General features: G+C 40.7%; 4 protein-coding genes across 4 annotated transcripts in view; 1 reads left to right on the top strand and 3 right to left on the bottom strand.

Annotated features, from left to right (window-relative positions):
- Nucleotides 1-5,330, bottom strand: part of slc26a3.1 (solute carrier family 26 member 3) — a 17,279-nt gene extending 11,949 nt beyond the window's left edge. The window contains exons 1-11 of the mRNA XM_060903233.1: nt 4,938-5,330; nt 4,540-4,679; nt 3,323-3,433; nt 3,060-3,223; nt 2,601-2,765; nt 2,001-2,147; nt 1,818-1,900; nt 1,475-1,622; nt 1,264-1,377; nt 886-963; nt 331-426 (exon numbers count right to left, since the gene is read on the bottom strand). Of these exons, the coding sequence (XP_060759216.1) occupies nt 331-426; nt 886-963; nt 1,264-1,377; nt 1,475-1,622; nt 1,818-1,900; nt 2,001-2,147; nt 2,601-2,765; nt 3,060-3,223; nt 3,323-3,433; nt 4,540-4,679; nt 4,938-5,077 (1,386 nt within the window). The 5' untranslated portion in view covers nt 5,078-5,330. The remainder of the gene's footprint in view (nt 1-330; nt 427-885; nt 964-1,263; nt 1,378-1,474; nt 1,623-1,817; nt 1,901-2,000; nt 2,148-2,600; nt 2,766-3,059; nt 3,224-3,322; nt 3,434-4,539; nt 4,680-4,937) is intronic.
- Nucleotides 5,331-36,634: 31,304 nt separating this feature from the next.
- slc26a3.2 (solute carrier family 26 member 3, tandem duplicate 2) lies at nt 36,635-59,448 on the bottom strand. The gene is made up of 20 exons (XM_060903535.1): nt 59,333-59,448; nt 58,970-59,109; nt 58,442-58,552; nt 54,597-54,757; nt 54,207-54,371; nt 53,856-54,008; nt 52,040-52,122; nt 51,792-51,939; nt 51,563-51,676; nt 50,547-50,624; nt 50,298-50,393; nt 49,552-49,658; nt 49,301-49,370; nt 43,444-43,536; nt 41,655-41,750; nt 37,442-37,669; nt 37,197-37,251; nt 36,952-37,085; nt 36,787-36,849; nt 36,635-36,661 (listed from the first exon to the last, which is right to left on the bottom strand). The coding sequence occupies exons 1-20, from the start codon at nt 59,446-59,448 to the stop codon at nt 36,635-36,637; spliced, it is 2,238 nt and encodes a 745-aa protein (XP_060759518.1).
- Nucleotides 59,449-64,409: 4,961 nt separating this feature from the next.
- Nucleotides 64,410-84,597, bottom strand: slc26a4 (solute carrier family 26 member 4). Its single transcript, XM_060903658.1, has 21 exons — nt 84,511-84,597; nt 82,380-82,529; nt 79,699-79,838; nt 79,498-79,608; nt 79,123-79,319; nt 77,967-78,131; nt 77,578-77,730; nt 76,513-76,595; nt 76,125-76,272; nt 75,690-75,803; nt 75,529-75,606; nt 75,282-75,377; nt 74,083-74,189; nt 73,176-73,245; nt 72,993-73,085; nt 72,748-72,843; nt 69,346-69,606; nt 66,083-66,137; nt 65,685-65,830; nt 64,515-64,598; nt 64,410-64,440 (listed from the first exon to the last, which is right to left on the bottom strand). Exons 2-21 carry the CDS (start codon nt 82,517-82,519, stop codon nt 64,417-64,419), a joined length of 2,361 nt encoding a protein of 786 aa, XP_060759641.1. The 5' UTR covers nt 82,520-82,529; nt 84,511-84,597; the 3' UTR covers nt 64,410-64,416.
- A 26,732-nt stretch (nt 84,598-111,329) lies between these two features.
- On the top strand, nt 111,330-140,920 carry def6c (DEF6 guanine nucleotide exchange factor c). Its single transcript, XM_060903227.1, has 12 exons — nt 111,330-111,510; nt 119,486-119,626; nt 119,887-120,069; nt 125,457-125,684; nt 129,447-129,593; nt 131,149-131,257; nt 131,427-131,710; nt 131,786-131,893; nt 134,951-135,117; nt 137,251-137,485; nt 137,624-137,711; nt 139,657-140,920. The coding sequence occupies exons 1-12, from the start codon at nt 111,415-111,417 to the stop codon at nt 139,890-139,892; spliced, it is 2,022 nt and encodes a 673-aa protein (XP_060759210.1). The 5' UTR covers nt 111,330-111,414; the 3' UTR covers nt 139,893-140,920.
- Nucleotides 140,921-144,179: the final 3,259 nt, after the last annotated feature.

Raw genomic sequence — 144,179 nt, 5'->3', positions numbered from 1 at the left:
TCCGAAAACCTTGTGAACACAATATCTCCAAGGCTAATACAAGTAATTTCACCAGGTGAAGATTACTGTGAGGTCAAATGTCCATCCCCAAATCACAACTTAATAAAGGTGTGTAGTCTACTGGGTGGAGGCATCCCCATCGACGCCGTTGGCGTCGAGTTCTATCTAGTTGGTCATGCAAGCACCAATAAAAATACTCACATCCACTCTTACTCTTGGTCTATTGTTCTCTTTAGAGATTGAGATTATTAACGTGGGAAATTGTGTTTTTTATATTGATATAAAATAGGTGGATGTTCAGCCTTAAAAAGAAACAAAGAGAATACTCACAAAATCAGCTTTGTCCTTTTTCCAAAGGTATGGGATCTCCCTGAACTGCATCAGCATGCCTTTGAGGTTCACAATCACAAGAGCTCCCAAAACAGACTAAAAAAAACAAGTAAGACAGTGTTGAAGAAAAATGCAAGAATGTTTAATTGTTTCTACATTTATGTAGTGTGGAGGTAATGCATCTGTTGAATCCTCTATGATGATTCTATTAAAACATGCATTTAAAAATCTTATTTCTATTTTATGACTACTGAAACATTGATAACTGTGAAATGTATTTGATAACTTGATGACCATAAAAATTATAGATATAAATATTATAGGTATAAATTTTGGTAAATTTATACATTTTGATATCTTTATACATTTAGATGACTATAAAATGTGCTTGATAACTAGAAACTTTGATAACTATAAAAATACTTGATAATAGAAATTAATTAGTCACTGTCCTCTAACAAGTTAGTCAATGGAAAAAAAGATGACAGTATGAAAATGTGAACAATATCTTTTGAGAATTTCCTTGGTCCTTTTCAAATTTTCCTTTTCACTCACCCTGGGTAGTGGCTCAAGCAGGAATCCTATTCCAACTGTGACGATCAATACTATAACTGCTGAGATTAGACCTGCTATCTGTTTAAAAAAAAAGTGAATATTTCATACCTAGTTTTCATTTGAGCAATAAAGCTTACAAATGGTAACCTGAAACCTTTAGAAATTTTCACGACAGTTTCCCTCATAAACTATAAAAAAACACAAAGAAGATAAGATGTAATATTGTACAGTACAACAAAGATAAGATGTAATATTGAATAATACAATAGTGCATACATAAACCTTTGGTATGTACTGAGTCTTTCACATCTTAACTACAAAGTTCAAAGGTAGTGCTTTGTGTAGTAAAGGGATCTGGAGAAGTATTCTTATAATTACCTGTGTTTTTCCCCCTGTGCTTTCTTGTACCGCTGTCCTGGAAAGTGCAGTGCTGGCTGCAAAGGATCGAAAAGCTGCTCCGAATATATTACTTGCTCCAAAAGCAATGAGCTCCTGTTAACATAAAAAAAAAAAAAAAATTGGTACAGTTGCCACAAATATGATTACATTTCAAATGGAAGGCACATTCACAGTCATTTTTTATTCTCACCTGATTTCCATTAATAATGTAGTCGTGTTTGACAGAGTAGACTTTAGCCACGGAGAAAGCCACAGCAAAGCCTACTATCGCTATAGGGAAAGCATCTAATGCACTTTGTTCCATCACGTCCACATTTGGAGCAAATGGAGCTTTAAATCTAAAGATATGAATGGCAAAACTCAATACCTCATACAGTATATGCTGAGTGCTCCATTCTATATAATACATTATTGCTATGTAAATACTGTCTATATTAAATCTTTACATATTCTGCTATCACTTTTTTTTGGTCAAGTTTGATTATTATTAACATATTACAGATTTTCTTAAAGTAAATATTTTACATCCTTACCCATCCACCATCTCTCCAATCACCGTCACATTATATTTTACTTCAAAATTACATCCATAAGAGATTCCACAAGTAATGATGGTCTAATGAAGACAGTATAGTAAACATTAGGGCTTACAGAATCTCTTTCGATATGTGAGAAATACAGCAATGTTGAAATGTTGTCTATCAGGAGATACCCACCATGATGATTTCGATTGGAATGGGCACAGGCAGCTTAAATTTGTCATTGAGGAGCTTTCCTATATACACCACTACCATGATTATAATGGAGGTCAGCAAATCAGCCACATTGGTCTTATGGATCTGTACAAAAACCTTCTCCAAAGTCTGGAAACAAAAATTAATATGACTTATAAAAACAAGTATTTTAAGAATAAAACCATTCTTTCAGTTTTTACTAATCCACTTTTCCCATATAATGACCCTATAGCACTCGATAAAAGAAAGGCCAGAATGTGTGTTTCCTGCCACTATATCTTTACCCACTGCTGAGCAACAGTACAGATTATATTTATGCACTATAAGGAGAAAACTAAATATCCACCTCTGCTAAACAGGCATCCAAATTGTATGCTGTTTTATGGCAGGGAAAAATAGCCCATTATCTCTCCTTTACCAACAGAAATGAAATTAATAGAAACTCTGGAATATGAAATCTTCAAATATGTATACTTCAATTTTAAAAAGCAGTTTGAATAACATATTAATATGTTGTTCCACATCAGTTTTAACAAAACATGCTAGATTTACAACTATCTTCTTAATTCATTTTATACTCACAAAGAAAATGTTGAATGCTCCACTTTTGCCTGGTACATCCAACCCAAGCACAAACTTGAGCTGTGATACAAGGATGTGAACTGCTGCAGCAGTTGTGAACCCAGATACCAAAGTATCAGACAGGTAAATGACTATGAAGCCCACTTGCAGCAGCCCCATACCAAGCTGAAAAAAATTGGGAACGATTTATATGAAAATTGAGAAATCATGCAGAATTATCCTTTTTTTATTGATATCTATTCATTGTATTTTAACTGCTGACGTTATATTTTAATTCAAACAGTTCTTCGTATGTTCCTTAGTGTGTACAACTACAGTATAATGTGTTATTTCTTTTCCTATGTTTTGTAAAGATTAGCAATTAATTCCAATTACATTTATAAAGAATGATGTTATCTTGATATCATCTGACAAATGTGATAATCTGAAGCTGATAAAAGTACCATTTATATAGGCTACCTGAAAAAGGCCCATAAGAAATGTAACAGAAGAGGCAACTATAACTCTTTGTTGCTCCTGGGTCAGTCCCTCAAATCCAGTAACGTTATATACAGGCAAGCCGTTATCAGGTGCATACTTCTCTACAACACTGCCAATCATCAGACTCAGAACGGGAAAAGGACCTGAAAGAGTCAGATAGACCAACATAAGATCTGAAAAGCTTAAAATCTGCATATCAGTTGCTGAGCTGCCATGTCAGTACTACATCAGGAGCTGCGCACCTACTGACAGGTGTCTGGATGTGCCCAAGAAGAAGTAGATCAATACAGGAAAAAATGCAGAGTATAGTCCATATCCTGGTGGTAAGTTCGCTAGCAAGGAGAATGCAAGTCCTGGAGAAATATGAGATAAATATTACTCGTATCTGTAAGATTCGTGTATTGTACAGTTTCTTCTCATTTTCACTCTGAAAATCATTTAAAATTCCTATTTCAAATTCCTTGCTGAACTACATATACAGTGCCATTCATAATTATTGGCACCCCCTGTAAAGATTAATAAAAGGGGTTCGAAAAAATCCACCTTTTGGTGAAGTAGCTTTATCTCACACTGAATAAATGAGAACAATCCAACCTTTAATGGAAATACATTTATTCAGAGAAAAACAAATCCCTCGTCAAGAAATAATTATTTTCAACAAAAACACATGTGCCACTATTATTGGCACCCCTGCATTTCATACTTTGAACATCCTCCCTTTGCCAGTAAAACAGCACTGAGTCCACTGAGGCTACAGTGGACACAGACTCACTAAACTTGGACAACTGAAGACTGGGGAAAGGCCAGGCAATGTTTCTCCCCCCATGTTCAGCTGCCCATCCACCTCACATTTTAAAATGTATTTTAAAGTGCATTCTGAAATGCTTTTCTGTTCGCCACTGTGATAAAGAGTAATTATTTGAGTTACCACGAATAACGTGAACATTAACTGAAGTTATTTACCTGCATCTGAATTGTGTAGGCAGTGCACTGCTGATTGGCTACTTAGATAATTTCATGAATGAGTAGGTGTAAAGGTGCTCCTAATACACTTGTTTTGTAAATTTATATAGTTTACATTTAGGCCAGGTGTATGAAATATATACTGTATAAGAAGAGTTTCCTGAACTACTTTTTCTTCCTTTCTGTCCTTACACCCAGTAGACCATCAAGCAGATGTGCACTAACATAAAAGAGACAGTGAATGTGTATTGAAAGTGATATGGCTAAAAAGGATAAGAAGCAATGTTTGGAGTTTTCCACACCAACAATTCATCGAGAGGCAAAGACATGCCAGTGTGAGACATGCCAGTATCAGTATGTTTCTGGATACTTGTTTTGGTAGTATTTGTTATTGGACTGAAAGGAAAATTTGTGATATCACCTTCTTTACCTGACAACTGAAACATTTCACTCCTCATCCTAAGTAAGGAAGTGGAAAAAAAGAACAAAATACTACCTTGCAGTACAGCTACCAGTCCTGTGCTGACTCCAGATATTATGTCGTTCAGCAGCCATTGTCTAAATTTGTATATTTTCATCCACCCAATGATGGGGAGAAAAGACAAAGCTGCATTCTTTATACGTTTTGAATCACACCTACAGTAATATAAAACACAAACATACAGTTTCATTATTTCTAGCCTTTTTCATGCAAATAATTAAACTATATAGAAAATTTTCCCATGACAAACAAAACTGAAATGAAATATAGTCAAATATACATACAAATTTAGGCAAACAAAATAAGCAAACCATTTAATGTTTAATGTTCTCTGAAACATGGTAAATGACCTTTTTGTAGCATGATGTTTTAGCTTCACTGATTTTTCAGTTTTTAGATTGAATAGTTCTTACGTGAAGTATTCCACAATATGATCTCGCAGACCCTTGTGTCTCCTATTGATCTTTTTGTGTTCTTGTGAAAATGAATCTTCAGAGAACACCTGTCTTTGCACCAAATAGTGTCCGTCCACTTGTTCTGCCTGTTTTCCCATTTGTCTTTGCAAAATCCAGGTAAGGCAAAAAGCAAGAGGAGTTACTGCATCTCTTGTGTGTGCTTTTCGGAGTCAGCTTGAGGAATATATGCATCTGCTTTTACTTTGCAGACCCTTTAATCATTTACAGATGTAAATTGGGTTGCCATCACGACATGATAATCTGAGTCCTCCTTCCTTGTGTGTATGCTGACACAAGACCAAGGCAGTGGGCATGTGCCAGAGTTTATATCATCCGGGAGAAGTGAATAATTTATGTCAGGATTATAGAACAAATATAGCCCGTTCATTTTTCATCAAAAACATTGCTGACACACTTAACTTTGAACTTCCTACCAGTTAGTTGTCCCTCCAGTTTCCTTCAATATGTTTGTGTTCTTAAAGTGTAATTTGAATTCTCACACTATTCTGACTTGCACCATTGTGATGTGAAGATATGATAACACAAGAATGTCGAGCCCAATTCTTGTAAATCGCTACAGGTGTGTGTGTGTGTGTGTGTGTGTGTGTGTGTGTGTGTGTAAAATTTACTGTGTTTATTGTAAGCTTCTGAGCACTGTGGTTTTTTTGTATTATTTGCTCTTAGTAAAAATATTTGACTGTGTTTGGTGATATACAATGCCTATTGACTTCACCACATTTTTTTCTTTTTGAACAGGCTCAGAAGGGGGGCTATATAAAGCCAAAGCAGTCTGTCCTTCATTACAGTCTCCCAAACAGGTTTTCCAAGCCCTCAGCCATATAATACACTTTTGCACCATTAACATGAATTACTAGTAATTTTATACTGTGCAAAAGTCATACACACCCTGTCTTATAGGTTATTATCTGACTTCTACATTATTGAGTCAGTACAAAAACATTTATTTCCAAACATTAGTTTTCCAGCACAAAATTAAATGTTACAGAAAAATGTTTATGTCAGTAAAGAAAGCAGCATATGATGTGAGAGACCACTTTTTAGACAAAAAAAAATATAAGACAGGCTGCTGGGCTTTGCTGCATGAAGACAGACACTGGTGTGACAAAGTCTCTAGTAGAACTGTGGCTGATTCTATAAGATGCTCAGTAAAACTTACCAGATAAGTTCCTTATAAAACTGTACTAATTGCTCATGCAAAGAAATGCTGTAGAGCAAAGATGCCTTCAAAAATAATGAAATTAAATGTTTGTACATTCAAAAATACGATGAAGAGCAGTAAACAGTAATAAATGAAACAGATTTGGTGTGTTGACTTTTTTTTTTATTTTTTTTAGTAGTGGTAGTCTCTGGTACAATATGTTAGGTTTTATAAGGAAATTAGCTAGAAAGTTTTACTGAGCATTTTGCAGAACTGGCCACAGTTCTTCTGGAGACTTGATAAAGTACAATGTGCAGGGAACCTCAACTGTGGAATCTTCAGAAATGCTTTATACAGTTCATCACTTATACAGAAATATGAAAATGCTTCTCCAGTTGCCCCCCCCCAAAAAAAGGTCACAGCAGCACAGAGTTCATTGCTTTTCCTTTTTTAACATGTTATTTTCCATCAACCATCCATCCATCCATCCATTATCTGTAACCGCTTATCCTGTACAGGGTTGCAGGCAAGCTGGAGCCTATCCCAGTTGACTATGGGTGAGAGGCGGGGTACACCCTGGACAAGTCACCAGATCATCACAGGGCTGACAGAGACAAAACCATTCACACTCACATTCACACCTACGGTCAATTTAGAGCCACCAATTAGCCTAACCTGCATGTCTTTGGACTGTGGGGGAAACCAGAGCACCCGGAGGAAACCCACACAGACACAGGGAGAGCATGCAAACTCCACACAGAAAGGCAGAGATGTATAAAGTACTGGAGTAGAGGAGTGGAGTAGAAGTACAAGTACTATCAAAAAAGTGACTTGAGTAGAAGTTGAAGTGTTCTTTAAACACCATACTTAAGTGGAAGTACTAAAGTATTCAAAATGTTTTGTACTTAAGTATTGCAAGTAGAAGTATTTTAAAAATTACTACTCAAGTACTGAAAGTAAACGTACAAGTACTGTGAATATTAAAGAAAGCAGTCAAAAGTTTGAATATCATATTGTTTATATTATTTCAAACATTTAAAGTTAAGGGCACAATTTCTTTGGCTGAAGCAGCAGTACAAGGACATAAAAGGCCATACAAGTGTTTATGAAAAAAAACCACTTAAAACATCTCAAAGGCTAGAGGGGTATTCCAAGAAAACGGCTAAGTGACAAACCTGGGTAAGTTAAGCCTAATGGTAAACCTTATAATAGAACAGCCTGGAAGCATCCTTCTCACAAAGCCAAAGGGCTCTTCCATCATCAGGTTAACCACTGCCTCCAGGTTAACTTACTCAGGTTTGTCTCTTAATCAACTACTTGCTATAGCCCCCAGTAGGCCACATACAAGTATTTATGTAAAAACACGTGAGTAGAGCACCTTACAACACTGAGCTCTTTGTAAACACACAAATCAACTATCTGCTGCCCCCCTGCTTATTCCCTTCTTAAACTAGTGCATACAGTAAAGCAGTCTTTTTTTGGAAGATAGACATTTTTTCAACCTTAACTTGTCAGGGCAACTAAAACATCTCAAAAGGCCAGAGGGGTATTCCAAGAATACGGCTAAGTGACAAACCTGGGCAAGTTAAGCTTAATGGTAAACCTTATAATAGAACAGCCCAGAAGCATCATTCTCACAAAGCCAAAGGGCTCTTCCATTAACAGGTTAATCACTGCCTCCAGGTTAACTTACTCAGGTTTGTCTAATCAACTACTTGGAATACCCCCCAGTAGGCCACATACAAGTATTTCTCATGTAAAAACACACAAGTAGAGCACCTTACAACACCTGAGCCCTTTGCAAACAAAAACAGATCCCCCCCACAGCATCCCTCCCTTCTCTTTCCTGCTTGTGCTTTTTTCCCCTCCACAGTGTATTCCCTTCTTAAACTGGTATGCATAAAGCAGTCAGTTAGGGAGTTAGAAATCTTTTGTTTCATCTCAAAAGTAGTTGGTTTTCAAAATTGGAGTCATTCAGTCTCACTCTTCTTTGGCTAAAGACTAATCCTGCGATACTAAAAAGCCTCTCGCAGGCTGCTGATGCTGGAAGGGGTGTGTTTAACCTAACAGACATCTTACACACAGCTGGAAAAGACTTGAGCAAGTCCATGTTATCTGCTGAACAGGACAAGTACGCATCTAGCTGTTTGGCGCCGTCTTGTGCCTTTGAACCCCTCATGCCAGAAAAAAAGTCGTCTTCATCAGATGAGCTCGACCTGTTGACCTCACCAGACTGCAATGAGAAGTCTTCAATGTGTTGTTTGATATAGTCTCATCTCATCTCATTATCTCTAGCCGCTTTATCCTGTTCTACAAGGTCGCAGGCAAGCTGGAGCCTATCCCAGCTGACTACGGGCGAAAGGCGGGGTACACCCTGGACAAGTCGCCAGGTCATCACAGGGCTGACACATAAACACAGACAACCATTCACACTCACATTCACACCTACAGTCAATTTAGAGTCACCAGTTAACCTAACCTGCATGTCTGTGGACTGTGGAGGAAACCGGAGCACCCGGAGGAAACCCACGTGGACACGGGGAGAACATGCAAACTCCACACAGAAAGGCCCTCGTTGGCCACGGGGCTCGAACCCAGACCTTCTTGCTGTGAGGCGGCAGCGCTAATCACTACACCACCATGCCACCCTTGATATAGTCCATTCCTAAAATACAAGAGTACATTATAAACAATAATAGTTTCAACCAGTCATGACAGTAACCACAGATTTAACATGACAACATTGTCAGTAAGAAATAATGATTTTAATGGAAATGACAGCTTTATACAGGCTAAGAAAGGGCTAATGCACTACTAATATCCATGTTAGTAAGTACTTGGTGTATGATTAATATGCGAATCTTAATTGAAAGCGTTCCCTTTCTTACCTATTTTGATTGTCTCATCTTCCTGTGTCCAATTTGTCCGGAACTTTGGAAGCAGAATAGCAGCGGCCACCAGCTCTGGGTCTTCCATCATAGGGCCAAAGCGATCCTCAATGCCCACCTGCAGAGCATCGACAAGGGGCTTGCAGTATTTTAGCAGTAGCTTGATCCTGTCCAGCTTAATTTTCAGGAGCTTGACGGTTGGGAGTAGCCACCCCCATCTGGACATTGGTTTCAGCTTGCAAAATGTTAGTTGCTTGGGCGACTGGAGTCATCACAACAGCAAACTCGGACAGGAATGCAAGTTCGGCTGGATTAAACCTGTGATGAAGACAATGTAGGTTGAATTGGGATTAATTAAATTATAAATTATGTGATAATTGATAATTAAATTAATCAATTTATAAATAAAGATCAGTCTCATAAAATCTTAAATTATTAATCTTAATACTCACCGTGAATGGTTACACTCAAGATTAATGGTAGCTCTGTATTAGATGGGAAACCCAGTTGTATACAAAAGCTAAATTCTGAAGGAAAAAGGAGTTCTAAATAGTTGACCTTGTGAATAAACAACAGGAACAAGTAAAATGCAATTAATTTTAATTAGCTTTTATTTGTCTACTACTCACTAATAATAATAAACTCAAAATACATTCAATGTCAGCAAAGGTAATAACAAGACAAAACAATGGAACAATTACACCTGGACTATAAATTTGAGGGAAAGAGAGAGAGAAAGAGATAGAAGAAAAAAGAAAAGAATCCCTTGTGTGCGTGTGTGTGGAGGTGGGTGTGTGTGTGTGACCTAGCTTGTCGTTAGCTAAAACAAAGGAATGTTAGCTAAAACAAAGGAATGTTAGCTAAATAGAACAAAGGATTAGCTCTGTGGCTAATGTGTGCTTTGTGTAGGTATCTGTGGGCAGATGCTAATGACTAGCCACTCTGGCAATGCTTAAACAAAATGGCGGTCAGTGCCTAGGTGTCGTATCACAGGTAACTCAATGAGGAAGGTATCAAAATGGCGTCGGAAAGATGGCGCCTGCAGGCCTAGTCGAGAACACAAGCCTACCAGCTAGCGTATCACCCTGAGGTAGCTAGCAATAAGTTGCTAAGGAGAATCTGACCACGCTACAGCTGGATCCAAACACTGCACTTAATTTCCAACAGACTATCTAGGCAAAGAACTCAACGCGAGAGAGAGAGAGAGTGTGAGAGAGTGTGTATATGTGTTGGATGGAGAGAACTAGGCCTTGTAGCGGTCTAGCCTCGGAGCTTAAAATAACAAACTTGTCGCTGCGCTGCTAATCAGATAGGGAAGCTAGCAATGGAGTTAAGGAAAGATATCATGCAAGATACCCTGTCTAACAAGTTCAAAGAAAAAAAAAAAAAAACAGAACCAAAACAAACAATAAAAACAAACAAACACCTTCCGTGTCTGAGCGGGTATGCTAAATAGCTCAAAGCTTAAACATGACCCTAACAACCATCTGAATAAGCTACAAATTAAAAATTTGCCCAAGTGCCTACTCAATGCGATGGAAGTTCTTTCTCCGATGTCCGCGCTGAGGGTCGCAGTCCGAGGAGAGGAGGTTAGCGGCGCGTTGCGTCCAACCGCGGCTAACGAAGCAGGGAGATGAAGGCCTAGCTGGCCCACGGTGCTTCAGGAGAAACCTCCGGTGATGCGTCGACGAGGAAAAGAACTGAGAGGAGCGAAGCTGTCCGCAAATGCCTCTTAGCGTGGAAAACTACTTAACTGTAGTTAAACTTTGCAAAGGTTTAGAATCAAAACCACTATATCGCTGAAACTTAGCGGGTCGTTCAAAAGTTCGGCCGAAACTAATTTGAACAGGCTGTTCTCAGACAATAGCGGTTAGTCTCAACACTGTAGGCGAGCGTGCCTACAGTCCGTCCGACCACTCCAGTAGTCAGAACATGAGAGAGCGAATCGAGGCGCTCTCGATACAGTTAAAGCAGTTCCACTTTACGTCACATCCGGGTGGAGCGCGCAAGGAAATTGTGGGATCGTTATAGGGGGCGCTGGCGAGTTACCAACATTCCCCCCTTGGCCATAGGCGCTGAAAGGAGTGATACCCTATGGGCACATGGTGTTTAGTCTGCGACCCACGGTCCCTAGTAATCCACAATGAGGTAGTTCCAAGGGTCCTTTCTGTGAAAAGTCTTTCAGACACAGTTCAACAGTTCAATTCATTTCATACAGTCCATAAGATGCATAGGCACTTGGGCATGAAAGCATAGGCACTTGGACATGAAAACAATTACACTATGGCTACTTAACTACCTTCTACATACAACATTTCACACAGCAAACAAAAAAAAATCAAAACTCCATAAAAGAAAATGGAAAAGAGGGGTTAGTTAGCATGTTAGCAAGCCTACTCTTCAAGAAAGTTAGTGGAGGCCTTAGGCCTGATGGAGAATCGGACAATGCCACGATCTAATTTCTCAGGTGCGTAGATCGTTTTGTCCAGTTTGCGGTGTAGTGTCAGTATGTACCTATGTAGAGTGATGGCTATGAAGACTGTGATAACCCAACCGCCAGCTAGAAATCCCAGCGCAATTCGGCTTATTAAAGATCCTTGATCGGACGAAGGGTTTGCGCGGTTATTCAAGAAAGTGGTAGCGATGCCAGTGGGCTTAAGATCGAATTGCACGGTTTTGGTCCCTTCCAGCAGTAGTTGTGCTTGGAGGGTGGAGTTTATCTCAAGTTCGTGACCTGGGAAGGCATCGGGCATTTCTATCTCGGTCTCATACTGGTCCGCGCTAAGGTGATGGAGGGTGATGTCACCCACGTGAACAGTGGCTCCTAGTGGGACACTTAGGAGAGAGGTTTCGTTAGGGATCTTCATTCTAGTGGCAGTGTTATGTTGATCATATGATACCAGAATCTCAGTTTGGGGAGTGTTGATTAGCCACCGATTACCAGCTCTTTCTACTCTAGTTCCTATTCCTTCATCTTTAATAGACAATTTGCCTGCACACTTCTGATCGGGGACTTTTATCAATCCACAGAGACGGTCTGTGGTGTCTCGGATAAAGGGATTGCTGGGGCAGACCCAGTGGATATCTTTGGTAGAGGTGCACATGTCTAAGTTAGGGACGAGGTAGATAGAGGGGTTGTCATCGTGATAGGCTATGGTGGAAGGTGTCTGCAAACGTACGTGTACGTCGTTGTTCCAGAAACCTACATTAAGGACAGATTTGATTCTGTATGTTTTGCCGTTCAATAACAAGGAGATTGAGGATGAAGCCTATTTCTAGGTTTTGAGGGTTCACAAAAATGGGGATAGCACTGCCAAGACTATAAGCCAGATGAATCTGTGATGAGTAAACGTTAGTCGTGGTAGTAGATCGGAGTATGCTGTCAACCATGCTGAGGGGTATCAAATATGGTGGGATTTTACCTCCACTCAGGGTGCTGAGAGAGCTACTTACTTCTCTCATCAGGTCCTGCATTAGGTCTCGGATTACTCGGACGTACTTGACCTCGCTTCTCATGATTGTCGCTAGCCTGTCTACGGCATGTACGGTGTTCTTGATTAATGTAGAATGCATGTTAACGGTTAGTATGGTTCCCTGCAGGGTTTTGCCTAGGCCCTGCAGCTCCTCCTGTTGAGTTAGTAGTCTACCCTGGATTTCTGGCATTTCTTCCTTAAGAATGTTCATTTCTCGTTTGACCGCGGTTAGGCTAACGGTGTTAACGGCAGAGAGGCCCATTGAGAACAGAGAGCCAATGGCGGATGCAGCAGTAAGTAGTCCTCCGAGGAACCGTTTAGGGCGTGTTTTGCCGCTGAGTTCCTCCTCAGTGACTATGAACTTCTGTAACTGTTCGAGCATGTGAACTGTGGTACGCTTGGCGTGTTCGATGTTGGACCCAATCTCGGAGTCAGGCCCGGTTTCGAGGTTTGTTTGTGTGGGCGATCTAAAATGCTTACGGTACACGTCCCAAGGATCGAGGCGGGTGTACACGCGCTGGGTATGGACGCGGCAATTGGTGAGGAGCAGTCCTGGGGCATCTTGGAGAACAATGCCACTCGGCGGACCTGGTTCCACTATGTTACCGGCCAATGTGGTCTGCAGGACTAGGAAGATGCCGAGGATCCAGAGAGGGGCCATTCTGCAACATACAGGAGTTTGTTATTCCGATTTGAGTGGTAACGAGGGTGGTTACTTATAGATGCACGCTTATGGATTGAGAGGCATGCAACTAAGTTGGGCAGGCTATAACTTATTGTTTGTCCACCCCCCTATGGAGTGTGGACTGCTCAAAAAGCTTTATTTGGTTGCTATGGACCCATCTATACGAAGGCGCCTGGCTGGGCTTCGAAGTTTTGATGCGGTAGGCGACGGGGGACAGTTTACCGACGATTTCGAAAGGGCCGGACCAACGGGGTAAGAATTTTCTGGCTACTCCTACCGGTTTGGTGAAATTGAAGTATAGGACTCTGTCGCCTACTTCGTACTCACGGTGTGTCGCCTTTCTGTCGTAGTAAGCTTTCTGTCCTTTCGCACTCTTTTCGAGGTGTTCCTGGGCCCACGCAAACGTGGCCTGCAAGTGGCGTTGCAAGTCGGTGACGTACTGGTGTGCGGTGTACGCAGTGGCAACGCTTAGGTCCTCTGGTCGGTAGAGGAGGTGTAAGGGAAGAACCATTTCACGGCCAGTCATCATTTCGAACGGGGTGACTCCGGTGGTGCGGTGAGGAGTGGACCGAATGGCCATCAGCACCAGAGGGAGTTTGATGTCCCAATCTTTGCCATGGTGACTCACATACTTGCGAAGCATGCTCACGATGGTTTGGTTGGCGCGTTCGACCTGACCGGAAGACTGAGGATGATACGCGATGTGGAATTTTGCCTCGACTCCGAGCATCTCCCACAACACTCTCATGACCTCTGCGGTGAAATGAGTACCTCAGTCGGAATCAATGGATAGGGGCAAGCCCCAACGGCTGAACACATGGTTCATAAGGAGGAGAGCGGTGGTCTCTGCGGTTTCGTTTGGGGCGGGCAAGCATTCCACCCACTTCGTGAACGCGCAAGTGACGGTCAGGAGGTACTTATTACCTCGAGCTGATTTCGGCACCGGTCCGACCCAGTCTATCTGGAGATTAGACCAGGGGAATGAGATGCCTTTGCTTTGCAGTGGGGCGCGGTTCAACGGTTGGGCTGGTCGGAATTGGCAGCAAATCAAGCACCCTTTAACATACTCGGTAACGTCCTGAATCATGAAGGGCCAATAGACAATCTGTTGGAGTGTCTGGTAGGTCGCCTGAGCGTTCCTATGGCCCCCGCACGGGCTGTCGTGAGCGTACTGCAACATGACCCCCCTATGATCTGTGGGCACGACCCACCGGGGAGGTCCCTGGTTGCGTGGTGTGTACACCAGGAGTCCTTTCTCGAGTTTTAAGCCGTTTTTGAGATTGTGAAGGTGGTTTAAGTCTCGGGACTGTTGCAACTCTTGTGGGGAAATTGGGGACGCCACGGGGTCCGCAAGGAACTTACGGATTTGGTGGATCACGGGATCCCTTTCCTGCATAGACACCAGGTCGGCGTCCTGGGGCAGTCGGCCGAGTTGCACGGTTCCTGCTTGGGGTACTGCGTCAGTTTGACCTGCTCTAGCCTGTCGGCGAGTAATCGCGGTTACGTTATGGCGTGGCGTCTCGGGAAGCCATGACGGCTGGAATTCCCAAAGGGGGCCGTCCACGGCTCCCGCTTTGGCGAGGCCATCTGCCTCATCGTTACCGACTTTGTCAGGTCCTGGGACTTGAGAATGTCCCTTCACCTTCTTCCAATAGACGCACATTCCCTGTTCGGTTACGAGTCGATCGCATGCTAGGAAGAGTTCGGAGTGTTTCACTTCCTTGCCCCTTGCGTTTTTCATGTCCCGCACCTTCCACGAGGGAAAGTGTGAGACGAAGCTATGCCTGGCATAATTTGAATCAGAGCAGAGGACTAACCGCTTGATGTTCTCACGGGCAGCTTGTTGCAGGACGATGAGCACGGCTGCTACCTCCGCATATTGGCTAGTCTTAGCCCCGAGTCGATGTTGGCATTTCCCTTGTATAGGGCCGTTCGCCCATACGATACCGACACCGGCTTGGACTTTGCGTTCATGATGGAATGAGCATCCATCTATGTAAGCGGTGGGGAGGTCTTTGCAGACGTTCTCGTCATAGTAGTGGTGGTCGGAGGGGAGAGCAGGTACGGTTGTTAGTTCGGTTTGATCCGGACTATTCTCGCAGTCGCAATGCTGGCATTCCGCCAGGCCTCGGCCAAGCGCCATCTTGTGGTTCTGGGCGTACTTCACCTCGACGTCGTAGCCCTGTAGTGCCATCATCCAAGCTGCGATGCGACTGTTCGAAACTCTTCCCTCTCTCAGCCTCTGGCTGTTCAAGAACGAGACCGGTTGATGATTGGTCTCTATCACCGCCTTCTGGCCACTAATGTAACTGCGAAAGTGTTCAACGGCCCAGACCGTGGCCAGCAGGGCTTTTTCGCAGTCTGAAAACTTAAACTCCACAGCACTGAGGGGCCGACTGGCGTATGCTACGACACGGCGATCTTTGTCATGCTGCTGTGACAGTGCAGCGCTCAGGCAGTGGGTGGAGAAACTAGCCTCCAAGAAGAACGGTTTGTCTTTGTCGGGATACGCGAGGCAGGGAGCGGAGCAGAGCTTCTGCTTCATGCTCTTGAACGCGAGTTCTTGAGGGTCACTCCACTGGAAGGGTTTATCCTTCCGGAGGAGCTCGGTGAGCGGTCGTGCTATGTCCGCGTAGTCCTCAATGAACTGTCGGGAGTAGTTGCAGACCCCTAAGAAGCTCCTGAGTTCGGGTACGTTGGATGGGGCTTTGATGTCTTGGATAGCCCGCACCCTCCCTGACTGGGGTTCAATGCCATCTGGCCCGACGCACAGTCCAACGTATTCAACTTTGGTGCGACACCACTGCCCTTTGGTGACAGAGAGCTTCGCTCCTGCTCTGGACAGCTGAGACAGAACATGGCGTATCTCTTCGAGGTGTGCATCAAAAGTCTGTGACCTAATGAGGATGTCATCGACATAGATCAAGTTGCCACGAGCTGCGGCATCGCTCATTGCCTTATGCAAGATGATGTTGAATTCAGCGGGGGAGTTCGCGTAGCCGAACGGACATCGGTTGAAAGTTAGCTGGCGGTTCCCAAAGGAAAAGGCCAGCTTGTGCTGGTCAGCTGGATCCACGCGCATGGTCCAGAATCCACTCGCCACGTCGGCGGTGGAGAAGAACTTTGCACCCTTCACCTTGGCAAGTTCTTGATCCAGATGGATCATGGGCCATCTTGACAAGGGCACTTGCTTGTTCAGCTGCCTATAGTCAATGGTGAGACGCCACTTGCCGTTCGGTTTCAGCACCGGCCACAAGGGGGAGTTGTAAGTCGAGTTACACTCACGAATGATCTGCTTTTCCAGCAGAGTGTCCAGTGTTTCTTGTATTGAGTCGTATGCGGCTAACGGGATTTTGTATTGCCGCACGAACGTCGGTGGAGCGTTCGGATCTGTTGGGATTCGGACGGTGTGGATGTCCGTGACTCCGCAGTCATTGGAATCTCGCGCCCAGATCGCCTTGAAGTCGTAGAACAGTTCACGGAGCTGTCGTCTCTGGGCGTCCGTGGTCAGGCTGTCAGCTTTCACCAGCTGTTGTTGAACTTCTCGTTCAAAGCCTGGGTACGGTTCACCTAGAGCTGAATCAACGACCTCAGTTGCAGGGGTGTCGTTGCTCGATTGCGTGGCAAGAGCATACACCAGCATGTGTTTCGGGGTGTCAGTTCTGGTCATGACTATGCGCTCGTCGCGAAGCATGTCGTGAGGTTCGACGTGGATCATGTGGAAAGGAAGAGTGATCCAGGGAGGTTCCACTGGATCGGAATGAGTGTCCGGCGTTGGCAGCTCACCGATGACTGGAATGGTGAGTTCAAAGTCATGGAATGCCTGGTCTATCAGAAGGCCTAAAGGCCGACGGGCGGGGATCGTGATGGCGTCCCGCGTGGAGTTTTGAACCAGGAGGTAAGCGGAACGATGACTCACTTCAAGCAGCGGAGTCCCACACACGGCTAAATCGAGCTCCATGAAGAATCTGAGAGGCTGGAAGAACGCCTGGGAGCTACGAAACTGTTGGTCTTTCATGATGACCAGCTTAAGAGGGGAACCAGCAGTCCTAGCGGGAATGACAATGTCAAATTCGCTAGCGACATGGCAGGCTTGGGGAATCGTTTGTCCTGACCGCATTTGTTCCAGGTCAGCTTGGAACGGGTGCTTAGCAGCGTCGGCTTGGGTCCAGATGACCCGGTTGACTAGGTCCAGTTGGGCTCCCAGTCTGACCAAGATGTCTGCCCCAATGACCAGTGGGTCAGGAAGTCCGGGGACGACACTCAAGAAATGAAGGAATTCTCTCTGACCGATGGCGAGCGACACGGCGCAGACGCCTGTGGCTTTGATGGGGCTCTGGGGTTGTTCGGCTGACAGTAGCCGGTGGCTCTTCTGCACAAAGACAGGGGAAGGAGTGCTCTGACGCACTATGTCGAACCACGTTTGGCTGATGGCTGACTTCTCTGACCAAAGCGCTAACCTGACGCCAGGTGCCGTGACGCCGTTGACAATAATGTTGCCAGATATCCAGGGGTAGTACCTGGTTGGGGCAGATTCGCCAAGAAAGCAAAGGAAAGACGGGTGGCCATCAAGCGCGTTGCGGTTGAGAGGAGTGTCGGTTGAGTTTGGTGCGTCTTGACTCGGCTCAGGGTGGAGCGGAGTGGTCTCGAGGTTCTCGGGGACCTGCCCTGACTCAGCTATCGGTGGAGTAGCCTCCACCCTAACTTCATCGCAACAGGCTCGATCGTGACGACGAGGATCTGGGGTCTGTGGGGACGCGACCTGGGCCCACAGTTGCCCACGACGACAGTCAATGAGGGGCGCTAGCCTATCTAGTAGGTCTTGGCCAATGAGGAACGGTTCTACACCAACAGAGCAGATGTAAGTGGGGTGAGTGATGGACATGCCCTGGAAGGTGAGTTCTAACCATGCAATGGTTGTTACTGGGGCTTGATTCTGGGTGAAGCTAACCAAGTTGACGTCACAACGTTCGGTTCTGATGGGTCTACCTTGCGCGCGCCGCGCATCAGAAACCTCTGCGAAGACTTTGGAACACATCAGGGTGATTTCTGACCCGGTATCCAAGAGAGCTTGGAGGGAAACGTTGCCTTCTACCACCACTGGGGTATAGATACGCTTGGCGTTGCCTTTCCTAACCAAATCTCCAAGAAACTGCGTCAGGGGTGCATCCTGCGGGTCAGGCTTCACTAACGGAGGGGGTGGTTTCAACTCATCGCTGCCTATTGGGCAGGGGTCCTTTCCCCACCCCACGAGGTAGACACGCGGTGGTGGTGGGGATGGGTCCCGGCCTAGTCATGCTGACGGTTCGTCCCTGTCCTTGCTCGGCTTACCCTTCCTGTTCTTATTGCTCAGCAGTTGTTTAACCCGTGCTAATTCGGTCCTCAATTCTGCCATCCCAAGCGGCTCTTGGTTGGCTTGTTTAATCCGTGCTAATTCAGCCCTCAGTTCTGCCATCCCAAGTGGCTCTTGGTTGGCTTGTTTAGCGGTAGCTAGCTTAGGGCTCCGCTCCCTTCGAGAGGAGTTGCGATGGGGCCTTGACTGTCCGCTATTCTGAGATTTAGGGCCGTGACTGCCAGGTTTGCGGTTACCTTGTCCTTTGGCGTTGGGGCCCTGTTCCCCCTTGGCTCCAGCTTGTCGAACTTTCCAGTTACCTTTGGGTTGACTCGACGTCTGGTGGCCGGGGTTTGGGTTCGCCCAAGGGGGCCCGCGGTTTGGGGCTTCACCCCCTTCTAGGCCTAAGGACTGATCTTCCTGCTCATATAGGCTGAGGACTCTGGGATCGTCCTCGTGGCGGTCTGTGGGTCGGACGAACGTCTCCCACGTTAGTTGTGCGGTGCGACGCATTTCTCTCATAGTATGGGGGCGCTGGCGACACGCGAGTGTTACTTGGTTACGGATGCACGGGTGAAGGTTATGGAGGAAGAGGGACTTGAAGTTGCGATCTTCCTCTAGCCCGGGCTCGCTTCTGCCCTGAAAGTACGCTGCACGGAGCCGACGGTAGTACTCGCGAGGGTGTTCGCTTCGTTTCTGTCTGATCAGAATGGCACCCATCGTCGCAGCAGTCTCGTCCTCGTACAACGAGTATTCCTCTTTCAAGTACTTGCGTATCTTCTTGTAGTTGTCGAGGACTGACTGCGGTAAGGTCTCAACGAATGCTCGTACGCCACTACCTAAAGTTTTCCAGACTAGTCTGGCCTTTTCATGCGACGTAGCCTCTGGCAGGTCCAGGAGCAGGGCTCGAAATTAACTTTTTTTCTTTGTGTCCCCCAGTGGTCCTGAATTCTGTGTTGTATTGTCCCGAATGGAAGCAATAGTGTCCCCATTTTTTTCCTCTCTGAAATAACCAGTGGTTAATATTATCATATGAAGTTACTATTATATTTGTAACTATGCGATTTTGAACCCTTTATATCATTTTTACAATAAGCCACAAGAGACACATGTTATAAAAATGGGTGTCCGGTGATGGACAGGGTAAAGGACTGTATAAGAGGGACACTGGATCAGGTATACAGCGAGCTACCCAGGCTGTCCGGTTAGAACAGGAATTAATGGATGTCCACTCACGAGAAACCGTGTAAACCGTGGTTTTACTAGAAAACAGAATAAAATACAAATACAACAAGACATGAGCAATAATATACACACAAGCAATAATGTAAATAATGACAATGATATAAATACAAATACACATCGCATTAAATATATATTAACGCAAATGAATAATAATTATATACAATGTAATACAATGTAAAACACACAAATGAATACTATATAAGTAAAACAATGTAAAGCCCAATGAATGCTATTTACACCCCATAATAAATAACACAACACACTAGATACTGACAATATGTACAATGTGTACAACGTACACGGAGGATGAGGATAGCTGCCTACAGCAGCTATCATTACCAAGGTGCGTGGTGCAACTGCTTACAGCGAGTCACACCCGCATGAAGACACAGAGTGTGTCGGCTGAATGAAGGGGAGCGTGGCTCCTTTAAGCGCTGCGCCGCGCTGTATTGCGCATAGAAGGTTAGAATATGTGGCGCGGTTATGAACTGTACATACCACCACTACACTCCCAACACGGCAATGGCTAATAATGAAATGTGCTCCCGTAACAAACCGTGGACGAGAAAACAAGCGCTATCATTACATGGCTACTGAACAGAACAGAACAAACACGTAAGAAAATAGACAGACACAGGATGAGAGAAAAAGAGAAGAAATACTCGCTAGCCTTACCGCCACATGTAACAGTTACAGATAACGAGTACACACATAACACAGTAGCTACGCAACAATAAACAACTTACATTCAAGGACACACGGAATGCTCACACGGCACAAATGATGGACGTTGGATCCTGACACGTCCGCGATAGAAAGACAGAAAGCAAGAAAGAAATGAAACCGAGAAAGAAAGAGAGAAACGGATCCAAATATTCACTGATGAGAAGCAGGTGTTGCATGGAGTCCCCGTCTGATGTGTGCTGTGTTTTCTTCGATGTTTGTGCGCATCTTATATAGTCCACGCAGCACAGTGTGATGGACAGTGGCGCCAGGGTGTCTGAAGTTGGCGTGTGATGGACAGTGGCGCCAGGGTGTCTGAAGTTGGCATGTTGTAACATGCCCTGACAACTAACGAGTTGGGAGCCACTATGTCTGACAAGGGTGCCTGTTTACTACTTTTAAAGGTCAAAATAATTAAGACCTGGCACCGCAATTCTGAACACATGTCCTATACATCATCTACTTCAAAATTAGTTATTGCATTTTCAGTTTATTAAACTTTGGCGATCTCACTGTATGAATAGATACCCGTTTATTTAAAGGGGCCAACTAGCTCATTCAGAAAATGTTTCAACTCCCTACATCTGCAGTACACTTTAGCTGAAAATAAGACCCCTTTTATGTTCATTTCATCTACTTATACCTTGAATATCTGTTGGCATTTATAAGGCCAACTTATAATTTTCACCATTACCGTTATCCATTTTTATGAACTTTCCGTTATCCATTACCGTTATCCATTTTTATGAACTTTCCGTTACCCATTTTTATGAACTTTCCGTTATCCATTACCGTTATCCATTTTTATGAACTTTCCGTTACCCATTTTTATGAACTTTCCGTTATCCATTACCGTTATCCATTTTTATGAACTTTCCGTTACCCATTTTTATGAACTTTCCGTTATCCATTTTTATGAACTTTCCGTTATCCATTTTTATGAACTTTCCGTTATCCATTACCGTTATCCATTTTTATGAACTTTCCGTTATCCATTTTTATGAACTTTCCGTTATCCATTACCGTTATCCATTTTTATGAACTTTCCGTTATCCATTACCGTTATCCATTTTTATGAACATTCCGTTATCCATTTTTATGAACTTTCCGTTATCCATTTTTATGAACTTTCCGTTATCCATTACCGTTATCCATTTTTATGAACTTTCCGTTATCCATTTTTATGAACTTTCCGTTATCCATTTTTATGAACTTTCGCTGCCGGGTGCAAATGTTAGCAACATCAACATAGTGCCAGGTCCGAGCCTAGTTGTGCTGCTGACTGACTAAACTTTCTGAACTAGAAAGACACCAAGAAAACTCACTTATTCTGTTGAACGGTATCTTCCGTCAATATCATCCACATCATTCCTGTTGTATTTTATAACGTGTCTAACAGTGTTCATTCAGTTCATTCAGTTGCTAGCGTTGCCTGCAGACCAGGCGATGACACTTTGGATCCTGAAGGTCCCGGAGACGTTATGTCTGGGCTTTCAGTTTCTTCCCCGCGGTCGGTCCGCTTCAACCACTTCAGCATTTTTGTTCTGGCAAGAGTCGGCGCAGCGTGTGCGGTAGCAATTCCATTCCAAGTCCATATAATGCGGACTCCGGCCGGAGATTCTAGAACAGAATGCGCTGCTCTGTAGCCTACGGATGCAGGTGCATCGAAAGTGTAGCTACTATGTATTTTTCGCTGTTAACGTTTTAAAATTAAAATTGACAAATTAGGTGAATGTCTACGTATGTGTTACGGCTTTGTAAATAATATTAATGTAGAACTTTTTTTCTAGATCTATTTTTTTCCATTGTCCCGGGATTGTCCCAGATATGATAATTTTGTGTCCCGATGACATTTTTTATGGTCCCCGGGACATCGGGACACCGTTAGTTTCGAGCGCTGTCCAGGAGGCTACGCTCGATTTCCCGGAAATAATCATTAACGCTTCGGTGTCTATGATTTTCCGGCTCAAAACGCTCTATGTCTTTCGCAAGGACGTCGATTTGGCGGATCCTAGTTTTGCGTTCTGCGACGAGGCGTTTTGATTTTGACCCGTAGGGGTCCTCGCTGTCTTCGCTATTTGAGCTGCTCTCATATCGCCTATGTCTGCGTTTCGGCTTGTAGGCGGCCTCTCCGTCAGAGGAGTCCGAGGGTACGTAGCGCGGCGTTTTCTGCGGGCTAGAGGCTGCAGCGATATTGAAGCGCGAGGGGGTGTAGTGGGGAGTAAAGTAAAAACTCCCAGCGCCACGAGGTGGCGATCGCGCGACTTTCACGCGAGTTGAGCTTGAGTGCGGTGTCTGATCTACCGTTCTAAGCTCAGGTTCTTCCTCCTCCAGAGCGGAACTCTGTTCTTGGGAGGGTTTGGCCGATCCCTCATCTGAGCGACGTGCTTGCGTCACTTCTTCTCTGAGGTATTCTATTTCGCGCTTTAGTTCATCTTGTGTGGCTCTCAGGCCCACGAGGCTACTCTCCGCGCTTTCTGCTCTCCTTTGAGCTTCGGCCAGTTGTCGTTTTAGTGTTCTTTTCTCTTGTTCGAGGGTCATACACACATGTTCCATTTCCTTATAGTAGATCATGAACAATTTGGGTAGCCCTTCTGGGAGAGTCATAGTACGCTCCTTAAGTTCCCTAACGGCTATGTGTATTTCATCAAAGCGAGCCTTTTGGTCCAGATCACAGAAGTAATTTCTCCTATCCTCCGGGACTTGGCCTAAATCACCTACAACGTCGAAGAGAGAGAGGAGGGGCCCTTCTGACTCCCTTGATGGGGAACGCGACATTTTGTTCGAAATGTATTAATTAACTTAAAGGAAATTAATACTAGGTGTTGATTAGGTTAGAATTTAATTTAATCCAAGTTGCTAAATAATTGATGTGGTTTCTTAGCTACTTTGTTTTCACTAATGTTTCACTTGTATTAATTAGCTTAATTAATAATTAGTTAATAATAATGATTATTAATAATATTACTTAAGTACTTGGATTAGATATTACTCTAAGGTACTAATCAATTAAACCAGTTTATCAGCTAACTGTGGTTGGCAGCTGAATTTCAGTTCTGTGATTAACACACTTAATGATTCACCATTAAAGTCATCTGTGTTATACCTTGGCAGTTGATTTTGGGTATACAGCAGTTTACAAGTTATTGTTGAGAAATTCACAAGGTCATTAAACTATTCCTCACACGGGGCACCACTTTAATGTAGGTTGAATTGGGATTAATTAAATTATAAATTATGTGATAATTGATAATTAAATTAATCAATTTATAAATAAAGATCAGTCTCATAAAATCTTAAATTATTAATCTTAATACTCACCGTGAATGGTTACACTCAAGATTAATGGTAGCTCTGTATTAGATGGGAAACCCAGTTGTATACAAAAGCTAAATTCTGAAGGAAAAAGGAGTTCTAAATAGTTGACCTTGTGAATAAACAACAGGAACAAGTAAAATGCAATTAATTTTAATTAGCTTTTATTTGTCTACTACTCACTAATAATAATAAACTCAAAATACATTCAATGTCAGCAAAGGTAATAACAAGACAAAACAATGGAACAATTACACCTGGACTATAAATTTGAGGGAAAGAGAGAGAGAAAGAGATAGAAGAAAAAAGAAAAGAATCCCTTGTGTGCGTGTGTGTGGAGGTGGGTGTGTGTGTGTGACCTAGCTTGTCGTTAGCTAAAACAAAGGAATGTTAGCTAAAACAAAGGAATGTTAGCTAAATAGAACAAAGGATTAGCTCTGTGGCTAATGTGTGCTTTGTGTAGGTATCTGTGGGCAGATGCTAATGACTAGCCACTCTGGCAATGCTTAAACAAAATGGCGGTCAGTGCCTAGGTGTCGTATCACAGGTAACTCAATGAGGAAGGTATCAAAATGGCGTCGGAAAGATGGCGCCTGCAGGCCTAGTCGAGAACACAAGCCTACCAGCTAGCGTATCACCCTGAGGTAGCTAGCAATAAGTTGCTAAGGAGAATCTGACCACGCTACAGCTGGATCCAAACACTGCACTTAATTTCCAACAGACTATCTAGGCAAAGAACTCAACGCGAGAGAGAGAGAGAGAGAGAGAGAGAGAGAGAGAGTGTGAGAGAGTGTGTATATGTGTTGGATGGAGAGAACTAGGCCTTGTAGCGGTCTAGCCTCGGAGCTTAAAATAAACTTGTCGCTGCGCTGCTAATCAGATAGGGAAGCTAGCAATGGAGTTAAGGAAAGATATCATGCAAGATACCCTGTCTAACAAGTTCAAAGAAAAAAAAAAAACAGAACCAAAACAAACAATAAAAACAAACAAACACCTTCCGTGTCTGAGCGGGTATGCTAAATAGCTCAAAGCTTAAACATGACCCTAACAACCATCTGAATAAGCTACAAATTAAAAATTTGCCCAAGTGCCTACTCAATGCGATGGAAGTTCTTTCTCCGATGTCCGCGCTGAGGGTCGCAGTCCGAGGAGAGGAGGTTAGCGGCGCGTTGCGTCCAACCGCGGCTAACGAAGCAGGGAGATGAAGGCCTAGCTGGCCCACGGTGCTTCAGGAGAAACCTCCGGTGATGCGTCGACGAGGAAAAGAACTGAGAGGAGCGAAGCTGTCCGCAAATGCCTCTTAGCGTGGAAAACTACTTAACTGTAGTTAAACTTTGCAAAGGTTTAGAATCAAAACCACTATATCGCTGAAACTTAGCGGGTCGTTCAAAAGTTCGGCCGAAACTAATTTGAACAGGCTGTTCTCAGACAATAGCGGTTAGTCTCAACACTGTAGGCGAGCGTGCCTACAGTCCCTCCGACCACTCCAGTAGTCAGAACATGAGAGAGCGAATCGAGGCGCTCTCGATACAGTTAAAGCAGTTCCACTTTACGTCACATCCGGGTGGAGCGCGCAAGGAAATTGTGGGATCGTTATAGGGGGCGCTGGCGAGTTACCAACAACAAGAACATATTTCATTAACACAGGATTAGGTGTTAGGTGATTAAGTGTCACAATAAGAGACAAAAAACAGCATTGCTACATGATCAGCTCATTATCATGCAATGGAATGGTTCATCATTCAATGTTAATCATTCAATTCAATTGTTGTACAAGTAGACAATATGTACCAGAATTGAGCTTGAGAGAAAGAGTACAATATGATTTTTTTTAAACTTACATTGGAACATTCAAATCTGTGCAGACAACTCTCATGGCTACCTCTCCCTTCTCTTTGATGATCCTGAGCAGTCTCTCCACAGCCATGAACACAGAGTTCTACCTTGTTGCAACCAGTCGCACAAGCTGGAGGGAGCAAGCATCTTCCACGGTTTCAGCTGCTATTGAGGATCTTGACCACTTATTCCAAAGTGCATAGCACTCGCCAAATGTTGAATAGTATAATTTCTTGTACGTGTCATTGGACACTGCCTTGCTGGCATCAGTAGTGGCTATTAGGTTAAGAATGTGGCATGCGCAACGCTGGTGCTTTGGAAGCTGGAACTCAAAACTATCATCCTCATCCAAAAGTGAAGATACGTCAACAAACTCTACCTCCTCCTCATCTTGGTCTGCTTCTTCCTCCTCCTCCTGAACTTGAGCACCAGCATTGTTATTTTCATCTTCAGCGAAGACTTTGAAGGCTTTGATGAAGTTGGAGCCATTGTCCATGGTTGTTGTGACTATCTTCCCCCAAATTTCAAACTCAGCATGGATATCATTAAGTGCGTTTGCCAGAAGGTCAAAAGTGTGAGAGCCTCTTAATCTTTTACAGGCCAGGGCCACAGAGACCCTTTTTAAACTTTCGGGGTCCAGCCAATGGGCCGTGACCCCAATGAAACTACGCCGCCTGGCTGACCAGCAGTCAGTGGTTGTTGCGATGTGGTTCACAGTTTTCATGGCCTCAATCATTTTGATCTTCATTTGTTTGGCAGCATCATCAATCCTAGATGCGAATGTGATTCTTGACATTATTTTGGTATTTGGCACCAGGTCGAACACAAAGTCCCAGAAAGGTTCTTACTCTATGATGCTGAAAGGCTGAAGTCCTCGTACAACATAATTCACAATGGCTTTGTCAACAGATCTATAAGGCGCTGTCCAGCTCTCTAATAATGTGGGCTGCTTGATGGAGGGGGAGGGAATTGCAGTCTTCCTCATTCGTTTAACTGATGTGAGGTCCTCATATCTTTTCAAGTGGCAGTCATGCTTGCTCTGAAATAAGACAAACATATAGCTTTACTTTCTCAGAATTATATCATGAGCAACATAGGTGACTGTAGTGACTGCTGTGATACTATTGATAAAAGCAAAATTAATTAAATTTAAAGGGATTTATCCATTATAATTCTACATTAAAAGACTTAAGCAAGCAACCCCATAACCAAAAATCCATCATTGGTACTCTAATATGTCTACTTGCAAAACCCTGTAGTGCTAGGCCTAATTTGATACATCCAACAATGCATCATGAGAAACGGGAGTGCACGAGGACCACTTGAAATGCAGACAAGTTGAGACGCTTTGTTCGTCATCACTTTAGGTTCATTACCAAAAAAGTCGGAAGAGAAATGGTCATAAATTGACCTAGGCTACATGCATCACAAAATGCCCAAACAAGCCATTAGCCAAATAGCAAATTATAGCAGAGTAACAGAATGTAGCTGCTAGCAGGCTAAGGTTCAAGGTCACATTCACGGCATGTCAGGGCATGCTGGTCACGCGAACAGATAATGTCAAGTCAAGAGGCTACATTACAAATAGTAAAAACAGAACTCCATTAATAGGCCTAGTGCCCTGCATTTACCCGCAGCAACTTTGCAACAATCAGTTAAATTCATCTAGCATCAGTTATGCCAGTGCCACAACCATTAGCTAACCCTATACACTATAAAATAATGGGCTATGGGCATGTGATTAGGCAGCATGAAAAGAGACATGGTCCACAATTTATATTTGGCAACAGTAGGCTATATGCCATAAAATAAGAGAAAGTTGACATTAGTGATGTGTCAATAATAACACCATTCAGCGTGGCACAGCTAGTCAGCCAGGCTTGTTCTAGTTAACGTTAGCTTAGGGTGACCAGATTTCCCTAGGCTGAAACCGGGGCACTTTTGCACGCGACCATGCTCGTGCACGCACACCTTTTTTTTACGTAAACGTGACACTCAGAGAGGTGCTCTTATCATTTTGTTGAAGCTCACATTTATCAACATCTCACATGAAATAAAACAAACAGGCATTTTGTTATCAAGTAGCATAGTGGTATACAGATCAGTTAAATTATGGTCAGACAACAGATTTTGTGATGGCTGAGAATAGGCCAGGCTATGTCCATAGGCCAAATTTAAACTGATTTATTTCACCTGTTTGTGAGAACACCAAGAAGAATGCATATGCACATGTAGGCTATATCTCTAAAATTGTATGCACTATAGCATGAACTTAAAAAGTAGATATGTGACCTCAACATAGCCTAGGTCAGAATCAACCTTACTAACCATTCCCCACAACTGAATGAATAAAGCAAGAAGATGTGTACAAAAGTGAACACTTTAATGGAAGGTGCAACAAGCTGTTCAACACAGCAATATGGCCAAACTGTCAGAATGGTATGTTAAACAGAAACAAAAAAAGAGACAAGTGATTTGAGAATATACACTCAAAACAGCAATAAAGGAGGAGAGGGGCGACAGCCCGAGGAAAGCCCCCACAGGAGCACACATCATTTGCAACATAGGCTACCCAACTCATTACAAGAACAATTTGTTCTTTGCTAAAGAAATTGGTCACACTGCTAGCCCCTGCCTCAACCCACCGCTTGTGTTTAGCCGTTTTAATGTGATCCTGTAGATCAGCGTTACCACCGTGGGCTACGGAGAAGGAACACTTAGAGTGTGTGCAGTAGGCTTCGTGCGCATTGTTCTGCACCTCTCGGAGGAAGGGGTAGGTGCCCTGTAAATCTTTGGAAAAGGTACATTTTCTTTTCGGCATAATTGCTGTGGCATTACTGCTGCTAGCTGCTAGACAAAGAACATTCGCGCCAGTTAATGTTTATTTTATTGTTGCATGGCAACACGTTCTGTTGTCTGGAATAATGTGGCTAAATAAACACCCATGCCACAGGGCCAGGGGGCAGTAACCAGGAAAGTTTGCAATTCCTGTCAATTCATCAAAATAGTAAATGCAGACATTTCTCCGCTAATGATTCCCACGCTGCTCAGTCGCAAACGTCGCGAGTGGCGAAAACCGGGACATATCCGTGTCCCGACAGACTTTTGTCGGGACTCGGGACACACAACCCCAAATCGGGACTGTCCCGGTAAAACTGGGACGTCTGGTCACCCTACATTAGCTGCTACATGCTAAGTGAACACCGCAGAACTGAACCTCTGTTAGCTAGTTAGCTAGCTGCTAGCGCTTACTTATAGCTCAAGCTGATGTGTCATTATGTTTATTAGCTATATTTGTAACTTACCTTGATATGTTTCTTAAAATTCGACGGTGAATTTTTGAAGGCCATTATTTCGCAATCTTTCGGGAGGCAGAGTAGGCACTTCATTCGATACAAATTGTCTTTTGGTCCGACAAAGGAAAACATGGACTCTAAGTAGGGCCAGGGGTGGTCACTTTCATCACCCTCGCCACGATCATTCGAAGTCGAAGAACTTGGTGTTCATGGTGGTGTTCCTGGGTCTTTTTCCATCTCGAAATAGAGCAGTAGACTGACGCTAAGTGTTCCCAATGCATGCAGGCAGCAGTGCGGAAGGGGAGCATGCGGTCTTTTTATATACAGCTTGATCGCTTAAATCACCCAATGATGAGCCAGCTTCATCAAACCTGGTGACAGAGCCATCTACCACTCTGGCATTGATACTATGGGTTTGGTATGATTTGTAACGTTTTTATAATAGTAACGAGTAATGATTCAGCATATGAAAAATGTATCAGAGTAAAAGTATTAAATTCATCAAAAATATGTAGTGAAGTAAAAGTGGAAGTAGGAGAAAAAATAATACTCCAATAAAGTACAGATACTGCATTTTAGTACTTAAGTACAGTACTTAAGTAGTTCCACTTCGTTACTATACATCTCTGCAGAAAGGCCCTCATCGGTTGCTGGGCTTGAACCCAGGAATTTCTTGCTGTGAGCCAACAGTGCTAACCATTACACCACCATGCCGCTGCATCAACCATTAAAACATTATCAGACGTTATCTTATCAGGTTAAAGACCAAACTTGACAGTGCTATGTGCATCTTCATAAGATGGGCCAACAGGGCTCCATGCACACACAATCACAAACAGGGCAACTTATCATATCCAGACTACCGGCTGCCATAACTCTTGAGAGGAATGGAAACCAGAAAAAACCCACACAGACACAAGGAGAACACATGAAACTTCATAGTCAGTACCCACTAGGGCTGCGTACCGGTACTGTACCGTGAAAATCGATTCGGTACAGGTCCAAAATACCAGATCATGAAGTACCGGTACTGTACCGATATAAATTTACACCAAGTATCTGCTTATTTTGTGACTGAAGATGCATAAATCCTACCACAAAGACGAAAATTTAGCACTGGAAAAGACGTAAAATGCCGCGCTGAAACTTGAAATCAGAGCCATCTTTGATTTGAGATCCTCTCGCCACAGTCTCACGAGACATTGCGAGAGCTTGGCTGATCCAGCGTTCTGATTGGTCAAAAAGACTCAAATTCAGGTCAGCCATTTTTCCTTTGCTGGCATTGGCAGTCTTTGCTGCTTTGTGTAATTTTGCCGCATAAGTTAAAGGCCGCGGACTGCGCGTAATCTATAGTACTCTAGTGTAGTCACTTCTCGCTGTGAGACAACTTATGACTTTTTGTCCCAAGTTAACTATAGGGTGACTGAGAAGTAAGGTAGGAAACCTAGTTATGTTCGGTTTTCTTTGAATAAAGATACTGACAAGTTGTCAACAGTTTATTAATGTTTCTGTCATTATTAAAGAAGTTCAGAAGAATTTGTCAAATTGTTCAGGTACAGGTCCGGACCTGTACCTAAACCTCTGTACCGGTACCTGTACCTGTTGTTACGTTTAGGTACACAACCCTAGTACCCACTATGTTGCTCTGCTGCTCTCCTGCATATTTTACTTCATACATTCACAAGTAAGGTTAGGGTTGGAAAACCATCATAACATGATAATCTGAGAAATTCCATTATTAGTATGAGACCCCTAACAGAAATTGTTTTCTTCTGTTCCTAAATTATGTTTTTCACAGTGATAATGGATCAGTATCCCTGAACACTTACATCACGTGTGCACGCACGTGCGTGCACACACACACACACACACACACACACACACACACACACACACACACACGGCGCTGAGTTGCTCAGCTCTCTCTCTCTCTCTCTCTCTCTCTCTCTGGTTACCAGCTTCTTTCTGCAAGAACTCAAGAGACACATAAATAAACTGCTAGTAATCAGAGACAGGTGAAACCTATGACATATTACAAGCTGGTTCTACCTGACTCCTCACTGTCCACAGCCAATGCTTGATCATGCCCCTGCTGCCACAATACCCCACACTATCTTTGTAAAATATGTTTGTCTGAGAACATCAAATGTCTGCCCACATGTTTCCTCTGGCACCAACCCATTCTCCAAAACATTTTTGCAGTTACATTAAAATAATATAGAATATGTATTTAAAAAAATAGGGAAAGCACTTTTCTACCATCAAGACCTGATGAAATGTATAGCTACATATTCAATAGGTGATACTCTGGAGCTAGAGATGCATCTGTCTGCATGCAACCAGATGGCATCAGTAAGGCCATTTATGTTATACTTTTTGTCGAGACAACTTTGGCATGGCTTTGGCAAACAAGAAAGAAAGAAAGAAAGCTCAACTTTATTCATCACACACTTGTGAAATTCCTCTCTGCATTTAACCCATCTGAAGCAGTGAACACACACATGCGCAATGAGCACACATACCCAGAGCAGTGGGCAGCCATGTTTGCCAACAAACAGTCTACATGACAAAGTCTATGACTGAAGCATTTATACTTGACAGCTAAAAAATATATAATGGCAATTTTATGAGCACTGGATAGGAGCCAGAATCTGGCCATGTTTACAGCAGTATCCTGATGCCTCTGCTCATCAGAGATAGAGGGCCACATGCCTACATCTCAGTCAAGAGAGAGGCTGGAGGGTTGGACTTGATATTGTATTGCACAGACTCACTGAGGTGAACCTGTCCTGTGGTGGCATGGCATGAATAACATGTGAAAGGGGATGGCTTTTAACTAACCAGGGGTGGGTTTCTTAAAAGTATCACAGCACAAAGATCATCGTTAAATGGTCGAGCAAGTAGTACAATGAACACTTTCTCTCCTAGTTAAGATGCTGTTAGTGTTAAGAGGCTTTCGGGAAACCCACTGCAGTTCAGTCTTCTCAATTCTACGACTGGACTGAAATTACTGTCCTTCTAAATAAGGAAGTACAGTATGTCTACATAAGTCTAGATTTCCATTGGGACTAAAATGAAGCTATCCAAGAAATTCTCTTGTATATGAAATGTATCAGTCAGGATTTAAACCTCATCATAGCACTGAGACAGCACTGGTGAAAGTGGTAAATTACCTACTTTTGGCGTCTGATCAGGGCTGTGTCTCGCTGCTTGTGTTGCTTGACCTTAGTGCAGCATTTGATACCATTGATCATTTACCGGTAATTCTCCTCGATAGACTAGAAAATGTTGTGGGAGTTAAGGGAATGGCCCTCTCCTGGCTCAGCTCTTATTTAACTGATCGCCATCAGTATGTTGATGTAAATGGTGATTTTTCTAGACATACTGAGGTAAAGTTTAGTGTAAACTTGAACACTGTATTAGTTTCCACTGTTATGCTGATGACACACAGTTGTATGTTTCTGCAAAACCAGATGAGAGACACCAGCTTAAAAGAATAGAGGAATGTGTAAAGGACATTAGACACTGGATGCTTATTAACTTCCTTCTGCTTAACTCTGACAAGACTGAAGTACTAGGAACACATGTAGCTAGAAGTAAGTTTTTCTAATTACACAGTAACTCTGGATGGTCTTTCTGTTTCTTCACGTGCAGCAGTAAAAGATCTCGGAGTGATTATTGACCCCAGTCTTTCATTTGAAACTCATATCGATAGCATTACCTGGAAAGTCATACTTGGAAGATGCTCTGGACACTTACAGTAATGCGTTTATGGCTGAGGACTACAGTTGACTTGCTAACTTTAGGACTGCAGTTGTCATGAGCAGTTTTGCACTCAAGTTTCCATCAATGAAAAGTTATAATGTCAACGAAACAGACTTCATGTTAAAACTGTTAAAAATGTTATAATCACGTTGTCTGTTATCACCCAAATGAAGATGGGTTCCCTTTTGAGTCTGGTTCCTCTCGAGGTTTCTTCCTCATGTCATCTGAGCACGGGCGATTGCTCTAAGACAATGAGGGAGGCTCAGCCTCCTCTAAAAATGACGAACATCATGTAGAATGAATTGCGCTAGGCTTATGTTATAGCCGACCTTATAACATTGCTATTTCAGATCCAGAATCATAGAAATATATGTGCTCAACCCACTACAGTGTGAAATCATTCCGTTATAACTTTAATGTGTGCGTGAATTTTTCCCCCTCGTGACAGCGTGATGCAGCCCAGCCTCAGTGGACTTCAATGGCATTTGGGAGCTCTGCGCTTTTCAATATCAAAATGCAAGACGATTATTGGACAAATACTGCGAAAACGCCTGCCCACGGAGTCTCACGGACTCCCAGCCTCAGTGGACTTCAATGGCATTTGGGAGCTATGCGCTTTTCAATCTCAAAATGCAAGACGGTTATTGGACAAATACTGCGAAAATGCCCGCCCACGGACTCCGAGCCTCACAGTGGGAGGGACATGGCAGTTTCCGCGAGGAGACTGGTGATTGGTGAAAGCGGCCGGATATTTTCTTTGATTGACAGCTCATTTCAACTATAGACAGGCAGCGGTGAATCTCAGTTCAGTCTCATGCGGATTCGCAAGTGCTGTGGTGTATTGTAAGAGATCAGCTTACATTTCGATTTCATTCATTACATACGGTTTCTACCAGCTTTTTTAGTTTGTATATATTTTCATTGTAAATAAAGTGTAAATATAGTGTTGTCAAGTTTGCTATCTTAGTTCCAGAAATTTCGTTTATTTGAGTGACTGAACTTGAACTTGAGGGGGCTAGTCAGCTAGCAAGAAAGCTGCGCACGGATGCCAAGCATTGCTGATTTAATTTTGGCGAAGCCATTTGCCAGTCTTCCTTTCGAGGAAAAAATTAAAATTAAAGAGCAGGGTAGACCAACGCCTCAAATTGACTTGGTGAAAAAGGTAGGGAATAATACTCGTTCCTTTCAGCTCTCCTGGTACGAGAAAGTGAATTGGCTAACAGCAAGTGACCCACATCAACAACAGTAAATAGGCTACTTTAGTAATATGTCATGGATGGACCAAAAATATGTTTATGCTGAGTATATTATATTAGAATATATATTTTTCTGGATATGAATTAAACACAGCTACAATTTGGAAAACATTTTTAAACAAAAACAGCCGAGAACATTTCACACTACAGACCTGGAGTAAAAGTGAAGGGTTATCAAAATTGTCAATAAAACATTTCTCAGTCAAAATAAGTAAAATATAGGGAAAGTGTCATTGAATGAAATGTGTGGCACCCAGCTCTACTGCTGAGGTTCCTGACAAAGAGCTGCTTTCAATAATGAGCAATTTTTAAACAACATGCCACAATTTTAAAATATAAAATGTTAAAATATACCCCTCCCCCCCAACACCACCATCATGTATATTGGACAGTAGGCTAATGGGCCAAAAGAACCTGTTATTTCACAGTTTGTGACCCTGCCAACAATCAGCCAGATCAGAGGCAAGAGTATGGGCAAAATTGATGTTTTTTCTTTTAAAATCTGGAAATATCGTAACCGACCAGCCTCCCCTGTTTGAAAGACTACCAGCCGCCACTGCATCTGAGGGAGTTTTTCCTTGCCACCATTGCCACAGGCTTGCTCACTGGGGATAGATTAGGGATCAAATTAGCTCATGTTTAAAGTAATTTAAATTCTATAAAACTGCTTTGCAACAATGTCTATTGTTAAAAGTGCTATAAAAATAAACTTGACTTGAAGTTGGGGTGTTGTGTTAGTAATCTAGCTAACATAGTAAGCTAGCTGTAAACAGCAACTTAACATGCTAGCAGCAGCATGTTACAGCATGTGGAAAAGTCTGAACAGATGTGCCAAGGACAGACCCTTCCTACTGGGGAGAATGAGGGCATGTGGATGGAATCTCCATGCCAGACCCAGTGTTGTGCATTAGTGATCTGGCTAAAACTGAAGGTGTTATAGTGAAGGGCACCCACTCATCCATGTTAGGCCTGCTAGTCAGGAAACTAGGGTTGCTGTGGGACTGAGCCAAAGCACCAAGAAAGACCTCACTCTGTGGACATATGAGGAGTTCTGCGTGTTCCAACCCCTGTATGCATGTTAGTAGAACCCAGCCAGATTTGCCAGCTCAGTGGTGAAGATCATAATATGGCTCAGCACAGCTAAAGAGATTATAGGATATGAAAGGAAATAAGAAGAGGCAACTGCTGAGGACAGGACACCTGTAGCTCTGACCATAGTCACAAGTTGTTAAGTACTGTAGATAGCTGTATGTAATATCTTAATTCCCCATCTTGCACCACATTTGCTTTTAAGTTTGATAGAAGAGCAAATATATTTATCCCATTCATTTTTCTTTCAATTCTATTTAGTGTAGTCAATAAGAGTCACTTTTGTAATATTTGCACCAATTTTCTTGAGGCAAAAGAAATATCATTGTATCATTTTGAGTCTCTATCTATATATAATAATATTGCATAATAATATCTCATCTCATATCATTATCTCTAGCCGCTTTACCCTGTTCTACAGGGTCACAGGCAAGCTGGAGCCTATCCCAGCTGACTACGGGCGAAAGGCGGGGTACACCCTGGACAAGTCGCCAGGTCATCACAGGGCTGACACATAGACACAGACAACCATTCACACTCACACCTACGGTCAATTTAGAGTCACCAGTTAACCTAACCTGCATGTCTTTGGACTGTGGGGGAAACCGGAGCACCCGGAGGAAACCCACGTGAATACAGGGAGAACATGCAAACTCCGCACAGAAAGGCCCTCGTTAGCCACGGGGCTCGAACCTGGACCTTCTTGCTGTGAGGCGACGGCACTAACCACTACACCACCGTGCCACCCACACAATAATATAATGACATAAAATAACATCCATCCATTATCCGTAACCACTTATCCTGTGCAGGGTTGTGGGCAAGCTGGAGCCTATCCCAGCTGACTATGGGCGAGAGGCGGGGTACACCCTGGACAAGTTGCCAGGTCATCGCAGGCCTGACACTTATAGAGACACACAACCATTCACACTCACACCTACGGTCTATTTAGAGCCACCACTTAGCCTAACCTGCATGTCTTTGGACTGTGGGGGAAACCAGAGCACCTGGAGGAAACCCACGCAGACACGGGGAGAACATGCAAACTCTACACAGAAAGCCCCCGTCGGCCACTGGGCTCAAACCCAGAACCTTCTTGCTGTGAGGCAACAGTGCTAACCAGTACACCACCGTGCCACCCATAAAATAACATATAAAATAATAATAATAAAGACCAAAAAAGGAAATAAATTTGAGAAATATTGACAGTCATTTTATTTTTAAATAATAATGCTGTTCACACATCTAACATAATATACTATACTCTATTTTATATATAAAATATTTTACATATACAAAAGTGGAAGTGTTATAGTATGTATCCATATTTCTCCAGTAATCCAGATACAAGACTGATTACATGATTATGTACCTCTAAATTCATAATTTTTCTGTAAATAAAAGACATTATTTAGTACAAATTTGTGCAAAACATTTTAACAATACAGAATAGATATTTCATCTATAAATTATACACTTATTTATATTATATTACAATAAATTATATTAACAAGTCACACAATTCAAAGCATCCAACAGCCGATTCTGTCTTGGTTTCCCCAGCGTACTTTAGAGCAACTGAGATGGTGTGGATTATAACTTGGTCTCTGGTTCCTTGCCCTGCAAAGAAAGACAGATTTTTTTCTCTCCCTCTATCTCTACTGTATAAATGTATAAATTAGCATTAGGGTGTGGTTAAAAAAAAAGGTGGTACAAAAGTTGCAAAAATTGGTGGATTCACTCACTGTTTTTTCTCTGTTGCGCAAATTATTTTCATTATTCACCTTCTCATAAGTGTTGTAGTATACCTGTATGAGCACATTAATGGGTTAAATAGAGGGAATTATTCGTGTTGAATACTCAAGCATGGGATATGGTAGTGGCAGAAACAAATACTGAAAACTCCTTACCTTTTCACTAATGCTGAGGGGCGGATGGTGTTCAAGTATGTGCAGCATCGCGTCGTGGAGGGTTAAGTAGAAGATGGATGTTGTAATCTCATCATCAAAGAATTTGCAACTCTTGAGTTTCTCAATGATGTAGGCTGAGAGGAGCATTTCAAAGGTTAGTGGTAGATAATGTGTCACAGTTTTATTGCAATGGCAACATAATTGTGGCAGTTTATATGCCACAATAAAGTAGCATTTAAACTTACGATCACAGGCCACAATGTAGACCTCAACGTCAATGCGGATAAACTCTTTTAAAGCCTGGAAATTTTATAGCAGTGTTACACATTTATAAAGTGAAGAGAGTCCATTATGCATGCCAAACATGCTGTAAAACACCATAGTCTTACACATGCAATTTGCATACATGTTGCATTGTTTGGTGTCTACATAAAAACGATATTCGTTTCTATGGTAATACAATAGTCAGATTAGGATACAATTTCCATACTGTTTTAAGGCCTTTGAGTGCTGAGATGTCAAGGAAGGAGACAGCAGAGAAGTCAAGGACGAGACTGTGGATGTCCACTTGAGGAACAGAGATGTTGGCAGGAAGTTCTGCTTTCCAGTTCACCTGAACAGGAAGGCCCGAGTAGTCTACTGGCTGATCTAAGTCCTCCAGATTTCTCTCATCTTCTGACTCTTCATTAGACAAAGTGCGTGTGAGCTCTATTCCCCTCTGTGGAGAAAGTAATAATCTTCTCAGCATTTAAAGTTTAAGCAACACTACAGTAGCAACACATTGTTTAAGCAACACATTGTACCTTAAAATATCAGCTTCAAAATAATTTTGATGGTACATTGACTTGTAATAGGGACAATGGCTTGTCTTCCATTCCAAGTCCATGCCTGGTTTGCCAATTATAGCACTATGTAACTCTGGTGGGGCATCCTAGAGACCACTTGCAAAAACTGTGTAATGATTTATGGCACCGTAAGAACTCCATAACACTTTATGGCACTCCGGCTAGCTTCCAAAATCGGCCAGCATGTCTACCCAGAAAAATAAGCTAAATTGATATCTTCAGTACGAACACCATGGCAGTCGATATGAAGAGACAAAATAAACGCTGTTGGAGGAAGCCAGGAAGATAAAAAAAAGAACGTGACCAAGTAAGAGACCATACAAGCGTAAATGTTGTACTGGATTTTACTCATTGGCAGGAGCTAAGAGAGATAAAAAGCTGTAAGACAGATGCTGAGCTGGGCTTCTTTTAGTTGAACTAGTAACAGTGGCAGCAACGGGGAGGGGGGGGACGGCCCCCCCAATTATGTTGGGGGGGCTGTGCCCCCCAAGTTACCCTGGGAGTCCTTTGACTATTTACAAGGGAGAAAAGGAGAGAGTAGTGTGAATAAACAGCCCGCTGCGCGTCTTTGTTTTCCGTTATCAAATCCCGCTGTGTCCCTTCATCCTGGCGCCCCGGCGGCATCCCTTTGTACTGTAGGTTGGCAGCACCCATTCGGACCAAAACCGATGCAAATTAGACTGGCCCTGACGTCACTGATTGTTTCCGCTTCCCGGGATTTTCCTTATTTGGCTTACGCAGAACTGCAAAACCCATCACTTTTAGTAGACAAGCTGATTTATGAATATTCTGTGGACTAATTAACCCATTGCTGTGGCAACTGTCTAGACATGTCTGGTCTCCTTGGGTACTCGCACCAAAGCGGGGATCCTGTGACAGCAAGGCTATGATGGTGTCGCTACATTTGTATCTGACTGATAACTCGTGTCCTGCCCAGATGGCTAGATAGCGTTCATGAGGCGTACAAGCAGTTTTGGGTGCCCAAAAACTTGATGCTGCTCTAGAGCTACATTCGCTTGCTGCCCTGACCACTCACTGAAAATCAGTATGAAGAGGAGTTTCAGACAAATATCGATTGCAAACTTTTTGGGCTCAACAAAGGCACCCAAGTTGCTTGATGATAACGAGGTAAGTTTTCAGTATACATTTTTTTAACATCCCAAGTCAAATTTCGCAAACCAAGAAATGAATGACTATTCGCACTGAAGACTAAAGGAAAGACAGTTATTCGTGCTCTTGCTTTATACCACATAGCAGAGCAGGTATATAAATCTATTAGCTCTTTAATTCAACAAGAACATTGAGGACGGATTTTCTCGTGTTTTGTTTGTGTGTGTGTGGGGGGGGAGCGGATCCATGAGAAAACTAAGGGAATGTAGTTTTTCCAATTTACTGATACAGCTCCATATGTAATTCATACATGCTTCAATGCACCAATATCACACAGTTTTGATTTGAAAAATATGTAACAATCAGAAAAAGAATTAATTTGCACCCGATCTGGGGTCACGACCAGTCATTATCAGTCAGTTGGATTTCCCGGGAGCTGACAATGGTCCTTGAAGGATCAGGAATATTACTTTCACGGACTTATTCCTCGATCAAAACAGGATTGCCAAGAGATGTGATCGGTTTTTAGGTATTATTATCATTGGTTCTGTTTCATATAGAAAAAAATACATGGACAAAATGTACTCTGATAGAGACATTAAACTTAGCTTTACTCCTCCAAAATTTGCCTCTCAAAATGCGGGAAATAGCATTTTAGATGGTTAAAAATTCCAAAATTTCTGGGGGGGCGGCATGCTCTCAGACCACCCCTACATTTGGTGCGCCTTTGGCGCGCGATATGTCGCCCACCCATCCAAAACTTCCTGCTGCCGCCCCTGAGTCAGTAATATTATATTAGCCGCATTGCTGTGTGCTATGTTATTGCATTTGCTTGATGTTTGGCTGTGTTAGCACAGTTGTCGACTCACTAACTTTTAATCATAAGCCAATTTGACCATTTTCATAGAGGTTTAGCTGCTAACTACATCTCAATGTCTCATCTCATCTCATTATCTCTAGCCGCTTTATCCTGTCCTACAGGGTCGCAGGCAAGCTGGAGCCTATCCCAGCTGACTACGGGCGAAAGGCGGGGTACACCCTGGACAAGTCGCCAGGTCATCACAGGGCTACATCTCAATGTGATGTTAGAAAACCTGCTAGATAACAGTCAGACATGAGTACTGGTTATAATTGCTCTTGTGTTGGTTGCTGTCTAGCTTTGTTGGTGAGATTGCCACACAAGTTTGCATCACCTTATGTCAGGAACCTCCAAGTGTTGTAAGGTTAATTTAGCTGACTAGCTGTCCTTTGGCCATTAGCATCCCCCAGCATTAGAGATGTTGGTGTTAGTAGGGTTCTGTTTATGTTAGCTCAGCATGCTACTATTCCAAGTTGTATGCACTTTGACTTGCAGTACGGTGAAAAAAAAATTTCTGAGCATCCATGTTTATGTCAAGACAAGTAGTGATCTGTCTCACAGCCAACAGGAAAACAATGACTATCCAACAGCAGAGTGTACATCCCTGCCAATGTTATTTATGAAATATTGCGATGTAGGCTTTAACCTTATTAATGTTATCACTGTCTCACAGACATTTGTATTTTTTCTGGATGACAAAAGTCATCTAACCTCAATCCCATCTCAGCCTAGCATGCAAATAAATAACATAATCTTACCGGTATGCCAAAATATTTGGTCAATCTTTCTCAATCTCACATAAAATAAGCCTTGAAAGCTTGCAACTTTGCAAACCTATCTCAGGTAGCTTGTAATAGGATATGCACTGCCCAATGTATATTAGGTGCCATATGTGCCAATATCATGTCGATTACACACATAGTCCACATTCAAATGCTTAGCAAACAAAGTATGTGGTCTGAAAATGCAAACACAGTATTTCAGTAAAACTAAAACTTTGTTACAATGAACGAAACTTTGTCACAGTAAATAAAACTATGCAGTCATATTTGTGTAAAATCCTATAATATTAATGTACCTTGTCAATCAATATGTTTCTTTGGCTTCTGCCAGGGTTATGGTTCAACTGGCTTTTAAACAAACATGTGCACAGCTGTCTATGAGATGAGCTCAAAGCGTGACTTGTATTTACATCAGTGGCATAAAAGTAAATTACAATCACCAATTGCAGGGGGAGCCTGAGAGCAAAAACATTTTTTTTAATCTCGCAGAATAGGGCTTTAAATCAAGATTCTATAATTACTAATATTCCATAGGGTGGAAATTAGAGTTTGTTGTTATCTAAATGTACAGACTACAAACTTCTGAATCATCTCATCTCATCTCATTATCTCTAGCTGCTTTATCCTGTTCTACAGGGTCGCAGGCAAGCTGGAGCCTATCCCAGCTGACTACGGGCGAAAGGCGGGGTACACCCTGGACAAGTCACCAGGTCATCACAGGGCTGACACATAGACACAGACAACCATTCACACTCACATTCACACCTACGCTCAATTTAGAGTCACCAGTTAACCTAACCTGCATGTCTTTGGACTGTGGGGGAAACCGGAGCACCCGGAGGAAACCCACGCGGACACGGGGAGAACATGCAAACTCCACACAGAAAGGCCCTCACCAGCCACAGGGCTCGAACCCGGACCTTCTTGCTGTGAGGCGACGGCGCTAACCACTACACCACCGTGCCACCATATATATATATAAAATAAAGACAAAAAATTATTATAAGTCTGATAACCAGATAATATTTCTTTTGTGCCTGAGCCATAATCAAGGTTCAAGCACAGAGAGCCAGACCAAGCGGCTGCCTCACTATGTATTGGACTTACACTTGTGAATTTTACTTCGCTGTTCTTAATTAGCTTCCTTATTTTTATCAGGGCTTTATTTCTCTTTTTCAGTACTCTCAAGGGATTGAAACCCACCTGTAACAGAGGAAAAAGTAAATAAGTACATTTAAAACATGTGTTGACCAAAGAACTGTGCTCTGTTTTAGACAATAACTTGCAGGCATACAGTACATACAGATATACAGAAACAAATTAAATATCAACTATAATTTAATATGAACATTAAATATGAACTGTACAACTATGCTCCCAGGAAAAGGAAAAAAAAAAAAACAGAGTTCAGTGTCAGCATGGTGTGTGAATTTTGGCTCTAGCAGTTCTTCAATCTCAGCTGTATCACTTGAGGTTTTTTTTTTAAATCCCACTCGCGCTGTTATTATTTTTGCTTGTACCTGTCAGCAATATTTTTAATGGATGTATTTGTTCCCAAAATGTAAACGAACTAGTAGCCTAATTTAAACTACTGAGATCTTGTCTACACAGCAAAATCCCCAGTGTTGAATTAACACCCAGAGTGTTTATATATCTCCAGTTGGTCACAAATTAACTCTGAAAGTGTTAATTGAACACTGAGGATTTTGCTGTGTAGGCATTTACTAAGGAGGCTGTAAATGCATTGTGTAGCAACGCACATACTGTACGTGTTAATGAATGTGGTCTTTCTTTGTCCTGTGACCTTAACATCTGACTGTTCACTTGCACCTGCATGAAAGCAAAAACCTTTTTTGTGGTATCTGAACACACACCTTGAAATGTCCTCGTTGAAGATGCATTCAGCCTTTCCCAAAAGCTATGGAATAAAAGTATGCTTCAGTATAGCCTTGGCACAGCGAGAGAAAAACATATCTTTCAGTTATAACCAGGGTCAAGGAACAGTCAGAAGTAACTGACAGGAGAATTTTAATGGCCTAGAAGCTGTGTGCGCACGTGTGTGTGTGTGTGTGTGTGTGTGTGTGTGTGTGTGTGTGTGTGTGTGTGTGTGTGAGAGAGACACATATCTACAATGCATTTAGTGTATTAAAAAAAAAATGATAAACATACATATATTTAAACCTTATACTTAAGCCTAAGTGATTTAGAAGCCACACAACATATTTAATACAGTATGGCTTTTCTCTATAGAACTGTATGTGCTTCCCTTTTGGTTCCTCTCAAGATTTCTTCCTCATGATGTCTCAGGGAGTTTTCCCCTTACCATTACTACCTCTGGCTTGCTTCTAGGGCATTTAAATCTAAATCCAGATTTCTGTTAAGCTGCTTGATGAAATTGTTTACTGTTAAAAGCACTATACAAAGAAAGTAAATTGAATTGAATTAAGCTAATACTATTTTTGCCTCGGACAGAAGGTAAGTTGCAATTTTGAATTATCTGCAGACATGCAAGAAGGACTGCATACAACTCAATAAACATTATGAAAAAGAATGGATGCACTGGAAATACTTTATAGTCTCTGTATTACCATGGAGCAATTGTCCCATAATTGGCAACATCCACTGCAAAAAGTAAATCATTATATGAGTTTAGGCATGATAGGTAGATGTGAATCTGAATTACCATGCCATAACAACACTGTAAATATGGGTTTTTTTTTTTTTTTTTTTTTTTTTTTGGGGGGGGGAGGGGGGGGGGTTGGGGTTTTTTTGTGAGCTATGAGTCTAAGTCTACATTGTGTAATACACTGAACAGGGCAAAGTTTGGGCAGACCCTTTTTGCTGAAGAAGTTTAAGATTAGTCAAGTCAAGCTTATAACTTTGTATAAATACTTACAGCATCAATCAGTTTGCCTCTGAAGAAATCAATATTTGCAAAGAATATTGGTGAAGGAATTCTGAAAATCTTCACTCCCTCTGATTCGTACATCTGTGCAAGATTAAGGAGAAGAAATTCTATTTTATCATCATATTTTGCATGAGAAATATCTCTCAACTCAGTGAGAAGATTCACTCAGTACGTTTACATGCACATCCAAATCGAGCTGCTGTCGGTAATCGAGCTAAGGGTCCCAGCAGGGGTGCCAGAGAAATCCAATCCTACATGCACACAAGGAAATCGAGCTATTGTGTGAGGTGCATTGTGCACCCGAGCCACAGGTGGCGCTACACGCCCCATCGTGTTGGTACACTTCCGGTTGTCGTCATAAAGAAGAGCTATTCAAGCATATAAACAAAGTTATCAGTTCCGTGTTCACAAGAAGAGTGTTTGTAGTTTGTAGTAAAGATAACTTTAATTTTCTGAGATGTAATAAAAACATATTTATATGCCAAAGTCAAGCCTATGAGTTCCAAAATGATGTCTGTTACATTACTTCTGTTACGATTGTCCATCTCGCGTCTGTTACAAATTAATTACAATCTAGCTATATACCATGTTAATCTTATTGAAAGAATGTGTATGTTTATTCTACTACACATGTTTATTAATTATATTTGCTAAAACATCACCTTCCTATGTTTCAAAAAGTAATTCTACATTGTTAAAATTGAGAATATATATGTCCACAACACTTCTGTTACGTTCTGACTTTGGCATATAAATATGTTTTTATTACATCTCAGAAAATTAAAGTTATCTTTTAACATATCATTCATTAAAGATTACATGTTTTGTGACCTGAAAAGAAATGGTTTTAGGTGAATTTTTAAAAATAAGTTCATGTCCCCATTTCAGTACCCATAAGCGTAGAATCACTCATATATACACACACACATATATATATATATATATATATATATATATATATATATATATATATATATATATATATTTTTTTTTTTATGAGCAGGGTCGCAGGGCCTGCGACCCTGTAGAAGGATAAAGCGGCTAGAGATAATGAGAATGTAATGAGATGAGATTTTATGAGCAACTATTATTAGGCCACTCAGTAGCTTATGGAGTTCATTCAATCCAAATGTTTGTGTTGAGAGAAATTGCATGCATCACTGTATCAGTATGGATTTATAACATTCTGTATGCACATTATGGATACTCCAGAGCCCTCCAGCAAACATCATCAATAATCAGGATTACAAAATGTATTCCTTTGTTTCCTCCATTTATTGACTTATTGTATGTGATCAAATGTATGCCTTGACGAATAACTACACTAGTTTTTTGATACAATTACATAGTGCACTGCAAGAAATCCACTAAGTGTTTTTGGTTTCTTTTAGGCATCACACATTTATTAGAAAACACAGCAAAGGTTCAAATATTCAAGTTAAATACTTAGCAACAGTATCAATAAATCCACACATGAACAATAGCAATGATATCTATGACCACAGCTAATGTGCAAAATATTAAAGTTAAACACTTAACAATATCAACAAATCCACACATGAACAATGACAAAACACCTAGACTTAATTATACAAATTATACAATAAAGATACCTATGAAAAAAGGTGATTTTTTTTTCACACACAGTAATCAGTGCGTTTACATGCACATAGAGAAAATCGAATTTCTGCCGTTGCTCGACTGAAATCGAAGTTCTAAATGGCATGGAAACACCTTAGCTCGGCTGAAATTGAACCGAACTTGAATTCGTAATCGAGCTACGCGACCTAGATTATGCGATTGTAGCCGAGCTACTAAGGCTTCGTTCACACTGCAGGCTGAAGTGAATCAAATCCGATCTTTTCGCCCATATGTGACCTGTATGCGATCTTTTATTGACAATATGAACGACACAGATCCGATTTTTTCAAATCCGACCCAGGCCGTTTGGATATGTGGTCCTAATTCCGATTCCTATCCGCTCTTTTCATATGCGACTTCAGTCTGAACCGCCAGGTCGCATTCATTCGACTTACACGTCATCAACAAGCCACAAACGTCACTATTCTGCGCTGAAGTAGGCGGCGGGTCTCAGCTGATTTCCATTTGGGGGGATACAGCTATTCAAGCTAGATTGGATGGGTCATACCGCAACCGGGCGGTTTTACTTCTGTAAACACTGGCCATGCTCACTGCGTGTGACGTCGTCGTATCCTGCAATGCGCATGCGGAACACTTTTAGGTCGCTTTTCGTTCATACTGAGGATCATACCGCAACCGGGCGGTTTTACTGGATGGGTCATACCGCAACCGGGCGGTTTTACTTCTGTAAACACTGGCCATGCTCACTGCGTGTGACGTCGTCGTATCCTGCAATGCGCATGCGGAACACTTTTAGGTCGCTTTTCGTTCATACTGAGGATCACAAGTCGCATATATTTGTTAATGTGAACGACCTCACAAAAAAATCGGATTTCACAAAAAAAATCGGAATTGAGCATTAAGCCTTGCAGTGTGAACGTAGCGTTAGTGCATGTAAACCCTATCGAGCTACGTAGTCGAGCTACTTACTTCAGCACTGCCCCTTCCGGGAGTGACGAGACCACAAGCGGGAAACACAACAGCCTCGGTCGAAAAAAAAAAAAAACAGCCTCGGTCGGCATGACACGTCACCTTAGCCGCCACTTTATTAGGAACACTTGTGTCTGGGCATGTACGCACCCAGGGGCGCCGCTAGGGGGGGGGAAGTTAGGACGATTCTAAGGGCCTGGCACTGACAGGGGGGCCTGTGAGGGATATTAATACTATTTTAATAGTATTGCCTTGTCTAAGTTTTTGAAATAAAATATTTCATTTCATCTGTTAAAATATGCAAATTATACATGGTTATGATTTGCTATAACATTTTTCTTGAATTATTTATGATATTGTCATTTCACCCCTCCACCCTTTTTACTAATGGTACAGTCTGATTCTGGGAGCGGGACACGTGAAATGTGTAGCTCCGTGTGTGCACAGCGCCGCTATTAGCGCAGCTTAGATCAGGTGGCAGTTTTTCTATGTGCGCAACAGAGGTGTGCATTCTAGAAGTTGCTAAGCAGGAGCAGGTGTGATGAATTATGAAGTCCGGATATCACACTGTGTGTGAAAAAAAAAATCACCTTTTTTCATAGGTATCTTTATTGTATAATTAAGTCTAGGTGTTTTGCCATTGTTCATGTGTGGATTTGTTGATATTGTTAAGTATTTAACTTTAATATTTTGCACATTAGCTGTGGTCATAGATATCATTGCTATTGTTCATGTGTGGATTTATTGATACTGTTGCTAAGTATTTAACTTGAATATTTGAACCTTTGCTGTGTTTTCTAATAAATGTGTGATGCCTAAAAGAAACCAAAAACACTTAGTGGATTTCTTGCAGTGCACTATGTAATTGTATCAAAAAACTAGTGTAGTTATTCGTCAAGGCATACATTTGATCACATACAATAAGTCAATAAATGGAGGAAACAAAGGAATACATTTTGTAATCCTGATTATTGATGATGTTTGCTGGAGGGCTCTGGAGTATCCATAATGTGCATACAGAATGTTATAAATCCATACTGATACAGTGATGCATGCAATTTCTCTCAACACAAACATTTGGATTGAATGAACTCCATAAGCTACTGAGTGGCCTAATAATAGTTGCTCATAAAAGAAAAAAAAAAAAAAATATATATATATATATCAGTGGCGGCTGCTGGTTTTTAAAACAGGGGAAGCCCATTTTATGCATTCATCGTAAAACCTGTAGGCCGGATATCAAAGCATAGAAAGGTGTGCCCCATTAGCATAGTGAACTAGACAACCTTACCTAGTGGCAGAAAGTATTTTTGCTTGCACATTTCATGTTATAGTCTGGCTTGCCAGGCTAGTGCCTCATATCCTTAATCAAAAATATCAAACATCCAAAAATCACTGGCTATTCAACGAAGAGCCTTGAACATCATACCCTGATATGCAACACAGAGTCTTTAACACAACACCCAGCTGTGCAACACATCCTTGAACATCTTCTGCAACACAGTCTGGAAATTCATAACTAGGTAGGCTATGCAACACACAGAACCTTGAATATTATACCCAGGTATAACCTATAACAGAGCCCACCATTCTCTTAACATTACTGAACAATATACACACTTCAGATTCATGAACATGAACACTATTTATACACAAATTCTGCCCTCCGCTCCTTTTCCAGAAAATGGTCTGTGACCCTGTCATACCAGCTGGTTGTGCTTTCCAGAGACTTTACCAATTTCTGTTAGCAGCTAGCACTGCAGATCCCAATAAGGCTCAAGCTAGCCTACAACCAGATTGAACTACAAATGAAATAAATGAGTGAATTCACGAATGATCAAACTGATAGAATGGATGAAAGTTAACGGAGCACAACGAGTAATATTTACATTTATTTACAGAGTAATGTACAGAGACATCAATGAGAAGAACCGTTTATATGAAAAGAAATTCGGACAGCACTTTAGCACACGACTACACTTTCTCGACATCCGCTAGGGACTGACTGATCATATTTCCGTGTTCCTCGCCGAAGTACCGCCCTCCTCATGTCTTTCAAACACTACTTCCAATAATCCTTTATCAGCCCGGCTTCTTGTCCCTCCCACTGTCTCGTTTAGTCTCAGAGAAGCCTGGCTTCCCTGGAAGTGACGATTTTGTTGATTTTAACCAATAACAACTAGCCGAAATTGGCTGTTCAGAGCCGTCTCGTAGACTGCAACGGATACCCGGCTGCCAGTCAGTGTTGCCAGATACTGCTGACGTTTTCCATCCCAAAATATGTTCAAAACCCGCCAAAATGCACTTAAAACCGCCCAATCTGGCAACACTGCTGCCAGTCCATAGAGCCCATTGAAATAAGAAAGGTTACAGCCTGGCAGCAAAGGTGATTCTCGTAGCGAACTGCAAGTTCGTCAGACATCACTCAAATAAGTTACAGGATAGTTATGAACATAAATACAATCTTGGGCATATATTATGTTATGCAAGTTATTGTTTTAATGAGAATTCAACGTCGTAGACGCCGCAGTTTGGGGAGAGAATTTTAGGGGAAGCTCGGCTTCCCTTGTTGTCTCTGAGAAATCGCCCCTGATATATATATATATATATATTCCATATATATCATTTTTAAGGCAACAGTCTATTCAGTCTAATTAGTTGGTAAGTTATTAGCATGTTAGCAGGATAACAGTTAATATGGTCACCATTACAGATCAACTTCAACTTAGTGGCCATTTTATTAGGAACACTTCTGTTCATACATACAAACTACAAACACTCTTCTTGTGAACACGGAACTGATAACTTTGTTTATGCTTGAATAGCTCTTCTTCATGACGACAACCGGAAGTGTACCAACACGATGGGGCGTGTAGCGCCATCTGTGGCTCGGGTGCACAATGCACCTCACACAATAGCTCGATTTCCTTGCGTGCATGTAGGATTGGCTTTCTCTGGCACCCCTGCTGGGACCCTTAGCTCGATTACCGACAGCAGCTCGATTTGGATGTGCATGTAAACGTACTGAGTATCTAAACTTCACTCATGAAGAGTATAAACTTCTGGCTGTTTCTTAATTTTGCAATTTTTTACAAAATCCTAACTTCTGTTTCCAAAGTATAAAACATTGCTTTGTGTATCGAAAAACCTATTGAGCTACAGTAGGCCATGTCAGATTTAGACTTATGATTTTTATTGCCTTTAAGGCAGGGATTGTGGAATATTTTTGCACTGTAATCTGTACATGGGGAATCTGTAATTATGAGTGACTTACATTGACATAATCCTTGCGGTTCCTGTAAATGTCAGTGCCAGGGATGTTTGCCAGGACACAGCAGTGTGGGCTGGAAAATAAAGGACATACAGTATATTGTTGTTCTGTAAGTAAATAAACCAAAACTCTAAGTGTCCTGCAGTAATTTCATTCTTAAAATTTAAATGAGAAAATGTATCCTTTATATGGTAAGTATTTGGTTTGTTGTAAGTTATAATGCCCTTATTGTCAAATAATTTAGTCATACTCACAACTGAGTCCTGAAGAGAAGAGCAATCATCTCTGCTCCGAGTCCCACAGCAAGGCCGATATCCAGCCCCAGCAAGATCGAGGCCACATAGGTCACAACCCAAACAACCTGAATGGAGGGAAGTAATGGGAACACAATTACAAAAGCCATTACAGGAGTCTATTCAGTATATTATTATAAAACACGTTATAATTAATTATTCACCAACAATTCTCTAGTGGTCTAAATAAATTAGTGCTGTTATTTGCCATTACTACCCAGCTAACACTTTTGAGTTAGTAGAACTGTGGCAGCGGGGACGTGGCCAAGCAGCAGTCTGTGAATGGAGGGCAGGGTTGGGGAAGGTAAGTGGCGAAGTCATTCCACCTGCTGTCAATTAATGTGTGTGTGTGTGTGTGTGTTACAGGGATGGAGCATAAAAGGAGAGAGAGCGCAGAGAAAAGGGGCTCCCTCCCAACCACCACGCATGTGGGAGTGAGGGAGGGAGGAAAAGCTCAAATAATGTGTTTGTGTATGAACATCAACTCTCGCCTGCCATGCTTCTGTGCTCCACCCACATCAGGAACTGTTACAAGAACATTTTCTGAATGTTACACTTTTAAGAACTTTTAGACAAGTTTTCTGTGAAGGATCTCTCTTCAGACTGCATTCATGTAGATGAGTCTTTGAGTGGCACAGTTCAGTAGGTACTGTATATTTAAAAATTTCACTTGCTGTTGGAAGAAAGAAAACATGAAGGTCTCTTACGCAGTCAGGTCGATCCTTCCTCCAGAGGTAAGGGACTTCACGAATCTGCATCAGCATCCCTTTCAGATTCACTATTACCACTGCGCCCAACACTGACTACAAAACACACATCATAAAACACCCCTATGGAGCATGCCACATTGAGGAATTAACTAAAATGCAGAACACTGGAGACTCCAAGTATTTTTCATTATAATGATTATTCAGTGGATGCAGATTAAACACTGCAGGATTAATCCTGAATGTTACCTTTGGCAATGGCTCTAGCAAGAACCCTATGGCCAAAGTTACTATCAGGACAATGATTGCGGAGAGAAGGCCAGCAATCTGGAAAACAACAACAGTTTGGTTATGTTTTGGTAGAACAAAGTCCAAATGTTTAATGTTAATTGTAGTCTGCTGTTATCAACGTACAATACGGCCCAAATAAAACGGGTTAACAGATCATCTGACAAAGGTAAAATAAGACTTTTTAAAGGCACTTTATTGCAGGTCACTCTTTTAATAGACTGCATGTGGCAATATAATTTTCCACCCTTAACCCATTAAAACGTAGATTGTTTATTCCTGGAATTACACGCCTTTCATGTGAGCTTCATTGTAGTGCTTCACTATAGAATTGTATATACCTCCAACTCAACCCTAGAGGTCAGTATTTCCGATTACATAGTTTGATTTTTACTTGGGAATGGATTGACTGATTTGTTGTTACTTATGTTTGTTCATCTTACATGTTTTGAAATGTAATGATTTGTAAAGGATATATTTCTGTTTAAATGACAATACAATGCAGCCACATGCATACTACATAAAACATACTGATAAATGGGCGGCAAAAAAAGCAATAAAGTGGTGGTGTAAGTGGTTAGCACAGTCACCTCACAGCAAGAAGGTTCTGGGTTCGAGCCCAGCAGCTGACGGGAGCCTTTCTGTGTGGAGTTTGCATGTTCTCCCCATGTCTGTGTGGGTTTGCTCCGGTTGTCCCCACAGTTCAAAGACATGCGGTTAGGTTAATATGGGATAGCCTTGGGCTGAGGTGCCCTTGAGCGAGGCACCTAACTCCCAACTGCTCCCTGGGTGCTGTTAGCATGGCTGCCCACTGCTCTGGGTATGTGTGTGTGTGTTCATTGCTAATGTGTGTGTGCATGTGTGTGTTCACTGCTTCAGATGGGTTAAATGCAGAGAGGAATTTCACAAGCGTGTGATGAATAAAGTTCTTCTTCTAAATGCTTAACTGCTAAACCTGCTGTGTGTTTATGAAATACCTGTGTTTTCCCTCCTGTGCTCTCCTGTACTGCAGTCCTGGAGAGAGCTGTGCTGGCTGCCAGGGATTTGAACGCTCCACCAAAGATGTTACTTGCACCAAAAGCTATGAGCTCCTGTAGACACATGACAAAGGTTTTGCATGGCAATCAAATAACCTGAAGATTTACTATCTCTGCAGCATTATTTGTTGTCCCATTTTCTTGAAAGCTACATTACAGTGGCGCTCACCTGGTTTCCATCAATAACATAGTCATGTTTGACAGCATAGACTTTAGCCACAGCAAAGGCTACAGCAAAACCCACTATACTCATAGGAAAAGCTTCTACTGCTGTTTCCTTAAAGATCTGAAGATTAGGGGCAAGTGGTGGCTCAAATCTAGTAAGAGGAGAAAATATGTTGTGGTCAAACTTTTCAGTCTTTTCTCTGGTCAATTTTATAAATTAAATATAAAACAATTCATGATTTTGTTGCTTACCCATCTGGTATTTTCCCTACAACATCCACTCCATAATTTCCCTGGAAATTGAATGCATATGATACTCCACATGCGATGATAGTCTGCATAACCAGGGAAATTGTTGAGTTAATACTCACACTCAGAGAAATTGTAAACGTGAATGAAAATTCAGTTATAACTGTATATTTTATTTGATTAGTAAGGTTGTGTTGCTACATCACGTCTTTGAAAGAGGGAAAAAGTTTGAACAATGGAGAAGCCACACTGCGGTTAATCAGAAAATGGTGCATGATAAAGATAGTTAACAAAAAAGCCAAGCTTGCATGACACAGCACCATTGCCATCTTATCTTTGAACCACTTTAACTGCTAATAAAAAAGGTTCTGCTGGTTGTAGTTTGGAATTCCATTGTGATTATGCTTTTTAGAAAGTACCGTTTTTATCAGAACAGTCTTTTATTTTCAAGGTCACATTCAGAACTTAAACTGGGATTTAGGAGGAAATGGAACTCCTTTCATGAGTGCTGTGAATGTGGTTGGAGTACTGTTTGTTTTATGTGTTGATTAACACTGATATCATGGAACTGTGATTAAAGGAAGTGTGTGTTTCCATCCTTTTGGCTTAATAAGTATAGTAGGATGGGCAGACCTGAGGTTTTTAGTTCAGTTGTTAGTTCTGCTATCTGTATGCTATAATTTATATTTTCTTTAAATCATAGCCCTAAGCTCAGCTTCATCTCATCTCATTATCTCTAGCCGCTTTATCCTTCTACAGGGTCGCAGGCAAGCTGGAGCCTATCCCAGCTGACTACGGGCGAAAGGCGGGGTACACCCTGGACAAGTCGCCAGGTCATCACAGGGCTCACACATAGACACAGACAACCATTCACACTCACATTCACACCTACGGTCAATTTAGAGTCACCAGTTAACCTAACCTGCATGTCTTTGGACTGTGGGGGAAACCGGAGCACCCGGAGGAAACCCACGCGGACACAGGGAGAACATGCAAACTCCGCACAGAAAGGCCCTCGCCGGCCACAGGGCTCAAACCCGGACCTTCTTGCTGTGAGGCGACAGCGCTAACCACTACACCACCGTGCCGTCCCTAAGCTCAGCTTGTCATTCACATAAAAGAAAGGTGAGAGAGGTCTACTTTTGCTTGAAACCCCCCCCCCCCCCCCAACCCCCTTTATTTAACCACCTTTAATTTAACCCCTGGTAACATTGTGACTTTTCTCAACACACACATTGTTTTGTGTCTCACAAATAGAAAATCCCATAATCTAGCAATGGCAGACCAGATGGCTCAACTCTGTGTCAGTTCTGTGCCAGGTAAATCCCTTAAATTGGTTTAACCCTCGTATGGTGTCCGTGTTTTTTTTTTAACCATATATGCTGCTCGTATATTGCTTATAATTGGGGTGAAGTAAACATCTGTTAAGTATTTAATGTAAAATTGTTTGATTGTGTTAAATTTAAAATACCAAAATGCAGCAGGTCCACCAGACCCACAAACACTGGCTGAGTAACAAAAATATGAACACCACACAAGGGTTAAATGAATGAATGAATGAATTAATTAATAATTTAAAAAAAAGTCTGGAACCTTTATCTTTCTGTACATATGATTTACAGAGCTTTGTGCAAGATGGTAATAAAACACTCGCTTCAGAAAGTTAATTTGCAAAAGGTAATATTTGTCAGATGTATCAATCAATAAAACAGTCGTTTCTTACGTTCATAAATTCATAACAGTGATTCATTCATAAATTCATAAAAGTTACAACACTATTGCTTTCTTTTATGTGTACTGTTCCACTAGATACACTCACCATGATGACTTCTATTGGGATGGGTACCGGAAGCTTTTTCTTGAATTTTTCATTGAGCTCTTTCACAATGAACACAACAATCATCACCACAATGGATGTCACCAAATCATGGATATTTGTGGATGTGATCTGCCCAAAGGTCTTCTCCAGAATCTAGAATTAAAACAATGAAATATGAATGGAGTGACCATATGATCACAAATGCAGAAATGCAAGTATTATGTGAGATTATGTTTTACTACTGAACCAAGATAATGTGTATATGACTTCGTATGCATTCCCATACATTTATTTGTAAGAATTGGACTTACACAGTACAGAACGGTAACTCAAAAAACCTTTTGAACTTACTTTTATAATGGCAAGTGGTCCACTGAAGCCTGGTACCTTCAGCCCAAAAATAAATTTGAGCTGTGACACCAGGATATGAACTGCAGCAGCAGAAGTGAACCCAGATACAAGCGTATCAGACAGATAAATCACTATGAAGCCAAACTGCAGCAACCCCATGGCAAGCTGAGTGTTAGAGAGCAGAAGAGTTATCACATTAAGTTGACCACTATTCTTTGTAAATAACTATAAAAGCCTCTGAAGTTCAATATGACCAATACATTTTATAACTTTCTGTTATCATTTCTGGATAATGTATATATGACACTTATGTTAGGCACCTTCTGCTGTAAAGAAGTAAGTACAGTAAGAGCAGCAAGAGCTGAAGATTATGAGAGGATACAGGCATACCTGGAAAATACCAATGAGGAAGGTAACTGAGGCAGACACCATGGCTCTTTGCTGGTCCATCGTAAGCCCTTCAAAGCCTGTGATGTTGGCCACAGGACCTTCATCAGGTACCAGCCTGGTCACTGCAGACCCTACCATGAGACTCAGAACTGGGAATGCTCCTGAATTGGAAACATGCAGTTCAAGGAAACAGTTAATTCTGTAAGAATTACTACTAGTAATGCACAACACAATATCATCACCTGGCCATTTAACATCTCATCTCATCTCATTATCTGTAGCCGCTTTATCCTGTTCTACAGGGTCACAGGCAAGCTGGAGCCTATCCCAGCTGACTACGGGCGAAAGGCGGGGTACACCCTGGACAAGTCGCCAGGTCATCACAGGGCTGACACACAGACACAGACAACCATTCACACTCACATTCAAACCTACGGTCAATTTAGAGTCACCAGTTAACCTAACCTGCATGTCTTTGGACTGTGGGGGAAACCGGAGCACCCGGAGGAAACCCACGCGGACACAGGGAGAACATGCAAACTCCGCACAGAAAGGCCCTCGCCGGCCACGGGGCTCGAACCCGGACCTTCTTGCTGTGAGGCGACAGCGCTAACCACTACACCACCGTGCCGCCCGCCATTTAACTTGTCTAAGTTAAAAATGTACCTTATTTAAGCAATATTACACGAGAGAGAGTTATGTTGTACTGAATATCAGCATGGCTGTGATTTGGTCTTAAGCACGAGGCTGTAGGCTAACTGCTATAGCTAATGATGATATTCATGCTTATATTCAGTACTTTTGGCAAGCTATGTAAGTGTGTTTTTGATAATCATGAACTTGAGTTGGAAACCAAAATAAGAGTCTATCAAGCCACTATAATACTGACACTCCTGTGTGGGTCAGAAATGTGGACTATGTACCAATATCAAGTAAAGCAACTTGAGAAATTTCACCAAAGATACCTATGGTCCATCATGAATGTCCAATGGTATGATTGTGTTACCAATGCTGCAATTCTTGATAAAGCCTCTATAACAAGCATTGAAGCTATGCTACAGCAAAATAGGCTGAGGTGGTTTGGGCGTGTTGTTAGAATGGACGCAACACGACTTCCTAAACAGCTTCTCTTCAGTCAGCTATCCACAGGAATGAGAAGCGTTGGTGATCCTAAGAAGAAATACAAGGATACCCTAAAAAGAAACTTCTTTAAAGAGTGTGGGATTGTTGATTGAGCTACAGCACCAACTGATGGACTGCTCTGGAGGAGTATGGTCTGCAATGGAGTTAAGACCTTCGAAACCAATAGGCAGAAAGCAGAGGACGAGAGACACAAGAGACAAAAAGCTGCTCAAACCTTAAAACTGGCACAATTTCCTGGGCAGATGCCTGAGTAGTCTTTTAGAGACCGCCATGCTCATGTCGAGCGGCAGGGAGTAGTAGGACTGAACAATAAGTGTGATATTGCTTTATATACCAGTTCTATAAACAAGAAATTAATACTGAGTATGTGAAATTTTGAACACAATATGGCCAAATGTTGGTTATTTTTGCTCCATTATTAGAAATAGATCCCGAAGAAGCTACACTCACTTTTAGCACATCAGCTAGCTGGCTAGCTACCGGTAGTTCATATTGGATTGTACATTCCTGTTAAAGGTGCTTCTGGTAAAATTGGCATCCCTTCTTCCTTTTCATCTTCATATAATTAACTTTCATTTTTTAAGTCCAAAGTTATATTCCTGAAAACTATCATTTGCTATGTTCACTGAAGATGTTGCTGACACTGCTGTAATAACCATTTTGAACTAGGAGGTGGATTTTTATGTGTAGGATACAGATGAGCAGAATGATACACACAGTGAAACATCCCAGTGTGATTATGTGTGATTATGGTCTCCAGTGTCAGCACTTTCTAACAGTCGGTAAGGTTTCTGTTTGTTTGTTTGTTTGTTTCTTTGTTTTTGTTTTATTTTTGCATGGATAGAAAGTTTTTGTTTTCTTCGTAACATGAAAAGCTGTTTTTTCCCAACCACAGTAACTACAAACCACAAAAGAACATAATAACAGTCAATACTAACAAACTGCTTCAGTAAATTAATGTATAAATAGTACAAGTAGCAGTACAAGTAACAAATTTGTAATGGTGCTTGAAACATCACATATTGTACATATTGTAATTATTCTGCCTGAAATTGTTTTTGACACAAAAACAAAGTTTGTTATTAATGAAGTCCAAATGTGGATTTAGCACCAAATAGTGTCTTCTAACTATGCACTTTAATTTCAAAGTATTACTTGTATGATCTATGTATTTAACCATTGCATTCTGAATTATTCTTGCTCCGTAGTATAAAGTATTGCTGTATAAACCTAGTAGTGTTCAATGAGTTACTGTGCACCGTTATGTCTATCCAACATACAAGACACACATTACTTATAATTTCTACATATGTACACTATTATTATTATTATTATTATTATTATTATTACATACTACTAGGTAGTTAGTCTAATGTAAAATAAAGTGCTTCCATTAATAAAGAAGACAAAAGCATTGAGTTTTTGCCTTTTATAAAGCTTTCATATTTTATGAATTGCATGAAAATCTAATTTTATTATGGTCATCTAGATTTTGGTGTAATCTACAATTATATGCAATGTTTCTGTTCCTTACTTTTAGTCATACACAGACATATTATTCTCTTACAGCAGCTCTTTCTTCTTATTCTTCTTTTTTAACAATATCTGAAAGTGTAATTCCAGCAACGATTAAAAAAAAAATCAACCAGCATTCTTCTTCTTCTTCTTTTGCCTGCTCCCTCTAGGGGTCACCCCAGCGGATCATCCATCCCAATTTATCTCATCTCATCTCATTATCTCTAGCCGCTTTATCCTTCTACAGGGTCGCAGGCAAGCTGGAGCCTATCCCAGCTGACTACGGGCGAAAGGCGGGGTACACCCTGGACAAGTCGCCAGGTCATCACAGGGCTGACACATAGACACAGACAACCATTCACACTCACATTCACACCTACGGTCAATTTAGAGTCACCAGTTAACCTAACCTGCATGTCTTTGGACTGTGGGGGAAACCGGAGCACCCGGAGGAAACCCACGCGGACACGGGGAGAACATGCAAACTCCACACAGAAAGGCCCTCGCCGGCCCCGGGGCTCGAACCCAGGACCTTCTTGCTGTGAGGCGACAGTGCTAACCACTACACCACCGTGCCGCCCCCATCCCAATTTATGATTCGTATATTTGATTTGGCATAGGTTTTTACACCGGATGCCCTTCCTGATGCAACCCTCCCCAATCTATCCAGGCTTGGGACCAGCACTAAGTATGCACTGGCTTGTGCAACCCCAGTGGCTGGGTATTTTACCTAATGTTCATGTCTTTGAACTATGGGAGGAAACCAGAGCACCCGGAGGAAACCCGTGCAGACACGAGGAGAATATGCAAAGTCCACACAGAAAGGCCTATCAGCATTAAAATATGGTAACTGATATTGGACTTTTTTAAAATTTTCTTTTTGCTTTAGTAGTCTCTCATTCTTGATATGTGTAACATTCTTTTATGGCTACACTGCAAGTTACAGAAGACAAAGGCTGCACATGTGCCTTTCAGTTTTATGTTAATATATTAGCTAATGGTTATCTTCAGGTTTGTTTGTACATTTACAGCCAGCCCAGCAACTCATTTTGATATTAAAAAAACAACTCATTTTTGATATATAAATATAACACCTTTTATTGGGACAGTCCTGTTCTGAATTATACCACGTTAAGCCCTATATATCTTTACCACATTTACAATACTTTTCAAAACTGGTAACTCACCCACAGAAATGTGTCGAGAAGTACCAAAGAAAAAGTAGATGATCACAGGGAAAAAGGCAGCATATAACCCATACCAAGCAGGAAGAGATGCTAGTAAGCTGTATGCCAGTCCTTAGAAAAGGAGAAAACCCAACAATTTTAAGTGCACATTATTATATGAACCACTGTTACATATCTATCAGCTTCCCTGATCTTTGGCTGATTAGCTGTCTGTTGAATGTGCAAAATGGTATGACAGACACTATAAATAAATACTTCAGTCATTCAGTCTGGATATTTTGAATATTTATTGATGATGATGTTAAGAATCATATTATTAGGGTCCCATGATGACTTTTCTTAAGGTTTCTTTAAAAAAAAATGTATTTTGCATTCCATTGACCATTTTGTAATCCGATATTATAATGTTATATAATGTAAAATGTATAATGCAGGAACTGATACGATAGACAGGAGGCAACTGGTTGAAGACCACAATATCGGAGGAATTTTTGTTTAATGATGAAGTTTAATTGTAGACAGTTTTACCTTGCAGTACAGCCACCAGTCCAGTGCTGACTCCAGATACAAGATCACCCAGTATCCATTCTTTGACATTGTACATTTTCATCCATCCAATGATGGGCAGTACAGACATGGCTGCATTTTTTGCACGTTTTGAATCGCAACTGTATCACCACACACAAACATACAAAGAGTATCATATAGTATCATATATTGTGAAACACATGCTGTACTTTACATTTTAAGTCCAATAAATGACAGAAGGAAAGAATATCAAATAGTGGTTAAAGTCTTATATGAATATTATATAAGATCAAAATTCATCTACTTTTAAAAGCATTTTGATGGTCTCTCAGTGTGATACAAAATAAAACATTTCCATCTTACATGAAGTATTGTTTAACGTGGTCCAGCATGGTCTTGCGTTGCCGGCAGATTTTCTCATGCTCATCTGTAAAGGAATCCTCTGTGTAAAGTGGTCTGGACACCACATACTTTGCCATTGTGTGTCTTTCAAAAATGTTGGGAATTCAATCTCACTGGAATTCTGTATCAGAAGAAAAATTTTTATTATTGGACAACAACACCACAGCTGTGGACCACAAAATGATAGATGAACCTCTGTAGTGTAACTGAAGGCTGTTATCTGTTCTGGCCATATCAGCATTTTTAATTGTACTTAGCATAAGTAAACAAAAAATAAACCCTCTATCTGTGCATCTTCCCTCAAGATTTCACAAGTACACATACTGTACCAACTGTGGTTTTCCAAACTGCTGTCTGAGAGACTTCTAGATTTATCCTCTTTAGCATTGAAAATACATTAGCATTTATCCTCTTTATCCTCTTTAGCATTGAAAATACATAGAAAATATAATTTTGCATTTGGTTTGTTTCCTGATCATGCTTCATAATTAGGATAGACAGGGCCTGTTCTCAAATCACCTTTAGAAGACTAGGCCATTCAAAAGCACTTCTGCTAACCATCAGTCTCAGTTGATTTTCCCTTTAATCCCAGAGTCCTTTAATAACCAGTCAGGACAACAAAGGTGCAGCCTTGACATTGGGTTGTTTAACTACATTATGTGTATTATGTCTTATGTCCATTCTGTATTATGTCTGTTATCTCACAGTAAACGCTAGTGCAGAAAGCAAGTGCAAAAGCAAAAAAAAAAGTGTTTTTTTGACCACATCAACCAGAAAAACGAAAGCGCAAACAATGAACAGTACAAACTTTCCAGGACAGAACAATACATACAGTTATAAATGCAGTTTTATAACTATTGTTTATGAATGATTACATCTATTGAGTCAACTATATGAAAAATTAGGATCATAAAAGGTAAAAATATTCTGAAGCTATACACTTACAAAATGTAGAACCCTTAAGCTGTCCCTCTGGAAGACCCCTTAAAATTTCTATGTCAAATCCTACAACAGAGAGTACGTATTAAAAAGAGTTCCAGGTAGAACCTTTTTTGAAAGCTGAGAACACTTGATCATTCAATACACCCTTAAAAGCCTTGAACAAACCTTTCTAAGAGTGCACCTGAAATACTTCGAAATCCTGCTTCTATATTATCGTTTCTGGTATCCAGTACCCATTCATTCCTCTTTGTTACAGCTCCATCCTGAAAGAAAGAACAGGGTTTATCTGAGAGCCTTTTAAATAGTTCCTTCCACAAATCTCTTCTGTCTGAAATTATTAACAACTGGTCTTTCTTTATCTTTGTATCTCCTTGACCATTGGCCTTACAGATAAAGCCTGTGATAGCAGACTTACTCACAAGTCATCTCTGGCTTGTATAGAGCAGGTATGGCAAGAATAGTGATTGTTATGGGTGTGTAATGAATTCAATGCTGTTTATTAATTTTACCTGCTAGCAGAGCTTTTTAATCCAGGCCTCGTGCCCACAACTTTTTCTGCATTGATTCAGTTTCCAAAACCTCTGAACCATATAAGTCATGGGGTTTTTTGTTTTGTTTTGTTTTGTTTTGTTTTTTTCTGGTTTAGAGGAAAAGGGCTGCAATTTTTAAAAACATCCCAGGAAAATTGCAGGAATGTTTTATATTATACAGAGCCACGTTCAGAACCATAGCAATGGATTCAGCACTTCCATAAAAAAAGATATTCAATTTCATGTTGTATTTTCAATTTTAAAAGTTAATTATGACACTAAGTTGGACCTGCTTTCTAAGAGTACCAGAGTTCTCTTTTAGACTGGTAATAAGTGTCTCTATTCAACTCTTCCAACCCTGCCCACAACTGATAATATGAACTGATTGACGTATTATCCATCCATCCATTATCTGTAGCCGCTTATACTGTTCTACAGGTTCACAGGCAAGCTGGAGCCTATCCCAGCTGACTATCGGCGAAAGGGGGGGTACAGTACACCCTGGACAAGTCGGCAGGTTATTGCAGGGCTGAGATAGACGTCTCTCATCTCATTATCTCTAGCCGCTTTATCCTTCTACAGGGTCGCAGGCAAGCTGGAGCCTATCCCAGCTGACTACGGGCAAAAGGCGGGGTACACCCTGGACAAGTCGCCAGGTCATCACAGGGCTGACACATAGACACAGACAACCATTCACACTCACACCTACGGTCAATTTAGAGTCACCAGTTAACCTAACCTGCATGTCTTTGGACTGTGGGGGAAACCGGAGCACCCGGAGGAAACCCACGTGGACATGGGGAGAACCATGCAAACTCCACACAGAAAGGCCCTCGCCGGCCCCGGGGCTCGAACCCAGGACCTTCTTGCTGTGAGGCAACAGCGCTAACCACTACACCACCGTGCCGCCCTGAGATAGACGTATTATGTAATATGTAATTAGATGATAAACATGCCACTCTACAAAGGAACATGAGAGAGAAATCGCTAATATTCAATCTCTGTGACATAATGTAATGTAAGACATCGAGAACAATTAAAGGCAGTGATTTCTCAAGGGTAACCCTTCTATTTGCTTCCATCCAGAGCAATATACATCAGTAATCACAAAGGTTATCTATTTATACGTTAAGGACTGATTTTTTTTCAGGTAATTACTGCTATGTTCTTTCTGAATAAATCTGTACATTAAGCAGAAACCAAGTCTGCATGTTTTAAAGTACTTTTCTCCTATCATATGTTTCCACTGCTTTGTTCTCAATGGCCAGTATCAAAACTGACATCTCTCTGATATCAGTAAACTGGAGATGGAGGTGTATATGACCTCATCTCATCACAATTATAAAAGAGTATTGTAACATTCTGCAAAGCGGCAAGGCTCAAAAGTCATCCAGTTTCCATTTGGCAATATTTTCCATCATTAATAAATATACAAGGTCTTGATGTGTAACAGGCTGCAGCTGCAGGGCCCATCCCTAAAAATTAAACACTTTTGTACAAAATATGACAGGTGGAACAATTAATAGTAACACTAATACTTATGCAACATTGTAACTATATCAGTAATAGGCCAACATTCAATCTACAGCTGAATATGCTAAATTTAATCAGATTCAAATTTTGTACCTACTGTCAAAATGTTTGCTAAAATAATTATTAGTCACTTCAGTGAGTGAATACAAAGTTTAATGACTTAATCCACAATCTTCACATAATTACAAATTTTGCTTTTACTAAATACTGTGCGATTCCTCACAAAACACAATGATTTAAATGTGAAAACTATAATAATATTTTATAAGATATTCATGAAACACACATAGCACCCTAACTATAAATATTTAACTGTAATAAGATGTAATTAATTTCAATTTACAACAGAACATAACGCTTTACAACAGACTATAAACAACTGACGATACTATCAGAGCCATAATCTTTATCTTGTTACTGGAGATAATCAGATAAAGTTTAGCTTTCCACTACTCTTAAACAATCATGTATTCAGATATACAACATCCTTAGTAGTGTAATCAGTGTAGTGTAATCAATAATTATAGCAGTCGTAATAGTGAATACACAATCAGTATGTAGAGAAACAACTACATAACTGCTTTAATAATCTTAGACAAGGTGAATCTGTATGTAAAATACTACTTGACCAGACCGTTAGAATAGGGAGTACTTCTTCAAATCGAAAACAGTTTTAAATGTTTTAAATGTTCTGCAAATAGCACTGCACTAGCTATTGCTATGTTCATATGGGATGATTCAATATTACACTAACTGTAACTTACCTTACAACAAGAGTCAGGTAGTGAAATTGGGCCTGGAGTGTTTTAAAAGTATGCCTGGTTTAAGTGTGTGTGTGTGTGTGTGTGTGTGTGTGTGTGTGTGTGTGTGTGTGAGAGAGAGAGAGCGAAAGACAGCTCATGTATGTTTGCTTGTGTGATTAATGCTTTTAGCTAGTTTCACTTTAGTGAGTAACCAGCAAAAGAATGTCACAAGATACACAAGTACTTTATTGGAGCAGAGTGCAGTCCATGTTGCAGACATGTTTAAAACTACAATACTAATTCTGTGAATAAAGTGTCCTTTAATTAATGTGGATATTAATACATATAATTCTTATTCATATAAATAAACTGGGATTTATCCATGAGCCTTATGTTCATGCCCTTAATGACTTATCAATAAAAGGTAACATGAAAAAAATTACATTTTCAGACAAAGAAAACAGTGATGAAAAGAAAGTAGTTCAAAGCCTTTCAAATTTTTATTTTGGAAAGTTATACTTTGATAAATGGGCAGTTTAGTTAAACGAGTGGTTTTCTTACTTGTACCACTGCCACACTGGTTACTTTTATGGCATATATCAAAAACACCAGTGTAAAATAAATATAGCTAATATGTTGCATGAATACACAATGATTCTTTGTATCTAAAATGATTATGTCAGGATTTTTACTGAAGCAAGCCTTAATACTGTGAATGTCAGTGACAATATGTACAGTACAGTTGTGAGATTTCATTCTGAAACACTTTCCAAAAATGCACTGAGAACAACATAGCATGACATTTGACAACTGATATTCAGTCTTTATTATCAAATTCAACCTTGATGGTTTTAATCACTGAAAGTTCTGTGTAGCTAAAACACTGATTCCATTCTTAAGGCTTTGTACTTTGTGGTGACACACATACAGAGAAATGGTCCAGTCACTTCTCCTGGGTTCATTTAAAGTCCTCAGTCCTTCTTCTCACCATTGAAGGGTGTAACAGGGGAGGAAGCCAAGTGTTTATGTGGACATCCTCTAGTGTGTTGTCAGTCAGCGTTCCTCCTTAAAAAACTTGAATGTGCCTGGCCTTTTTGGTGTTTTGCTTCCATTGCTGTTTCAGCTCAAACAGGATGTAATGCACAATGAAACTAGTTACAATATTAACTTACAAAGCAAACAAGTGTTTAGTAATAGGACCTACAGTTATTGATGTTTGGTGATAGCTTGAGTCAGTCGGAAGATTGCATCTTCTTCTTCATCAGTGAGTCCAACAACTCAAGTAATTTGCCCAAATTCAGATTGAAAGTTCATGAATAGCCTGGGGTGAAGAAGAGAGGCATTGATTAAAAGTTTGTCAAAATCAGTAATATGTTATTAAAAACAAAACCATACCAGGTGCTGGTTGTCATAGGTCTCAATCTGGTTTTCATCTTCAGTGAACAGTGGTGGTGCCTTGTCGTCCTTCATCTGTGATATCTAGACATAAAAAAATCAATCTTATAAATCAATCAATAACTCTTGCAAGTGCAGTAAGTATAGGAATCAGGCTGTATCAAGGTGCCAAAGTAACTATATAATAGTTAGTTCAATTGCATCCGTTTTTTTTCAGAAGCATTCCTAAAGCACTGTATAAAAGTGCACAATAATATTTTTATTTTCACAGAAATCTCCTAGCATTTACCCCATAGTGACTTCATGCTTATCAGAAATATCACGCCTGTGAAACAGTCCAAGGCAGTGGTTGTCAAAGTGGAATCTATGAAGCATAGCCAGGGGGTCTGTGGTTTGTTTGTTTGTTTGTTTGTTTGTTTGTTTGTTTGTTTGTTTGTTTGTTTGTTTGTTTGTTTGTTTTTTAGCTACAGCAGTGAAAATCACAACCTACCATTTTTAAAACTATTATATTTTGAGGTTTTTATAGATATTAGCTTGTTTGACTCTTCCACTGGTTTGAATGGGTTTAAACAAAATCTCAATAACTTAAAAAAGGGCCTATAAATAATGTTTAGTTGGACTTAATGTGTTCTGTCAGTGGAAAGTTAGAAATATAATAAAAAATATAATTTAAAAAAAAGCTCTCCGGTACATTTATTTATCTTCAGTAACTGCTTTATCTTGATCAGGGTTGTGATGGATCCAGAGCCAATCACCTGGTGGGTGGGAGAATTCACCCTGGATGGGATGCAGGGTAAAATTCACACACACACTTTCACACCATGGGGCAATTTAGCATAGTCAATCCACCTATCTGCATGTTTTGGACAGTGGGAGGAAATTGTAGAAACTGGTGAAAACCCATGAGAACATGGGAGAATAAGTGAAACTCAATACAGAAAGTAGCCTGAGCTCAGGTTCATGAAAAACTGTAATGAAGGGGCCTGTGGAATTTATTTTACACTTAAAAGGGTCATTGGCTACAAAAATTTTGAGAACCTGTGGTCTAAAGCGATATCTAGCAGTCATAGTTTATATATTTATATATGCTTAAGGTGAACTTTCAGCTCTTCTGCATATTGCAACTCTAAACACTGTCTCACACGGACTAAACTACGATCTACAGCCTACCTTATCTGCCATGGGGTCTGAGATACTCCTGCTGGAGGTTTCCAGCTTGATAAAGAGGATGGCATCATGGACAGAGAGGAAGAGCAGGTCTCTGGTCACCACCTCATCAAAGAAACACAGGGCCTCCATCCTCCTGACAGTATCATCTGTAACACCAAATACTTTCAGGTTGAAGTGACAGCATCCTTTTTAATAATACAAACATTGTTATACTCCTATTTAAAGAAAGGCATGCTGTTTCAAAAATCAAATCCAAACAACAATTCAGATCAGATACATTTATACAGTAACTAGTGAAATTATTAGTGCTAATAATCTATGACAAAATAAATACAAAGATTGTTATGTAATTCTGTGTTATGCTTATCTACTGTGGTGTTATTTGACTCAAGTCACACCATCACAGCCAGCAATATAGACGTTGACACCAATGCGTATGAATTCCTTTATGACCTGTGGAGGGCAAAGATATGATTAATGACCACCCAGTATTCGGAGATGTAAGACCTATCAATAAATGCACAAAGTTCATGATGAATGGTACGGTTATTATCTGATAACATTCCAACAACACAGTGTCGCTTACAAAGCTGTACTGTCTGACTCTGACATTCAGTGTGCTAAAATGTACAGGTCTTTTACTACATGCATCAATACACTGGATGTCAAGCTCAGTACAAATGGTTTGGTGATGTGGTCCATCTTAGCTAGAGAGTGGCAATTCACTGATGTGACAGGAAATCCATCATTCTAAATACAAAGCACAACAACGTTGAATTCTTGAATCTCATTGGTCAGGAGGTGATTAATCTTCTATAATGGCATTGCTCACATTATATTATTATGTTATTCTAATCATTATCATTTCTATAGTAATGACTTAGACACAGACTTGTCTAGTGGATGGTCTACATGAATGGATCCTCTTCTGTGACAAGATGTTTATTTAGCATTTTTGGAAGGAGTTCTCAGTATTAATGCTTTGTAACAGTCAGATAAAGCTGTTTCGTTAAGTGTTCTGACACATGAAAGTCTTCAGGACAAAGGGATTTGGAGCAATATGACAAGCTGATCTTTTTTGTATTATTAAAGATAGAGAGAAAAAGACAGGTTGGTCAGGGAACAACTGTTTATAGTTGCTATAAAATAAGTGATAATAGAAACATGTTCTTCTTCCTCCATAGATAAAATGTTTGATGTGGTCTCATCTCATCTCATCTCATTATCTCTAGCCGCTTTATCCTGTTCTACAGGGTCACAGGCAAGCTGGAGCCTATCCCAGCTGACTACGGGCGAAAGGCGGGGTACACCCTGGACAAGTCGCCAGGTCATCACAGGGCTGACACATAGACACAGACAACCATTCACACTCACATTCACACCTACGGTCAATTTAGAGTCACCAGTTAACCTAACCTGCATGTCTTTGGACTGTGGGGGAAACCGGAGCACCCGGAGGAAACCCACGCGGACACGGGGAGAACATGCAAACTCCGCACAGAAAGGCCCTCGCCGGCCACGGGGCTCGAACCCGGACCTTCTTGCTGTGAGGCGACAGCGCTAACCACTACACCACCGTGCTGCCCATTTGATGTGGTATTCATTAATAAATTTTTAAAAAATGTTACAGGAATAAAACATTTTGGGGCATGCTCTTATTAGACAATAATCAACTGTATCTAGTAACTGTAACTCCACTTCAGGCCACATCTTATCGCCCTGTCATTAAGTCTTTTTAACTGCACATACCATCATGTTTTAACTAACATTTAAAGGCCCGGTCCCACTGCACTTACGGATGCAAAGAGGATGTAAAACGTAAAAAAATCTTTGCCATCCGTTGGAAAACGCTATGCATCCGTTGTGTACTCATTGCATACGTGCTTCATACGCTCTATCCATCGAGCATCCGTCCACTGTGATTTCATCCGCGCAAAAAGTTTTGAGCTGCACAAAACTTTTAGAACGGATGAACTTTCCGCCGTGTACGATGTAAATCCACGACATATACGAGCAACAAACGTTCTATGTCCGTTATCATCCGTTAAACGTCTGCTGTATCCTCTCTGCATCCTCTGGGCATCCTCGCAACTCACATCCGCTGCAGCTGAAAACGGAAAGAGGGAGGAAAGATAAGGTACATGAAACGTCTATTCATCGTTAGTAGCATGGAAATAGAAAGGATGTAAGCGTATGCATCTCGTATATAAAGTATTCAAAACGGACAAAGCGTTTATATCTGGGATGTATCTCGTATATTTAGGATGTCTGGAGTATGTCTAGAGTATGTAGAAGGACACCTAGCGGACAATCGATATTTTGTATAAAAGGGGGGAGAAAATCATCTGGATCTCAGTACGAGTCGAACAGCCATGGTGTTGATACAAGATGTAGTAGAGATGTATCAATGTAGCCTTCTTCAAAAACGAGATGTAGTAGAGATGTATCGATGTAGCCGCCAGCACGTCTTTCCGCTTTATGCTGACGGCGTGCGTGCTGCATCCCTTTATATCCGTGGAGCAGACGCAATTCATACCCCCCGCATGCGCAGTGAACGGTCTGCATCCGATATACATCCGCGCAACATCCCCTTTGTTTCCGTTAGGCGTACGTGATGCATCCCCTTCATCCGCTATGCATCCGCTCTTTCTGCTATGCGTCCGCTTCTCAGTTATCACCGGTAACCCCTTCGGAGCTGTCATCCACTTCCATCCGCTTTCATCCGCTAGGCTTCCTATGAACATGCGTTTAACATCCCCGCTATATACTACCCATGTCCGTTCTTTTCCGTTCAGTTTTCGCAAATTTTCACCAATTTTGTCCATTTCTGGAGCGGATGAAAACGGATAGAGCCACCCCCGAAATTTTGCTTGTCCGCTGTGTCCTTTTTGCATACGTTTTGTGTCCATCGGCCAGTGGGACCGGGCCTTAAGGAATATTGGCTGGCATTGAGTGGCATATCAGATACATTCCATTCAGCTAGCACGATATTGAACAAGTCGAAGATGAGTTCATATCATGCTAGCCGAATGGAATATATCTGATATACATCGATAAAAAAAGCCAGCCAATATTATTATTATTATACATACACATTCGATGGAACAGTTAAAGATTTGTTTCCAAATTGTCATGGTCGCTTGCTAGCACGGAAGTTTTACGTCTAAGACATATCTGATGGCATTTTTAGTTCACTGTGACAGTTTACTAAGGGCGCCACTGGCGAACAAAGAAATGCTTCTGAGCATGCACAGCAGAAAACTCTTGTTGAATATTTGCATCAGCTCCGACGTGTGACGTCATGTTGTCTTGACAACCATGCAATATCGTAAACTATATTCAATGCTTATTCTCCATTGGGTAGAGTGACATAGTACACGTAAGACAATATGATATCATAACAATATTGAATGCTGTCAAACCAAATGAATGGAACCTGCTAAAAGGGAATAGAATACATGTTTTTATTCCATTGAAAAAGTGTCCTATATGTATATTAATTACTTATATTCCAGATTAATTCTGGGGGAAATTTAGCCACGCTAGTTTTCAGAAGAAAAAAAACCCAGTATGTCTCCATTATAATGCCTACAGGTCATCTGGCCTCTGAATTATCTATGATTTTTTTTTCTTGAAAAGAGACAGGCTTATCAAAACCCACCAGTTTAAGGGACTTTGCAGCCATCACATCCAGGAAGGAGACAGCAGTGAAGTCCATAACCAAGCTATGGATGTTGACTTTAGGGACTGTGACATTGACAGGCAGTGCAGCCGTCCAGTCCACTTGCACCTCCACATCCATGTCCGTTTGAACCCCAGCTTCTACTTCCTGCTGTGATCCGACTTCCACTTGCTCAGGGTCCCGCTCACTCTCAAACCCCGCATTAACCATACCTAGAGGTTCCACTGACACCAAGCCACTCTGCAACAGACATGTAATTTCTATATGAGGTAATATTTCACAAGATTTGCAGGTTTAAGACAAAACAATCTAGTTTATCTCATTTGTCAGAAAAAGTGATTTTTAAGTATAGAGTGTGGCATTTCCTTAAAGTGAATTTAATGTCCCTGAACCACACTTTTTTCCTTGTACAAAGCAACAATCATTATGTTCATTGACCATGTGTTTTCGAACCATAGCTAATCCAAAAGGCCATAAATTGATGGAAAAATCAATAAGATCGGCCGATTTTCATGGAATCTGCCGAGACTGAACTGGAAGATCCTGAAGATCATGTAACAATCCTGGTATCAATTTCGTTCGTGTACACAGCAGTGGAATCATGTTTTGGAGAGAATTCTGATAGTGATTGGGATTCTTATATGTCGGATGAAGGGGCAGATGTTTATCAAGGATATTCCAGAGTAAATATCCTTTTCAAGCCCCCAAGACAAGAAACTGCCAGTTCACGACAGTCCCACTCACCACCGATAGCGCACCACCAGCCAGAGAGAATTGGAAACACAGATTGGTTTGTGGATTTTTATTCTAAGCTGACCACTGCAAAATATAGGGAAAATATTTACATGTACCTCAATAAATGCAGAAATATTATCTTTAAAACATACAGTTTTAAAACATTCAGTGTAATTATCCATCCATCCATCCATCCATCCATCCATTATCTGTAGCTGCTTATCCTGTTCTACAGGGTCGCAGGCAAGCTGGAGTCTATCCCAGCTGACTATGGGCACAAGGCAGGGGACACCCTAGACAAGTCACCAGATTCAGTGTAATTATTGAAAGAAAATATGAAGTGGGTGATAATAGGGGAATTGATGAACTGTCCAAATGTCAGATCAAATGTAATTTATTAAATAAATGGGTTTCTTTTTTGCTCCAATAATTCCCATGTGGTCGTTCTGGTGGTGATGAATCTTGATAAATCAGATTTATTATTAGTAGGCGACACAAAATCTGCCCACTTCGTTTGCACAAACCTCGCCCACTGTCGCTTTAGATTAGTGCCATTTCTTGGAAATTCATGAACTGAATCTCCTGTTGTATATGGATTTGAACATCCAAACACAACACAGCGCCTTCTCATCGTTATTTTTGTAGGATTCCAGCAACAATATCCAATTTCAGTGAGTAAACAAGCATGGAGTCAGATGAACCGAAATGACCCAGATAACCAGGGTTCCGCATGTGACGTCATGCGAGATTAGCCCTGGGGCAAGGCTGCCTTTTTCTGGGATCCGGATGCCGCGATTTATCGATAGTTTTGTGCTTGACAATAAAATAACAAATAATTAATATTATTTTCCCCCTGCTTTCTTAATTCATTTTGGTCGTTACTAATGATATTCATTTTAAAGCATTACAGTAAGGCATTACATACAGTGCTCAGCGTAAATGAGTACACCCCCTTTGAAAAGTAACATTTTAAACAATATCTCAATGAACACAAACAATTTCCAAAATGTTGACAAGACAAAGTTTAATATAACATCTGTTTAACTTATAACGGGAAAAAGTAAGGTTAATAATATAACTTAGAGTACACATTTTTCAGTTTTACTCAAATTAGGGTGGCGCAAAAATGAGTACACCCCACAACAAAAACTACTACATCTAGTACTTTGTATGGCCTCCATGATTTTTAATGACAGCACCAAGTCTTCTAAGCATGGAATGAACAAGTTGGCAACATTTTGCAACATCAATCTTTTTCCATTCTTCAACAATGATCTCTTTTAGTGGCTGGATGCTGGATGGAGAGTGATGCTCAACTTGTCTCTTCAGAATTCCCCAAAGAAAATAATTTCTTTCCACCACAAAGGTGAAGGCTACAAGAAGATCAGCAAAGCTTTACTTATCAGTCAGAATGCTGTAGCAAAAGTGGTACAAAAATTTAAGAAAGATGGAACTGCAACCGATTTAAGAGATGTCCAGGTCGTCCACGGAAGTTAACACCTCGACAGGAGCATCTTCTGATGAGAAGGGTTGAAGAAAATCGGCATGCAAGTTCACTGCAGTTATCTAAAGAAGTAGAAAGCCAAACTGGGGTGACTATTTCCCGTGACACAATACGGCGTACACTGCAGAGGAATGGCATGCATGGATGCCGTCCACGAAAGAAGCGTCTCCTAAAGCCCAGGCACAAAAAAGCCCACCTAGAGTTTGCCAGGGCCCATGCTGACAAAGATGAAGACTACTGGGACTCTATACTCTGGAGTGATGAGACCAAGATAAATGTTTTTGGAACTGATGGCTTCAAAACTGTATGGCGTCACAAAGGTGAGGAATACAAAGAAAAATGCATGGTGCCTACAGTGAAACATGGTGGTGGCAGTGTCCTTATGTGGGGCTGCATGAGTGCTGCTGGTGTCGGGGAGCTGCATTTCATTGATGGCATCATGAATTCACAGATGTATTGCTCTATACTGAAAGAGAAGATGCTACAGTACCATCACTCCGTGCCCTTGGTCGTCATGCACTTTTCCAACATGACTAAAACACACATCTAAGGCCACTGTTGGATTTCTGAAGAAGAACAGGGTGAAAGTGATTCAGTGGCCAAGTATGTCTCCTGATCTGAACCCAATCGAACACCTATGGGGAATTTTGAAGAGACAAGTTGAGCATCACTCTCCATCCAGCATCCAGTCACTAAAAGAGGTCATTGTTGAAGAATGGAAAAAGATTGATGTTGCAAAATGTCGCCAACTTGTTCATTCCATGCCTAGAAGACTTGGTGCTGTCGTTAAAAATCATGGGGGCCATACAAAGTACTAGATGTAGTAGTTTTTGTTGTGGGGTGTACTCATTTTTGCACCACCCTAATTTGAGTAAAACTGAAAAATGTGTACTCTAAGTTATATTATTAACCTTACTTTTTCCCGTTATAAGTTAAACAGATGTTATATTAAACTTTGTCTTGTCAACATTTTGGAAATTGTTTGTGTTCATTGAGATATTGTTTAAAATGTTACTTTTCAAAGGGGGTGTACTCATTTACGCTGAGCACTGTATACTTTAAACTTGCGTAATTATTAAATTATATAATGATATGTAGTAAAAGCTATCTGTGGTATCCACATCTTGTTTCTGTTTGTGTACCTCTGTGACTTTCAGAGTCCCCTTTTTAACTAGTTTGTGGATCTTCTTTAATGCTTTGTTCCTCTTCTTGAAGACCTGCACAGCATCAAATCCCACCTGTCATGCATTAACATGGACATAAATTAGTCACAATCTGTGAAATTAATGATAATGTAAATCAGAAGGTATTACCAATACATTACTGTGATTTATAAAACTTATAGCATATGATATTTATCTATATGAAAACATATTACGAAACTTACAGCATCTCGTAACTGTTCTTTGAAGTAGTCAATGTTGGCAAAATATATGGGCGAGTTGCATTTGAAAATCTTTATTCCAGAAATCCCATTGATCTGAGAAAGAGACAGTTATTTTTGAGATGGAAATTTGCTTTATGCAATAAATTGGAATTTAAAATATTATTCGAGTTACTATTTTCATACATTTTTGTAGTCTTTCATATTCCTGTAGATATCAGTGCCTGGTATATTCCCAAGGGTTGAACAGGAAGGACTAGATGACAGTATATTACAAAAACTTCAGAAACACAGTATCATATATCCCTTTAAACAGAAACTGGTGGTGTTCTAAAGTCTATTCAGTTCAAATATGACATTCATGTTCCTTAGATTTGTAAATAAATGGTAATTGTCAGCATATTTAGTAATACACTTGTCCAGTAATGCTCTTTTTATACACTATTGTTTCAATACTGAAGTAATATGGTATGTACAGGCCAGGGAAAACCCTGTACATGCTAAAATTTTGACATTTTATACTATATATAGTTCTGAAAACTATACATAGAAATAGAAATATGTCTTTTGCAACTGCTATTTGGCCTATAAGCCTATCTCAACTAGTCTGGTTATCTTCAAAAGTGGAAAGGGAGGCAATTGCATTTAAAGGCTTCATTCTGACTGAAGCAGAAGCATCATAGACATTTTCACAGCTGGTATCTGATTACAAAGTGAACTGATTAAGCTTACGGCCATTTCAGGACATGAATATCCAACAAATAGATCAAAGCCTGACATTCACTGTGTTAGGAAATCACACTTAACTAACAAGGTTTTAGACTTCTTTAGTCAGACTCATTCTTTCTATCATAACATTTGTTGAACAGGATCCTTACAGGACGATTAAAGATTAAATTTTCACATTTAAACTACATATTGAAAGTTTTGCTGTTGTTCTTGTTGTTGTTCACAATATTATTCATTTATACTAACTAATAGCACGAGTAGATCTCTTTGCATACATCTTCAATAAACATTTTAAGCACATATGATAATGATGACTGGGATATATAAAATATTTTCGTTCAAATTTCAAATCCATGTTACTTACAATTGGGTCCTGAGCACCACAGTTCCCAGCTCAAACACGATGCCAGTCAGTAAACCTACATCCAAGCCCAGTACAATGCAAGCAATGCATGTAAACACCCAAATACACTGTGAAAAAGTAAATATATTGAGTATATATATTAGTACTCATCCAGTTACCTAACTTTCGCCCAGCCCCAGCATATAATGTTAATGCATATAAACACCCAAATAAACTGTAGGAAAGTTCATATTGATATGAGCATCAATATGAATAATTCTATAGTCATTTTTTCTACCAAGTTAGTTGAATCCAACACCAGCAGAGCTCTACTCAGTAACAGATATGCAATATAAATATCAAATAACTCTATAAAAATTCTATAAAACCCTATAAAAAAGTACTATAATAAGGAATTGGAGATGACTATAGAAACATTGGTATAATTGAATTTTCTTTTTTATGTGCTTTAATAATTTATGATATATTGTTGGATTTGCAAACAACCCTTTGAAGGTTAATAGTATAATGTGTAATAAGGTATAATGAAAGATATATCTCATCTCATTATCTCTAGCCGCTTTATCCTTCTACAGGGTCGCAGGCAAGCTGGAGCCTATCCCAGCTGACTATGGGCGAAAGGCGGGGTACACCCTGGACAAGTCGCCAGGTCATCACAGGGCTGACACATAGACACACACAACCATTCACACTCACATTCACACCTACGGTCAATTTAGAGTCACCAGTTAACCTAACCTGCATGTCTTTGGACTGTGGGGGAAACCGGAGCACCCGGAGGAAACCCACGCGGACACGGGGAGAACATGCAAACTCCGCACAGAAAGGCCCTCGCCGGCCCTGGGGCTCGAACCCAGGACCTTCTTGCTGTGAGGCGACAGCGCTAACCACTACACCACCGTGCCGCCCCTGAAAGATATATAAGTTGCTTTATTTAATAGAACTGGTTAATTTCTTAATTCCAGGCTTCTTTTTATATTTTTCTAACCAAGAAATTAGTTTCACCCCCAGACAAAATAGACTCACTCAATCCTGCCCCTGTCCTAAAATGCCAACTCAGCAAGCATACATAGTTACAACAGAAGGGGTGGGTCCAATATGGGAAGAAGGGTTGTTATTGCTTCATTAATTGATATTAATTTATTAAAATTCATTAAACAGAGGTCTTTTAATCTTTTCACCACAAATGAGTTACTTACACAGTCTGTCCTATTTTGCTTCCACAATATGGGGACATCGTTGAGTTGCATGAACATGCCCTTCAGGTTGGCAATAACTATGCCAGCCAACACTGACTGGAAGCCAGAAACAGAGAATAGTCATGTCTAACAGTGTTATTGTTATAAAACAAGTCTTAATGTAATTCAAAAATAATTTTCAGTGTTCTATTTATATCCAGTAGTAGCCATACATGCAATATGTCCTCCAATTGTATGTCCAACCTACCTTCTGCAGTGGTTGCAGTAGAGGTCCTAGGCCCATGATTACTATAAGCATCATCAGAGCTGAGATCAACCCTGCAATCTGCAAGAAGTAGATCAGAATATCAGAGAGACTGTGTGTGTGTGTATGTGTGTGTGTGTGTGTGTGTGTGCGTGCATGTGTGCCTGAGTCTTGCCCCCTGTGCCCTCCTGTATGGCTGTACGTGAGAGTGCAGTGGTTGCCACAAAGCCTGAGAAACAGCCACAGAAAATGTTGCTAATTCCAAAGGCTATCAATTCCTGTTAAAAAAAAAAGTGCCAAAAGTAGGTTAGCTCTACATTCCACAGCATGGGAGTAATAAGACTTCTTATTCTCTACCAGTTTTTTTTCTCTGTTCTAGCAAGTTATAGTGACCCATGCAAGGTTGTTCAATATAATCTCTCTTAAATCATGAAGATTTTTTCATCATGTGTAAGAGCTTCTTCTTTGATTAAATTTCTTAAACAAGGCTCACATACACACATGCATACATATGCTTTTTTTTAAAAGTCATTCCATTTCTCACATGTTAAATGCAAACACATATTTTGTTTACATGACTGGTGTTTTTTAACACATACCTGATTCCCATCAATTTTATAATCATGCTTTGTTGCATAAACTTTAGCCACTGATACTGATACTGCATATCCCACCACTGCAGTAGAAAAACTGGAGCCCACAATATCCCCAAAGAGCTCTATACTTGGAAAGCGTGCTGGAACAAACCTGTTAACATAAACATGTGAGGTCGATCCTTTGACCAGCACCACTTGTTTTGATAAAATAGAATTGAATACATTTCACCTTCTCTATCCATTTTTTATATCCTAATTATGGTTTATATTAATGTTTTCATATTAATGGCCTCTGCTGAATAACTTCATAGTGTGCCAATAAAAATAAACATTATGAGTATTGTCATAGCTCTGCATGGGCAACAGGGAATGCCACAGAAAGTGTCTTCACCCTCTTGGAATACTGTCAACAATACTGGCACCATAGTGGGATTTTAGATCCACTGCATAGGAGATTCCTGTAGCAATCACTGTCTATGAGAAAGATGGTTTAACATGTTAACAAGCAAAAAGGGCCTCTTCAACAAAATTTTATTAATACAGAAACCAGAACTGAAAGAATATTAATGATACAAATATAATATGATACAGCACAACTCAATATTATGGTCTTCAGCACATTGCAGTATCAGCTTAATTCAAATTCAAGGACAGCAATCAATGACACACAGTATATGTCATTTTGTTTTTGGACACCTGACCATCACACCCACATGTGCTTACTGAACATCCCATTCCAGATATATTCCTGCATTTGCTGTTATAGTAACCTCCACTCTTCCGGAATGGCTTTCAGCTAGAGTTTGGAGTGCGACTGTGGGGATTTGTGTATGTTCAGCCATAAGAGCATTAGTGATGTCAGGCACTGATGTTGGGTGAGGAGGCCTGAGGTGCAGTCGGCATTCAAATTCATCCAAAAGGTGTTCAGTGGGTTTGAGGTCAGGTCTCTGTGCAGACCAGACATGTTCTTCCACATCAACTTTGGCAAACCCAGTCTTCATGAAACTTGGTTTCTGTACAGGGACACTGTAATGCTGGAAAATGTTTAGGCCCCTTATTTCAAATGAAGGGAAATTATGTTGTTATAGCACACAAACACATTCATTATAATTGTGAGATTCCATCTTTGAGACAATAGTTTGGGGAAGACCCAGATATGGGTGTGATTGTCAGGTATCCACAGACTTTTGGCCATATAGTGCATTACAATGGAGGAGCAATGTCATTATTATTCTATTTAAATTCCCAAGAGCCATTGGTGGACCTAGTACCTACAGACTTTTTCTATTAGTTTCACTTTATTTACTAAATAAGACATTGGCACTTGACAATTATTTGCCTAATAACAACTTAAAACTAATACTAATTTAACTAATACTACTTTCAGTATTTACTCTAATAAAACAAAGCTATTGCAGAAAAAGAGCCATTTATATCAGAAAATGTAGATACAGACCACAATCACTTCAATGGGGACTGGCACTGGGATCTTATGCTGAAATTTGGTGTTGACTTCTTTTACTGCCACCACTATAATTATGGCCAGTAAACCAGCAACCAGGTCAGCCATATTGGTTTGCTTAATATTGCGAAATACATCACTGAGAGTCTACAGAGAGATCACAGAAATATATTACTTTAGGGCAGTGTTTATCTAAGTACCTTATATTATTGATCCAAGTATTAATTACTATCTAATTGTATCATTTAAGCATGTGTCTAAGTTGTTTTAGATAAGCTAATCAGAAGCTTCCTACTGAAACAAGGCTGGTCGAAATAAATGGTAAATCTTTTAAAAATTTTCCAAGATTCTGAAGTGCCAAAATGTTGACAGCAGCCACTCACATAGGCAATCGAGAAGAAGCCATTGTGGCTGTGGGTGGGAACAGACAAAACCATTTTGAGTTGAGAGATGAACACATGGAAAGCAGCCGCTGTAGTGAAGCCTCCTACCAGTGGATCAGACAGATAGCGCACCAAGAAGCCTACATGGAGCATTCCCATTGCCAACTGGAAAACGAAAAACATACTCAACTTTTGACACATTCTTATAAATTCTGACACACAGTAATATTAATGTTGGGTATTAAGTCTGGCTAAAACAAGACTGTGGATTTGAGCCAAAACCTTGTCCCAAACTTCTTGTAAAAGCGAAATCTAAAATAAACTTGTGATAAATGATAAAATGATAAATGATAAACCAACCTTAGCTGTTGGTTTATCATTTGATTTTGTAAGTAACATCTCTAAATCATATGCTGACTGTACAAGACACTGATTAACTAGTCCACACTTTCATATTCTAGATTGGACTATTGTAATATATTGTAATGCTGGCTGGTTCCCTGCTGCCATCTTATGGAAGCTACAGTATGTAGCTAGTTGAGAATGCAGCAGCCTACATTCTTACCAGGAAATAAAAATCAAAGCACATTTCCTCAGTCTTATTCGGCTACACTGGCTGCCTATTAAATTCCACACTGACTACAAAGTCCTTCTCATAATGTTTAAAACTTTGATCAGTTTAGCTCTGACATATCTTTCTGAACCCCTGAAACAGTATAGCTCAGCCAGAGCATTTTGCTCAACTGCCACAGGCCTACTGTTAATCCAGAAGATCACTTACAGCTCAGCAGGTGGAGGATTTTCTTACATTATGTGTAAACTCTGGTATAATGTTCCAGAGAATATTTGGTAGACCAGATCAATAGGTACTTTTAAATCTAGGTTAAAATATACTTGTTTAACTTGTTCTGTTCTTAACCCTGGTAATTATTTTGTTAAATATACTTTAAATGATTCATCATAATCCTCATAGATGTATTGTGAATTATATTGATTCCATAATGCTCTATCATAATTATCTTGCTTTGACCCATCAATACTTTGTGTTCAAAGAATATTTTGTATTTTAATAATTTTTTATAGCAGAATTTGATAATTCACATCTTATTTGGACATCATTTTTATTACAGAACTAAGAACAAAGTTAAAGCCCTACCTGAAACAGTCCAATTAGTACAGTCATAGTTGACGCTATTGCAATTCTTTGGTCTTCCATTGCATTAATATCCACTTCCTCTGTGCCTATCCATGACCCATTTACAGTGCTCCCATTCCCTGGATGAATGAACTGCTCATCGGGAGCAAGAGTCAAAACCACAGAACCCACCATCAGGCAGGTGACTGGAAATGGACCTGCACACAATCAGAAGAAGAAATCAAACATCTACACAAGATGGATGTAAAGATATTTCACAGTCAAACTCACTCAGATTTATTCCACCCTTATGTTTATAGACTCCCTCAGCAGCAACACAGAATCCTGAGACATTTTTGTACATACATTTGTATTATTCTTGAAACTAAACCTTACCCACAGATATGTGTCGAGAGGTTCCCAGAAAGAAGTAGGTGAGGACTGGGAAGAAAGCAGCATAGAGACCATATACAGGACTAACAGACACCAGCAATCCATAAGCCAAACCTGTGGGGAAAACACACAGTAAACACTCTGAAGTTCACAAGAAATATTATATTGTTTAATTTAGAGTACACCGACAAAAAGATGCCTTACCTTGTAAACAGCACACTAATCCTGTGCTGGCTCCTGATATGATATCACTAAGAAGCCACAGCTTTACTGGATACTTGAGTAGCCAATCCAAGATTGGGAAAAGTCGCTTAAGAGCAAGTTTGACCTGGCTACTAGAGCATCTATAAGATTTAGGCATCAACATTCACATACACAAAGAGACATATGCACTGTCCTGTTGAATGGTAAAAATGCTAAGAGGAGTGATTCTCAAAGGGGACACATGACATGGGGCTAAAAGTCACTATCAAGTTGTAAAATTAGCTATTATAGTTCATATGAAGCGCTGGGGGAAAAAATTAAGAGACCACTTCAATTTTTTTCTTAAAGTGCATATCACGGGTAAATTAAGGAGCAAGATCAATGTAATTCTCCTATTTTATATTAAACTTTGGTCAAATATCTGTAACATTCTGCATTCTATGCAATTTTTTTTACCTTGCGCAATACCAGAAAAATTCAGTTGAAATCAAGCCATTTGAGGCGAATTGGTCCGCCTCTGAAAAAACTTTTTTTTTGCATTTGAATTTCCCGGCAAACATTGATCTTCGTGACCTTCGTGATCTGCAGGACGCCTCCCACTGAATCTTACGTCAGCGCTGGTTTGTTTATGAGAAAACAACCTGGTGGTTTTCTGCAAATTTCTTCAATGTTATCATGTAATTATTAAAATGGTTAACAGATGTATCATAGGAGGGTGTAGCAACACCAATCATGATGGGATTAGTACTCATCGTTTTCCATAAGACGGGACAATGAGAGAGAAATGGGAGCGCTTTGTCTCCACAGACTGTGCACTTAAACTGTGCAAGCTCGTGCAGCCTGCTGGCGCTTCCGCAGGTGACGTTACAATTCTGGCTCCAGACTCCCTTGGGATTTTTCCAGACGCGTTGTTATTTTATTTTTTTCTCCTGTAGACAGATGGTCTTGTGCAAAATTACCCTTCTGGATGAGTGTGTAAAGGGACATACTTTCATATTTAAAAAAAACAAAATTGGTTCAGAATATGCCCTTTAAATCGACATCTCTATGTATGACAGCCATTTCATTCCAGGTTCTGTGCTAGAATTCCAACACAAGCACACCGCATTTTGGTACTGATTAGGTGATCACCTGAACTAAATCTTATTTAATGAGGAAAAGTATAAAAATCACACTATCCTTTTGCAATAGGACCATTTTGGATGGCGAAAACAGTGCTAGTAGTACCTTAAATTTAATTGGAGGACAAAAATATCTATTCATCATGCCAAAAGAGTTAAAGAGAAAAGTTTTGAGTAAGAAAAAGAAGGAGTCAATTCTGGCTTTACTGGCAGAGGGATACAGTGAGTGTCAGGTTGCTTCCATCCTCAAAATTTCAAAGACGATAGTTCATAAGAACAAGATCAAGCAGCAGACATTGGGAACAACAAATTTACAGACTGGCAGAGGGTGAAAACAACTCTCCACTGGCTGGGATGATTGTCAGCTCCTTCGAATGTCATTCAACAACTGGAGGATGACATCAAGTGACCGGCAAAAAGAATGGCAGATGGGGTCAAGTGCACGGCAAAGACGGTTCAAAACAGGCTCCTCCGGGCAGGATTGAAGTCATGCAAAGCTAGAAAAAAGCTCTTCATCAATGAAAGGCAAAAAAGAGCCAGGCTGAGGTTTGCTAAAGACCATAAGGATTGGACCATAGAGGACTGGAGTAAGGTCATCTTCTCTGATTAGTCCAATTTTCAGCTTTTCCCATCACCTGGTTGTCTAATGGTTAGACAGAGACCTGGAGAGGCCTACAAGCCACAGTGTCTCACACCCATTATAAAATTTGGTGGCGGATCGGTGATGATCTGCTTCAGCAAGACTCGAATTGGGTAGATTTTTGAACACATGACTCAAGCCATGTACAATGTTATCCTGGAAGAAAACTTGATTCCTTCTGGTCTGACAGTGTTCCCTAACTCTAAGGATTAAGTTTTCCAGCAGCACAATGCCACACAGCCAGGTCAATCAAGGCGTGGATGGAAGACTACAAGATCAAGACCCTGTCATGGCTAGCCCAATCCCACTGAAAGCCTCTGGAATGTGATCAAGAGGAAGATGGATGGTCACAAGCCAACAAACAAAGCTGAGCTGATAGAATTTTTACACCAGGAATGGCATAAAGTCACTCACGAGCAACATGAAAGACTGGTGGAGAACATGCCAAGACACATGAAAGATGTGATTAAGTGTCAGGGTTATTTCACCAAATATTGATTTCTGAACTTATCCTAAGTTCTAATATTAGTAATGTGTTGTTTAAAATTGAATATGATCTTGATTTCTATGCATTATTCAAGGTCTGAAAACACTTCATCAATTTATCTATTTATTTATTTATTTATTTATTGCTACTTGTCATTTTCTGCAATTAAAGGCTCTAAGTGACAATATTTTTATATGGAATTTGGGGGAAATGTTGTCAGTAGTTTATGGAATAAAACAAAAATGTTGATGTTCCTCAAACACATACATATAACTAGTAAAACCAGAGGAACTGATCATTTTACAGTGGTCTCTTAATTTTTGGATTATGTTAATAAAATTGGTCTTTAAAGATTCTGAAAAAGTTTTAACACACAATTAATTTAAACAGCGACCTTAGTCAAGCAATTGTGTATAAAAAAGTAAAATGTCACCTGCAGAAAGCGCTGAGATTCTCCCTGAAGGTCCTGCTTTCCAGCATCTGTCTTTCATGATCCTCATCAAAGGTTTGTTTGGAGTAGATGGGTCGAGAAATGAAGTAAGGGTTAGGAGGAGGAGAATGGCCAACCATCATGTACCGTAAGCTGAGTAGATGGTACATATTGAGAGTAATTTTATACCATGATTGATAAAGTTAGCTATGTCATCTAAACCTTAATAAAAAAAAAAATTTAAATCTAGCTAGCTAAAGTTCTTTTGTTGGAATTTATTGGACTAGTTCATAGAGAGAGCAAAGTACCTTTGTTTGTGGAATAAAAGAAGAATTTCTTTCATAATTAAGCTCCTATACTTTAATTAAGTGGAAATATAAATAATAGCATAATAATGTGTGTGTATATGTAAGATGTTTTCCTTCAGCAAAGGCTTATTAGCAGTGCATTAATGTATTTTCAATCATGGAATGCTTAATGGAATCATGTCTCTTTAATAGTATAAAAGAGACTTGAAAAATCCATTTTTGATACCAAAAACTGACAAACTAGCAATATCAAAATGCTCTGACCACAGCAAAAAAGATCCATCCATCCATAACTGCTTATCCTGTGCAGGGTCACGGGCAAGCTGGAGCATATCCCAGCTGACTATGGGCGAGAGGCGGGGTACGCCCTGGACAAGTTGCCAGGTCATCACAGGGCTGACACATAGACACAAACAGCCATTCAGATTCATGGTCAATTTAGAGCCACTAATTAGTCTAACCTGCATGTCTTTGGGGGAAACTGGAGCACCCGGAGGAAACCCACGCAGACACGGGGAGAACATGCAAACTCTACACAGAAAGGCCCCCGTGGGCCACTGGGCTCGAACCCAGAACCTTCTTGCTGTGTGGTGACAGTGCTAACCACTACACCACCGTGCCGACCCAGCAAAAAGATATAAAACACATTATAATCATTATTTTATTCTACTAATGCTGAAAACATCACGTTAAAATCTTTGAAAGAAGGTCTCACCCACCTCTGAAATACCAATTTAACCCTATAAATAATGCTAAACCTTGCTTGTGAGTGAAAAATACCATAATTTGATGAGTAGCTACCCTAGCTAGCACTAGTTTACCATTAACAGTACTCCATGATATATAATATATACAGAGCTCTATGTATTGGACAAACATTGGACAAATAAGTGCAGTTAGGCATATTATTATATTTAAGCCTCAACAATATAATTAGCTAATCAGCTAGCCAAGTACCTTTACTGCTGATCTTTTTTTCTACCTTTATAATTAAAAGAATTGTAGTGATTATTTAGCTAACTGCTAAAGTTTTGAACATGAATGCACAGTTGAGAAAAAGTATTGGTACATGTGTTTTTTCTGGTGATAAAAAACATATACAGTCCTGTACATATATACAGACAAAGTGTGTGTGTGTGTGTGTGTGTGTGTGTGTGTGTGTGTGTGTGTGTGTGTGTGTGTGTGTGTGTGTGTGATGATTTTTTTCAGAGGTTTTAGCCTGCAGCAGTTAAGGGCAAATAAAAGAGAAAAGAGCAATGACTAAATGCCAAACTTTGCCAGGCTTAGTCCCATATGATTAGACCGTTTCAAAAGACAACACAATGCACTTAGCCCACTACTATCCACCTCTCCTTGGTTACTCTGGAAAAAAACAACCTTCCTCAGTCAATCCCTCCCTACTTAACAGGCAGCCACTCTCCCAGAGTTCTAATGAGCAAACTGCACCTATTGATATAAGAAACCCCTCTGAGCCGAGGTAAACAAAAGTGGCAGAGAACACAGAGCACTGGCCTGAATAAGGAGGTTTGTATCCAGAATAAAGCGAGTATCATTCATCGCATCAGGACTAAGTGCAAAAGTCACCAGATCAGAACCCTAAGATTCAATGCACAACATGGACACACAATTAAACTCATTGTCTTCAGATATGGTAGACTACGAGTGCAAAATGTGTACCTCCAGAACCTCATCTTACGCACCTTTACAGACTATATTTGTGTTATGGATTCATTTTTGTTGGCTTTTTTACTTTTTTTCTTAAATTCCGACATAGTAATTGCCATCTCAGCCTAAACTGATTTTGAAATTATTAAAGCTAGGCTTACCTTTCAGTTTAATCATCTGGTATCAGTCTTAAAGAGAAGGTGATAAAAACAGAGCACCCATCCTGTAACTTAGACGCTTTCCTTCACACAATCTATGAAGATGGATGAAATCGCAGGCCCATTCCCTCTGACCCTTTCTGCCTGGCTTTCTCAAAGAGTGAGAGCCATCCTTTTTGTAGGGGGCATTTATAAGTGGAGTTGGGATGTGGGAGGTGTAGCAGGAGCAGGACTGAGGAGATGGTGGAAGCTGGAAAGGATTACATCAGAGACACACAGTATGTACCCTGCCAATGATAGCTGTTGTTCAGCATCAAGTGTGTGTGTGTGTGTGTGTGTGTGTGTGTGTGTGTGTGTGTGTGTGTGTGTGTGTGTGTGTGTGTGTGTGTGTGTGCACGCACTGAGGGCACTGAATCTGATCTGACAAAGGTAGTCTATGGTGTTTTTTGTGTCTGTGTGTTTGAAAGCGAGAGAGAGAGAGAGAGAGAGAGAGAGAGAGAGAGAGAGAGAGAGAGAGAGAGAGAGAATGTGTGTGTGTGTGTGTGTGTGTGTGTGTGTGTGTGTGTGTGTGTGTGTGTGTGTTACTCCATTCACACTCTCACTGAAAACCATTTATTCATCGTTGTTATGCTGTAATGGTGTTGTGTGGGAATGGGAGCAAAACAAATGAAAAAGTTGAAACGTTAACCTATCTCCTGGTGACCTAGTAACAGTAATGATAATCTTTTGTCATGGCCCCAGTGGAAATTGGAATCATTGGATTAACGTGCTGTGGCCAGTCATGATGTTGCTGCTGGTGACATCAATAATGATGCAGTGACGTTACAATGGAACTACTGACACCTACATACTCATACTGCCTCAATGTAAAGCAACTGATGGCAATTTCAAAACAACAAGGATATGGATTCAAAACATCAGCAGATATGGCTGAAATTGGAATGAATTACACGTCTTATCCGGTCTCACATGTTTTACACCTCTAGTGGAGTTTCATGCTCTGTAGGATCCTGTTAACTACAGTCAGGTGGGAATACATGACACCCATTACTGTGCCACTATGGAAGCCTGAGTGGGAATGAAAATTGATCTAGCCTGTGTTGTTTTTTTTTTTTTCTGAAACATTAACGGGTTTCGTCTGTCAAAGGAGCTTGTGTGTGTCTCGGGGGTACGGGGTCTGGGGTAGGGTGGTAGCATATTCTTTAGATTTTATTGACCATTGCTCCAAATCTTGAATTGTGTCAACTTGTGTAGTATTGGGTCTTTTTCTGACACTGACATCCTTTGAACCCACTTGGTTTCTTTTGGTTTCCCTTACAAAAGTCAGTCAGAGAAGCCCAAAGGGGGGAGGAAAAAAATTTGGTCAGAGATTGGTCAGCCATTCTCTGCTTGTAAGAGAAAGACTGAGTTCTTGCAGGTGTGGGTCTGAAAAGGTTAGATCAAGTATATGAGATATGCACTGTATATACTATATACCACAAGGCTATGTGTTATAATCAAGTACTGTAATAGTTGATCTGTATTGCACTCAAAATAATACAGGAGCACATTATTTTATGTTTTCCCTCATAAATTATTGTGTTGTTGTTGTTGTTGTTGTTTTTAAAAAAAATAAACACATTTCAAATTTGATTCTTGCAACACATTTAAAAAAAAAAGTTGGGACTGTAAGGCATTTACCACTTTATAATGTTGCCATTCCTTCTCACAGCACTTAAAAGATGTTGAGGGACTGAAGACACCAAGTGATGAAGTGTTTCAGGTGTTATTTTGTCCTGTTCTTTCAGCAAACAGGTCTTAAGGTGTGCAACAGTACAGGGTCAGGATTGTCATATTTTTCATTTCAAAATTCACCACACATTCTCTGTTGGGGACAGAGGGGACAGATACCCACTTTTTCTGCAGCCATACGTTTGTATTGTGTGCAGAATGTGATTTTGCATGCTATAGATGAATGACAGTTCTTGAAGCAGTGCTGTCTGAGGGCTCAGCAATCACAGGTGTTCAGCTTAGGCTTGAGCCCTTATCCTTTACACACTGAAATTCCTCCAGATTCCTTGAATCATTTGATGATATCATACATCGTAGAGGGTGAAATATCCAAATCCTTTCTTATCTTTCTTTGAGGAACATTGTTTTTAAAATTTTCAATAATTTTCTCATGCATTTGTTGACAAACTGGAGATCATTGGCCCATCTTTGCTCCTCAAAGACTAGGGCTTTCCTGGATAGTGATTTTGTACCAAATCATGATTATAATCACCTGTTTCAAATCACACCTTTATTTAATTGTTTTATTTCATTACTAGCCCTAAATTGCTTCTGTCCCAACTTTTTTTGGAATGTGTTGCAGGTCTGAAATGGAGAAATGGATGTATAATAACAAATGAAATGAAGTTGACCAGAGAAAACATGAAATATCTTGGATTCATACTGTCTGCAATGAAATACAAGGCAAAGTAAATATAAAAATCACTGATTTCTTTTTTTTTCTTTGCATTTTCCAATCCAACATTTTTTGATTTGGAGTTGTATAATGTTGGTAAACAAACCTTGAAAGCATTTAATAGATAATGTTCAGGGGTTCACTTGCTCCAGTGACCAAGACAAGTAGTTGCCTGGCATACAATACTGTAGGTCACCAGAGTTTTTTCTTGTCTCATCCAGTGACCAGAAACCACTTTGTTTCGATCGTTTTCAAAGATTTTTGTGTTATGTTTACAAATATTTTAAAAAAAAGCATAACTTTGTCTCCCTCTAGAGGAACAGCTGAATTTAAAATCTCTGACTTTTATCCTCCTCTACTGAATTGCTCCTTTTCTCCCATGAAATACTGTCAGTCTAACACTAACCTGCACAATGTCTTTAGCCTCAAACTACAAAATGTGTTTTGTGGTATGCAGCCAATTCTGAAGTGTCTGACCATTTTCCAATCCACACATACAATACTGCTTCCATAAACAAGGTAAAAAAGTCCTTCCCATGCCATGTGGCGCCTATCTCCCACACAGACACGAGGAGAACATCCACACAGAAAGACCCCCCCCATTGGCCACTGGGCTCAAACCCAGAACCTTCTTGCTGTGAGGCGACAGTGCTAACCATTACACCACCGTGCCGCCTACATTATGTCTCAGTATCTCAAAACTGAATATGAACATGAATGTTGCATGAACATGTGGCACATTGGAAATTAAATGCCAGTGTGATGACCTCAAACATCACCTCTAGAATTACAGTGATTGCCCAAACCTGTCATGTTACTGCAACAGAGTGTTCTGAAAACCATGCTTCTGTAGCTGCGTTCTGTAGATGTTGTACACATGTATCAAGACTTAACAGAGGTATTTAGTACATGGATGAAGCACTGCACCACTGCACCAAACAGAGCATAGATGCAATAGCATGAGGTTTTGGGGTGGCCACATTCTTGAATTCATTTAAATTCCACAGAGGTGACTACTTCTGATAATGGCTGTAAATATATTATTATCCTGGGAGGGATTCTTGAACATCTACCAAAGCCTGTTGTTCATAAAGACCAGCACAAAACCTACATTTCTGGTCATTGTATTTCGAATAAGCCTATTCTACATGTTACTGGATCACCTCCAGTTTCAGACCCCCAATGCGCTCCATCTCACCCTGTGTAAGAAAAGCTGCCAGATTAATATAAACTTTCTCATGGATTTAGCTCCCCTCAACAGTTACAGTATCTTAGTGGTAATTGCCAGTTAATCCCCTTGCCTAAGCTCTCTATGTCACTGGAGATGTCCAAGCTGTTTAGAATGTTTTCATGTTCTACAACATTCCTGAACACAGGATTTTAGACCAGTCAGCAAACCTCAAATTCATGGAAAACCTTTTGAAACTGTTTAAACATTAATATCATCCTAATGTCTAATCATTACACTCGTCCAAACAGCCAAGTGGAAGATTAAATAGCTGTCCACAGTGGATCAAAAACTTTAAAATAATCATGGTTCTTTCCACATTGCTTGGCAAATTACTTTTCTCATCTTGTATCATTTTCAACTTTCTGCAATTTATAAAGTTCCCCTACCTTTAAAGGTCATAGGCAATGGTCCGAGGTGTAACGTAGAATATCAACTTTATTGTCTAGAAGAACGACCCAAAAAGTGAATTCAATTTTCCTAGTGTCTAATTTGCACCCTAAAATTGAATAAAACGGTTAATATATACTGTTTTGCCCAATTTCCAAAGATTTGTTTACATCTCACTTATGCGCACTTTCACTGCCAGGGGACCGTCGTCGTGACATCATTTAAGCCAAACAGACCGGGAGCAGCTCTGTGTTTATCTGCGAACCGAGCACACATGTATGGACTTTGGTCATGACAGGTTGTGTAAAATGTCTGAAAGCGATAGCGATTTTGATGTAGGAACTCTCCAAATTAAATATAGAGAGGTGAAACCATATATGTATGAACCTATGGCTGTTGCGAAGCAATCAGTGAATGTGGCTCACTGGTTTGACCGTGCAGCCTCGGAATCAGACAGCGACTCGGCCGACTCTGATTACGGTGACCCCAGACCTCAACAAGACTCGCGCCCAAATGATTTATCCTGGTAATTATGATAAATTTCTACTTTCGTCGTAATACTAAATAAGAGCCCTTTTGAAGAATAATTAAATCGCCCTCCCTAGTGGATATAGGTAACGATTACTGGACAGTGCGCCGGTAGGCCACATTAGCCTGCCATCCGTGGCATTATACTATTTATAGCCTACTCTAAGCGAGGAAATATCCCTTTGTCTCATTTCCACAATGATTGTACAGGATCCCTCAGGATTCTTGACTTGTCAATTGCAAGCAAAAGTAAAAATGTTTACCTCCAATCTTCTCCTTTTTGCTTGAGCGTTGCTGGTCCGTTTCTTCTTTGACTGCTTGATTTTGTTTCACCCACACAATCCACTCTCTCCGCCTCGTCTCCTCTTCCGGAAAAAAACAACCCTCTGGCTTTATGCGCACAATCCACTCTCTCCACCTCGTCTCCTCTTTCGGAAAAAGCCAACCCACTCACTCCACCTCTTCTCTTTTTTTGGAAAAAGCCAACCCTCTCGCTCTGCCTCTTCTCCTCTTCCAGAAAAAGCCAATCCACTCTCTCTGCCTCTTCTCCTCTCTCGGAAAAAGGTAAAAACTTCTTCCTGAACCGGTCCCATTGTTACAGTTCACTGCACAACAATAAGGCATGGGGTTTTTCTTTGGAAATTCCTGAACACACATCTGCACTCAAGCCAAACGGTAATGTAAATAAACGGAAGTGGACTCAAGCAGTTTGTTTGGCTTAAATGACGTCACGCGCCGAGTGGTCACAAAAATAACCGAACAGAAATTTGCCGCGATCCGCACTAACTTATTTTAATTATTACTTATTAACAATACTTCTTGGGACCAGAAGAAAATTATAGAGGGTTTTTAACATATAAAGTTTCAAATGTGCATAAAATTAAAACCGTTGCCTATGAGCTTTCAGGTTTCTCTAAAGAGTAGATTAAACTCCTCCACCACTGGGTGTTAGTGGCTCCCAAATGTACTTGAGAGCATCTGCTGGATCTTTGTTGCAAAGATTGACAAATGCTTTACCAGGTTGGTGAGGAGGAGGTGCAAATTGGAGCAAAGGTCACGGGACCCAGCTGAAGACATTTTGGACCCCTTGTTAATCGTCAAACTGAGACAGCCTGATGCTTAAACATTTTTGTGCTGATGCTTAAACATTTTTTCCTACATATTTTCCAGGTTATCTGTACTAGTAAGAAATAATAATAATCATCATCATCATCATCATCATCATTATTATTATTATTATTATTATTATTATTTCAACTTTAAAGAAAACATTCTGTGTAGTAACATGTTGGAGCAAAAAATATATCCATCCATCCATCCATCCATCCATTATCTGTAGCCACTTATCCTGTTCTACAGGGTCGCAGGCAAGCTGGAGCCTATCCCAGCTGACTATGGGCGAGAGGTGGGGTACAACCTGGACAAGTCGCCAGGTCATCACAGAGCTGATACACGAGACAAACAACCATTCACACTCACATTCACACCTAAGGTCAATTTAGAGCCATCAATTAGCCTAACCTGCATGTCTTTGGACTGTGGGGGAAACCGGAGCACCTGGAGGAAACCCACGCAGACACAGGGAGAACATGCAAACTCCACACATACCCCTTTTCCACCAAATCAGTTCCAGGGCTGGTTCGGGGCCAGTGCTGGTGCTGGTTCACAACTCGTTCAACTTGCGAGCCAGCTGAGAACCAGTTTGCTTTTCCATAGCTTGGGGTGCTAAGGGGAGCCACGTCATTACATCACTGTATACGTCAGTTACGTCGCTGCATTTGCATAAACCTTGGCGCGAACATCAAAGCAACAACAACACGGAGAAGAAGAAGCAGCAACAACAACAACAACAATAATGGATGACTTCGCGTTTGTACAGCTGCTGCTTCTGGCTTTACGGTGCTTCATTGGGATCAGAAAACGGCAGATCCAATATGTTTGTGTTGATTGACAGGTTTTGAGTGGACGGCGATTACGTTCTAGGAGACATGTAATAACCTAATAATGTTTTGACTCTTACACTGAATGTGAGATGGTTATGTTAGCCTTTGTTATGAGCTAACGTTAGCCGGTGTTATGTCGGCTTTGGCGGTCTTGCTATTGTTGTTGGCCTTAACAACTCCGCCCCCCCCGCTGACATAAGTGGTTCTTTCCTCTGGCCCAGCAAAGACCCGGTGCTACCCTGGAACCGTTTTTTCTGGCCCCAGAGCCAGTTCTTTGTCAGTGGAAACAGAAAACCTGGTTCCAAACTAAGCACTGGCCCCAAACCAGCCCTGGAACTGATTTGGTGGAAAAGGGGCATTAGAAAGACCCTCGTCAGCCACTGGGTTCAAACCCAGGACCTTCTTGCTGTGAGGTGACAGTGCTAACCACTACACCACCATGCTGCCCATGCAAAACAAACAAACAAACAAAAAAACCCATATCTCAGTTTTAATTTTGCAAAATCTAACCCCAAAATCTTTAGTTATGGTTGGTTATCAATTAGAGTTTCCAGAATTCTTTAAATGTTATTATAAATATTGCTATTTTTGTGTCATTGTTCAAGTTTCAGAACTGAAAACAATCATTTAGAAAGATCACCATGTTCAAATAGCTCTGATCAGAACTCTGCAATACTCTCAAAAATCCCTTTTAAGTTCATCTGAGGGCGGCACGGTGATGTAGTGGTTAGCACTGTCGCCTCACAGCAAGAAGGTCCGGGTTCGAGCCCCATGGCCGGCGAGGGTCTTTCTGTGCGGAGTTTGCATGTTCTCCCCATGTTCGCATGGGTTTCCTCCGGGTGCTCCGGTTTCCCCTACAGTCTAAAGACATGCAGGTTAGGTTAACTGGTGACTCTAAATTGACTGTAGGTGTGAATGTGAGTGTGAATGGTTGTCTGTGTCTATGTGTCAGCCCTGTGATGACCTGGCGACTTGTCCAGGGTGTACCCCGCCTTTCGCCCGTAGTCAGCTGGGATAGGCTCCAGCTTGCCTGCGACCCTGTAGAACAGGATAAAGCGGCTAGAGATAATGAGATGAGATGAGATAAGATGAGAAGTTCATTCGAACTTGAGCTATTCTGTACCTTGACAAGACTCACTTAACAACCTGAATGCACACCCACCAGTTTGAGGGCTTTTGTAACCATCAAAGCCAGGAAGGAGACAGCAGTGAAGGCCATAACCAAGCGATGGATGTCAACTTTGGGAACTGTGACATTTACAGGCAGTGCAGCCATCCAGTCCACTTGCACTTCCACGTCTGTTCAAGCCCCATCCTCTACTTCCTGTTGTGGTCCGCCTTCCACCTGCCTAGGGTCCTGCTCACTCTCAAACCCTGCACTGATCATACCCACTTGTTCCACCGACACCAGGCCATTCTGCAACAGACGTGTGATGGGTGAAGAGAAAAAAATGTTCCAGCAGCAGGGTTAAATAGTTAGAATATTTTTTATGACTTTTCTATGACTGACTTAAAACTAACTTTTTTCACTTGAGGTCTATTTTCTTATTATTATTTTAGTATTACTTCCCAAACCTGCCATAGGGCAAAGATGCCTTAAAAATAATTAAATCTAATGTTTCTGCATTTAAAACAATACTGCAAAAATCAGTAAACAGTAATAAATGAAACAAAGTCAAGATATGGTATGATAACCCTTTGCTTTAAAAACAATTTGGTACAATTTGTGCAGTTTTATAAGTGAATGAGCTGTAAGTTTTACTGAGCATCTTGTATAACCTTCTGGAGACTTTGACTGTTGCACTTGCTTCTTATTTTTGGAGCAAAACCCAGCAGCCATCATTATGTTCTTTGTCTGAAAAGTGGTCTTTGACAAAATATGCTGCTTTCTTTACTGACAATTTTTTTTCCTGTAACATTTGGTTTTGTGCTGGAAAACTCATCTCATCTCATTATCTCTAGCCGCTTTATCCTGTTCTACAGGGTCGCAGGCAAGCTGGAGCCCATCCCAGCTGACTACGGGTGAAAGGCGGGGTACACCCTGGACAAGTCGCCAGGTCATCACAGGGCTGACACATAGACACAGACAACCATTCACACTCACATCTACAGTCAATTTAGAGTCACCAGTTAACCTAACCTGCATGTCTTTGGACTGTGGGGGAAACCGGAGCACCCAGAGGAAACCCACGCGGACACGGGGAGAACATGCAAACTCCGCACAGAAAGGCCCTCGCCGGCCCCGGGGCTCGAACCCAGGACCTTCTTGCTGTGAGGCGACAGCGCTAACCACTACACCACCGTGCCGCCCTGCTGGAAAACTAATGTTTGCAAATCAAAAATTTTTGTACTGACTTGAATTTTTACACAGTACTGTATGTTTAAATGTCACCAGAATGTGCCATCAGTTTGACTCCATAATACTTGTAAATGTTAGACTCAGTGTGTTCTGTTTTGTTTATGTACCTTTGTGACTTTAAGCCTCCCCTTCTTGGTTAAACTGTGAATCTTCTTTAATGCTTTGTTCCTTTTCTTAAACACTTGCATGGCATCAAATTCCACCTGGCCATGAACAGTTAAAATGTTATCAATCCATCAATAATGTTTACAAGAAAAAATATCAAGCACGTCTCATAATTGAGAAATACATTAAGACACATGCAGAACTTACTATGCTTCATCCGGTCTTTCAGGTAATCAATGTTGGCAAAATATGTTGGTGCTGCACACTTGAAAATCTTTGTTCCAGGACACGTGACAATCTGAGAGTAACATTTATGACCCAAGACAATTAGATCAACATTTTTGTTAAAAAAAAAAGAATGAAATGTTTGATTGAAGAAGCATAACAGTACGTGGAATAATATTTTATTTCTTACATTTTTATAGTCTTTCACATTCTTGTAGATGTCTGTGCTGGGTATATTTCCAAGTGTTGAACAAGATGGGCTGATATCAAAATGACAGATTTATTCCATATATTTCCCTTCATAACAATAATTTCTAATTGTTTGTAATACCAAATCTTAGAGGGGGGAAAAAACAGCCCAGGCTTTTGTAGTATGTTATAAAAAGGCAGTAAAAAAGGGCCATGTCTACTTACAAATGTGCCCTGATAACCACAGCGCCAACCTCAAACACTACACCAGCCAGCAAGATGATTTCCAGCCCCAGCACGATGCAGGCGATGCAGATCAACACCCAAATAAGCTGTAAGAATGCATGTATAACAAGATCAGTATGTATTCATGAAATTGCATCTGCTGCATTTTAAAGAACTGTCAAAATGAATAAGGGGGTTTTGTCTGTCTTATCCAATCTGATTACTAGATCCAAAAAGTATACATGTGATGTGATTTTTTTTTTTTTACCATTTCACCATTAAAATGCTTTGTATTCTATGATTTGATATTTGATTCAGGCTACTGTGTATACAGAGTTTCCACGTCTGTTTGTCTGTCTGTCTCATTTCCTCCTTTCTCCTAAACACGGGTGGATTGGCCACTCTGAATTGCCCCTAGATGTGAGTGAGTTTGGGCCCTGCAAATGGGCTAGTGCCCAATCCAGTATGTATTCCCACCCCCACCATGGCCAAGGATAAAGAACTTTTGTGGTGATGGATGAATGAATGAATTCATGTCAATGACTGGTGCTTCCATTTCACTTGTGTAACTTTTTATGTTCATAATACTTTATGGAATCTGATCTCATGAGAATTTTTACTATTTCCAGTGAGGATAATGTGGTTGGATTCCACTTGATGTCCTACAAATAAAATTTTATGAAAAGTTATGAAGGTTGGCCTTTGTTGGCTTTGCATGTGTGTCGCTATGATGACTTACGCAATCGGTCCTGTTCTTCCTCCATAGTATGGGCACATCATGTACCTGCATAAACATGCCTTTCAGATTGGCAATAATGATGCCCCCCAGCACTGACTGGAAGTTTAAGAAAAAGAACAGAAGAGTAAAAATGTTAGAGGCATTCTTGTATTAGTTCAGTTCATTTTGACTGCATGGTTTTTCATTTTCTCCATAGTTGTTCCATTTTTTTGCAGATGTGGAGAGATTCAGCAAGTCTTTTCAGGGGGCTTGTTATCTAACACTAGACTATGTACAGTGTCTTGCAAAAGTATTCATCCCTCTTGGTGTTTGCCCTGTTTTGTTGCATTACAAGCTGGAATTAAAATGGATTTTGGGGGGGTTAGCACCATTTGATTTATACAAAATGCCTATAACTTTAAAGGTGAAAATTGTTGTTTTATTGTGACACAGACAATAATTAAGATTTAAAAAAACAGAAATCTGGAGTGTGCATAGGTATTCACACACACACACACACACACACACACACACACACACACACACACACACACACACACACACACACACAAACAAAAAAAGTCAATACTTTGTAGAGCCACCTTTTGCTGCAATTACAGCTGCAAGTCTCTTGGGGTACTATGTCTCTATTAGCTTAGCACATCTAGCCACAGGGATTTTTGCCCATTCCTCAAGGTAAAATTGCTTCAACTCCTTCAAGTTAGATTGGTTGCATTGGTGTACAGCAATCTTCAAGTTATGCCACAGATTCTCAATTGGATTGAGGTCTGGGCTTTGACTAGGCCATTCCAAGACATTTAAATGTTTCCCTTTAAACCACTCCAGTGTAGCTTTAGCAGTATGTTTCGGGTCATTGTTCTGCTGGAACGTGAACTTTCGTCCCAGTCTCAAACCTCTGGCTGACTAAAACAGGTTTTTCTCCAGAATTGCCCTGTATTTAGTGCCATCCATCTTTCTTTCACTCCTGGCCAGCTTTCCTGTCCCTGCAAATGAAAAAATCCCCACAGCATGATGCTGCCACCACCATGCTTCACTGTAGGAATGATGTTCTTAGGGTGTTGGGTTTGCTCTACACATGGCATTTCCCATGATGGCCAAAAAGACCAATTTTAGTCTCATCTGACCAGAGAGTCTTCTTCCATGTATTTGAGGGGTCTGCCACATACTGTTGGACAAACTCCAAACGTGTTTTCTTAAGCAATTACTTTTTTCTGGCTACTCTTCCATAAAGCCCTGCTTTGTGGAGAGTATGGTTTAAAGTGGGCCTTTGGACAGATACTCCCATCTCCGCTGTGGATCTTTGCAGCTCCTTCAGTGTTATCTTTGGTGTCTTTGTTGCATCTCTGATTAATGCCCTCCTTTCCCACTCTGTGAGTTTTGGTGGGTGGCCTTCTCTTTTCAGATTTGTAGTGGTGACACATTCTTTCCATTTTGCTATAATGGATTTAATGGTGCTCCATGGGATATTCAAAGTTTGGGATATTTTGTATAACTCAAGCCTGATCTATACTTCTCCACAACTTTGTCTCTGACATGTTTGGAGTGTTTCTTGGTTTTCATGTTGCTTACTTAGTAGTGTAGCAGAGTCAGGGTCCTTCCAGAACAGGTTGATTTATACAGACATCATATCACAGATCATGTAACACTTTGCATACAGGTTGATCTTATTCAAGTGAATTGGTTGGACCAGCTCTTATTTAGGGGTTTCATATGAAAGGGGGTGAATACCTATGCACACTCCAGATTTCTGTTTTTTCATCTTAATTATTGTTTGTGTCACAATAAAACAACAATTTTCACCTTTAAAGTGGTAGGCATGTTGTGTAAATCAAATGGTGCTAACCCCCCAAAAATCCATTTTAATTCCAGCTTGTAATGCGACAAAACAGGACAAACATGAAGGGGGATGAATACTTTTGTAAGACACTGTATATTTATACTTAAAATTCATATGTGTTTATATGGCCCGTTATAGATTTTCTTTGAATACCACTGACCTAAAATATTATAACTGAAAGACCTTTGAAAATGTTCTGGCTTCAATTAAAAAAAAAAGGAAAAGACTCCATATGCTTTTTTTAGTTATAAAACAGTATCGACAATGTTTTATAAATAAAATCATTATTCACATTTGTTACAGAAGACTGCTATAAAAATCTGAATATGAAACATTTTTATTGCATGTTCTGCAGCTCTTTGACATACCATCTGTAGAGGCTGAAATAGAGGACCAAGAGCCACGATCACTATCAGCACCAACAGACTCAAAAAGATCCCTGCTACCTGAAATTCAATACAGTCACAATAAAAAGAGGATATGTCTGTTTGCATTATGTTCAGTTTGTATGCAGTCTCCAGTGATGACTATGTGTATATGTTTGAGTGCATATTGTTTTTTTCCCTCATGCCCTGTATATTGATTTTATATCATGGTGACAACAAAGGTTCCTCATGTTACTCCATGAAGGAAACTGCTTTTTGTTTGCTTGTTTGGTTGGTTGGCTGATTGGTTGGTTGGGTTTTTTTAATTTTAAACAAAAACTGCAGCTTTTCTTTTTGGTTCCTGGGATTAAGGTAAGAGTTAATTTGATTTGCTGGCATTACGTTAATTTGCTGCATTATACACACGCTATACAGTCTGCTAATGATAGCTGTTGTTCAGCATCAAGTGTGTGTGTGTGTGTGTGTGTACCTGAGTTTTCCCTCCTGTACTCTCCTCTGTACGTGAGAGTGCAGTGGAAGCCACAAAGCCTGAGAAAGAGCCACAGAAAATGTTGCTGATTCCAAAGGCTATCATTTCCTGTTGGGGGGGAAAAAAGAAAGCTGTTTCAAATCTGTCACAGAGGCCGGGAGTAGTAGGGCTTTATGTTTTGCTCCAGTTGCTTATCTCTGTTCTAGGAAGTGACAGTGGTCAGTCAGACAATCAGGTCTTGATCTTCTATTACAGTGAGTAAAGAATTCACCATTAACTTTAATATGTAATTCATATTCACTCCAGAACACACACACACCACATCTGATCTTATGTTTCACATTTTGCATCAGCAATAAAAAAAAAAAGCTAATTATTTTTATGATAAAATGTTCATATTTTCAGATCATTTGCATGTTCTGTGCTACAGGAAGTTCTATTCTCACCCTCTTGGGATAGTTTGAACAATGCCAGCACCATAATTGGTGCTAAGGTCCACTGCGTAAGAAACTCCTGCATCAATAATTGTCTCAGAGAGAAAAACAGAGATATAGCAGAGCTGAAGATTTAGTAACTAAAATACACCCTTCAGACCCTTTAATAAAGATTTATTGTTGATTTTGAGAGGAAAAGTGCATTTTCTTCTTCTGGCTGCTCCCGATTCGGGGTCGCCACAGCGGATCTTTCATCTCCATTGCTCCCTGTCTTCAGCATCCTTCTCTACCACATCTGCCACTTTCATGTCCTCTCTCACCACCTCCATATATCTCCTCTTTCGCCTTCCTCATTTTCGTTTGCCTGGCAGCTCCATCCTCAACATTCTCCTTCCAACATGCTCTGCATCTCTTCTCAGGATGTGCTGTCCCTCTGATGTGTTCATTCCTTATCCTGTCCAACCTTGTCACTCCCATCGCAAACCTTAACATCCTCAACTCCACCACCTCCAATTTTGCCTCCTGTCTCTTTGTTAAGGGTACGGTCTCCAATCCATACATCACAGCTGGTCTCACTACTGTGAGACTACTGTGCATTTTACAAAAGTTAAATAAAGCAGAGACCTACCACTATCACTTCAATGGGGATAGGTACTGGAAGCTTTTTCTGAAATCTGGTGTTGAACTCTTTCACAAGCTTTACCACAATAATAGTCAGTACTCCAGCGATCAGGTCAACCACGTTGGATTTCTTAATGTTTTTAAATATGTCCCCAATAGTCTAACAACAAATCACAAATAGGAAAACATTCAATTATAAGAGCGGTTGGACATTATATATATATATATATATATATATATATATATATATATATATATATATATATATATTTTGGACTGATACCTTGTCATGGTGTAGTAGCTTGTGTGCCTCCTATGACCCCAAAGGCTCGTACTGGCAGGGGCCTTCGGGTCCCCGGTAGGTTCAACCATGCCAGAGTTGGTCTTGGGATAGGGGCCAGACAAAAATCAGTCCACCAGGGTCCATGCCCCAACAACTGTGTTGAGGTCCGCGACACACCAACCCGCACATGAGTGAAGCATGGCAGTACCATATTGCCGATTGACTGGGATGAGCCATTGCATGCTACCTACATCAACATCAAGAGGATCCAGAGGCCAACCATCAGAATATGGAAAACTAGGTATTGGGTGAGCTACCTAGTGGGCATAGAGGCTACAGTCTACAACACCTGGACAACTGCCAGAACAGCCAAGGGCACAGTGACTACCGTCTTCCCTTAGAGGACACAAGCCTGAAGTGGCCAGCCTGCCTGAGTCAGTTCAAGTCAAGGTCAGCCCACTGACTCTACCCCATTTGACCACTTCTCCAGTTATACACATGGTGATTTGCGTCTCCCAGTGAGTCCACTCTATGTGTCCTCTGGATGAAGGATGCAGGTACAGAATTGGGCAGTCTACCTGCTAGCTGTGGAGAGGTCAGCAGCCTTGCCATGGTGAAAACTCTCTACCCGCTACAGACTCACACTATATATATCCATAAATGTATAGCATACAAGAGACAGTAGCGTTAAGAAAGGTGTTTGTATTCTGAACTCATGTACCATAGAACAGACCAGGTTCTAAAACATAGGCAATAGTTTTGTGCAGTATTAACACGTATTAGCAGTATTAACTCACAAGTATAATTTGTTTCAGTTCAGTCTATGTGAATAAGACATTTGAATGAATGAATTAGGCTTCCTAAATAACAAATTTTAAAAATAATGAATTAATAACAGCCAATCTAAAAGATCACAACCCATTTTTCACTTTTTTAAACAATGTCTATATTGTGGAGGAATCACAAGCTAAACACAAACTGGCAAATCATTAATTTGTATACAGTCACATACAGTGGTGCTTGAAAGTTTGTGAACCCTTTAGAATTTTCTATATTTCTGCATAAATATGACCTAAAACATCATCAGATTTTCACACAAGTCCTAAAAGTAGATAAAGAGAACCCAGTTAAACAAATGAGACAAAAATATTATACAACCCCGATTCCAAAAAAGTTGGGACAAAGTACAAATTGTAAATAAAAACGGAATGCAATAATTTACAAATCTCAAAAACTGATATTGTATTCACAATAGAACATAGACAACATATCAAATGTCAAAAGTGAGACATTTTGAAATTTCATGCCAAATATTGGCTCATTTGAAATTTCATGACAGCAACACATCTCAAAAAAGTTGGGACAGGGACAATAAGAGGCTGGAAAAGTTAAAGGTACAAAAAAGGAACAGCAGGAGGACCAAAATGCAACTCATTAGGTCAATTGGCAATAGGTCATTAACATGACTGGGTATAAAAAGAGCATCTTGGAGTGGCAGCAGCTCTCAGAAGTAAAGATGGGAAGAGGATCACCAATCCCCCTAATTCTGCGCCGACAAATAGTGGCGCAATACCAGAAAGGAGTTCGACGGTGTAAAATTGCAAAGACTTTGAACATATCATCATCGACAGTGCATAATATCATCAAAAGATTCAGAGAATCTGGAAGAATCTCTGTGCATAAGGGTCAAGGCCGGAAAACGATACTGGGTGCCCGTGATCTTCGGGCCCTTAGAAGGCACTGCATCACATACAGGCATGCTTCTGTATTGGAAATCACAAAATGGGCTCAGGAATATTTCCAGAGAACATTATCTGTGAACACAATTCACCGTGCCATCCGCCGTTGCCAGCTAAAACTCTATAGTTCAAAGAAGAAGCCGTATCTAAACATGATCCAGAAGCGCAGACGTCTTCTCTGGGCCAAGGCTCATTTAAAATGGACTGTGGCAAAGTGGAAAACTGTTCTGTGGTCAGTCGAATCAAAATTTGAAGTTCTTTATGGAAATCAGGGACGCCGTGTCATTCGGACTAAAGAGGAGAAGGACGACCCAAGTTGTTATCAGCGCTCCGTTCAGAAGCCTGCATCTCTGATGGTATGGGGTTGCATTAGTGTGTGTGGCATGGGCAGCTTACACATCTGGAAAGACACCATCAATGCTGAAAGGTATATCCAGGTTCTAAAGCAACATATGCTCCCGTCCAGACGACGTCTCTTTCAGGGAAGACCTTGCATTTTCCAACATGACAATGCCAAACCACATACTGCATCAATTACAGCATCATGGCTGCGTAGAAGAAGGGTCCGGATACTGAACTGGCCAGCCTGCAGTCCAGATCTTTCACCCATAGAAAACATTTGGCGCATCATAAAACGGAAGATACGACAAAAAAGACCTAAGACAGTTGAGCAACTAGAATCCTACATTAGACAAGAATGGGTTAACATTCCTGTCCCTAAACTTGAGCAACTTGTCTCCTCAGTCCCCAGACGTTTACAGACTGTTGTAAAGAGAAAAGGGGATGTCTCACAGTGGGAAACATGGCCTTGTCCCAACTTTTTTGAGATGTGTTGTTGTCATGAAATTTAAAATCACCTAATTTTTCTCTTTAAATGATACATTTTCTCAGTTTAAACATTTGATATGTCATCTATGTTCTATTCTGAATAAAATATGGAATTTTGAAACTTCCACATCATTGCATTCCGTTTTTATTTACAATTTGTACTTTGTCCCAACTTTTTTGGAATCGGGGTTGTACTTGGTCATTTATTTATTGAGGAAAATTATCCAATATTGCATATCTGTGAGTGGCAAAAGTATGTGAACCTTTGCTTTCAGTATCTGGTGTGACCCCCTTGTGCAGCAATAACTGCAACTAAATGTTTCCAGTAATTGTTGATCAGTCCTGCACACCGGCTTGGAGGAATTTTAGCCCGTTCCTCCGTACAGAACAGCTTCAACTCTGGGATGTTGGTGGGTTTCCTCACATGAACTGCTTGCTTCAGGTCCTTCCACAGCATTTCGATTGGATTAAGGTCAGGACTTTGACTTGGCCATTCCAAAACATTAACTTTATTCTTCTTTAACTATTCTTTGGTAGAATGACTTGTGTGCTTAGGTTTGTTGTCTTGCTGCATGACCCACCTTCTCTTGAGATTCAGTTCATGGACAGATGTCCTGACATTTTCCTTTAGAATTCACTGGTATAATTCAGAATTCATTGTTCCATCAATGATGGCAAGCCATCCTGGCCCAGATGCAGCAAAACAGGCCCAAACCATGATACTACCACCACCATGTTTCATAGATGGGATAAGGTTCTTATGCTGGAATGCAGTGTTTTCCTTTCTCCAAACATAATGTGTCTCATTTAAACCAAAAAGTTCTATTTTGTTTTCATCCGTCCACAAGCCATTTTTCCAATAGCCTTCTGGCTTGTCCACATGATCTTTAGCAAACTGCAGACAAGCAGCAATGTTCTTTTTGGAGAGCAGTGGCTTTCTCCTTGCAACCCTGCCATGCACACCATTGTTGTTCAGTGTTCTCGTGATGGTGGACTCATGAACATTAACATTAGCCAATGTGAGAGAGGCCTTCAGTTGCTTAGAAGTTACCCTAGGGTCCTTTGTGACCTCGCCAACTATTACACGCCTTGCTCTTGGCGTGATCTTTGTTGGTCGACCACTCCTGGGGAGGGTAACAATGGTCTTGAATTTCCTCCATTTGTACACAGTCTGTCTGACTGTGGATTGGTGGAGTCCAAACTCTTTAGAGATGGCTTTGTAACCTTTTCCAGCCTGATGAGCATCAATAACACTTTTTCTGAGGTCCTCAGAAATCTCCTTTGTTCGTGCCATGATACACTTCCACAAACATGTGTTGTGAAGATCAGACTTTGATAGATCCCTGTTCTTTAAATAAAACAGGGTGCCCACTCACACCTGATTGTCATCCCATTGATTGAAAACACCTGACTCTAATTTCACCTTCAAATTAACTGCTAATCCTAGAGGTTCATATACTTTTGCCACTCACATATATGTAATATTGGACCATTTTCCTCAATAAATAAATGACCAAGTATAATATTTTTGCCTCATTTGTTTAACTGGATTCTCTTTATCTACTTTTAGGACTTGTGTGAAAATCTGATGATGTTTTAGGTCATATTTATGCAGAAATATAGAAAATTCTAAAGGGTTCACAAACTTTCAAGCACCACTGTATATACCTTAGGGATGTAAAGGGCCAAAAAGGTAGAGTTCTTTATTATATTTAGTTATTTAAAAAAAGCCATTTCTGGTTTAGTCCACACCCATATGAGATTTAAATCCAAATACATGTACACATACCATTAAACAGATACAAATACAGATAATGTTGCATCCCTAACATTCAAACTGTATGTGAATGTAAAGTACTGCAGATGTTAACTGAATATTACTGAAAATTTTGTGGACAGCTGATCATCATATCTATGTGCTTTTTGTGGCAAAGGTTTGGGGAAGGCCCAAATAAGGTGTGATGGTCAGGTGTCCACAAACTTTTGGCCAGATAGTGTAATTATACGTCTTAGTATGTGATTATAAAAACTTTAATTCCATATACAAATACAGCACAAAATAATCTGAGATTAAGAGTTTATTGATAGAAATGGGGGCGGCATAGTGGTGGATGATGGGTTCTGTGCTCAAACCTGGCTCATCGGAACCTTTCTGTGTGGAGTTTGCATGTTCTCCCCATGCCTACGTGGGTTTCCTCCAGGTGATCCAGTTTCCTCCCACAGTTCAAAGACATGCAGATTAGGTGAACTGGCTACTCTAAATTGCCCATTGATTTTGAATGCTTCTTTATCTCTGTATTAGTCCTGTGATAGACTGGCGCCATCCCCAGGGTGTACCCTGCTTCTCACCCAGAGACAGCTGGGATTGGCTCCAGCTTCTTCTGCAACCCTGATGGATAAGGAGTATAGATAATGGATGGATGGATGGATGGATGGATGGATGGATGGATGGATGGAAATGGAAATCTTCTACCATCTAGTTCCACATTAGACATATGTTAGACACCCCTATCAGCTGTTTCAGCCACAGAGGATAGTGCTGACACTGTTTCAGCAACACTAGCATGTTCAATATTGTCTAGTTTATTTATGGAACTTAATTTAAGGAATTAAGAAAATCTGATGCAAAGACTTTATAAGATATGGGTTTACCAATATCTGCTTTCTAATACTGATCATAATAATAATAATAATAATAATAATAATAATAATCTCATCTCATCTCATTATCTCTAGCCGCTTTGTCCTTCTACAGGGTCGCAGGCAAGCTGGAGCCTATCCCAGCTGACTACGGGCGAAAGGCGGGGTACACCCTGGACAAGTCGCCAGGTCATCACAGGGCTGACACATAGACACAGACAACCATTCACACTCACATTCACACCTACGGTCAATTTAGAGTCAATAATAATCTCATCTCATCTCATCTCATCTCATCTCATCTCATCTCATCTCATTATCTCTAGCCGCTTTATCCTTCTACAGGGTCGCAGGCAAGCTGGAGCCTATCCCAGCTGACTTCGGGCGAAAGGCGGGGTACACCCTGGACAAGTCGCCAGGTCATCACAGGGCTGACACATAGACACAGACAACCATTCACACTCACATTCACACCTACGGTCAATTTAGAGTCAATAATAATAATAATAATAATAATAATAATAATAATAAATCTACTTAAAAACATGGCCATCTCTCCAGCTGTACAGTTGTGGCTCTGCACATTAATAATATATTATGGGATCTTTCAAATTTTAAAACATTAACACATTTGCTCTGACGCTCCCTGTCTGACTGTAAATTAACAGCGCACTGACCAGTTGTTTTGTGTTATAACACCATCTGCTGTCTTTCTGCATTACACCACTTGAACCAGAGGTATTCAACTGTGGGGTGGCCTCACCCTCAGCCTCCAGGAGCTATTGTTGCTGACAATTGTAGCCTATGGCAAGGAGCTTTTGCTGTGGCGGGTGGGGCATCGGCGGTTCAGCAAGTACTTTAGCTGTTCAACAAACACAAGCTCATACATTAAGAATGTTTAAAAAAAATTTAAAAAGGTTTGAATACCTCATCCATCCATCCATCCATCCATTATCTGTAGCCGCTTATCCTGTCCTACAGGGTCGCGGGCAAGCTGGAGCTTATCCCAACTGACTATGGGCGAGAGGCAGGGTACACCCTGGACAGGTTGCCAGGTCATCGCAGGGCTGACACTGAGACAAACAACCATTCACACTCACATTCACACCTGCGGTCAATTTAGAACCTCCAATTAGCCTAACCTGCATGTCTTTGGACTGTGGGGGAAACCGGAGCACCCGGAAGAAACCCACGCAGACACAGGGAGAACATGCAAACTCCACACAGAAAGGCCCTCGCCGACTGCTGGGCTTGAACCCAGGACCTTCTTGCTGTGAGACAACAGTGCTAACCACTACACCACCGTGCTGCCCCCATTGCATCATATTTCTCATCTCATCTCATTATCTCTAGCCGCTTTATCCTGTTCTACAGGGTAGCAGGCAAGCTGGAGCCTGTCCCAGCTGACTACGGGCGAAAGGCGGGGTACACCCTGGACAAGTTGCCAGGTCATCACAGGGCTGTGTGTGTGTTCTTTTTTTATTTATTTATCTATCAGGTAAATTGCTGTAAAGTGTATATATTGTGTAGAAATATTGTATATTGTATATTTTGTGACTTACAGATTTGCAGTATGTTCTCAACTGTTGACTCTAGCAACATGACAGGTTGCTTGTACCCATATGCAGTACACCGATTATGATTCTTATTAAATTTCAAAATACAGTTTACTGGAGAACCTCAATCATATTTCTCCCTTTATAAAATAAAGTATTTGTGAGCAATAAAGTCAGTATTATTTCAAAAACAGATTAGGCCCAGAGAATTTAATCCAGACTAATGCAGCTTAAAAACAGTATAAACACACAAGCAAAGCAAGACAAATTTGTTTACTCAAATTTGTTTCACCTGACAGAGCAGATTGGACTTTGACCACGAAGAAATCCACCCACTTTTACCTCAGCCTGTGATAAATGCTTATTCTGTCCCACAATCAGTGTTTACCAGTAACAGGCTATTAAACAGTTTCCAAATCCTTATCAGTTATAATGGTGTAGAATGCAGAGGAAACCCATACAGACATGGGGAGAACATATACTAACAGTAACCTGAGCTCAGGAGCAAATCAGAATCCCTGAAACAGTGAGGTAGCAACCTGCCCACTTCCCATTTGTGCTATTTTTAATTATGCTCCAATAGAACAGAGGCATAGCAGATGGAGAGATGGTTACATGTCTTCCACTTTCATTGTAATGTAATTCTGTACACCACAATTTCCCCTAAATTATTGGTCAGTTGGGAAGTTTATGTTCATGCAGCATTTGTTTCATATTTTAGAGAATATCTCCATTCAGCAGTTCCATTCAGAGTAGCTTATTGCCTACAATGGAAAATACTAATGCTCCTTCTATTTAGATGAGCTTTGATACATTTATGAGGTTTATGAAGCAGACACAGTCTGAACAAACTCTTTGAGAAATCAACAGCCAAAAGAAAACATCTTGATAGTTCACAGAAGTAGCCCAGCACTATGGGCTGAAAGTTATGAGTTCAAATCTTATGACTGCATGAGCGCTAGTACTGTGGCTGTTAAAGGTAGACTGCCTTTCAGATTTTTCAAGTGTAGGTCATAAAAATAATTTTCTCTGACATCCAATTATTTTTGTTTAATGAACCAAAAGCTACTTCTTTCAATTTTATGTTTTTTTTTTTAAATAGAACAATTACTCATTGTTCCTTATAATGCCATATGATGTACTGCACAACCTGTTGAACTAATAATGACTCATGAATAACAAATGTATTAACAATTATAATAGGATGTTTCAAGTTTGGGATTCTTCTATAACCAAACTCTGTTAACAAAGAAATGTATTTAGGTGACACTTTACCTGCACACAGGTGAACTCCATTCTAATCATGTGACATCTGATGAGAGCTGGTTGCTGCATTATAACTGAATATTACAGGGTTCCTTGAAAAATTCACAACAGTATAGCCTAAGTTAAGTGTATGGAAGCCCCTTTCTGCCGCTTGAAAAAAAATTAAGTCACATTGTGTGTCATAATAATAACATATCCCATAAGTATGATTTTGTATCTCATAATTATGAGACACTCTGTCATAATTATGACTTATTATGCCATAATAATGAATTACTATTTCATAATACTGAGAACATTATCTCAACATTGTGACTAAGAGTCTCATTATTATAAGTTAGTATGTCATTATTAAGAGAACTTAAGTCACAATTAGGAGGTATAAATAATTATTAAGGTATTATTAATTAAGAGATCAATTTCCATGCATTGAATAGATCAATTCACACTCTATCTCTTCCTCTAATATTCTAGCATATTTATAATAGTACTGTGAAAATACGAGAAACTATCTCATAATTATGATGTATTTCATAATCATGACTTAAGTTCTCATAATGATGACTTTCTATCTTTTAATAATGATATTAAGTCATAATTTTGAGAAAATGAAATAGTAAGTCATATGACACAATGTCATCATTATGACATATTGTCCCATAATTATGAGATGCAAAGTCATTATGAGATACGTTCTCATTTATATGACATACTATGTTCTTTTTTTTTTAAAGGGGCCGGTTCACCCTTCCCAGAAGCCTCTGTGCCAAGTAGCAAGTCACCATTTTTGCATCCATTGATATTCCACTGTTTGAAAAACAATTCGCAACAATGCGCCAACAGTCTAAACCACAGATCATCAATTGTAATGAGAAATTGAAGCTATTTTGTCAAAGCAGTTATATTTTAACCCTTTCGACTGATACAGTCTGTTTCCATGTGATTATGTTGTAATGGACCAGAGCCAGCCTCGGCAGTATTGCCGGTATGAGACATAGATGAAGAAAAATTTGGAAATAGATTTTGAAGGGATCACTAACACTGACTTTGCTGTACAGAGAGCTAATGGAATTCTTGGCTTTCACGTGACATCACATCCGCTTCATTGGTTATTCAAAACTTTAGCTGGTGGTCAACCAAAGCTCAGTTGACAAAGCGTTTGTACGGAGAAGGTGCATTGCTCGCATGAAAAATGCCTTACACTTGCATTGTTTTAGGTTGTTCGAATCGATCAAACCGTGAAACTGATAAAAGTTTCTTCAGGGTTCCCCATGAACTAATAAAAAAGGGTGAACAAACACAGGATTTCGTCAAGAAAGGTGGCTTTCAAACCTCTCACTGAAATCGAAGGGAGCCAAGTCAAAGCACGCTCGAGTTTGCAGTGACTTCATGAGAGGTTTGTCTATCCCTCTCAGCTATGTTGTCAGTTTTCCAAGTACTTTTCTTGCTATGTATTGCTATTTTACAGTACTTTTGTTAGTCACGAAGCGCTAAAGTCCCCAGCTGTTTCTTTGTTTACTCCTCACTCAATGGCTGCCATATTGAAAACAACACGTGTCTCACTTTCTTTAACAGGGTGTCCTAGCAGTCTTTTCAACAAGTCTTTCAAATGCACGCAATCAAAACAACCACGAATAATAAAGTCCATATGCATGAAGGTCGCAACAAAATTCTTACCCAGCCATACAGTTACAATGCGCCGTGATCACTTCTCCATCTACAGGTATTTAAAGGGGTTTCTGATGATCTTTGTGAATGATTTACCTGAGAGATAAGAGCGAACACAAGTGAGAATCAAGCCAACTGTTGGTTATTTACACTTTAACTTGCAGCGCTTCGTTGTAAAGACGTGAACAAAAAGCTTAAAAAAACATACTTACATGGGCAAAAACAATACAGGATTCATTCGGCAGCGACTTAATACCGAGGTCCTTTACCCAGCCACATACAAAAAAAGTTGTAAGCCTCCATACTCTTCCACACTTTCACCTGTTTTATAGTGTAGAACAGACCTGGGCATTTTACAGCCCGTGGGCCGCATCCGGCCCTTTGGTTCATTCTGACCGCCCCGCGTAAGGTTAATTAGAAATTACAAAATAAACGTATTTTCTAATTTTACCTCATGTATGGACTGAATGTGCATTTTTTTTAATTTTGAAGTTGTGTTCAACAAAAACGCAATGCGCGCAACATGAACATGACATGAAATCCCACGAAACCTAATCCCGCGATAACTACTTCCGTAATTTGTCCAGACCAACCACAAACTTGTACGTCATCCTTCAAACGGTCCAGCCAATCACATAGTGTGACATCACCAGCAGGCGCCGGAGCCCGAGCCGATCTGTAGATCTGATTCCTACACCGAATCGACGTTGTTGCGAGCAGGTCACAAGAAGACTTTAGCCCCCAAAATGTCCGCAAAAAGAAGAAAGGTAGATGCCGAATGCAGGGCTTTCAACAAAACATGGACTACTAAGTATTTATTTACTGAAGTCAGAGATGAAGCCGTGTGTTTAGTTTGCGGAGAGCAGATCGCTGTGTTCAAACACCAAATGAAGTGATTAGACTACAAATGTGGGCATCTTTATTATAATATGATGTATCTTGCTTGATATTTGGAGTAGAAAGACAATATTGTGATGTCTTTATTATGTTTTGGGGTGAATGTGACTGAAAAAAAATGGTACAAACGTTCACATTTTGTTAACCATTGTTTTGAGAAATTTGATTGAATAAATGACATTTTTTGTAAGGCAACCTCATTTTTTCCATACTCTTACCAGTCTTAGCAGCTTGTAAAAACAATGTTATTTACTGCTTTATATAAAGAAATACAATTAATATTATGCAGAATTTAGTTCAGCCTTTTGGTCCGGCCCTCCACAAAATTTTCTGTTTCTCATGTGGCCCCATGGAAAAAATAATTGTCCACCCCTGGTGTAGAAGGACGTCTGCAACACCAGATAGTTCGAGATGTCAGGAAACTTGACTGAAGGGTAGTTTTCGAGATTGTTTGACAAATCCTGCTTTCCCAGACTGTAGGGGTCGATTCCATTGCGCATAGCAATCTTCTGAATATATCTAAACCCAGCAGTGTCTTCTAGATTATAAGCATACTCTGAAAAGTTATCGCTAGTTGTTTGCACTACGGCAACCGTTTTGATTTGCTAGACCACCAGCTGTTTTACCGGAAGTGAAATTGGTAAGAAAAGTCACGTGACTGAAACCCAAGAATAGCAGCCACGTGCTTTCTAAACAAAAGCAAATGGATTCTCAGGAGTGTGAGTCTGCTGTATACATAGATGTATTGTGTATCTGCTGTATAAAGAAAGAACAACTTTTATTCATCACACACTTGTGAAATTACTCTCTGCATTTAACCCATCTGAAGCAGTGAACACAGTGCAGAGCAGTGGGGAGCCATGCTAACAGCGCCAGGGGAGCAGTTGGGAGTTAGGTGCCTCGCTCAAGGGCACCTCAGTTCAAGGCCGTCCCATGTTAACCTAACCCAACCGCATGTCTTTGGGGGAAACCCACGCAGATACATGAACAGGAACATGCAAACGCCACACAGAAAGGCCCCTGCCGGTTGCTGGGCTCAAACCCAGAACCTTCTTGCTGCGACCATACTAACACTTGTGCTGCCCAGGTAGATGTATTGTGGCTTTTTGACTAAAGTTTCACAGTAAATAACAACTTCAGCCACCCGTCCTTGCCCATTTATCACTACGTACACTACTGTTCAAAAGTTTGGGGTCACCCAGACAATTTTGTGTTTTCCATGAAAAGTCACACTTTTATTTACCACCATAAGTTGTAAAATGAATAGAAAATATAGTCAAGACATTTTTCTGGCCATTTTGAGCATTTAATCGACCCCACAAATGTGATGCTCCAGAAACTCAATCTGCTCAAAGGAAGGTCAGTTTTATAGCTTCTCTAAAGAGCTCAACTGTTTTCAGCTGTGCTAACATGATTGTACAAGGGTTTTCTAATCATCCATTAGCCTTCTGAGGCAATGAGCAAACACATTGTACCATTAGAACACTGGAGTGAGAGTTGCTGGAAATGGGCCTCTATACACCTATGGAGATATTGCACCAAAAACCAGACATTTGCAGCTAGAATAGTCATTTACCACATTAGCAATGTATAGAGTGTATTTCTGATTAGTTTAAAGTGATCTTCATTGAAAAGAACAGTGCTTTTCTTTCAAAAATAAGGACATTTCAAAGTGACCCCAAACTTTTGAACGGTAGTGTACCTATAATTTACTGTCTGGGTTGCTTTGCTTTGTAGTGTAAATTAGGGAGGGATTTTATTACAGCGCTGCTCTGGAATAAACTCAATCTGGCAACCCTGTACAGCGCCTGCGTCGTGCGGTTTCTGTAACGTGTTCGAGCAACTTCACGGCGCTCAAGCTGCTCTTCTTTACCTGCGGGATGGTGGCTGAGTGATCAGAAGAGACATGGATCTAAAATCCGAGCTGCTCAAGTCCATCTGGTATGCGTTCACCTCGCTGGAGGCTGAACGCAGCGGCAAAGTGTCCAAGTCCCAGCTGAAGGTAAGAGATCACCTCGGTGTACTTTATCACACGGAAAGAAAGATAGACAAAACCCTTTGTATTTGGGAAAAGCCATGGCCTAATGGTTAGTGAAGCAACTTTGGGCTCAGAAAGTTATTGGTTCGAGTCTCTGGACCAGCAGGAATGGCAGAAGGGTCCTTGAGCAAAGTTCATTAGTTGTACATCCCTATTACTACAGACTCAGAAATAAACCTTGTTGGTGAGTTTGTACAGTCAAGGGTACGTGTTCGGATGTGTCTATGTATATTTTACTTAGGAAAGTGCAGATGCTACACTGTACCTTTTAACTAGGTTTAGTTAAGAGCCTCAAGCCCCAATTATGTAACTTCCAGGTAAACTATACAATTGTAAGTTACAAAGCACGTCCCTGGGGCCTTAATGGCACCACCCCAGCAACAAGAAAAAAAAAAAGTACAGTTATGTCTGAGAGTGTCATAATAATACCCCTCAGGTTTTGTGTTCTGTTACTGGCCAGCAACTCACACAAACAGCACAAACACTGATTGCACAAAAGTGTTGAATCTGGTCCAAAAAAAACCAAACAAACCCAGCAGTATCTTAATTCAGTAATGTGTACATCTTTTGAATGTTTTGTCATACTTAAAAAAATCTTGTCATCATCATTTCAAAATCCACATAAATACAAATCTTGCGATAGATTCAAAACACTGAATTGTTTAATGATGGTCAGTGATGGTTTCCATAGAATCTGTCATGTTGGAACACATCTGTATATTGCAACATGCTTAAAATGAAGCAGCAACAGGCAGTTGTCCTGACATGCTGTTTGCAAAGCAAAGATCACTTTTTCTCTCGACAGATTGTGGGGAAGAGAATTCCACTTCTCATTCCTCTCGTTTCAGCAATGTGTTTGTCAGCTGGTTTTTTGCCCACACGCACAAAAAAAAATCACACCTTGATGTAATATCTGTTTCATCCAGAGGTGGACAGTAACGAAGTACATTCACTCGAGTGCTGTACTTAAAGCAGATACGCAGAACCTTTATTTTTAAATAAATTTCTGAGTGGATAGTATCTCCACCCTTGACTCTTGAATGCTGCATAAATGGGAATTTTAAAATATCTATTTTTGAGAGTTAAAATCGACCGAAAAGTTGGCATTCGAGCTGCCCCGCTGAGCCAGGCAGCCCTGACTGCGTGACGTCACAGCGGTAACCGGTTTTAAGGCCGAGGCCTTTGACAGCTATAGAGGATTTCGGCCTACGTCATTGTTTCCATAGCGACAATATTTATGCCACCATTTTGACGGTCACAAATATGGCGACTACCGGTAGCGATACACTGTTGATCATGACGAAGTCTCATTGTCAAGTATTTTATCCGGCCTAGATGACGCAAGTAAGAAGCGATATCACCAGAAAATCAATGATGCTGGTGTACGTGATCCGTACACGTTACCAGGCTATCTTTTTCTGGTGATCTTCCTGACCTGCAGTCAGGCGTGTAGGAAATACCAGGGAAAAAACATAAAAGAAAAAGGAGCGAGATGCAGAAAACACCTTCACTATCCAGCGACGTAGGGCACTTACAGGGCGAGCAGAGGGAGAGGTATTTGCAAAAATTGAGGTTAGCAGGCTTAGAGAACGACGTTTACCTGCTTCCACCAGGATTGTTCACTGACGTACGGAAGTACACGAAGCCCTCGTCTTTACCTGACTTCGGCCCACATGATCTGTATACCTATGTCGTTAAAAACCAGGCTGGGTAACATGCCTACATCAGCGGGTCGTCCCTGGAGCCAGTGGTCGCCATCTTATTACAGCTAAGGTTTGTTCACATTTTCATTTACTTTTGGTCCTCAGGATAAACAAAATGTTATTAAATGTCATTGAAATAACTTCTTAGTCTGTTGAGACATGGCCCGTTATAAATTTGCTGTTACCAGGCAATGACCAAGGACTGTATTATTAGGGTCGGTGTAGTTGTAGCAGTGCACTAGCAGCTAGCTGTTAGCACTAGCTAATGTCAACAACATCGTAGCTGGTATGTTACTGTAGCAATGTTTACGTTCAGTCATTTGGATGACTGTTAAAACCTTTCAGTCTCAAGTTTTTCCTTTACTGTATTTACTAGTTTACTGAGCTAGCGCGCTCGGGCAGGCTGGGAGCGAGCGCGCTAGCTCGGGCAGGCTGGGAGCGAGCGCGCTAATATTGTTGACCAAATAGTTGACCAAATATTTTGAAAAAATATTTGGTCAACTGCTTTTGTTTTTTATTTCAATGTATACATTTCGAATAGTATAATAATTCACTTGCGTATTTATTGTTTTTGAGACGATAAATAAGTAGAAGGTTCCAGAATCCCTTGCTCGAATGCGAAAAATAATTGCTTGGTCATGCTTTCAGAATGGCAGCTTCCGTTGGCACCGATGACTACGAGTTCAACATTGTGAAAAATCCTAAGGGAAAGGCTGCTGTTTGGCAGCACTTCGGCTTAATTATTCAGAAGGGGGAAAGCAGGAGCGAAGAAAATGTTGCTGGGTGCAAAATTTGTAAAGCTATAGTTAAGTGTAATGGTGGAACAACTAATCTAACAACACATTTGAGATGCCATCATCCGAGTGTTTCGGCTGTTTCGTCGTACAGCGCTGTTAATAGCAAAACCCCCCTTGGAATTACAACAGACCATGCAACAGACGAACACTCTACATATTTCACATTCTGCGCCAAAACAACAAACTATAAATAATGCATTTTCAAGTACCAAGAAATACCAGAGTACATCTGAAAAAGCGCAACGAATCACTTCTAAAATAGCAAGATTCATCATGAAAGACATGAGGCCATACAGCATATGCCGCTTTTCCACTACAAACGCGGCTGAGCCGTGCCGTGCTGAGTCGAGCTGAGCGGGGCTGTTGGAGTTGCATTTCGACTACAACCGCGCTGAACCGTGCTGGCTGGAAGTGGGTGGACACAGTGGGTGGAGTTAGCGAAAGTGGGTGGACGTCAGGTGATGTCGTTAAGCAGCGCAAACAGTGACATCAGTGATCTTTTAAGCGGTAGTCTCACGACCCGAATAGTAAACAATAAACATGGAGTCGTTAGTGTTGCTGGTCTTGGTGCTGTGGCTTGTTGTCACCGACAACGCGAACAGATACTGGCAAGAGCGTATAGATGAGGCGAGGTGCATAAGGCTTCAGAAATTCTCATAATTCGTAATTATTCTCCTTCCAGGTTTGCAGTGTTTACAGATCCCAGCGTGCTCGCGGGGCGTGTGTGGGCATGTGAGGACACTCCTCCTCACCAATCAGTGCACAGGGGAGTGTCTGCTCACGCCCCCAGCCTCACTCGGCACGGTTTGGCTCGCTTCAGCCCCACTCCAAAACGGTGCGAGTTTTAGGGGCTAAGCAGGGCTGAAGCGAGCTGAGTCATGCTGTTTTTTGGTAGTCGAAACGCGAGTCGTGTCGGGCTGAAGTGAGCTGAAAAAGGGTAGTGGAAAAGGGCCAATAATGGAATCCAAGGAGTTCAGGGAAATGCTGGCTGAATGTGAGCCCCGGTATCAAGTGCCATCTAGAAAAACTTTCTCAGAGGTCGTCATTCCCAAAATGTATTCCCAAGTTTATGAAGAAGTTAAAAGCAGCTTACAACATGCTGAATTGGTAAGGAGTTTGTTTTACTGCAAGCACAATCTGTTAATCACAGTAACACATGTATGCATAAATTACTTATTTTATCTGATTCTGATTTATTTTCTTGAATTAATTTGACTATCAATAGGTAACTGGAATAAAACTTAAAACAAGTTGTGTTTTAAACAGCACAACATTGCATTTCATTATGTGGTAGCAGTGTTTCCCACAGACCAGGTAGCAGTTTGTGGTGCTCCATTGTGCCGATGAGGGAATCGTGCACGGTGGTGTCGTGGCGGTCAGTGGAGTCGGTCATTGGGGTGTATGCAAAGTGTTTACAGCGGGCGGTGTTCAAACACACAGTATTTTTCTTCAGAGTCACCTGCTGGGACTATTTTAAAGCTACAAGAAGCATTTGAGATTATTCAGTTCAATCTAAATTCTTTTAAGTTCTTTAAGAGAAGACAGCTAAAACAATTTTTACCAGAACCCTGCCTGGTTTCATTCCTTGACCCAACTCTACATTACAGGGCAGGCCATTAGTTTGCTGGGCTTGATGTTGGTGGAAAACCTGTCTTTTAAATTTATGAAAATTACTCACCAAAATTGAAGTTAAAGTTTAGTTTTTACCTTAGTTTTTTGCCTTTTTGGTGGCAATCTTTCAATCATTCTTTAGTTGACATTCAAGGAATAAATTGCAAAAAACAAGCTGGAGGTTTTTATTTTAAATATTGAACTTAACACTTACCTCAACCAATACTAAAATGAAATAAATAGTATAATGTAACAACAAAATAATAATAAAATAAAATATCATAATTAGATGTAAGAAACCACTTAAGGTAACACCAAGGCAACTAACAATAATGAAAAAGCATTACCCTAATTGGTGCAAAGCCTGCATGCCCTATCAGAACATTTAATTCAGCTGCCAGTGTGTGTGCGTATCAGTGATGCAGTGATGGTTTATCTACTTTGCCAATAAAGCTAATAAATATGTTTCTTAAAATATTCAGATTAGAGCTGCACCAATTGCAATTTTTTGGGCCGATTCCGATTTTCCATGGAGTGTGACCTGCCGATACCGATTTTGGCCGATTCCGATTTCATTTTTTCAAACCACTTCACAGCACACACAAAGACTATTTTCTTTTTATCTTTTCTTTAATAGAACATTCTGCCAGATTTTCAGTAATAAATTTTCAACACCTCAAAGGTTGAAAACAAACAAAAAGACATTCTTTGTAAAATCTTTCTTCATGTTTGGTATTAACATATTAATTCCTGAAATAGGAAATTCACACAAACATTTTTTCTTTTCCCATCCAATATCTGGCACAAAAACAACTTCCCCCTCATATATTATTTGCCTACTGCTATGGAACACACTTTCATAAGCCTATTTAGATCTGAAAACTTATGCCTTATGGAACAACCCATTTCTTCATTCAGTATCAAAATACAAAAATAATTTCCAGTCATACTTATACCATAGCCATTCTATCATCTTTGTCAAATGTGTATTTGTAGAGTAATTTCCAATGGAATCAAGTGTAACCAAGGTTGTAAAACAAACAAAAAGACATTTTTTTTCTCTCTCTCTTTGTACAAATCTAATAGGCTAACGTATTAATTCCATAATGGGAAATTCACACAACCACAAACATTTTCTTCTTTTCACATCCAATATCTGGCACAAAAAAATCACTATATTTGGATATCCAAATATAGTGAATTTTTTGTTGTTGTTGTTAACGGCGCGCGCGTGCGCGCCGGAGCTCGTTAGGCGTGCAGGACTGACACTGTTCTGCGCAAGCGCAACACAATCGCACTAGAAAGCATGTTCAAGCTGCCAGTGTAGCTGCAGTCTTTTTAGTTGCGAATTGCGAGTATTTCCACTTTCATCTCTCTGTAATACACAAGTTTTGATCAGCAGAAAATCGGCATATTTTAATTTTGACCGGCCGGTCGCCGGTCATGGCCGATCACGTGAAAATCGGCCGATTCCGATCGGCAGCCGGTCAATCGGTGCATCTCTGATTCAGATTTTATGCTTCAGATAGCATCAACTAGGCATCCCCGCGAGTATAACAACATTTTATTTAGGCTAGTGGGAAATCCTTATTTATTGTGAATGTCAAGCCATTATTAATAACTTAAGCGGGATAAACGGGATAATGCAATAAGGCTGGTTCCTCGCGTCAAGCTGCTACTGTATGCATCAAAATTGGTTTATAGCCTGACTAAGGGATGTCTGTTTCCTGTAAGCCAAGAAGGCTATGATAAAGCTCATCACGAGCATGACGTAGGCTACCTTTTAAAATAAGGGGGCGGAAGGCGAATCGGGAAGGCTGCATTATTTTTAATTAGCCTAACAGGCAACGGCAGGCCTGTGTACATGCCTCTCAGTCTCTCTCTCTCTCTCTCTGTCTGTGCACGCACGTGAACGAGAAGAAAGAGCACTATGAATGAATGGAACGATATGCAACGGAATTTTTTTTTCCCAAAAGCACGAGTCTGATTGTGTGGCGATAGGAATCCATTGTGTGGCGCTGCGCCACACAATGGTCTATGTATGGGAAACCCTGGGTAGAATATATAAATCATAATAAAATCATTAACTGTCGCCTCACAGCAAGAAGGTCCTGGGTTCGAGCCCCAGGGCCGGTGAGGGCCTTTCTGTGTGGAGTTTGCATGTTCTCCCCGTGTCCGCGTGGGTTTCCTCCGGGTGCTCCGGTTTCCCCCACAGTCCAAAGACATGCAGGTTAGGTTAACTGGTGACTCTAAATTGACCGTAGGTGTGAATGTGAGTGTGAATGGTTGTCTGTGTCTATGTGTCAGCCCTGTGATGAGCTGGCGACTTGTCCAGGGTGTACCCCGCCTTTCGCCCGTAGTCAGCTGGGATAGGCTCCAGCTTGCCTGCGACCCTGTAGAAGGATAAAGCGGCTAGAGATAATGAGAATGAGATGAGAAATCATTAACTTAAGCATGCTGAAGCCCAGTGTGAAGTTGACTTTATCTAAGGTAGGACATTATTGATGTTAGACAATCTTATATCTGGCTGGAAGTGACAGCCTTTTACTTGTGTTTTTCCATTCTTTACAAAAAGCTGCCAGATTTGTTGTGATTTTTTTTCTCTATGCTCAAACATTACAGTGTTTGTCTAACATTTATTTTTTATTATTCAAATTTGTGTAGATTGACTACATTGTAATTTCTTTTACACACAGGCTATTTAGCAAACTACTAGTACATGTAACTAGTTAAATAGTTAATAAATCACATTTGTTTAATAATGATTACATTTGTTTCCTTACATAATTGTTTTGCTTAAAGAAAAGAAATGCCATTCTTAGACTAAAATATCATGATATGTATCACGATAAGCTGATCATGTATCGTGATACAGAAATTCTCGTGATACCCATCCCTAATGCGTACACGGACTTCCTCCGTCTGCTTCACTGCGCAAAGCAGGCAATTTCATGCACATTATTTGCTAAGGAATCCCCTCAAATTAAATAACTTCCCAGCCACAGAATGGCCTGACATTTTGTGAAATATTACAGAAATAAACATATATCACAATGACCGAATTTCAGAGGGAACTAAATTTCACCAATTTTATGAACTCGAAAGGCTGTCTAGCTTTAAATTTAACTACAAAAGGTTAAAAGTATAACCCAGTGCTCATTAATAAATTGCAATTTATATTCACTGGCGGGCGGCACGGTGGTGTAGTGGTTAGCGCTGTCACCTCACAGCAAGAAGGTCCGGGTTCGAGCCCCGTGGCCGGCGAGGGCCTTTCTGTGCGGAGTTTGCATGTTTTCCCTGTGTCCGCGTGGGTTTCCTCCGGGTGCTCCGGTTTCCCCCACAGTCCAAAGACATGCAGGTTAGGTTAACTGGCGACTCTAAATTGACCTTAGGTGTGAATGGTTGTCTGTGTCTATGTGTCAACCCTATGATGACCTGGCGACTTGTCCAGGGTGTACCCTGCCTTTCGCCTGTAGTCAGCTGGGATAGGCTCCAGCTTGCCTGCGACCCTGTAGAACAGGATAAAGCGGCTAGAGATAATGACATGAGATATTCACTGGCAAAATATTGTGGTATAAGAGAAATGAAACATGGCAGGACATGCTGTTATTGTTAGTAAAGCATCACACCATATGTCATGAATGCTCATATACAGTATATATATATATATATATATATATATATAAGAGCAAGGATGTTATACTGTATATAAAACATTCTGGCATGTTTTATTCCTTGCTTACAACTGCAAGTTCTCATACTTCTCAGTACTTTACAGCTGTGTTGTGTTTAATGCTCTTTTTCTTCCTGTGTATGTGTATGGCACAGGTGCTGTCTCACAATTTATACACAGCTCTGAACATCCCTCATGACCCTGTAGCCTTAGAGGAGCATTTCAAGGATAATGACAATGGACCTGTCTCTGATCATGGCTATATGCCTTACCTCAACAAGTATATTCTGGCAAAGGTATCAGTTTTATTACAGACATGCAGACTCACCAGTGTAACTTCCTGTTTACCAAGTTTGTGATTATACGGTACACAAAAAAGTAGTTGGTGCCTGTGCTCTAATAGTGGTGTTTTTACTTATGAGTTGCAACAATTTGTGGTTGTTAATCTGATAATCAGCTTATAAGCAGTCGTAGAAATGCATAAAATATTCTTTCATTTTGAGTGGAGTTTGCAAAAGAAAATGATTTACTGTATCTGGTTTTTGTTGATGTTTAGGCTACTGAGGGTACATTTAACAAGGAGACGTTTGATGAGCTGTGCTGGACGATGACAGCTAAGAAGAATTTCAAGCCCAGTATACAGCAGGGAGTGTGTTCCCAAAGTGACTACTTCAAACTCTTCTGTCTGTTTAACCTGCTCTCTGAGGATCGTTATCCGCTTGTCATCATCCAGCCTGAGGTTTGTGCTTTAGTGTATGAGAAAATGTGAAACCACAGGTGATAACTTGATGATAACTTCAAGAAGTTGAATGATGTAGGATAGAGGATGCATGATAACTTTCTTCAGTCCATGCAATTATGTTCACTTAGACATAGTATCTAGCAATAGTGATCGTAGATCTCAGAATCCATGGACATCTCATCTCATTATCTCTAGCCACTTTATCCTGTTCTACAGGGTCGCAGGCAAGCTGGAGCCTATCCCAGCTGACTACGGGTGAAAGGCGGGGTACACCCTGGACAAGTCGTCAGGTCATCACAGGGCTGACACATAGACACAGACAACCATTCACACCTACGGTCAATTTAGAGTCACCAGTTAACCTAACCTGCATGTCTTTGGACTGTGGGGGAAACCGGAGCACTTGGAGGAAACCCACACGGACACGGGGAGAACATGCAAACTCCACACAGAAAGGCCCTCGCCGGCCACAGGGCTCGAACCCGGACCTTCTTGCTGTGAGGCGACAGCACTAACCACTACACCACCGAGATTTTTTTTGGTAGCATGGTTTTTTGGTAGCCCAATCCCAATGCGGCGTGGCGATGTAGCTTACAGCAGGTTATGGTCGCTGAACTGCTGGCTGTCCAGGTGGTGCTCTGAAAACAGTGTGGGCTTTATAGATAATTGGGCTAATTTTGAGGGCACTGCTGGCCTGTTAGGGCGGGACGGTATCCATCCCACTCGGGAAGGTGCTGCTCTCATTTCCTGCAGCATAGGTCATAGTCTCAGAACAGGCCTAGTTAATTTCTGACAATCCAGAGCCAAGGCCAGGGAGCAGACGAACAGGCTAAACCGACTGTCTGCTAGCTGCACAGAGTCGTCACTCAGGGCCCACTACATCGAGACTGTGTCTGTTCCCCGAGCTCAACAAAAAGGTAGAAATTTTCAGAGAGTTTGTTCCAGTAACCTAATCAATATAAAATTAGATCATACTGACTGTACAGCCGCTGCCAGCACCTTTGATCTAAAGGTGGGGCTATTAAATATTAGATCTCTTACATCTAAAGCGCTAATGGTTAATGAACTCATTACTGATCAGGAGTTTAATGTACTGTGTTTAACAGAAACATGGATTAAGCCAAATGAATATATAGCATTAAATGAAGCGAGTCCTCCTGGATACAGTTATATACACCAGCCTCGTCTAACTGGCAGAGGAGGAGGCGTCGCGGTTATTTATAACGATTATCTAGGTGTAACACACAAACCTGGTTATAAATTTAATACATTTGAAGTTCTTCATACTCATATAATGTATGTAGCCTCAAAAAATAAGTCTACCCAGTTAATTCCATTGCTTATTATTTACAGGCCCCCGGGGCCATATTCTGAGTTTCTTTCTGAATTTGCAGATTTTATCTCAGATTTGGTTATTTCCTTAGACAAAGCTTTAGTTGTCGGAGATTTTAATATTCACTTTGATAACCCAGAAGACCCTTTAAAAACAGCGTTTGTGTCCATCTTAGATTCAGTCGGGATTAAGCAGAATGTCATAGGACCGACCCATAATGGTGGTCACACCCTTGATCTAATACTAACATTCAGATTAAACGTAGACAATATAGTCATACTTCCACAGTCTGAAGTTATCTCAGATCATTGTCTCATCTCATTCAAAATATGTCTGAGTAATAATATATGCACCTCACCACGCTACTGTATTAAACGTACTTTCACGTCAACTACTGCACAGAGCTTTATAAATGATCTCCCAGAGTTATCAACTTTGATTGGGTCATTGTCAGCCCCTGCAGAACTCGATCAGGCAACTGAATGCTTAGAGTCAACATTCCGCCATACTTTAGATAATGTAGCTCCTCTAAAAAGGAAAATGGTCAGAGACAAAAAATTAGCACCCTGGTATAATGATGACACTCGCACATTAAAACAGACCACTCGAAAATTGGAACGTAAATGGCGTCAAACAAAATTGGTAGTGTTCAAATTGGCGTGGAAGGAGAGCTTCCTGAAGTATAAAAAAGCTCTTAGTGCTGCGAGATCAACATATCTCTCCTCCCTAATAGAAGATAACAAAAATAATCCTAGATTCCTATTTAATACTGTAGCAAAATTAACCAGGAATAAGTCCACTATCAACACATGCACACCTGCAGTATGTAGTAGCAACGACTTCATGAATTTTTTTAATGACAAAATTGAGAATATCCGACAAAAAATTCAAACTACTAATTTAAGGTTAGACAATGAAAGCGACCTTGTAGTTAACAATATAACTGTATCAGATCATCAGTTAGAATGTTTTACTCCCCTAAAAGAAACTGAATTACTCTCATTAATCTCTACATCAAAAGCCTCAACTTGCGTACTAGATCCCTTACCGACACATCTATTCAAACAGATAATGCCTGGAGTAATTGAACCGCTTCTAAAAATAATAAATTCTTCTCTTATGATTGGCTATGTACCCAAATCCTTTAAACTAGCAGTTATCAAACCCCTGATTAAAAAAACCTGACCTTGATCCCTGTCAGCTGTCCAATTATCGGCCAATATCAAACCTCCCCTTTATCTCCAAGATCCTTGAAAAAGCTGTGGCACAGCAGTTATGCTCATATTTACATAGGAATAACATCCATGAAATGTATCAGTCAGGATTTAGACCTCATCATAGCACAGAGACAGCTCTGGTTAAAGTAGTAAACGACCTACTGTTGGCGTCTGATCAGGGCTGTGTCTCGCTACTTGTGTTGCTTGACCTTAGTGCAGCATTTGATACCATTGATCATTCCATTCTTCTGGATAGACTAGAAAATGTTGTGGGAGTTAAGGGAATGGCCCTCTCCTGGCTCAGGTCTTATCTAACTGATCGTTATCAGTATGTCGATATAAATGGTGATATTTCTAGACGTACCGAGGTAAAGTTTGGTGTTCCACAAGGTTCTGTCTTGGGTCCACTGCTTTTTTCTCTATATATGTTACCTTTGGGCGATATTATTCGTAAACATTGTATTAGTTTCCACTGTTATGCTGATGACACACAGTTGTATGTCTCTGCAAAACCTGATGAGAGACACCAGCTTAATAAAATTGAGGAATGTGTTAAGGACATTAGACACTGGATGCTTATTTATTTCCTTCTGCTTAACTCTGACAAGACTGAAGTACTTGTGCTAGGACCACATAAAGCTAGAAGTAAGTTTTCTGATTACACAGTAACTCTGGATGGCCTTTCTGTTTCTTCACGTGCAGCAGTAAAAGACCTCGGAGTGATTATTGACCCCAGTCTTTCATTCGAAACTCACATTGATAACATCACCCGGATAGCTTTCTTTCATCTCAGAAATATTGCAAAGATAAGAAATTTAATGTCATTGCATGATGCAGAAAAACTAGTCCATGCTTTCGTTACCTCCAGGTTGGATTATTGTAATGCCTTACTGTCTGGATGTTCCAATAAGTGCATAAACAAGCTCCAGTTAGTTCAAAATGCCGCAGCAAGAGTCCTTACTAGAACTAGAAAATATGACCACATCACGCCTGTCTTATCCACACTGCATTGGCTCCCAATCAAATTTCGTATTGATTATAAAATACTACTATTGACCTTTAAAGCACTAAATGGTCTCGCACCACAGTACCTGAGTGAACTTCTGCTCCTCTATGACCCGCCACGCCTACTTAGATCAAAAGGTGCAGGCTATCTGCTGGTACCTCGTATAGTGAAGGCTACATCAGGGGGCAGAGCCTTTTCTTACAAAGCCCCACTGTTATGGAACAGCCTTCCAAGTAATGTTCGGGAATCAGACACAGTCTCAGCATTTAAGTCTAGGCTGAAAACATATCTGTTTAGTCAAGCCTTTTGTTAATGGTGTTTATGAGGTAAAGGAGTAGATCTGGAGGGTCCTCAGACATAGAGTGTTTTGGTAAACTGGGATGTATGGATGCTGTCAGTCCCCACTCGCTTGCTCACTCGAGTTTGTTGACGGTGCAGTGGCTGGCTGCTTTATGTCCCGGGGCTCCCTCATGCCTGTGTTACCTTCTGGCTCTCTCCTTTTAGTTATGCTGTCATAGTTAGTTGCCGGAGTCCCTGCTTGTACTCGGTGCAATATGTATACTGTTCCTACTTATTCAGGTGACATTGGGCATACCTAACCACCTGTGTTTTCTTTCTCTTCCCCCCCCCCCCCCCCCCCCCCCCCAAATCTGTCCCTCTGAGTTACATGGAGTCAACAGGAAATCTTTTGGTGGAGACGGTGGGGACCTCGACTGGCTATCGTAGCCTGCAGGGAATCGGCCGTCAGACGTTCTGTCGCATGTCCCAGACCCGGTGAAATGTAACTGAATTGTCTTGGCCAGGCCTAAGGGTCCCATCTGCATCTCATCATTGCTGAGGAGTGTGCTCCCATCACCCAATCAAGCATCCAGCCAGAGCAGGTCATGATATATTTTTTACCATATTAACATGCCATTGTGCGTCATGCCTGATGTAAAGACTCTCGTCTCTGTGAGCCTACCACACAGATTTAATACTTGTCATTTTTAGGGCATACCTAACAACGTGTTTTCTTTCTCTCCCCCCCCATCTGTCCCTCTGAGTTACATGTTGATCCTGGGATTGAGATGCTGGCCTCTTCTGCCCCTCGGACCTGCTTGATCCATCCTGGTGCCCTGTGTCTGGTCGGAGTTTTATCGCCCCACTCCTGTGAAGGACGGCCCCATGAGGACAGTTGAGGGTTATACCTGTTAAAAGTGTTAATATTATAGTCAGGCTGTCTGTTGTTGCCCAAATGAGGATGGGTTCCCTTTTGAGTCTGGTTCCTCTCGAGGTTTCTTCCTCATGTCGTCTGAGGGAGTTTTTCCTTGCCACCGTCGCCACAGGCTTGCTCATTGGGGATAGATTAGGGATAAAATTAGCTCATGTTTTAAGTCGTTCAAATTCTGTAAAGCTGCTTTGCGACAATGTTTATTGTTAAAAGCGCTGTACAAATAAACTTGATTTGATTTGATTTGATTTTGTCTTGTACTAAAAAAATGCACCTCATCCAAAAAAGTCTTAGGTGTAATGTAGGTAAAATGACGGTGCACAAGAGACACAGGGGCCTGATGTGTGACTCATCTGATTCTGCTGCAGAATTAATGTGAGGAAGGAAGTTAAAAAAAGTAAAAGCATAACTGCAGTCATAGGGCTTCCTGATGATCACACATATATCTGTGTTTGCGATCTATCAAAACCCTCATGTAGTGTATAACCATTATGATTTTCTCAATCATTTACTCTAAGAAAGCTATTTTACTAAAAGGCATCTTTACATTAGTAATAAAATGTCTCATTTATTTTTGACCTTGACTCCTTATATATGAATGATTATTTATGCTCTCAGCTGGAGTACCTGCTGAAGAAGATCTCGACTGCTATGAGCCAGGAGTGGGATGGGAAGGCACTGGAGGATCTGCTATCCCAGGATCCTTCTTTGCAGGATGGCCTGTCTGTGTGGATGTTTTTGGAGCATTTCAGCACAGGGCATCTTATGAGAGTGGACAGTGAGGAGGCCTTCAGCCTGGCACTGGATGATGTCTTCATGGAGATGTACCACAATGTACTGAAAAAGGTGACTGTCTAATAGGGAAGGCCTGCATCATTATTACCAACTAAGCATTAATAATGAGAATGACAAATGACAAGCTGCAGTTTTATTATCTCTCTCTTTTTATATATACACACACACATATTAGTGTGTGTGTGTGAGACTGGAAGGTGTTGATTAATTTTCTATAATACCAGCAGTTCTGGCTGCATTTCATATCACAGGTTTATATTAATATGCTCGCTCTGACACATACATTATCATCTCTATAGTAACAGCTCATTCATAGGTACTTGTATGAGGGACACTTTATGTACAACCCCAATTCCAAAAAAGTTGGGACACTGTAAAACATAAATTTAAAAAAATTTAAGATTTGCAAATCTTGGAAACACTATATTTCATTGAAAATAGTACAAATACAACATCTCAGATGTTGAAATTGAGAAATGTTATTGTTTTTTGAGAAATATATGCTCATTTTGAATTTGATGTCAGCAACATGTTTCAGAAAAGTTGGGACAGGGGCAACAAAAGACTGAAAAAGATGTGTAAATTAAAAAAAACTAATTTGGTTAATTGGCAACAGGTCACTAACATGATTGAGTATAAAAAGAGCATCCCAGAGAGGCAGAGTCTCTCAGAAGTAAAGATAGGGAGGGGTTCATTGCTCTGTGAAAGACTGCGTGGACAAACAGTGGAACAATTTAAGAATAACATTCTTCAGTGTAAAATTGCAAAGAATTTGGGGATCACATCATCTATGGTACATAATATCATTAAAAGATTCAGAGAATCGGGAGAAATCTCTGTATGCAAGAGACAAGGCTGAAAACTGACATTGGATGCCTGTGATCTTCAGGCCCTCAGGTGACCCTGCATTAAAAGCAGACACATGTCTGTAGTGGAGATCACTGTATGGGCTCAGGAACACTTCAGAAAACCATGGTCTGTGAAAAACAGTTCATTACTGCATCCACAAATGCAGGTTAAAACCAGATATAAACAATATCCAAAAACACCGCCACCTTCTCTGGGCCCGAGCTCTTTTACGATGGACTGAGGCGAAGTGGAAAATTGTCCCGAGGTCTGATGACTCAAAAGTTGAAATTCTTTTTAGAAATCATGGACACCACATCCTCCAGGCTAAAAAGGAGAGGGACCATCCGGCTTGGTATCAGTGCACAGTTCAAAAGCCAGCATCTGTGATTGTATGAGGGTGCATTAGTGCACATGACGTGGGTAGCTTGTACATCTAGGAAGGCATCATTAATGCTGAATGATATATACACGTTTCAGAGCAATATGCTGCCATCCAGACAAAATCTTTTTCAGGGAAGGCCTTCCTTCTTTCAGCAAGACAATGCCAAACCGCTTTTTGCACATATTAAAACTGCATGGCTCCGTGGTAAAAGAGTCCAGGTGCTAAACTGGCCTGTCTGCAATCCAGATCTGTCTCCCATTTAAAACATTTGGCACATTATGAAGTGCAAAATATGAAAAAGGAGACCCCAGATTGTTGAGCAACTGAAATTGTATATCAGGCAAGAATGGGACAACATTCCTCTCCCAAAACTATAGCAATTGGTCTCCTCAGTTCCCAAATATTTACAGAGAGTTGTTAAAAGTAGAGGTGATGCAACACAGTGGTAAACATGCCCCTGTCCTAACTTTTCTGAAACATGTTGCTGACATCAAATTCAAAATGAGAATATATTTTTCAAAAAACAATTAAATTTCTCAGTTTCAACATCTGATATGTTGTCTTTGTACTATTATCAATGAAATATAGGGTTTCCATGATTTGCAACTCTTCACGTTCTGTTTTTATTTATGTTCTACACAGTGTCCCAACTTTTTTGGAATTGGGGTTGTAATATATGCCTAATAATAAACTTTTTTTTACATGTTTAACAAAGAATATTTTACAATCATTAATATGGTGAAGTTTTCTGTAAGAAGACTTTATTTAACATTTATGAAAGGAGTCTCCAGTGTTAGTACTTTGTAACAGTTAGCGGCACAGTAAAATTGTTCTTTTAACAACAGCCTAAGAATAGACTCTCCATGGGAGAGTCATCAGGACAATGGATTTTTGTACTTTCCTGCTTCTAGGTAACAAGATAAGTTTTTGTTTTTATTTTAGTGTGTGTGTGTGTGGTTATCCCTAAAAGAGACAAAAAAATTAAAGACTGGTGATTGACTGGTTATAGCTGCTCTAATATAAGAGATACTAAGGAACTAACTTGTTTCACAATAAAAATAATCATGTGATATTATGGTGTGTGATATATATATATGTTATTTACCAGCTGGGAGGTCCGTATCATGAAATACCGTGACCGAGGTCTTGAAAGTACTGACCGAGGCCCTCTGGGCAGAGGTCAGTATTCACCCTTACAGAAAAACCATATGAACTTCACATGTGATTGCTCACATGTGAAATATGTGGAAAACGTGTTTTGCACATGAGAAACATGTTATTTGCACATTGGAAACATGTGATTTTGGCCCAATTTTATGTGAATCACATGTGGGAATGTTTTACACGTGTGGTAACATGTTTTCCACATGTGCTCTATATGGTAACACGTTACAAAATCTGATACCATGTATTCCACATGTGGTAACGTGATCACGTGTGAAATACATGGGAAATTCATGTGTTTTTCTGTAAGGGCAAGGCCGAGGTCACGGTATTTCACCATATGGACCGACTTTAAGTTGGTAAATAATATATTTATTTTTTTCTTTACCAAATTCTAACAGAAAACGAGAGCTCCCGAAAGGGAAAACCGAGGCGAGCCGCCATTTTGAATCCTCATTCACGGCTTTAATGCAGATGGCTTCCTTACAAGTGCACTTCCATGGCAGGAAAACAACTACATTTTGCCGCCTATGTAGTCCCCTATTTATACAAAACTGAGTCATTCAGGATTCAGCCATGGTTTTGCTCGGCGTTAGCAAGTTAGAGGCTTTTAGCTTTCTCCTGAAATGTTTTCTTTTATTTCTTCTTCCTCAGGGTAGTAAAACTTGCTTTTGCTGTGAAGACTGTCGTTATCGCTATCCATGCTGTAAAATTAATGCTATTTTGAATCCTCATTCACGGCTGTAATGCAAATTGCTTTCTCCTCGGTATACAAGTGCACTTCCATGGCAGGAAAAAAAAAACTACATTTTGCTGCCTATGTAGTCCCCTATTTATACAAATAGGAGTCATTCAGGATTCAGCCATGTTTTTGCTTGGCGTTAGCAAGTTAAGTTTTTAGCTTTCTCCTGAAATTTTTTCTTTTATTTCTTCTTCCTTAGGGTAGTAAAACTCGCTTTCGCTGTGAAGACTGTCGTTATCGCTATCCATGCTGTAAAATTGTTATTCTCCTGAGAAATGCGAAAATAAATGTTGACAAAAAATGGTACGATGTTTATTGTTGTTGTGAACGAGCGAGTCGCCAGAGGTCCGTAACCGGGGTCCATAACTGGGGTCCGTACCATAGGATACGGACCCGCTTGCCAGCCAATCAGAGCGTGAGGATTTGGACCACGAAAAAAATAAAATGTGATATATCCTGTGTGGTTCTTTAATATGTTAAAATATTTATTTATTTAATTTAAAGAAATCTAATAAGAAATTAATACATAATTAATGAAAGTGTAATCACTGACAACTTTTTTTTACTGCATTTTGGATGAATTACTTCTGTGGTTATGTGTTATAGTCAAATCTGCAGTCTTTTTTTCTTTTCTCTCTCTTTTTTTTAGATAAAGTGATTTTTCTCTTTCTTTCAGGGTTACATGTTGAAAAAGGGACATGTACGTCGGAATTGGCATGAGCGCTGGTTTGTGCTTAAACCAGGCAGCTTGACCTATTATATTAATGAGGACCAGAAAGAGAAAAAAGGAGAGGTCCAGTTGGATGGGAGCTGTGTGGTAGAGGTGAGTTCTGCTGTTGTCCAATGGCTCTGTTTTATTATAAATCACTTCATTTTTCTCCACCAGATATATCTTCAGGGCGGCACGGTGGTGTAGTGGTTAGCGCTGTCACCTCACAGCAAGAAGGTCCGGGTTCGAGCCCCGTGGCCGGCGAGGGCCTTTTTGTGCGGAGTTTGCATGTTCTCCCCGTGTCCGCGTGGGTTTCCTCCGGGTGCTCCGGTTTCCCCCACAGTCCAAAGACATGCAGGTTAGGTTAACTGGTGGCTCTAAATTGACCGTAGGTGTGAATGTGAGTGTGAATGGTTGTCTGTGTCTATGTGTCAGCCCTGTGATGACCTGGCGACTTGTCCAGGGTGTACCCCGCCTTTCGCCCGTAGTCAGCTGGGATAGGCTCCAGCTTGCCTGCGACCCTGTAGAACAGGATAAAGCGGCTAGAGATAATGAGATGAGATGAGATATATAGTGAGAGGGAGAGAGAGAGCCAAAAGTGAAACTTCACAAGCTTTAAATATATTTTATTTTTATTTTTACTTCTCATTTTAATCTTGGGGCAGCAGTGGTGCAGTGTTGAGCTCTGTTGCCTCCCAGCGAGAAGGTTCTGGGTTCAAATCTTGAGCCAACAGGGGCATTTCTGCATGTAGTTTGCATGTAACCCCTTGTGCCTGCATGGGTTTCCTCTGGACACTCTGGTTTCCTCCCACAGTCCAAAAATGTGAATTCGTTTAACTGGATAATCTAAATTGCCCATAGGTGTGAATGGTTGTTCATCTCTGTGTTAGCCCTGTGATTGCTGACCTGCCCAGTCTGTACCCCATTCTCACCCAAAATCAGTTGAGATTTGGCTCCTTTCTTCCCCCGTGACCCTAACAGATAAGTGGTATAGATAATGAATAGATTTTAATTTAAAAAAAAAATTTAACCTTTTAATGTGTGAAAAATATTTTAACAGTAGTTCACTTTCACAGTTACCTCTGGCAATAACAATATGCCTGTTCTAATTTTATAGTAATTGCTAATCACTTGTTTCTGTAAATCAATGCAGATCAAACATTCTGTTCAATTTCACATTTGTGTAATTTAAACAGAAGAATGTTTATATGTTTGTTTTTGTCCAGTGATCATTATGCATTTCGAAAGTCTCATCTCATCTCATTATCTCTAGCCGCTTTATCCTTCTACAGGGTCGCAGGCAAGCTGGAGCCTATCCCAGCTGACTATGGGCGAAAGGCGGGGTACACCCTGGACAAGTCGCCAGGTCATCACAGGGCTGACACATAGACACAGACAACCATTCATACTCACATTCACACCTACGGTCAATTTAGAGTCACCAGTTAACCTAACCTGCATGTCTTTGGACTGTGGGGGAAACCAGAGCACCCGGAGGAAACCCACGCGGACACGGGGAGAACATGCAAACTCCACACAGAAAGGCCCTCGCCGGCCATGGGGCTCGAACCCGGACCGTCTTGCTGTGAGGTGACAGCGCTAACCACTACACCACCGTGCCGCCACTGAACATTATATATGGTTAATTGTTGTTTGATGTAACTGGCAGACCATGCCTGATAAAGAAGGAAGACGCTGTGTATTCTGTGTGAAGACTCCTGGCAGGACATATGAAATGAGTGCTTCAGAACAGAAACAGAGAGTGGAGTGGATTCAAGGTGAGTGCTTAAACCTAAGCCTTTCTGACTAAAATCTGTTTAAATATTTTTTAAATATTGAATTTGAGGTTAAAGAGAACACTACACATTATTGTAAGGCATAATTTTCTTAATATACTTATAATTAGATGTTTGGATTAGCCTGTCTCACTCTATGTATGTACACTAGCTATACAGACAGCCCTCAGGCTGAAGACAGAAGGGAAGAGCTCAATGCATCAGGAGCTAAAGCTGCGCAGACGAGAGCAACGAGAGAACAGCCAGAACAGTCAGAGAAGTGAGAGCCAGAGTGCCCAGAGAAGTGAGAGCCAGAGCAGCCAAAGTGGCCAGAGAAGTGAGAGCCAGAGCAGCCAGGATGAACATAATGCTGAAGTCGAGGAGCCCAGCTCTGTGACTGAACATGTAGAACTGGAGAGCAAGGAACCAGATATGGAAATCATAGATATCATCCAGGTAAGAGAGAGGGAGTAAAGAGACATAAAGGATAATAACTCAAGCTTTTGAGTTTACTAAGTTTGTGTGTTTTAGCAACATCTGGAAATTGAGGTGCAGCGTAAAAAGGAGGATGAATGGGAGAAAGAGAAGCAGAAGGAGAGGCAACAAGAGCTGGAGAGACAGCTGGAGGAAGTAACCAAGGTAAGACACAGATGTGTTCTTTCACCATTTTAGTGCAGTATGTTGTTCTAGGCAATTTCCCAGAGAAGGGAATGCGAAACATTATTGACAGTAGTGCATCTCAAAAAATTAGAATATTGTGAAAAAGTTCAATATTTTCCATCAGTTATTTAAGAAAGTGAAAATGTTATATATTATAGACTCATTACACATAAACGAAAATGTTTCAAGCATTTTTCTATTTTAATTTTAATCAGTATGGCATACAGTACAAAAACATGAAAAAACCCCATCTCAAAATATTAGAATATTTCATTTCGAGTTTGAGTAAAACAGTATGAACACAGTGTATCTCTCGGTCTAGTTCAGTACACACAACCACAATCATGGGGAAGACTGCTGACTTGACTGTTGTCCAGAAGATGATCACTGATGCCCTCCACAAGAAGGGTAAGCCACAAAAGGTCATTGTTGAAAAGGGTGGCTGGAAAAGGTGCACAAGCAACAGGGATGGCCGCAGTCTTGAGAGGATTGTCAAGAAAAGTTGATTCAAGAACTTGAGAGAGCTTCACAAGGAGTGGACTGAGGCTGGTGTCAGTGTATCAAGACCCATCACGAACAGACATCTTCAAGAAAGGGGATACAACTTTCGCATTCCTAATATCAAGCTACTCCTGAGCCAGAGACAATGTCAGAAGTGTCTTATCTGGGCTAAGGAGAGAAAGAAATGGACTGTTGCTCAGTGGTCCAAAGTCATCTTTTCAGATGAAAGTACATTTTGCATTTAATTTGGAAATCATGGTTCTAGAGTCTGGAGGAAGAGTGGAGAGGCACAGAATCCAAGGTGTTTGAAGCCCAGTGTGAAGTTTCCACAGTCTGTGATGATTTGGGGTGCCATGTCATCTGCTGGTGTTGGTCCACTGTATTTTATCAAGTCCAAAGTCAACACAGCCATCTACCAGGAGATTTTAGAGCACTTCATGCTTCCATCTGCTGACGAGCTTTTTGGAGATGCTGATTTCCTTTTCCAGCAGGACTTAGCACCTACGGTACCCACAGTGCCAAAACTACTACCAAATGGTTTGCTGACCATGATATTACTGTGTTTGATTGGCCAGCCAACTTGCCTGACCTGAACCCCCATAGAGAATCTGTGGGGTATTGTCAAGAGGAAGATGAGAAACACCCGACCCAAAAATACAGATACGCTGAAGGCCATTATCAAAGCAACCTGGGCTTCAGTAACACCTCAGCAGTGCCACAGACTGATCACTTCCATGCCACACCACATTGATACAGTAATTCATGGTAAAGGAGCCCCAGCCAAGTATTGAGTGTATAAATGAATATACTTTTCAGAAGTTGGACATTTCTGTATTGTAAATCCTATTTTTGATTGATCTTGGGGAATATTCTAATAATTTGAGATACTGGATTTCTGATTTTCATGAACTATAAGCCATAATCAACAAAATTAAAACAAAAAAGGCTTTAAATATTTCACTTTACATGTAATGAATATAGAATATATGAAAGTTTACCTTTTTGAATTAAATTATGAAAAAAGGAACTTTTTCATGGTATTCTAATTTTTTGAGATGCACTAGTGTGTGTGTGTGTGTGTGTGTGTGTGTATGTATATATATATATGTATGTGTATATATATATATATATATATATATATATATATATATATATATATATATACCAAAAATGGCTTAAAATAATGAAATGTTTCAACATTGAAAAAATATTATAAACAGTAGTAAGCCATAATAAATGAAACAAAGTCAATATTTGGTGTGAGACAATCCTTTGCTTTAAAAAAAATAGCAGTCTCAGGTACAATGAGTGCAGTTTTATAAGGAAATAAGCTGTAGGCTTTACTGAGCATCTGACAGAATCAGGCACAGTTCTTCTGGACACTTTGACTGTCACACTCGCTTCTTAGTTTTGCAGCAAAACCCAGTAGCCTTCATTATGTTTTCTTTTTTAATTTGAACAGTGCTCTCTTATGCTGCTCGGATGGTAAAAAAAAAATTTGTAACATTTAATTTTGTGCTGGAAAACAAATATTTGGATCTCTAAAATGTTTTTGTACTGATTCAATAATGTAGAAGTCATAAAATAGAAATCTGTAACAGTTTGTATGAAAAAAATAGGGTGCCTAGGACCTTTGCACAGTACTGTGTGTATGTATGTGTGTGTGTGTGTATATATATATATATATATATATATATATATATATATATATATATATATATATATATATATATATATATATATACACACACACACAGGTAGTCATCGACTTACGACCTATGCAACTTACGACCGATCGACTTTACAACCGTCTGGTTTTGACTGGCGAGTGTTTCCCAGTGTGAGCAGTATCCCGGTACAGTAAACTTCTCCCTTGTCCGTTTGTGTTGGTAATTACGGTATCGTCCGTTTATGTTGGTAATTACGGAGAAAAAGAAACAAACAGTTCAGACGAGGCTTACCATGTTGATGAAATGAGCAAATCCTCCCGCCAGCCCGAGTGCTGCAACAGCTGATGATGATGTAGACGACCCACAGCCAAGCACCAGTCATGCCAGCGGTCACTAAGTTTTGCATTTTGCTATGTTTTACATTTGTATTTTGGTATGTTTCAATGTTTTCTATTTTTCACACCTGTATTTCGTATTTTTTGTTTTGCACATATTAAACGAATTGTACTGTACGCAGTGTAGTATGCAGTGTTTGACTTCAACCAAATAATGAGCCAAGGTAATGAAATAAGAAAATGTTGATAAAATAAGACTTTAAGATGATTATAATATCATTACACATCACAATATACTTACGTTCATTTAACATAGGCCGACTTACGACCCGTCAGTCGTATTCAAACGCAGTCGTAAGTCGACTCTATATATATATATATATATATATATATATATATATATATATATATATATATATATATATATATATATATATATTTTTTTTTTTTTTTTTTTTACTGTATATTATAGATACTCAAAAGCATTTCTGTAGTTTGTTTGATGGTGTGCTGCCCTGGTTGCTACCCAGGATAAAGAGAACTTGGTGGCTGCGCTGGCTAAGATGGAAATGGAGGTACAGCAGCAAAAGAAGAGATTACAGGAGCTGGAACTCACACAGCAGAAATTGGAGGAGGCGCTCAGCACAGAGATTCAGGCGCGCTTAGAGGAGGAGAAAATCCGACATGAGCTCGAGAGGTCAGTCACAGACCAGGGTCTCCGCGGATCCTTAAAAAGTCTTAAAAAGTCTTATTTTTAATATGTGTTTTTTAAGGTCTTAAAAAGCATTATATTTCGCTATTTTTTGAGCTATGGTATTAAATTTCACATGGGAGGTATTAAATTTCATCCGGGTAGCCTACGGTAAATGAAAAAAAAACATATGTCTGGATTTTTTTTCCACGCTTACGTTATTTATTCAACCAGCGTCGTTTGTTATCAAGATGCTGAACAAGTAGCACAAGAGCCGTTGTGTGTCTAGCACTAGTTCTAATAGCGCAGGAACCACGCCACAGGGGGCAGTGTGTTCTTTTATCCATGTAGTAGAACCATTGAGAGTAGAGCAGACGAGGAAGAAGTGGTTGAACTTGAACATGAACGGAGATGGGGAAGTGTAAGTTTAGTAACAAGTGGCTTGAGGAGCCAAAATACAAAAGTTGGCTAACAACAGCAACTTCAGAATATGAAGCGAGATGTAAGGTATGTCAGAAAGACATCAAGTTAACAACAATGGGCTGTAAAGCCCTTGACGCTCACTCGAAAGGGGAAAAGCATATGCGCTATGCTGCTAGTCGGGCAACAACAGTCCCCATGCCAATGTTCGCCTCTACGGTCACAAAAAGTGCAACGCCAGCTTTAGCGTCTCCGGGTCCCAGCACAAGTGCTTTCGCGGCATTCGCCCCAACCGCTACGCTGAAGGCAGAAATACTGTGGGTTCTGCAGAAGATGCACTTATTTATTAAAAAAAAATGCTTTGAACTTAACCTAGAGTGTGCTTTTTTTTTTTACTGTACGTATTTGTTCTGCGGTAGTGGTCTTATTTTTTATACTCAGTGGTCTTAAAATGGTCTTAAAAAGTATTATTTTTGCTGGTCAGAAATGTGCAGAGACCCTGACAGACATGTCCTTTGCCTGTGACTCCATCATACATAAAGCTGACATTGAAGAACTCAGGACCACCAGGGCTTTTTAATGATCGCCACCCGTCACCTTAACATTGCCTCAAGTTTTTGTGAAAAGTTGCACGTGAACACACCACAAATTCCACAGCAGATGGCCAACATCTTGCATCATACCAAGAATGTCAATAGTCAGAGGTGGAATTTGTCTGATTTGTATTTTATTTTAGTATATGTTTCTATCTACCAAAATACTGTACAATGTATATTAATTGTTATATTTCTTTTTTTTTGTATTCTCTTGAGCAAGCTGGCACAAGAATTTCCTTTGGGTCTGTATTCATTATCGAAGAAAATCAAGTAGACCTAATATCACAGAAAGACAAACCTTGTCTCCCAAATCCCATACAATTATATTAATTTTTTTTCAATCTGGTATGCCACCTACCAGTATCAGGATAGTGCAAGGCTTGACCTTTTAAATCCTAAGGAAAATTGCAGTGTTATAGTATCAAGAACACAAAATAAGACACAACGCAAGGTGTACAATCGGCCCCAGAATTATTGGCACCAATGCTAAAGATGGGCAAACTTTCTATCTTCTGCTGCAGGTCAAAATGTATCCCTTGAGTGAAATTTAATTATAATTCCCATATGATATTCCTGAAAAATTTACTTTTAATAACAACGGAGAATGATAAATTTGTTTAAAATGAATTAAATAATTATTTTTGGGGTATATGCTACCCTGTGCACAGTGTGTAGTCAGCACAGGGTATATGTAACTGTGCCTCTATAAATAAATCAGAAATGTCTGTGTACCACTGTTAATTTGTTTCCTACACAAAGACTTAAAAGACAATTTTTTTGACTTGTCCAATGTTTGAACCCTCTGGGCTAATTTCAAATCTTTTGTGTGGGTTTTGAGTTGTAGCTGGGATAGTAATTTTGCTGATACCTGGCAACCCTGCTCACAGCTTCATGCTTGTACCTTTCAAGCTCTTTGTGAAAGTAAAAGCCTCAGGCTTGTGCAAATTTGTTTTGTTTAGTCCTGAGGGTCTGAAACTTTCTAGTAAGTTTAAAAAAAATTTAAAAATACCAATAGCACCTCCTATTTGTATTAGTTTAGAACACATTATCTTTTCATTCTGAATAATTTGTTTGTATTCTGTTGCATCCCTATTGTATCTACCTGTGTTTGTGTGTCTCACAGGCTGCTGGAGGAAGAAAGGAGGATGTTGTCTGAGTTGATGCTTCATCAGAGACACTCAGAGACTCCTGATTGTGCAGAAGCAACGCAGGAGAAAACACCTCAGCCCGAAAAAGATGAGGATAACATACTCCCTCCTGCATCGTCTGTGATCCCTCCATCCTCTAGCCCCCAATTAACAATGTGTCCAACCCAGGCCATTACAGAAACAGTGGAGACATATCAGGACAATGTGGAGGTACTTAAACAGACATGAGTAGAGAGAAGGGATGGGAAATAAATAGACTTTGATGTAAATATAGTTTGATATCATTGTTTGGCCAGCCTTTTTCAGGCAACCACAAACTGTAATTTTTCAATTTCTCTCATTATGTAGAAACTGTCTGAGAAATATCCTAAAGCCCCACATATGAGACATTGGAACGTCCAGCTCAACTGCCTTATGAAGCCGATCACACCAGCAGGTAACTTCACACAGAGAACTACACAGTAACAGGCAGATCCTTTTTAGTTTCAGTTAAATTTCAGTTGCACTTCGAAAATCTTCTCACAACAAGAAGGTTCTGGGTTCGCAGCCGGCGGGGGCCTTTCTGTGTGGAGTTTGCATGTTCTCTCCATGTCTGCGTGGGTTTCCTCCGGGTGCTCCGGTTTCCCCCACAGTCCAAAGACATGCGGTTAGGTTAATATGGGACGGCCCTGGGCTGAGGTGCCCTTGAGCGAGGCACCTAACTCCCAACTGCTCCCCAGGTGCTGTTAGCATGGCTGCCCACTGCTCTGGGTATGTGTGTGTGCTCATTGCTCACGTGTGTGTGCATGTGTGTGTTCACTGCTTCAGATGGGTTAAATGCAGAGAGGAATTTCACAAGTGTGTGATGAGTAAAGTTGTGCTTTCTTTCTTTCTTGAATCTGCTGTACTCAGGAAGCCGAAAGGCAGTGATGTCATCAAGTGAGGTTTTAAAGGTCCCATGGCATGAAATTTTCACTTTCTGAGGTTTTTTAACGTTAAAATGAGTTCCTCTGACCTTCTTAAGCCACCCCAGTGGCTAGAAATTTCATAATGTGTAAACCAAACTATGCCCAACATTTGAGAATGGCGCGTCAAAACGGTGCGTTGATAAGCTCTTCCCTTTACTACGTCAGCAAGGGAGATGATCCCCACGCCCCCCCTCTGGATTCCCACCCACTGTATGGATTGCCCGCCCAGTTGTAGTGAGGAGACCATAGAGGACACAACAACATGGCATCACCTAAGCGAGCGAAACATGGAAATTGCGCTGTACATGGATGTGACAACACAGAAAAGAGTCTGTTTTTACTGCCGATGGGAGAGCCCCTGAAGACGCAGTGGCTTAATTTTATTTACTTCAGTAATACGCCGTCGAGTCTACCTAAGACGGTGTATGTTTGTCGGAAGCATTTTCCTGAGGAATGTTTCCACAACTTGGGACAGTACAGGGCAGGTTTTGCACATCAACTGTTACTGAAGCCTGGGTCCGTACCAAGCATCCCTGCCGCATCAGCAAACAAACACCGAACAAGTAAGTGTATAACTGGTCGTTTTGCCGTGTTTTAAAATCGGTGCGTTAGCCTAGCAATGGCTACATTAGCTGTGCAGCTAACCGCTTCCTGCAGTTAGCCAGGTAATCTGCGCTACAAAACTAAAGAGCATGCAGCATGCTCTGTTAAACTGAGTTTAGTCTGGAAATTGACTAACTTATGAGCTTATGTTTGACTATTGCTCCGCAATGCATGTCTTCTGTTGGATAAGCGATATGTTGCTGCTTCTATCCTCTTTGGTTATGGAGTGCGTGTTCAAGCCTAGGGTATTATATGTTCGTAAACTACCACTCCGAACACTCTCACTCTCTGTTCTCTGTGTCACGTTGAGTTTACGAAAGGAGTCCGAGGGAGAACGGGGTTTTGTCTTAGCAGCGTGGCTACAGGTGCTGATAGCAGCGAGTATGTGTGTGCGCAGCTTAGTCAAGCCCCTCCCCCTCCCCCAATGGCCCGCCCCCACCCTCTACCCTTCCCCGCCTCCTGCTTCTCATTAGCAAAACAACGCACTGGGAAAAGCGCTGAAATGGGGCTTTCTCCCAGGAGGCTATATTTACGTGCCGAGGGTTCATTTCGAGAAAGGCTGCGGATATAACATCCGGAAGCCTCCACGAGCCCGTTTAAAGCATCAACAAACCACCATGCCATGGGACCTTTAAGTAGACACGGAGCCAAAGGGGACACTAAGCAACAAAATTGTCCAGGATGGGTGGCCCAGTGCATTAACTTGTCACTGGGATCCTAAAATCCTGCTCGCACCCCTTCTTACAGATCCATTCTAACCCTCCCAGAATCAACACATGCTTTAACTGCTGATGTTAAGTGAATTTGCTCTTTTCCCTCACCCATGTGCAGATAAGATGGAACGTCTTTCAGTGAGGTCCAACTATCTGAAAAACGACCAGGCACTCACCAGCACCGAGTTCATTGCGAAGTACCAATCAACCCTCACTGAAACGGAATCCTCCAACAGTCAGTTACGAAAGAGAGAAGAGGATGTGGGTGCAAAAGAACCAATCAGTGCATCTCTGATTGAGGAACCACAGAAAACGAGAGAACAGTTTGAGCAGAGCAAAGACTTTGCATTGTGACTCACTGACAAAAGCTCAACAACAAGTAAACTTTTTCCATGAGATTCGTTATTGTTTGTAGCAGCCTTACCATCTTACACAAGTGAATAGCAAATGTAGATCGAAATGTATAAAAAATGTAGTTGTAGGAATGCTACAATGTAGTATTTACTTTTGAGGACAAATGCAAACACTCATTTATTTACAGCCATTTCACTAAATCCAGACAATACCAATTTCTTGTCCAAGTTTTCTTTTTGTTAAATCTGTCAATGACATCTGACTTGTTAGAAGCTGATAACCTTCAAGTGAATTCTGGGGAAATTAATTAAAAAATATGTACGCAGCAGTACAATGTGTAGATAATTAATAATGAAAAGTGTTAAATTATGAACACTGGTTTTCTCAACCAGGCTTTACTAATGTCTTCCTTTTAGTTATGTTCTTGTTATTATATAATTTGGTGCATGCTGTACACCACATATTTCCTGTTTCAGAGTTTATCTACATCGGCAGTTTACGCCACTTGAGTTATACAGAACGATCTGAGAGTAAGGACTGAATTCAGTTCTGCTGTTTTGTTTTCCCCTGGGTGAAAAATATTATAAACATATTAATAACAGATATGACACATATTTCATTATTTTCTGATTTGAGTGACTGCATTCCAGAGCTTGTTCTGTATCTTATTCCTTCTGTTCTTTTTTCTATGCTTCTGCATTGATGACTCTAGGTTTTGCACAATTGGCTGTTTGTAATTCTATGGATGACCAGTAGAGGGGGCACTTGTTCTGAAATTTATTGCTTCCTGCTATTCAAACTAATTCATTGCATACCTCAGGCCTCCTTACCTCATTGTCATCATTTGCCATTCCACTTAGAGTAAGTAATTAAGCCATTATAGATTAAGTTAATATTCTCCAGCCCCTGGTTCAATTCAAAGACCTAGTGAAACAAACAAGGGGGTTCAAGTACCAAAGAATGTTGTCCTGAATATGCTGATTCAGGATATTCTTTATGTACTGTCCTGAATAAATCCTGACAGCTTCTTTGTGCTGTTGATAATGTATGTTGATCATGACAAGTATCACACTCTCTTGCACAAACACTTCTTTAGTGCTAAATGTTGAAAATATTCATGCCGTCTATATTTGGTTCTGTGGATGCTGGCGACTGAGTGGAACTCAGTCTGCAAGACATCACTCCCAGCCACAAAGATGAATGATGGCCTTCTGTGCTGGTTTTGGGTAATAATCAATAGCATGACTGTAAATGATCTTTGAGAAACAGTCGTGGTTTATGATTTTCCAAAATCTGATCTTTTCCCATTTTCTTTCTGCCTCAATATTCTTGCACGTCTGTTACATGTGCAAGCTTTAACACCTGAGTTTTTCATATGTGCTTATAAACTTTACTTACTACTTCAGAAGATTTATAAGAATGCTGGAGTGTAGTACATTTTACCCTCGATCAGTTTTATAATTAGCATTTGTGGTTATAAAGTTCAAATTTACAAGCTTCTAGAGATCACATGCCTAAACCATCCAATGTAGAGCCTTGATTTTGAGAAACAATGTGTCCAGGAAGACCAAAGATTCAGTTTTGCCTTTTGAAAAGTCAAATTCTTATGGTAGCTCCAGAAATTCCTTCCATGAAGTGTGTAGAGGTAGCACACAGACAACACTGGACTGATCCAATCCTTGGTTGTAAACATGCAGTGCTGTCTGGGTGCTTCCATTCATTCTTGAGGCAAACAATAGAGTGTGTTGAGAGGCAGACATTTTAGTGACAGACTTGATTGCAATTTGGGGACATGTGAACTCAAATGTCACAAGTGCTCTTCTGAGAAAAGGAGCAGTGACAGAATATAAACATGAGAATATATTTGTTCCTTCGTAATCAACCCTTTATTATACTAGGCTTCTAAGAAAAAAAAAAAAAACTCTGGCATCCAGTCACACTCCACTTTCCCCCCCTAGTGAATCAGGGTCAGATGAATAAGCAATTAGGATGTATTTAGACTGGAGATTGTTGGGAATGGGAAAGACAAAAGCCAGATGCAACTTTTCTAGTATTTGGCTCTTATGAGAGTAACACCTATCAGCTGCTTTAGTAAAGTTGCGTAACATTGTCAGTAATAGATTTTAACAGCTCTGCTGTTTTCTTTCCCCCTTAATTGTACAAACTGGATATTAATTGAATTTTTAAATGATTTTTTTTCACTCAATCATTCATCTTCAGTTACTGCTTTATCTTTCTCAGGGCTGTGGTGAATCATTAAATATTAAGGTGGAGATACATTCTATTTGGGATGCCAGTCCATCGCTCGGCACCATGCACAACACACACACAGACATCACTTTTAGTAGGTACAAAATTTTTCTAATTATTTAAAACTAAAACAGGACAGTTGACATCCTTCACAACAAGGAGGAAACCCCAAATTACAGTAGTAAGAATGACAAAACATGAGTCTATCCTCCCAACTTGAAGTCTTACTAAACCACTACACATTCATCAGCTAGATTTAGCTATTCTAGTATTTTATATACTTTTATCTGCTGTGCTCAGTAATCATTGATTTACCACATGTAATTCCCTTCTGCTCAGAGACACCAAATACAGATATGGTGAGCAGAACATTTGCAGCTTGTCCATAAGCCATTAAGTAGATGCTTTTACTTTGCTTCTTTTTCAGATGATCGGTGTGTCTATATTGGGGTTTGGTTACTGTAGCACACCATTTGTGTATTAGCTTTGGGCCCACCCTAGCCAAAGGATCACTGTCTGATATCCAACCACCTGTAATTATATCCTTTAGCCTCAACCAACTTCCTCTGGTGCATTTCCTAGGGCAGAAAAAAAAATGAAATGGACCACAGAATTGTAAGCCAACAACCAAAAATACTCTAGCACTCATGAAAATTTAAAAGTGAATGTTGCCCTTGTTGTTACAGCTGGAATACTTATCCCCGCAACGTTGTGAAAAATGGAACGATTGATCTTAAACCCTTTTGAACACTTGATTTAGATCAGAGGTGACCAACTCTGGTCCTAGAGTTACAGAGTCCAACACAGTTTGGTGATTTCCCTCCTCAAAGACACCTGATTCAACTCACCACTTAATTACCAGGTTCAGGAGGTGTCTGTGAGCGAAGTTGCCAAACTGAACAGGACTGTAACCTCTCCTGATTTAGATGAATGGATATCAGATGGCCTGGTTTATGGTGCCATTGATGTCATTCTTATAGAAGCATACCAAGAATGTTACATCATGAAGTGCTACTGATAGAAAACCTTTACTAAAAATCTTACTGGTTTAATGTGTATGCAGCTGTCGCCATGCTGTTGGTGGCTGACTTACTGAGTCAGAGTAACCATTTCTCATCCACATACACTGTGTTGTCAATTTATCAGGTAAACCAACCATGTAAGTGCACTTTTTAGGTATACTATGAAGTTGGACTATTATCTAATCCATCAGTGGAAAGGGATCATCACAGAACCATGTATAATTTGAGTGGTGGAAAGTTCTTAGCACAGTCATGGCGTTAACATGGAAATGGAAAGTTGATGGGTCTTGTGCATGTATGAGTTCACTGACACTTACATTACATTAATGGCATTTAGCAGACGCTGTTATCCAGAGCAACATACAACATACCCAGAAAAGCCTGGGGATCAGTTGGGGGTTAGGTGCCTTGCTCAAGGACACTTCAGCCATTCCTGCTGGTCCAGGGAATCGAATCAGCAACCTTTGGGTCCCAAAGCTGCTAACCATAAGGCCATAGCTTCCTTTAATTAAGAGACTTGAATTTATTTAGCATTAGATTAATCAATAACAGTGCACTGTCTACTTTTTCTTGTCTAGAAAACCAAAAACTTCCTTGTACGTGGCTCTTCAACTGAGATGTTTGTAAGCCGACGGGTTTCTGTCGGTGGGGGGTTTATAGCATCAACGAAGCTGACTTTATGTTAGGACTCATCTCATTATCTCTAGCCGCTTTATCCTTCTACAGGGTCGCAGGCAAGCTGGAGCCTATCCCAGCTGACTACGGGCAAAAGGCGGGGTACACCCTGGACAAGTCGCCAGGTCATCACAGGGCTGACACATAGACACAGACAACCATTCACACCTACGGTCAATTTAGAGTCACCAGTTAACCTAACCTGCATGTCTTTGGGGGAAACCGGAGCACCTGGAGGAAACCCACGCGGAGAACATGCAAACCCCACACAGAAAGGCCCTCGCCGGCCCCGGGGCTCGAACCCAGGACCTTCTTGCTGTGAGGCGACAGCGCTAACCAC

This window comes from Neoarius graeffei, chromosome 21 (assembly GCF_027579695.1).
Source record: "Neoarius graeffei isolate fNeoGra1 chromosome 21, fNeoGra1.pri, whole genome shotgun sequence".
In the NCBI taxonomy this organism is placed as follows: Eukaryota; Metazoa; Chordata; class Actinopteri; order Siluriformes; family Ariidae; genus Neoarius; species Neoarius graeffei.
Note: the sequence above shows the minus strand (reverse complement) of the source record. Positions and strands in the feature narration are given on the sequence as shown.

Excerpts from the sequence above, each read along its gene's own strand:
- slc26a3.2 (XM_060903535.1), bottom strand. The coding sequence starts at position 59,448 with ATGGCAAAGTATGTGGTGTCCAGACCACTTTACACAGAGGATTCCTTT. Across the intron at positions 54,009-54,206 it reads GACCACTTGCCATTATAAAA|ATTCTGGAGAAGACCTTTGG; the intron begins GTAAGTTCAAAA and ends TTTTAATTCTAG. Across the intron at positions 37,252-37,441 it reads CACTCAAAGGCCTTAAAACA|GCTTTAAAAGAGTTTATCCG; the intron begins GTATGGAAATTG and ends TAAAATTTCCAG.
- slc26a4 (XM_060903658.1), bottom strand. The coding sequence starts at position 82,519 with ATGATGGTTGGCCATTCTCCTCCTCCTAACCCTTACTTCATTTCTCGA. Across the intron at positions 76,596-77,577 it reads TCCCCATTGAAGTGATTGTG|ACAGTGATTGCTACAGGAAT; the intron begins GTCTGTATCTAC and ends TCTTTCTCATAG. Across the intron at positions 73,086-73,175 it reads ATATGAAAGACTACAAAAAT|ATCAATGGGATTTCTGGAAT; the intron begins GTATGAAAATAG and ends TCTCTTTCTCAG.
- def6c (XM_060903227.1), top strand. The coding sequence starts at position 111,415 with ATGGATCTAAAATCCGAGCTGCTCAAGTCCATCTGGTATGCGTTCACC. Across the intron at positions 129,594-131,148 it reads ATGGGAGCTGTGTGGTAGAG|ACCATGCCTGATAAAGAAGG; the intron begins GTGAGTTCTGCT and ends TGTAACTGGCAG. Across the intron at positions 137,486-137,623 it reads CATATCAGGACAATGTGGAG|AAACTGTCTGAGAAATATCC; the intron begins GTACTTAAACAG and ends CTCATTATGTAG.